Below are 104,077 nucleotides of genomic sequence, written 5' to 3'. Positions count from 1 at the left end.
TCTAGCGGACTCTGTGTGCTGTGTCTAGCGGACATCACAGAGCCCAATGTGGGACTTGATCTCACAAACCTTGAGATTATGAGCTGAGCTGAAATCAAGAGTCAGATGCTTAACCAACTGAGCCACCCAGGCACCCCATACAATGAAGAAGCTTTAAACATGAGTAGTCTCCCTCTGGCTCCTCCACTTAGGGGAAATGTGGCCTGAGAAGGGCTAAGTACAATGAAAAGTAGGCAGTTGGCCTCCCCTGATATACAAATATATATCCTTAAACACTAATTTAAATTTAGAAATAGGTAATAAACTCACTACAACAAAGCTAAAAGTTAAACTTATAAAAAAGTAAATAGCTATGGGATCGAATCCTAACTGCAGGGTATCTTTCTAATCCACAGCTGTGGGCTGACAGCACATGCGAAAGGCGTTCAACTGCTGTCCCAAAGTTTCTTGTCTCTTGAGGAAACCCGCAATAGGCACACACTAGTAGAGTGAACACCAGTGCAGAGTGCACACATGTGGAAATGATGAGAGATCACACTGCATGCAGGGGTTTGAGTGATGAGCCAGAGACAGTTGGTGTCCTCATGAAACTTAAGAGTCCTGTGAAAAAAGCAGGCCATGCCTTAAAAGTGTAATGGTGGGCGAGACAGCCACTCTCTCCTCCCATCTTCAATCTTCATTTTAACTGGGATAAAATCCAGGTTAAATGACAGCAATACCATTGTGCATGGTTTTCCAACTTCCAGAACAAAGTATAGGCTGTCTCAGTTATAATAAATGTTTTAGTTCTGAAATTTCACTTTTTAAGACTGCCAAAGCACACTTTGCAGTTGCTATTAGATAAACAATTTTAACCTAACTCTAGGGCTTTTATTTAAAAGCTTGGAAAATTTTCCACACATACAAAAGTAGAGAATCCAACTATACTCACTTCCTAGCCTCAAAAGTTTTCCATTCATGACTAATCTTGTTCTGTCTCTACCCTGCCAATGCCCTCCTTCCATTACCTTAAAGTGAATCCTATTAATCACATCTTAAAACAATCACAATAGATACACCTTAAAACAGACAATCCACAACCAGGGTTCAAACTTTCCTGCTCATCCAACTTTCTATTTCTAGCCTCCTGTTTGAAAGGCTAGACCCCCATTCTTGTCAGTAGTGATACCGGGGAAGTCCTTTGTACAGACACCTACAAATTACACAAATGTGAAGACCTAAGGCTGCAAAGATCCTCAGTGACTAGCTGTTCATATCATCCTCAAGAGACTATAATAAAGAGAGGAACTAATGAATGAAGTTATACTGGAGTCACACAGTTCCCCTGATGACCAGTGCTCATGGTACTATTATTCAGGGCTACTCTTGTGAAATTCACATTATGGGTTCTTCAGGTTTCCACAACTCCTAACCCCTAGTGCCTCAGAATGTGACCTTATTTGTGACTAGGGTCCCTGCAAAAGTCAGTAGTTAAAATAATGAAGTGAGCTCAGAACCAAGAGAACTGATGTCTATAAAAGAAGTCTGGACAAATACACACACATGGAGAACACCAGGTGAAGATGAAAGTGGAGATCAGAGCAAAGCTTCTACATGCCAGTCCAAATATTGCTAGGAAAGCACCAGAAGCTAGAGAAGCACGGAGGTCTTCCTCACAGCCCTTACAAAAAACCAACCCTGACAACAACTGGTCTCAAGGCTTCGAGCTTCCACAACTGTGAGACAATAAATTTCTGTTGTTTAAGCCACTCCATTTGTGGCTCTTTGTTATAGCAGCCATAGTAAACTAATACAGTATTTTTCAATATCATTAAGTCTATTCAATTTTAATATAGCTATGTTATCTAGAAGTGTGAAACCTATAAAACTAGGACAAGAAAAAGAACCTCTTCTAAGGCTACGATAGGCCATAAAATATGAATAGCTCATGTGTTTCTGGAGGGACAGTGTTCACTTTATGTATGTTGATTATGCTAATCTTATGAACTTCAAAGCAAAAACAAAACAAAAACAGTGCCAGAATTGCTTTTATAGTTTTATTTCAGATTAAAGTGCATTTCTTTAAAAATGTTTCAATATCCAGTTTCAATTGGCAAGTGATAACAGCTCTCAATAGATCATGAAAAGTTTTATGGTGGGTAAGACAGAGATTCTCCCTCCTTGAATCCGATCATAATGAACCTGAAAATAAACTTTTAATATTGGTCTACCTGCTTCAAACACTGTATAAAGCATTACACAAATAATACTGACTACATCCTTATTTCCCAAATACTAGTGCAGTTAATTGAGTGATGAACAGGTACTTCTGTGAAATTTCAACTTAAGTCATTTGACTTATCAAATATAAATATTTTCAATGTAAAACTAAGTTCTCTTCGAGTTTATCAAGTGGTGGGAACAAAAATTATCATAGGCTAATAAATGACTGATTTGGCTTCTCTCAGTCTAAGTGCATTTAGTCAAGTCTATCCACAGGAGGTAGTGTTAAGATAGATCGAAAGCATTAATTCCTCACCAACACAGAAAGCAAACTCCCTAAACTCCCAATTTATTTCACAGGAATGACAGAACCACTGAATGTCAGATGCCTTTCCCTCACATCAATGCCCCTCAACATCCATGGCAAACACAGAACTATAATTTGAGTTTAAATAGGAGGAAAAAAGTATACATAAAAAGTACCAGTACCTCCTAGTATATATGTATTTGAGCAATATTGTTAAGATATAAGTGGAATCAGGAGAACACATTTTTGTAAAATCTAAGTAACAACAATAAATTAAGGATTTAAGGAAGCAAGATCCCCGTTTTGCCATTTAGAAGCAAATGACCAAATGGACTTACATGCCATGTATGAACAAATATACCCTTTGTACCAGGGAACAGTAAACTTTATGCAAAAGGACCAAATATGTGAACATTAGGTGTTAATAGGCCATATAGTCTGTCACATTACTCCAATCTACTGTTGCAGCAGGAAGGCAGCCAAAGACAGTATGTAGATAAACATGGCTGTGTCCCAATAAAACCTTATTACTGGCATTGAAATTTTAATTTCATCTTTCATGTGTCACAAAATATTACTTTTTTCTTTTCCAACCTTTTAGAAAATGTACAAACTATCCCTACCTCTCAGGAAGTATAAAAAACAGGTGGCAGGCTATAGTTTTTTTACCTGTTCATAAAAACTTACTAGGTTAGGACTGACATCTTTCAGTTTCTATACTCAAATTCTTTGTTAATTTCATTCTTCTTTTAGAAAATTCCCATTCTACAAAAATAAAAATTTCTTTAGACATCTAATTACTCAATTATCAAAACAGCTATTACACAATATTCCATTTTCCATTCCATGACTTTATTTTGAAAGTGAACTTCCTAGTTATACCCAATTTATTCATTTAAGGAATGATTCTGCCTATTGTTGGAAGTCGTTTTATTTACTGTTTTGGGGGGGGGCAGAATATTAGATAACGTATATATATATTTTAAGATTTTATGTTTAAGTTATCTGTACACCCAACATAGGGCTCGAACCCACAACCCTGAGCTTAGGAGTTGCATGCTCTACCAGTGACCGAGCCAGATGAGTAACCCATAAATAATGTAGATCTCAAACAATTATTCAGGGTATTTATTAGTACCAGTTCTGGTACTATGTGTATAGGATATAGGATAACTACCAGCTATTTTCAAAGTATATAGGACTGTTCCTATACTAAAAGGCTATATACTTCTCTTATTCCATGTGATATCAATTTAAAATATTGCCTTCAATCTTATACTCTCAGGTAAAGGGAGAGATTATCTTTTCTTCTAATGGTATACTTCAAGAAAGTAAGCATTTACAGCTTGGCACTTCATGTTTGGTTTTAAATATTCTTTGGTATTTAAAGAAAAAAATGGTTAAGATCATGTTATAAAATTTAACATTCTATTAAAGAACTGAGTGAATACTCAATTCTACTCTTAAATATCTAAGGATCTTCAAATCCTCATGACTCAGATTTTAATACATACTTTCAAAAAGCAATATACAGGGGCACCTGGGTGGCTCAGTTAAGTGTCTGACTTTGGCTTAGGTCACGATCTCAGAGTTCATGAGTTCAAGCCCCACATCGGGCTCTGTGCTGACAGAGCCTGGAGCCTACTTTGGATTCTGTGTGTGTCTCTCTCTCTGCCCTTCCCTGCTTGTGCTCTCTCTCTCTCAAAAATAAATGAACACTTAAAAAAAACTTAAAAAAAAAAAAAGCAATATATAAAGGCTGGCATATAACAGACATTATCATCAACTGGACGATCTCAAACCGAAGCCCAGATTTATTTTACAGATTAAATAACAACAACAAAAAAAATCAACAAATTTTGATAAATCAAATTAAAAAAACCCATTACCTAACTTCTGGCTACATTTTCTTAAGTGCTCTGAAGGAGTGCAATCCACACAAAAAGCATTTAAAATATGTTAGGGAAACACAACATAACAATGCCCAGAGAAACTCATTTTTTGGGTAAAATTATTTGTTTTTCAAGCACCATTTTAAGATGACACAAACTGTCAACAATGTAATGGCAAAGTAACCAGAAGTCTTTAGTAAAATGACAACTCACATCTTTTAGGACTTATTTTGGTACTGCTAACTTTACTGCCAAGTTAATCTTAATTAGGGGTAGTCTGTTTTCAATGTTTATTAGTAAAATATGAAGCCCCATAACTTAGAAGGCAAGATTTAGAGACTAAATACATTCCTAATATTTGAAATTTTACTTTTATATTAGAAAAATGAGAAAATAATCCACATACACTAATGAAAAAGGTTCAAATCGTCTAATCTGCTTAGTAAGGTTCTTTACAATACGAAATATAGAACTGCCTACTTAAAAACATAAATCTCTCCAATACCGTAAATCTTCCATATTTAAAAAAGGCTCCAAATGAGGCAAAATTCTACCTTTAACTCTTGAAAAAACTTTGAAGTTTAATTTGAAGGCTTCAAGACCAGTCTGTACCCCCAAACATAAATCTGAAAAAAAATTATTTTAAAAAATACTAACCTTTATCTTTTGTAGCAACAATTCCTGGGATTTAAACCTGCTTGAGTTATTATCACCTAATTCGCAGCCTGTAGCATCTTAGGCCTACCCACAGACATGAGCATTTGTATGGATCATGTGGAAATTTTTGGCCATGAACTATCAGGCCTCAAGCCCAGAACTGCTGAATCATAATCTGCATTTTCATACATACAGGCCAAATTTGAGAAGCACTGTTAAAAGTCAAAACTTTAATGTTTGTATACAATGTACATAACCTTTCTGATGGCTTAGGAATAAAACAGACATGGGTTGTGCTATTGAGCAAACAGCTCTCTCCCCTCCACCAAAATCGTAATATTGTCAATAGCTGCTATTCTATGACCTCCTAGCCCAGCTGCAAAGTATCTCCCTGAAAATCAATAACAAAGAATGTAAGACGGAATTACTAAGACTACTAGGCCCTTCTTACTGGGTTGTAAAGTCAAGTTGGAAAGAATGGCATTAAGGGAAAATGTGACCCCTTTAACTCACATTTTCTGTTAAATTCCAAGAAAGGTTTTCTAAACGGCACTTATTTTTAATTATTTTAATTAAAAAATTTTTTAATTTTTTAGAAAAATGCTAATTGTAAATTTTACACACACACACAACACACACACACACACACACACCCCTCTCCCATTTTTCCCCTAATTTTGTTTCTTGCCCTGCCACTTTTATTTTAGGCAAAACATAATCCAAATTGCTTGACATTTTTATGGTTCTTAAAAATATAACAGAATCCCTGACTACTTTCAAGGTGTAAAACCCGATTCATCTTAGACAATATGGAATTAGAACAAAAGCTCCATATCATTCAACAATGGCTTTCAAACTTGTTCAAATGTCACAGCATTTTGAGAATGGGTTCACTGCAATGCTGAAAATTTAAATCCACTATACAAAGTCCATTTGGAACATAAATTGTACTATGCTTCTGCAAGCAACCAGATTCTTTTCATAAATGCATAAAATAAATCACATTTAGATTCTCTTACTAACATTTGCCATTTGTTTTATTAACCCTTAGAAAATAGCTGGAAAACTGATGTTATTTTAATAGTGAAACAACACACTGAAACTGATCAAGGAGTGTTAATACTTTTTGCTATTCAGGAATCATTCAGGGGAAAATGTGCAGAAACATTTAAGGCAAGAATAATAAAATTAAGATGCCTCAAATATACACTTACAACTATATCAGGAATGAAGATTTAGCAAACTGGTTTCTGCCTTCAAATAACATTTTAAAATACATCCTTGTGCAACTATATAACATTTGAAAATTAATAGCTGTGCTTGTATCAAATTCAGTGATTTAAGTAAATGATAATCATTTTAGTCACATTTTCTGCTATACTGTTCATGTTCCCTAGAACTCATTTCACCAACCAGTTAACACAAACATTAAGACACAGTAAGAAATAAGCCAATTTTAACTCTCCAAACAAACACATACACACACACCTTCTTACATCTGTTAACTAAAAAAACTTACATGCCTCTTTACTATAAAAAAGAATCCGGGAAAAGAGAGATGATATAAACTACTATTTTATAATTACGAAATTGACACCAACTTTGCTGGCTGACTGGTGGTCCCCTTCTGAGTATTATAAGAATTAACTAGACACAAGGATTAAACTTGCTGTAACTTGCTGAATAATGTGTGCCTTTTCAATCTGGTTAAGTTCTGAATAAAGGATGAAACTGAGGTCACTCACTCATTCTATTCAGAGAGCAAATGAGATATTCTCACTGTGAAGAGACGAAACAAATGTGGGAAGTCAGGCACTAATACTAGATGGTAAAATTTACAAACGTTTTAATTATATACACCCTATTCTTTTAAACTAGGCAAAACATACATATTTCAAAAGAACAATTTCAAATTTCTTCCAAGTTTGTTTTAGGTGTAGGTGAAAAGAGCAGATAAAGTCTAGATTTCTTATAGTCCAAGTTGTAACAAAAATAGTCATACTAACTCTCCATTAAAAAGAAATGTGATGAAGCACATTTTCTAGTGGTGGACACCCTCCTTCCAAAAAAAAAAAAAAAAAAAAAGTATAGGTATGAATAGCAAAGTTCTTATGTAACACTTTCTCATCTCTATAACTCATTCTGGTTACTTTAGAAAATAAACTCATGTTTTTACTAAGACTACTAAGTACAAAACTATTTGTATTTGTAGATACAGAATCCTACAATCACCTGCAGCAAGCCCACAAATCACTTCTAACTGTCCATACTGATCTCTCAGCATTTAATATATACAAAATAGGTTTCTATTAAACAAAGGTATTCACAAGTAGCTGCAGAAAAATTCATGCCATTAACAAAGGCTGAAATTTATAAATTAAAAAATTTAAATCTATACATAATGTACAAAGAGTCATGCATTTTAAAATGAATGGGGTAGGTCTCAAACGACTAAATTTTCACCAATGCTGTTGCACAAATATTTGCTAATGCAAATGAACGGAATTTTAGTAAATTCGGCTTTAATATATTAACCCCAAAAGTTGCAACTTTTGGTATTTTTTTTGAAATGTGTCCAAAATTGACATCTGCGAAAAAACATTTCAATTCTTCTGCATCTCCTTTGAGGTGTTCTACAAAGAACAAATTTCTTAAACCTCAGACACAACAAATATAAATTAAAAAAAAAAAAAAAAGTATAAACAGTTTTACCAGTTCAGCAAAAATTCAAATAGAAATGTTCAATTTTACTTAAAATAACGTATTTTACATGAACATTTCATCAGAATATCCAGGAGTTTAAGACGTGTAAAATAAAATGCTTTTGTTTCTAGTTTTTGCTTTTCAGGTTTCAGCAAGGTATTTAAATTTTTCAAAAAGCTATGCATAGCAGCCAAGAAAATGTTGTATGAACAAAAATTTTACATATGAACTCACAAACTGAACTTACTTAATAAGTCACAGCCCTTCAGGGTTTGAAATATCAACTTTGCAAACAGTCAGACTGAAACTGTGCTGTGTTTCAGAACTTATTTTATGAATCAAAAAAATCCAGTGATGTTAAAAAAAACAAAAAACCTTCAATTTTCTCTTAAGATACTAAATGGAATTTTCATGGGCTGGTGACCTCCAGCGTGACTGCAAATTTTTTATTATTGAGTTTGCCATGCTACCAAGTTTCTCATGCATTTCAAACAACTGGCTTCCTGAATAATTATGGAGATCTTCTGAATCCAGTTGAACAGCAAGTGCACTAATCTGTGCCATAAGATTTTTAGGTAATGAAGTTTCTAAAGCAACAGGATCAATTAAATCTAAAAAGAAAAAGAAAAACACAATTTATCCGAGATAAAAATTAAGTTGTATATATCTCTTTTTACGTCAATACAAAGTTTCAGTACCTAGGATTTAAGTTGGGAGTGCAGGCTGTATCCCTGCTCCTCAAAAGGAAAAGGCCAATAGAAGTATCTACCACAGTTTGTTCTGTGCCATTAAAGAAATGGTCAGGCAATTTCATTTTTATTAACAGCATAACTGAAACACAATTTTTAGTTTATATCCCTATTTAAGACCTTGATGGAATAGCAGTTAACAATTAGATAAAAACAACTAGGCATACTTGAAGTCAAATCAGTTACTTTCTCATGCACTTGGCCACTAGCACAACAACACAAAAACTGGTCAAATTAACAGAGCATGGTCAAATTAAAACTAGAACCATAACAATATTTCTTCAAGTTAGCTGGTCCTATAAATAAAATTGTCCCACTTTGTTAAAATATACCTGAAGCAAGTCTTTCTTCATCAGAAGGGAGAGATTTAGTTTGTATTCCATTTATTGTTTTTTCAGAAATATCAAAAACTGGTATCTCTTCTAGTCCACGAGACTTTACCTTGATTATACATTCAGGCCAGTAAAAAAAAAACAAAATCAACAAATTGGAAAGTTGTTTTTAAAACGACTAAAAAACACTAAAGCTGGAAAAAAATCTGACACAGTATGTTTCCCAGCCTATCACAGGACTATTAACTTAGCTAATAATACTAAGAAACTATGTTCTACTAACGACACAAAAAACAGGATTACAAAGTGTTTTCTCAAAGAGCTGATTAGGAATTCCTATTTTCTAATGGACTTAAGAGAAATCCATGATAGCCAAGAAAATTACATTATATTTCCCAAGTTTAGAAGCATGGGAAAAGAAAACCCAAGGAAGAGATTTCTAAACTTTAAATAACATACAGAATTTATATGAATATTTTATATTTTCATACAATAGAATATTACTTAGCCATAAAGAAGAATGAAATACTGATACATGTGAACTTTGAAAACATTATGCTCAAGGAAGCCAGTCACAAAAGAACACAGGTTTCATGAACCCAGTTTTGTGAAAAGCCCACAACAGGCAAGTCTATAGAGAAAAAAAATCGGGGTGGGGGGGGTGAGAATGAGGAGTGATTGCTAAGGGCTATACAGGATTTCATTCTGGGGAGGTAATACATGCTCTAAAATTAGATCGTGATGACAACTGTGTAACTCTGTGAATATACTAAAAATCAACTGTGTGCTCTGGATGGGCCTTACAGTATATCAATGTATTTCAATAAAACCGCTTTTAAAAAATGTTAATTTTCAGAGACAAATCTCAGGGCCCACAGACCACTGAGTGTACTTCAGACACTGAGCTCCTGATCTTTGAGACTGAAAATTACTAATATAGTCTTTGTTTGTTTTTTTTAACAGATTTTTAAAGATTACAAATAATCTTTAAATCAAAGACTTTCAAGAAAATAGAAGTCTTCAGTAGTAAGGTGCAGTCTCAGAAATTCTAACATAAACACTGGTTTTTCAATCTTAACATCTTCCCCCCCCCCCCATTTATTCACAATTTTGCATAACCTCAATGGACACATAAAGGGTCTCTGAATGGGTTTCAGTACAATCTAAATCCTTCTGAAATAATATACAGAATCTTCTGTATATATTTTTACGGGCGGGCGGGGGGGGGGGGTGGAGAATCTTCAAAAATGTCTATAAGCCAAAATATGTGCAAAAAGTTGATAAGAGCAAGAAAAATTAGTCCCAGTTGTCTTGGATATCAAGACCAAAGTACTGTTGACTACAAATTTGCAAGATTTTTATTATAATGTTTAGATTTGAACGACCAGGTTTTAGGAATAGCAGCCACAGAACCACAATCACGAATTTGGCGGAAACGAATGAGACAAGGGGGTAGGAGAACTGAAGAAGAAAGAGACGCATTACACAAAGATAGTATACAAACTCAAGAAGCCAACTCTGTCTATAAAATTATAAAGTGACCTTCTAAGTTACTCTTACCTGGGGGCGGCGGGGGGGGGGGGGGGGGTGGGGGGGGGTGGAGGGGAGGTGGCATAAAATGAGTTTTTAAGCAACAGTACAAACTTCTGTAATTGTATTGCTAAATCATTTATCTATACATGATTTATTAACATTGAAGTTTACCTGTTGCTCATGATAAACTCTGAGAGCCTTTTTTACATTGGACACTTTTGGAGAACGGATAGGAAGAGTTTTTATTTCAGATGCTGTAAGAGTACTCAAATCACCAATTGTTTTTATATTCTTAGCTCTAATGAGCTGTCCCAGTCCTCTTGCCCTAAAGAGGTAAGAGAAAAAGGAGAAATGTCATCATATAGTTTTATAGCTATTTTTTAATGTTTACATATTTTTTAAAGTTTACTTATTTATTTTGAAAGAGCACGAGTGGGGGAAGGGGAAGAGACAGAGGGAGAGAGAATCCCAAGCAGGCTCTGCATTGTTAGTGCAGAGCCCAATGCAAAGCTTGACCTCATGAACCATGAGATCATGACCTGAGCTGAAGTCGGATGCTTAACAGACTGAGCCACCCAGGCGCCCCAAAGTTTGTTTATTTTTGAGAGATAGAGCTCAAGTGGGGAAGGGGCAGAGAGAGAGAGAGAGAGAGAGAGAGAGAGAGAGAGAGAGAGAGAGAGAGACACACACACACACACACACACACACACACACACACACACACACACACACAGAAGCTGAAGTAGGCTCCAGGCTCTGAGCTGTCAGCACAGAGCCTGATGTGGGGCTCTAACCCAAGAACCTTGAGATCATGACATAAGCCAAAGTCAGACACTTAACTAAGCCACCCAGGCAACTCTATAGTTATTCTATTTGTGATGGCCTATCCAGTTGAATTTCCTGACTTATGCTCAATCATAACTGCATTTATACAGGCACACTTAACCCACTCTGAGGATAGCCCCATGTACATTTAAGTTAAAATTTGAATTTGACATGTTTGTCCAGCTTAAGCAATAGCAGTGAACAGAGACTAAACCCAATGTGTGTCAGTCAGATTTCACCTACATTATGATTTAATGGCTACCTGACTTTGGTTGATTAACTTTTGTAAACTTCATCTTATAAAGTGGAAAATAATAAATATACTCCTTATGGGATTTATAATTAGGATTAAATAAGAACATATGCAGAGAGTTCAGCATAGCACCTGGCAAATATTGAGCACAATTATATTAGCCATTACTTAATTATGATAGATGCTTCTCTTATTGCCCTATCTGCCTCATCTTCCCAGATAAATTTTTATTTTTAAAATAAAATGTGTGAAAGTGCATGCAAATCAGTTCTAAATAGGAGAACCTCATTTAACTTCTCCTCTTAAACAAGTGGCATCTTGAAGTATTAGACCAGTATAAATAACTCCTTACCATATATTTGATGTAATCTGAGGTAAAATGATATCAACTGGAGCCACACAGTTCACCAAAGCTGGGTAAACACTTTCTGCTGGACATGGCACAGGTTCTTTAGCCATTTCTGTAATCTTAGAATAAATTTCAAAAGCCGTTAAACAGAGGTCACCTGACTGAACATGAAAAATAAAGTTGCATGAAAACTAAAGCACTTCTTACTAAACACTTCTTTGAGCTCTTAAATTTAGGGCTACGTGATCCTGAGGACAGAAATCCTTTGGTTGAAGTGGCATTATGCTAGACAGAAGAAAGAAGAGAAAAAAAAACTCACTCAGAAGCCTAGAAACTCTAATTTTATAATTTCATTACTTAGATTGCAGTAATTTCCTAAAATTTTGAGAAAATGAAAAAATGTAATCGACTATTACCTAATCAATTACTTGCTGTCTTACTGTCTCTTCCCATTCTTCGTGTTTGCTTACCATGTCACAGACAAAACAATACAACCAAACCAAAGAAGTTTTGTTCTTTACTATTTTTAAGACAAATTATACTTAACTCATTCCTATGCCTGCATACATATATGCATATTTCAAAGCCTACAGCTTACCTTAGATTGTGTAAGTGAAGTTTTAACACTTTTTACTGTGGGAGAATTATTTGAAGAATGGGATCTAACGATAGAGCATCGCCTATCAATGTCATCTGCCAATCCTGCTTGGTATATTGGATCTGCAAAGGAGACACGGCGAACCTGAAAACACAGGTCATGTTTTTATTTAACATAATTAAAGTTAAAAAAAATTCACACCATAAATTCTCATTATCAGGCCTCCCTGAAATAGAATGTGGGTTTAGAAGCTTAATTTACTTCAGTAGAAGCCAACTGCACATTGCTGTAGTTCTTCCTAATGGCTGCTTTCATAGATATTACTTAATACCACAGATCATTCCAATTATCCATGTTCTAAATGGTCTCTACATAATATATACCAACAAAGACTGAAACAGGGACAGTGGCAGAAACAATGAAATTGTATGCAGCAGTTGAAACTGTATCATCAAATTCTACTCACTTTGTAGGCTTACTACAGTAACTTAAAAAAAATAAGGTAAAGAGGTAGAAATGGTACTAACTGGGCTCTGGTGCATCTTACTAACCTCTGTTCTAAACTCTTTGAGGATACCAGAATCACAGCAACTGAGTGGCAATTTTTGTCTTTCTTAGTCCCAGCATGAAGTCATTTTAGCTTCTACTAAACTCTTATGATGTGTTCATTCATTCAGCTATTTGATATAAATACACAATAGAGCATTTATGCCATTAACTATATATATATATATATATATATAGCTTCCTCACGTTATGAGCAAAACAAAAAAACTATCATGAGAAATCCTCACCTATATATATACATACATATACATACATATATATATACATATATATATACGTATATATATATGTGTGTATATATGTGTATGTATGTGTGTGTGTGTGTATATATATATATATATACATATATATTTACACACATACATACATATATATAAATGTCTCCTGCTCTTGATTCCCAAGAGTGGGCAGATTCTGTATGTATTTGCTATAGGAAACTACAATGTCTTACTGTTGCCTACATAAAAATTAAATATGAGGTACTATCAAGCAAAACATGACTAGTTAACTTTTATCACCAATCTAAAATATATATACAGAAGAAAAATAAATTATACTGAAGAAAAAACATTCTATCTTCATACTTTTCAAAGACTTCTATGGATAATTTAATTAAACTTAAGATACTTACAAAACACACACACACACACACACACACACACACACAGACTCAAAATAAAAGCAAAGCAAAACCAAACCAAAAAACTGAACTGTCAGTGTAAGAATTTTTGGTGTATTTGAGAAGTTTTCACAATGTCCTTGCTAAAGGCAAAATTAAGTATATCTTAGGTCTATAAAGCATGTTTGTATATATAAACACACGTATTCTGCAGTAAATGGCAGGTTCAATTTTAAAGTTAAAGAATGCTCACATCATACCTTTTCAGAACTCCTTTGCTAAGCAGAGGACAAGCTCAGCTATGTAAGCACGTGTAACTTTTCCTTTTTTAATTTATTCAATCAACAAACTATGTTTAAGTTATAGGGTCAGGAGCTAAATCAGATACATAGATAATCGATTTTCACAAAAGTGACTTTAGTGAAGATGGGGAAATAAAATTAGAAATGCAATCCCATCCAGAAACTGATAAAGGCACAGCCTGAGACGTTTTCGTTGTAAGGTCTGGAAATGAGTTTATATAAACACTTCAATGTGAAACAGACCATACAATGTCCTACCACACAGTAAATGCTAACTAAAGCTGTTTTACCACCATTTCTAAATGCTTCCTCATGTTATGAACAAAACAAAAAAACTATCATGAGAAATCCTCACCAATTCTGCAAAAGGTGAAAAATGTACATGGCTGAAAATCTTCAGTGTCCTCAAGTAAAGACATATCTAAGTCCCCTTTTATCAACACTTTTCCTTCTGCCTACCCTTTTCCCTAGTCACCTTGGTAAACATTCAAAATAAGTGGTCTAATAATTCTGTCATTCAACAGGTGTCACTGTATGACCAAAATACTCAAAGTAAATATGGGCTAATTAATATTCAACTTCAATTCCCCTACCTTGTGAACAGGTGACGATATCTCATCTTCATGTGGTCTTTTTAATCCTCTCTTTAAAATGCTGGTGGATGGAGAAGCCAAAGGAGACCAGACACAGCGTGTCTGCATGCCACTAGGACTGCCATTTGCTGATAGAAGTAAAGGATCAAGTTCCCTTAATTTTTGAGGAGATGCATTATTGTCTTCTGTTATTAGTTCGGAGATGGCTGTTTCAGATGTCAGAGACTGTGAGGTTTCCTCCACTTTCTCTGAAGTAGGGTGAACTTCTTGTAAAATTTCATCATTCCCTTCTACCATTTGATTGTCATCTAATGTTGTTTCTTCAGACTTACTAAGTTCAATATTTGCTTCAGTTTTATTAGAGTCCACCTCTCCTTCTTCAATACTCATCTCAAGTGTATTGAAAACAAAGCTGTCGATTCCCATAGTCAGTGTCTTCGTATTGGCCTGTACAAGCTTAGTAGATATTTTAGTAGTCAAGTCCCCATCCTCTGTTTCACTGACTTGGTCAGCTTCAGCATTTACCTCACTAATCACTGTCTCTTCAAAATTTTCCATTTTAGCATTCATTTCTTCAGATGAGTTTGGACTAGATTCATCACTTCCTTCATCTAATTCCCCAACTGCTGTTTGTTCAGGTATCTCTGCCTGAGCACTCACTTTTACAGATGTGGTATCATCAGAATAACCAATACCAGAATTAAATTCTTTAGTTACTGTTTCTTCGGCATTCGGTTCTTCAGCTGCCTCTGCTTCAGAGTTATCACATCTTTCACTGTTTATCTCCATTACCTCTTCAAAAACAACAGTTTTGGCATCCTTTTGTTCAGATAAGCCTGCTTCAGATTGATCACTTTCTGTATCCAATTCAACAGCTTCTACTACTTCTGGATTAAATATTGCTTCAGCTTCACATGCATTCGTCTCAACACTGGCAATGTTCTCTATTGTTAGTTCCTTCTCCAGGACAGCCTCTGGCTTTTCTTTGTTAATCTCCAAAGTAGAATATTCCAGTGAATTATCTCTGGAATCATCTAAAGATGGGCCAACAGTTTTACATTTTTTATTGGATGGCCCTTGGCTCTCAAGAGATGTTGCTTCTGCAGAATTCGTATCACAAGTTTCTTGTTCAAAATTCACTACTTCGGAAGGAAGAGGGTTTTGGACAGTATCTTCTTTGAACTCAGTCTCAGATATGACTAACGAATCATTAACAGTATCATTCTCCTCCTTGAGACCCAAATGAAAATTCACAGCATGATGCTCATCTGCAAGTTTTACCTCCGAGTACAGATTAACTTTAGAAGTTTCCGATACAGGTACAGCTGTTTGCATGTCTGTCTTTTTTGTTTCAGTGACCTTTACATCGTAATTTTCCATATTCTTTAACCCAATGAGTGACTTTTCCTGAGGTTGTGATTTTTCTCCACAGCACTCACAACTTTTAGATCGCCTTACCCTCCTACTTCTCTTATGTTGGCATTCAAGTGTTTGAGAAGATTTTTCAGAAAGCAAAGAAATGTCTGATGTCCCTATTTTTGAAGATTCTCCCACACTGTTATTTTCTACAGAATCTCGTTTTTGTAGTCTCTTACTGGCATTTCTAGTCCTGAGATTTGATTCTGGCACTGATGGGTTTGAAAAAGAATATTCTGCACACTTGTTGGTTTTGATTTTTCCCTCATAAGTATTTGATACGTCATCAGAAACCTGCAATAAATCTGAAGATACTGTAGAATCTTCAAGAGTTACACTACTCTCATCTTTTTGTTCACAAATCTGAGATTTTATGTCTCTGTCTACGTCAGAATTTGCTTTACAATCAAGTGTCTGGTTTTCAATGTTTATACATTCTTGTTTTACCACTTTCTCTTCTTGATCTTCAATGTCAACACTATCGCTGCTTTTGTTTTTCCATTTTCCAGATCTTTTCTTTTTAGAACCTTCTTCTTTTGCCTCAGAACTATCAGATTCTGAGTTTTCAATGCTGGATAGTAAACCTTGGGATGCTCTTCTTGTTTGATACCGTGTTCGTCCACTTACTGGTTTTTCAGAGGACTTTTCTGCAATGTCCTGAGCACCGTCGCCCTCAGATTTAATATTCTCAAGGTCTAGCTTTCTTTTACTTTCATCAATTTCAGCATTAGTGCTGGTTTCCCCAAAAGTCTTCTCATGTAAGTTAGTTCCTTTCTCTACATTTTCCTGCACAGTTTGTTCAGAAATCAGTTTTTGCTTAAGTAACAAGTCATCTTTTACATGCAATGGGCTCTTCTGAAGAGGTTTTTCTTCTTCTTTACGTCTCTCTTTTTTTTGATTATTTTCTTTCTCTTGGCTGTCAGTGGTGGGCTCTGCTATTTCTGAACGTCGCCTTGACGATCGTCTAAGGGTTTTCTGGCTTGGAGTTATCTGAATAGTACTATCCTCATCTACTATTTGATCTGCTGGTGTTACAGTTGGGGGTGTATTTTCTTTGGATTCTAAATTAATTCCTAATGTTGTGTCTTCTACAGTACTGTTTTCTAATAACACTGCATTTTCTATTGTTGGTTTAAGCACCATATCCTCATACTCCACTGCAGATTCAGAGAGATGAGTATGGTTATTATCTAACATACATTCTGTCTGATTAAGCAAACCAGGTTGGTTATTTTCTAAGGCTACCATTCCATCAACAGATTCCTGAGTATTTTTCTCCTGCTCAGATCTCATTAAGAGCTTAGACCTTTTATTCCCAGTTTGTTCACCTTTACTCGACTTTCGGCTTGATCTCTTAATTCCATGCACTATTTTTTCAGAGTCAGATTTTACAAGAGCTATTTCTCTTTTCTTTGTTTTTGATGGAATATCTGTTTTACTCATGTTTTCCTGGTTATTTTTCACTGTAACAGTTGATGACATATTATTTAAGGGAGATGGACTAAAAGGTCTATTTTCTGAACCATCAAACTTCTCCAAAGTAATAAAAGTTTGCCTCCGACTTGTAGGCTGTGGGGGAGTTCCAGAAATGATGACATTAGAAACTGAGCTACTGTTGACACCAAAAGTATTTTCTGCACTAGATGCACATTCAGTTGGTGTTTTCGTTGATGAATTTAAAGCTTTCTTTCTGGCATCATTATTACTGCTCAGTATGTCTGGGCTGGTTTCTTCAATAGAACCACTCTCATTATTTGAAAGGGAACCCTTTTCAGGATGTTCATCCATACCACAGTTTTCTGTGACATCTTGAGGAATGGCAATGTCACTCTCCATTTGTTCCTCCTGCACAGAAAAGTACACACATATATAGATTAGTCTGCAAATAAGTCTGACTTTGTGGGGATATCTTAGTATAAAACTTCAGTAACTCAAAAGGTAACACTTGACTTTCAATATTTTGCAAATATTCCAAAGGTGGTGGTAGACACCCGTTAATTTGTGTTTCTAATTATAAATATTTAATAAAGCCAAATATTTTATTTTAAACACATAAATACCCACAAATACAATGACTACAATTCTGCCAAAGTCTGCCAATAAGAGTTAAGAGATTATGCAATACATCTTAAAATTAATACACAAGACTTCATAATGGAATGGTAATTCTAAAAACCCCAAAATATGAAATACCAAATATACCTTAAATATCACCTTGGAATCTTCCTTTGATTTTTCAGTTAAAGTAGGAACTTCCCTGAAATAAAAATGTGCAAATTAAAATACTGTTTTTAAAAATTTTATTTATTCTTTTTAGAGAGAGACAGAAAGAGAGTAGGGGAGAGGCAGAGAGTCAGGGAGAGACAGAATCCCAAGCAGGATCCCTGGTGTCAGCTCAGAGCTCATTGTGGGGCTCAAAACAACGAGCCGTGAGATCATGACCTGAACCAAAATCAGAGTCAGACGATTAACTGAGCCACCCAGCTGCCCATAAATTACTTTTAATTAAAAATTAGAAAACCAGTTACTTCAACATCTTCCATACTTACAAAGACTCTTCATGAGTATACTGAGAAAACAAAGTATCCTGTGAAACATCCAGGTTATTATACATGGCAGGAATATCGCACCTAAAAAAGATCTTACATAAGTAACTTCAAATGCGACATTTCTACAATTAGAAATTAAACTTAAAACTGTACATCTAATTGTCTTTTAAGAACAATATAAAATCAAGGCTTAGATGCTTATTTTCCATGAAATCATCTTCCCTATCCTCTCCTCCAACACTACCTCCATTAATGATTCACCTCTGAATTCAGAAATATTTGGTACATAACTAAGTTACCATATGCATTATGAAATGCAACCATGTATGGCACATCTTTTCTGGCATTAAAATACAGATTATACATACAGTACCTCAGTTCTAAGCAGAAAGTTATAATTGCTGCACATCTAAATGTGAATACAGAATATCTAATTCAAGATAAAAGGACTACAAACCTCTTTGTTTTGAGTACTTCTTTCTGATGTTCAGTTAGTATTCTTTCCTTTGCTTCTTTTCCTTCAGAAGGTATAAACACAAAGTCGACAGACTTTTCTTCTTCCAAAGGCATTTCACTCTTTGTTTTTGGAGAAGGCGACTCTAATTTCAACTGCAAATTTTAAAAAAGCAAACGTACCAATCTCTCTTCTAGCCCTCTAGAAAAGGTCTTCAATAATGACTAAGAAGTTTGAAATTCAAATCTATATGATATCCTTGGTTAATAATTAGTACAATGTCACTCGCTTTCATTCTACCTCTAAAAAAAATTTGGAAAGTAAAAATTATTACACCTTTTTAAAAAGTAGGCAAGTTACCAACAAAGCACAGGCAAATACGGTTTTCAGGACAACATATGAAAATCAAATGGTTTGGCAAGAGAGTGTATCACCAGCTCTCAAGCTGAAGCATAAACTAGTCAAGTTAAGTAAAAGTTGCCCAAAAAATATGCACTACAGACCAAGAACACTGCTACTGTTACTTTTACTATTTTTCAATGCAATTGTTTTCATTCTATATCACAGTTGCTACCTGACTGTATTGGAGTCATTCCTTAAAACATAACATTCTTTCATTTCGCCAAAGGCCATGGTTTCAAGACTCCAGAATATCCTTATTGGAAGTCACGGAAGAGACAATTATTGTCTGAAGATCAGTTGACTGGCAACTAGTTAAGATTACGAGTTTTAGATTTAGATGTCTTACCTCTGTGTTCTCTTTTACCAGAAGTTCTAAAACAGTCTCTGATGCTACCTATTCTATAATTATTCATACCTATAGGTGATTCCATTTCAAGGAACTTAATGGATTAACCATACTTAATGGATAGGTGCCTGAATTAACTATACTTAATGGATGCTACATATTAAACAGACTTAAACCTCAGGAAGAATGAATCATCTCTCCCAAAGCTTCTAGATTTCCATGCTATCCTAAGTTCTTTTAGACCAAACTCTCTAATTCTTCTTTAATCCTTTTATTTAGCCTTTAATAGCTTTTTCTTCCAATTAGAAGTTATACATTCTCAAGCTACCATATACTCTAAAAGTTCTATTAAATAAATTTTGGAAAAACATACTTGGCCTGGTGGTTTCATATTTTCTTTCGCATCCTTTGTTTGTGCCAAAAAAGAATCTCTTTTTCCACTTGATTTTCTTTCCATGCCACTTATCTTCATATTTAACTGTGAATTCTCTGTCTGTTTTATTAAAAATAAAACAATTAAAAAAATTTTTAACGCTTTTATTTTGAGAGTGAGTGTGCACATGCCAAGTGGGGAAGGGGCAGAGAGGGAGGGAGACACAGAATATGAAGCAGGCTTCAGGCTCTGAGCTGTCAGCACAGAGCCCAACACGGGACTCAAACCCACAAACCATGAGATCGTGACTCGAGCCAAAGTCAGACACTCAACTGAGCCATCCAAGCGCCCCAAAATTAAAACTGCTAAAAAGTACAAATGCTCTACTTATCCTTTTCATGCTTTGAAAATTCCAGTGTAAGAAATGCTCATTTAAAATATTAAAATTCTTTCTCATTATTCAAACTTATTAAAGTCATGTCAAAGAAAAGAGCCATTGTATAATTCAACATCAAACAGATTTGACATTTCTAACCTACACAGCTGTTGTGCACCATTTTTAGAAATTTTATAAAATCTGAATGTTTTGAGAATTTTACAAATTCTAAGAATAAGATACATCATATAAATACTTAAAATGAATCAAATTACTGGACTCAAAGACCCTTCCAATTACTGAAAATATTTCTAAGAAGAAAAATCACAGCCATGAAACTTTAAACATCATACAACCAGTAAGGCATACATGATAGGCCAAGAACTAACACTAGAGTACTCAGTTGGCCATTAACTTTTCTCTTACAGGTTCTAAACAAAGAACAGCTAGACTCCATTTGTTGTTGCTGAATAGAAACAAAGTTGTCTAAGAATGTGGTACCTCGTGGACATGCAGTACCCATGTCTTTACTCCTTGATCCTCAGACAGTAATTGTTACTGGCCAAAGTACCCTGGTTTCAAGTGGGTGTGTGACAACAAATATGTGTTTTTCTGACAGAAGGAATGAGGGATTTGATGGAAAGAACAGAGCAAAATGAAGGGTAGCTCTTGCTTAGACATGGACCAATAATTATTATTTTGGTTTATCTGAAGTAACACTTAACCATGTATTATAATAATTACAACATTTGCAAAGGAATATATATGAAATGCCATAGTTCAAAAAAGATAATTAATGAACAAAAACCAGACTATTTACATGAGAATCTATGGTGAAATTTAATGCCCTTAAATCATAAAAGTATTTCAGGTCAACGGGCAACAAAAGCTAAAATAAATGAAATTCCATCAAATGGAAACACTTTTGCACAATGAAGGAAAGCATCAGCAAAATGAAAAGGCAACCTACTGTATGGAAGAAGATATTTGCAAATCATACTTCTGATAAGGGGTTAGTAAACAACTTAGTATTTTTAAAAATCCCAAATAAAAAATGGGTAGAGGACTTGAATAAGTATTTTTCCAAAGATATACAGATAGCCAACAGGCACATGAGAAAATGCTCAACATCACTAATTATCAAGGAAATGCAAACAAAACATGAGATATCACCTCACACCAGTAAAAGTGACTATTAATGGAAAAGACAAAAAATAACACGTGTTAGCAAAAGTGTGGACAAAGGGGAACCCTTGCACTTTTGGTGGAATGTAAATTAGTACAGCCACTATAAAACACAGTATGGAGGTTCCTCAAAAAATTAAAAATAGAACTACCATATAATCCAGCAATTTTACTTCTGGGTATTTGTCCAAAGAAAACAAAAACACCAATTTAAAGAGATGCACACCCTCAACTTCATTGCAGCATAATTTACAATAACCAAGATATGGAAATAACCTAAGTGATCAATGAAAAATAAATGGATAAATGGATAAAGAAGATATATACAAAAAAAAAAAAGATATATACACATGATGAAATATCACTCAAACATAAAAAGGAATGAAATCTTGCCCTTTGTGACAACATGGATTAACCTAGAAAATATTATGCTAAGTAAAATCTCAGACAAATACTATATGATTTCACTAATAGGTACAATCTAAAATATAACATGAACAAACAATACAGAAAAACTCAAAGACAGGAAACAAACTGCTGAACACCAGAGCAGGGATCAGGTGGGAGCAAATGAAACAGGCAAAGGGGATCAAGAGGTACAAACTTCCCGTTATAAAATACACGAATCAGAGCAATCGGGTGGCTCAGTTGGTTAGGCATCTGACTCTTGATTTAGGCTCAGGTCAGAATCTCAAAGTTCATGAGATCAAACCCCATGTCAGGCTCTCCACTGACAGTGTGGAGCCTGCTTGGGATTCTCTCTCTCCCTCTACTCCCCCCCACCCACACTCTTTCTCAAAATAAACATATAAAAATAAATAAATAAATCATGTACAGCACAGGGAATAGTTAATAATACTGTCATAACTTTGGAGGACAGATGATCACTAGACTTATCATGAAGATTGTTTCATGATGCATAAAAATATCAAATCACCAAGACATATACCTGAAACACAATATTGTATGTCAGTTACACTCAGATTAAAAAAAAAAAAGTATTCAAGCCAGACAACTGAGGTCATACAAATATCCTGTATGTTCAAGTTTTACTTAAGTCAGTAACATATTTTAGGTTTTTGTCTTTAAAAAAAAAAAAATTTTTTTTTAAAATTTTTTTTTTCAACATTTATTTATTTTTGGGACAGAGAGAGACAGAGCATGAACGGGGGAGGGGCAGAGAGAGAGGGAGACACAGAATCGGAAACAGGCTCCAGGCTCTGAGCCATCAGCCCAGAGCCTGACGCGGGGCTCGAACTCCCGGACCGCGAGATCGTGACCTGGCTGAAGACGGACGCTTAACCGACTGCGCCACCCAGGTGCCCCCCCCAAAAAAATTTTTTTTTAATGTTTAATTTTGGCAGAGAGAGAGAGAGAGCACGAGCGAGCATGAGTGGGGGAGGGGCAGAGAGAGAAGGAGACACAGAATCTGAAACAGGCTCCAGGCTCCGAACTGTCAGCACAGAGCCCAACGCGGGGCTTGAACTCACAAACCGCGAGATCATGATGGGAGCCAAAGCTGGACGCTCAACTGACTGAGCCACCCAGGTATCCCTAGGTTTTTGTCTTTTAAAAAATTACACGAAAATGGAATAAATGAACAACACTGAAAAATAAAAAAAATCCCAACTTACTCCATCTGAGTATGGGCCACTGGATTCCTCCATAAATTCAACATTTTCCAAACCAGGCAAGAGGAGCAGAAATTTCTGTTTGGCTTGTCTTAATATTGGTCTTTAAAAAAGTACATAAACATATATACCTTGAGTCAAGTAATACTGGTGAATACCAACGATATGTTAATAAGGACACTTTAATTACAATTTTAAAGTGACAAAATACATCTAGTTTAAAGACTTTCTCTATATACACACACAACTAGGAGAAATGTAGACAGTACATTTAGTTTCTTTGCTACATTCTTCAGTTCCTAAATTCTCTTATTTAAAAATTTTCCAAATTTTTATCATACAAAGGTTTCAAGCAGGAGTAGACTTTTACATTAAATTCCCATGTACACATCACCCAGATATAATAACCATCAATTTCTTGTCCTTTGTATTTCTTTTATCAAGGAAAGTTTTAAATTGCTTTTTATGTTCCTAAAAACAAAGTTACTCGAAGGACCAAAGTAAACCAAATAATGTTTAGTAATTACCACATCCTCAAAATAACATTTCAATTGAGGAATCCTCTGCAATGATTCCTCTAAGAAAAATTCATTTTAAAACAAAAATATCAATTTACATATCACAGTAACTATATGAAATAGGTTATTAGCATACTTTAACTCTTCAGGATAAGTCAACATCGTCACTTTAGCAAATGTGGCATTCCAGAACTGAGCGCTCTGTTTTCGAATCTGTTTATTCTTGTGCAAAAATATTATGCATAATAATGGAGAGATGTGTTCAAGAAGTTCGCTGTCATAAGTTCCAGTGTAGCTGAAGTGCAGACAAGTAATTATCTCTCCTAATAGCTTTTCTAACTAGGAAAAAGGAAAATTTTGTTAGGATAACATTTGGAAATGTGCTTTTAAAACAGTAAAGATAAAAGCACAAAGAATTATAAATTAAGCAACTCACAACATGCTACCACTTCTTCAATTTTTACAATTCAAATGGTTTTTAAAGCACCTATTTCCTTAAATACAGGTTTATTATATAAACTGACAAACTGTCAGGTGAAATTAATTATTGATGTAAGATTTGATGTCAAGCTTATTTTCCATTAACAGAAAAAATTGTTTTCTCATTAACAGAGATTAACAGCTGGCTACACAAGTTTTACCTATAAATACTCTCCTATATAAAGGGATAAGAGTTAATGAGGTCTATGAATTTAAAGCAATGTTATTCTTCTTTAAAACTATCTTGTGTATGTGTCCATGTCATGTTATTAAATGCCTATTAAAACTGAAAATATATAAACCTTTTAAAAATCAGAAGTATATGTAAGAAAGACAACTATCTGAACTAACATTTTTTCTTCATGAAGCTATGTTTTACAGACAATTGTCTATTTTTACCTTGTTGCTCATACAACTATACACTTTAGGAACTTCATCAAGCCTGGGAAGAAAAACACAAGAGTACCACTTATATTTCAGAAAGTTAAGCCTAAAAATACATAATGCAGCCATAAAAATGAGACATGTGTAGTGATTTTAAAAGGTGCCCCAAATCTTCATCTAAAAAATGTCAAATTACCAAACATTAAGCATGAAACAAACCTATCTTTAAAAAAGGAGTCCAAGAAAAACATCTGGAATAGACCTCAAACTACTAATACTAGTTTACTTGTTACTGTACCTTTTTTAAAAAGCATAAATTATTTTTGATGAAACTTAAAAACTGAAAGACATACAAAAAAGTTGATGTATTCAGGGTTCTACTTTATACTTTGTAAAATTTGTTCCTGAAACTTTCTCTATGAATATAACTTTAAAAAGATGGGACAATTATGATTGAACCACATAAGCTTGACAGAAAAGACATCAATGAATCCTTCCAAGCTGCTTTTTAAAAAGTATGCTATTTGGATATTTTCATGTTTTTTTTTTAACGCAATGGTTGCTTCAATTCAAATGTAAAGGATAATGTAAATTAAAATAATTTTTTACAGGATAATTCAGAAATTTAAATGTGTATACCATTTGGACCAACAATTTAACTTCTAGGGCCTTGTTCTGCAGACATAGTAGAAAATGAGGACACTGATGTGTGTACAAATATGTTCAACTATAATATTGTTATGAGTGAACAGGCTGGAAAAACACATATGTCCACTAATAAAAAATTGGGTACAAAGTTTCACGGAACCCTATGGAGACATTAAAGACAATGAGATTCTTATATGTATGGTGCAAGATACATACAATATTTTAAGTGCACACCATATACTTAACGGCAAATATGCTACATGTAAGTCATACACTTAACAGGTGTATTTATTTGTATTAAGAAATCTAAAAAGAGATGTACTAAATTGAAAAGGGGGGTTGAGGGGTGCCTAGGTGGCTAAGTTAAGTCTCTGACTTTGGCGCACGTCATGATCTCGTGGTTCATGAGTTCCAGCCCCACATCAGGCTCTGAGCATCAGCTCCGAGCCTGAGCCTGCTTCAGATTCTGTGTCTCTCTGTCCCTGCACCACACACACTCTCTAAACATTAAAAAAATTTGTTTTTGAAAAGGAGGGTTGAACTACCATACAAAATTAAAAACTCACAATTTCTACCTCGTTTTATGTATGATTTGAACTATCTTTTTAACAAAAGCAGAGTATATTGTCCTCTTCACTAAATTGTAGATTACCATTTGTAACCACACATTGCTAGGAAAATGACCAAAGTTTGCTACCTATATCCAAGACGCTTAATTTAAAGCTATTAAGTCAAAAAATACTTACTTTGAGTTTTCATAAAATAATGCCAGAGGTCTTGATAAAGTTGCAAATATTTTTCGGATCATAGAAGGCAAAGAAATACGTCCAAGTACTTTGGAAAGAATACTGGTGACTGAGTTGCCAACAGTGAGGAGAGTATCAGAATGTACTTCCTTGAAGCTCAGAGTATGGAAAGAGTAGATCACTTTCACAATAAGTTTAAATAAAGAAGCCAATTTCCCTAAAGGTTCTTTCTTCTTTTTGGACCAATCTGAAGGTCTCTGTGGTGCTAAGATAAAATTGAATTTATTAAAAAGTCAAGTACTTTGAAAAGTGTCATTGTACATCTTTACAATTTATCTCATTTAAATGACAGATACTGTACATCTCATATACGTGTTTCTGTAGAATGATACTCAAAATTTTAAAATGATATGCCATTATTGGATATACACCATTACAACCATATCTTTAAAACAGAAGCAGAGACAAAGGAAAACTATTTCGCAGATCTAGAAGAATTCCAGAAAAGTGGGTGTCTTTTCTCTAAACAATTATAAAACGCATTTCAAGTTTTTATATTCTCTGAATTTCAACTAATTCGTAAGTACTAAATTATGTAAGTTCCAAAACTAAATTTTAAAATTCAATTTTTAAAACAAAATTTCCCTTAGAAATTATTGCTTCCTGTATAATAAACTGAACCCTACAAATAACATTAATCAAATCACAGATCCAAATCCTCAGCAAGAATACAGGAAAAGCTTAAATTTAAAGAAAAAGATGTATCTTAAAAGCACTGTCCGACACTCCTGTTTACTATTCTTAGATTCTGCCTCTCTTCAGATACCTACCTACAGGGATGAATCCACTTTGTCAAAAAACAAAACAAAAAACATAGTCCGAAATTACCCGTTTCCCTCAAAGAAACCAGTCTCTAAAAGTAGAATAGCTCAGATTTAAGAGAAAACTCTCCTTCTTCCCTAGAATCTGTTTCCCAGATGAATATAAATTAGAATGGTCTCCCTGAAATTCCAGGCCAGGATGTTAAGGCTGACAAGACAGCCCATGAGTCAGGCGATACCTATCCCAAACGTCTACTCAAGAGGATCCAAAAGCAGTGACATCTTAGTCACAATGACTAGACCTTGGTTTCTAAACGCCATCTTCAGCAAAAGGAACCATGTTTCTTGGAAATATGTCTGGTTCCAGGCTTAAGGAGGGAGAAGTACAGAATGAGCCTGATTATCTTATGCCAAAGTTCTCAAAAAATAATGGAAACACATGAAATAGTCAAAGAGGCAAACATGAGCATAAATATTAATAGCAAAGAATTATAAACCAATGAGTAACAGAAACTCACAGTGGTAAAAATAAAATGGGACAAAGGAAGTTCTATCTTACATTAGGATGTCATTTGCACCTGGAAGTGACTGGTGCCTAACAGTGCTCAGTAACGGCAGAATGATTTATTAGAATAGAGATAAATAATAGGGACAGCTTTTAGAATTAATTAAAGACAAAGGAGCTAAGCATCTTGACACAATTTAACATAATCAAATGAAACAACGAACTATTCTTCTGGTAACATTAGTGTTTCAGGCAAAAAGCATTAGTGGATGATAAAATCATGAGTGAAAACTGGCTGAGAAAAAAAGTATATAGTCTCAAATAACCTGCCACAAAACATTAATTTATTAATCATAGGTACTCTACAGTGATTTACAGTGGAAAACTTGGCAGATATTGTCTTAACCAAAGCAAATGTTAACATTACCAGTAATGCGACAAATAACAACATTTTAATAACAAACATCAAATTTTCCTGCCCAGATAATCCCTTGTATAAGATGGCAAGTAAAATCACTCTTACTACACAATCTCTAAATAGGATAATATTGATCTTTTAGTGTTATACAAAGGAATAAAGATATGTGGGTGCGTATGTGACAGAGAGAGAGAGACTGTGAGCATGGGCATGTAAGAGCATTTAAGCTCCTAGCATACCAAAGTTATATAACAAACTTGTAGGACATGGTTATACATCAAAAGTCAGCAAAATGAGGTCAGAAAAAATATTAGGATTTGCCTTGACAACAGTTTAGACAGTCGTGTTTATCAAATACTGGGTGAACAAAATAAAAACAAAAGTACTTACATTTAACTTTTGGCTGATATTTAATATTATATGGTGAGAAGTCAATGCAATCAACCATTACAGTAATAATATGAATGATCCTATCTAAGAGCAACAAATTCTGGGGAAGAAAAATTAAATATTTTATTAGAAACTTCCAACTACTGGCATAAATTCCAAATATAGCGAGCATCAACAAAAAATATAAGACATTCATTCCCACATATAACCTATAAGGTACATGAAATACAGTTATGAATACTTGCTCATTAACTTCTGTGTGCCAAGTACCATAATTTTTGTTTCTCAACATTTAGGGAAAATAAATCATTTTTAAGATGCCCAGTAGACTCAGCATATAAACCAATAAATTGAGTCTGACGAACAAGGTTCCCTTTATTTTTTTAACTTATAAGTTCATTTATTTTTTTTAATAATCTCTACACCCAACACGAGGCTCAAATTCATGACCCCAAGATCAAGAGTCACAGGAAGAGTTAACACCTATTCTCTTGAAGCAGTTCCAAAAAATAGAAAAGGAAGGAAAACTTCCAATGCATTCTATGAAGCCAGCATTGCCTTGATTCCAAAACCAAAGACCCCACTAAAAAGAACTACAGATCAATTCCCTGATGAACATGGATGTAAAAATGCTCAACAAGACATTAGCCAACCATATCCAACAATACATTAAAAAAAATTATTCACCAAGACCAAGTGGGATTTATACCTGGGGTGCAGGGCCGGTTCAATATCCACAATCGATGTGATTCATCACATTAATAAAAGAAAGGGCAAGAACCACATGATCCTCTCAACAGATGCAGAAAAAGCCTGTCACAAAATACAGCATCCTTTCTCTCATCCCTCATGAAAGTAGGGATAGAAGGATCATACCTCAAGATCATAAAAGCCAAATATTAATGACCCAATGTTAATATCATCCTCAACGGGGAAAAAACCGAGAGCTTTCTTTCCCACTAAGGTCAGGAACAAGACAGAGATGTCCACTCTCGCCACTATTATTCAACATAGTATTGGAAGTCTTAGCCTCAGCAATCAGATAACACAAAGAAATAAAAGGCATCCATATCGGCCAGAAGGTCAAACTTTCACTCTTCGCAGATGACATGATACTCTATATGGAAAACCCAAAAGATTCAACCAAAAAACTGCTAGAACTAACCCACGAATTCAGTAAAGTTGCAGGATATAAAATCAATGCATGGAAATTGGTTGCATTCCTATACACCAACAATGAAGCAAAAGAAAGAGAAATCAAGGAATTGATCCCATTTACAATTGCACCAAGAACCATAAAATACCTACGGATAAATCTAACCAACAAGGTGAAAAATCTATACACTGAAAACTGTAGAAAGCTTATGAAAGAAATTGAAGAAGACACATAAAAAAATAGAAAAAGATACCATGCTCCTGGATAGGAAGAACAAATAAGGTTAAAATGTCAATACTACCCAAAGCAATCTAAATATTCAATGCAATCCCTATCAAAATAACACCAGCATTCTTCACAGATCTAGAACAAACAATCCTAAAATTTGTATGGAACCAGAAAGACCCTGAATAGCCAAAGCAAGCTTGAAAAAGAAAACCAAAGCAAGAGGCATCATAATCTCGGACTTCAAGATGTATTACAAGGCTGTAATCATCAAGACAGTATGGCACTGGCACAAAAACAGACACTCAGATCAATGGAACAGAATAGAGAACCCAGAAACGGACCCACATATGTATGGCCAACTAATCTTTGACAAAGCAGGAAAGAATATCCAATGGAATAAAGACAGTCTCTTTAGCAAGTGGTGCTGGGAAAACTAGACAGCGACGTGCAGAAAACCAAACTTGGACCACTTTCTTACACCATACACAAAAATAAACTCAAAATGGATGAAAGACTTAAAGATGAAAGACAGGAAGCCATCAAAATCCTCGAGGAGAAGAAAGCAGGCAAAAACCTCTTTGATCTTGGCCACAGCAACTTTACTCAACACGCCTCCAGAGGCAAGGGAAACAAAAGCAAAAATGAACTATTGGGACCTATCAAAATAAAAAGCTTCTGCACAGTGAAGGAAACACTCAGCAAATCTAAAAGGCAATGACAGAATGGGAGAAAATATTTGCAAATGACAGATAAAGGGTTAGTATCCAAAATCTATAAAGAACTTATCAAACTCAACACCCAAGAAACAAATAATCCAGTGAAGAAATGGGCAAAAGACATGAATAAACACTTCTTCAAAGAAGACATCTGTCCAGATGGCCAACAGACACATGAAAAAATGCTCAACATCACTCGTCATCAGGGAAATACAAATCAAGACCACAGTGAGATACCGCACCTCACACCTGTCAGAATGGCTAACAACTCAGGCAACAATAGATGTTGGCGAGGATGTGGAGACAGAAGATCTCTTTTGCACTGCTGGTGGGAATGAAAACTGGTGCAGCCACTCTGGAAAACAGTGTGGAGGTTCCTCAAAAAATTAAAAATAGAACTACTCTACAACCCAGCAATTGCACTACTAGGTATTTATCCAAGGGATACAAGTATGCTGCTTCAAAGGGGCACGTACACCCCAATGTATTATAGCAGCACTATCAACAAGAGCCCAAAGTATGAGTCCACATGTCTGTCAATGGATCAACGGATACAGATGTGGTATATATATAAACAATGGAGTATATTCGACAATCAAAAAGAATGAAATCTTGCCATTTGCAACTATATGGATGGAAGTAGAGGGTATTATGTTAAGCGAAATTAGTCAGAGAAAGACAAATATCATATGACTTCACTCATATGAGGACTTTAAGACACAAAACAGATGAACACAAGGGATGGGAAGCAAAAATAATATAAAAACAGGGAGACAAAACATAAGAGACTCTTAAATATGGATAACAAACAGAGGGTTACTGGAGGGGTTGATAGAGGGGAGATGGGCTAAATGGGTAAGGAGCATTAAGTGATCTACTCCTGAAATCACTGTTGCACTACATGCTGACTAACTTGGACGTAAAATAAAAAATAAATAAATAAATAAATATCACATACTCTTCCAACAAAGTCCACTAGGTGCCCCATAAGAACAAGGTTCTTTTTTCTTGTTTTTAATGTTTATTTTTGAGAGAGAGAGAGAGAGAGAGAGAGAGAGAGAGAGGGAGAGAGAGAGAGAGAGAGAGAGAGAGAGAGAGAGAGCGCGCGCGCGCACAAGTGGCAGTGGGGCAGAGAAAGAATCTGAAGCAGGCTCCAGTCTCCAAGCTATCAGCACAGAGCCTGATGCAGGGCTTGAACTCACAAACTGTGAGATCATGACCTGAGCCGAAGTCAGATGCTTAACCGACTGAGCCACCCAGGGGTCCCAAGAACAAGGTTCTTAATTAGAGTCTTTATCAAATTCTTCATGAAAATTACAAGTGTTCACCGAACCCAGTGACAAAACAAAACAATGAAAAAGTTGCTAAGCTCCCTCATACCCTTTCCTCCTCCTCCTGTAATCCAACTAAAACAAAAATAAAATTCATAGAAGCATCAGAGATTTTCTGGAAACATTTTTTTAAAGGCAGGGAGACTAAACACAGAACCAAGAAAATCCCAGCACCATGAGTTCCAAAAAAAAAAAGCACCTCCAAAATAGCCTTCCTAGCAAAACTTTTTTTTTTTTTAATGTTTATTTATTTTTGAGAGAGAGTGTGTGCACAAGCAGGGGAGGGGCAGACACAGGATCCAAAGCAGGCTCCAGGCTCTGAGCTGTCAGCACAGAACCCAATGCAGGGATCGAACTCACAAACTGTGATCATGACCCGAGCCAAAGTCAGATGCTCAACTGACTGAGCTCCCAGGCACCCTCCTAGCAAACCTAAGTAACAGAAGACACAGTGAGAGTTCTGAGAAAAAAGTTAAAACACTACTGAAATTAAAGATCTAGAAAACAAATGCACTTTCTTCTCCCCTTATTCTCCATTACTATCCACTTTTCCACTTCACTGGGATAATTCACATGTCTGCCCCAAAGACAATCTCCCCCAATGAGTATTAAGAGCCAGGAGGAGGAAAGCAGCAGTGCCCCAGTGAACCAACAAAAATTACACAGAAAGTCCAGATGACAATCCATATTTTCATATACAAAAGATGTTAAATCCCCAGGTGTTTCCTTCAGGCTCCAATGACCAAGTAAAAGATGCCTCTAACTTCAATTTGCTATCAAGGCTGGAAAAAGAGGGGCTCTCTCTAGGAAACACATTCCAGATACCAGTATTGCTCAGTATTAGCCTTAATCAATAAACATGCACATTCACAAGGAGAACCAGTCCCATGGGAAAGGTGGGCTAAACATCAACAGTACTAACCCATGAGGAAACATCTAATAACAAACAAAAGGAAATTAATATGCCAGAGAGAAGAGGAAATATTATCGACTTAAAAATAGTAATCACAGGAATGCCTGCGTAGCTCAGTTGATTGAGCATCCAACTCTTGCTTTTGGCTCAGGTCACGATCCCAGGGTCATGGGATCAGGCCCCATATCAGGCTCCATGCTGACAGTGCAGAGCTGCTGAGGATTCTCTCTCTGCCCCTCCCCCACTCTCTCTCAAAAAAAATAGAGAAAGTAATAACTAAAAAAAAACACTAATTAAAAAAACAAAACCATTATCAAACACTTCAGCATTTAAACCACAAATTAAGTCACAAAGTAACCAAGCTCCTAGAAAGCAGTACCAAACAAAACACAAACAGGTGTAGAGAAAGAAAAAGAAGGGACACAAAAGATAAATTCAAAGGCCTAAAAACCACCTAAAACAGTACTGAAAAACAGAAGGGACAAAGAACACCATTAAAGCAAGGCAATTTTTCTGAGATGAAGGCACAGCTCTTTAGATTGAAAGAAAGGGTCTACTAAGCATCTAACTTCAGCTCAAGTCATGACCTCAGTTTAGGAGTTCAAGCCCCACACTGGGCTCTCTGCTATCAGCACAGAGCCTGTTTCCAAACCTCTGTCTCTGCCCCCCTCTGCCCCTCCCCATGTGCACCCTCTCTCTCAAAAATATTTAAAAATGATAAAGACACCCCAAGAGACACCCTGCTGAAATGTCTAAATTCCAAAAACTAGAGAAAAATCCTGTAACTTTACAGAACAAAGTTATTAAGGAAAAAAAAGTATCAAAGTATGCATCTGCAACAATATAAGCTATAATAAATAATTTTAGTCAAAATTCTGTGATCTAAATTTTCTGGAACCTAAAAATTATAACTAATCAATACTGATTAGTTATATGTACCAAACAAGGAGGTTATCAGTCATATGTGAGTGTGTGTGTGTATCTTATATATTAGTACCAGGTATCACTCATCATTTTTATATATATATACATATATACATATGTACATATGTACATATATATAAAGTGTGTGTGTATGTGTGTGTGTGTGTGTGTGTATATATATATATATATATATATATATGTATATATATAAAAATCTGTTTTTTTCTTCAAGGAAAATAATGGGATATAGGAAACTAGGTTGAGCAACAAAATATCCTCAAATTTTGTAAACTTACTTATTTTCCAAGTTTTATAGTACCCTGTATAATAATATAGTAAGTAAAACTTAGGTTTTTTAACAAAACCTGAAAGGTGGTAAGTATAAAAATTTGTAGGAGTGGTATCAATGTCTTTACTTGCTGGGGTAGAATGTTACAGATATGAACTCTTCAAATCTAAAAGATGAGTAGAAGTTTTAACAGTATATCTGAAAGAAGCTAAAGATTAAAACACATACTCCATTTCCTATTAAATACAAGGTTAAATCTCTACTTATTAAAAAGACTTCCATATTTATTTATATGCTGCAAAAGACACATAGGAGGAGCATCTGGGGTGCTGACAATGCTCTATAACTGACCTTGGTGATGGCTACAGAAGTATTTCGTATAATAATTTGTCAAACTGTATTATTTCATGCAATTTTCTTTGTATTGCTGGGTAAGTTTTTTCATGTTATTTTTTATTTTTTATTTATTTTTTTTTATTTATTTTTTTTTTTTTAATTTTTTTTTTTTCAACGTTTATTTATTTTTGGGACAGAGAGAGACAGAGCATGAACAGGGGAGGGGCAGAGAGAGAGGGAGACACAGAATCGGAAACAGGCTCCAGGCTCTGAGCCATCAGCCCAGAGCCTGACGCGGGGCTCGAACTCACGGACCGCAAGATCGTGACCTGGCCGAAGTCGGACGCTTAACCGACTGCGCCACCCAGGCGCCCCTTCATGTTATTTTTTAAAATGTTTATTTATTTTGAGAGAGGGGGAGCATGCAAGTGAGCACAGGAGGGGGAGGAGTGGGTGGTAGGGAGAATCCCAAGAAGGCTCCACATCCAGCACAGAACCTGAGGAGGGTCTCAGTCTCAGAAAATGTGAGATCATGACCTGAGGTGAAATCAAGAGTCAGACATTTAACGAAGTGAGCCACCCAGACACCCCACGGCAAGTTTCTTTTTTCAAAAAAGATTACACAGGGCACCTGGGTGGCTGAGTCAGTTAAGCATCTGACTTTGGCTCAGGTCATGATCTCACAGTTCTTGAGTTCAAGTCCCACTTCAGGTGAGCTTGTGCCCCACCTCTGCTTCTCTCTGTCTCTCTCTGCCACTCACTCACTTGTGCCCTCTGTCTTTCTCAAAATAATAAAAAATAAAATAAAAAAAGATTACACAAATTCTCAAAAAGGCATGAGCATATTCATATCAGTTAGTATCAAGTAGGTAAAATTCAAAAAGGTAGAGAGGAATTAATTACCATGAAGACAAAGTCACGAACCTATAAGCATGATGACGTAGCATCAAAATATGTAATAAACATGTTCAAATATATCAAATTCACAATCAGGGAGATACTTTACCAAGGCTCTTAGAAACAGGTGGTAGGGGGCACCTGGGGGTTAAGCGTCTGACTTCAGCTCAGGTCATGATCTCACACTTCGTGGGTTCAAGTCCCGTGCAGGCTCCAGGCTGACAGATCAGAGCCTGGAGACGACTTCAGATTCATGTCTCCCTCTCTCTCTCTGCCCCTCCTCCACCCCCCTCAAAAATAAATAAATAAACGTTAAAAAAAAGATAACAGGTGGTAGGGGGAAGATGACAGAGTAAAAGGAGCTTAAATTCACCCTATCTCCAAAATACACCTAGGTAACACTCACATCAGTGCAAATCACCCAGAAAACAACACAAAGACTGGCAAAACATACTCTCCATGGTTAAATGTAGAGAAGGGGCCATATGGAAAGCAGTAGGAAGGGTGGAGATGCCTTTGGGAACCAAGCTGACTCACAAAATGGTCCCCAGTAAGGAAGGTGACAGCAGGCACAGAGAAGGGTGAGAAGCAGACCCCATGCCAGGCACCAGGAAGATGAATCCCCATTAACATATGGCTTTGAAAAACAGAAGGGCTACTTTGGGAGTTCTTACAATCAGTGGGGCTCAACACTTGGAACTTCAAAAATCAGCTGGTTGGGCCGGGACTGCCAGGAGAAACTTGAGTCCCCACCCATAAACAGCATAACAAACAAACTTACTGAGATACAGCATAGACGCAGCAGTTTGAGAAACACCTGGAGCACAGGGAAAGACATTTATGACTCAACTTCAAACAAGTGCTGGATGAGCAGGGGTCCTTAGGAGACTTCTGTAAGAACAAAAGAGCTGGCAGGTCCAACTTCTTTCCCAATGCCCAGGCTAGACACATGGACATACACAGGAGCTAGCGCAGCATGAACATTCTCCAATTAGCATGCTAAAGTCTTGCCCTGCACCTGTGTTTTTCTGTGGACTTGCCCCTCCAGCCCGCCCATGGTATGGCAATGGGCAAACTGTCCCAACAGGAATCACGAGGACTCCAAAATGACTCCTACCCCAGGAGAGGGGAACATAACCACATACACCATTCTAACTGTGGCTCCAGCAGTGGACTCGGGGCAGACATTAGGACTGCCTGCAGGCCCCACCTACCAATGAAAGCTTCTCAGGGAACATAGGGACAGTAACACGGAGTTCCTTGCTATTGGCAAACACCTGGTCTGACTCAACTCAAGCCCAAGACGGTACCAGACTGGCCTACTAACAACATAGGGACAAACCTAGCCAACAGTGAGAACCACTGCAGACAACTGGACTGAAGACAAAAGCGACTCAGACACAACAGCAGGGCACATACAACACATGTATGAGACACCCTCAAGAACGAGTTTCTGATGAATAGGGGACACTGAAATACAGGGCACTGCAGGACCTCTCTTTATAAGGCCACCACTTGCAAGAGCAGGAGATGCAGCTGACTTCCCTAACACATAGAAACAGAATTACATAAAATGAGGAGACAGAGGAACATGCACCAAATGAAAGAAAAGAACAAATCATAACAAAAGACTAATAGACGAAATGGAAATAAATAATATGCTTGATAGAGAATTTAAAGCAATAGTCATAAAGATGCCTACTGGACTTGGAAAAAGATTGGAGAATCTCAGTGAGACCCTGAATAAAGAGATAGAAAACATTAAGGAAATTCAGTGATACCATCAAGCATAGTAATATCCACATTACAGAGATCTCAGAAGAAGAGACAGAGAAGGGGGCAGAAAATTTGAAGAAATAACTGAAAACTTCCCAAACCTGAGAAAGTCAACAAATCCAACTCAGGAGGCACAGGAGAATCCCCAACAAAATCAACCCTAGGAGGTCCACACCAAGATACATAGTAATAAAAGTGGCAAAAAGCAGTGATAAAAAGAGAATTTTAACAGCAAGAGAGAAGAAACAGTTATATACCAGTGAAAACCCTTAAGCCTATAAGCAGATTTTTTCAGCAGAAACCTTGCAGACCACAAGAGAGGGACATTAAATATTCAAAGAATATGAAAGAAAAAGAAAAGAAAAGAAAAGAAAAGAAAAGAAAAGAAAAGAAAAGAAAAGAAAAGAAAAGACCAGCAGCCAAGTATGCTCTATCCAGCAAGGATATCATTCAGAATAGAAGATGAGATAAAGAATTTCCCAGACAAAACATAAAGGAATTCATGACCAAAAAACTAGCCCTATAAGAAATGTTAAAGGGGACTCTTTGAGTGGAATGGACCTTAAGTAGAAGAAAAGCAGGAAGCACAAAAAGCAGTAAAATGAAGTATATCTATAAATATCAGTAAGGGGATTCACAAAACAAAAGAATGTAAAGAATGACACCATATATCTAAAATACAGGGCAGGTAGAGACAGGAGTAAAGAATGAGTTCAAACTCAAGTAGTGATCAACTTAACATAAATTGCTATCTACATGCAAAATATGTTGCATACAAACCTAATAGTAACCACAAATCAAAAACCAGTAATAGATATGCAAAAAATAAAGAAAAAAAGGAATCCAAATATATCACGAAAGAAAGCCAGGAAACTCTGAGAACAAGGTAGGAACAGCGAACTACTACAAAAACAACAGGGAAACAAGAAACGAAATGACAATTAAGTGCAAACCTCTCAAAAATTACTTTGAATGTAAATGGAGTAAATGCTCCAATCAAAAGACAAACAGTAATGGAATGAATAAAAAAAATACAAGATCTATCTATATGTTGCCTACAAGAGACACATGTCAGACCTAAAGACACATGCAGACTGAAAGTGAAAGAATGCAAAAGAATTAATCAGGTAAATGAAAGTGGAAAAAGAGCTGGGGTAGAAACACAACTTCTGGACACAACAGATTAAAACAAAGACTGTAACAAAGATACTATATAATCATAAAGGATAATCATAATCCAACAAGATTAAACAATTGTAAATACTTATGCACCCAACATGAGACCACCCAATATGTAAAACAGCTAATAACAAACATAAAATAATTCAGAGTAATACAGTAATAGTAGAGAACTTAACACCCACTTACATCAATAGATAGATTATCCAAACAGAAAATCAAGAAGGAAATACTCTTGAATAGTACCATGGAACAGATGGATCTAATAGAAATATTCAGAACATTCCAATCTAAAACAGCATAACACACATTCTCTTCCAGTGAACATGGAACCTTCTCCAGAATGAACCACGTTAGGCCACAAAACAACTCTCAACAAATTCAAAAATCAAACTCATACAACCCATCTTTTCCAACCACAACCTTATGAAATGAGAGCTCAAGAAAACACAAATACAGAAAGGTTAAATAACATGCCACTGAACAATGAATGGATCAACCAACAAATCATGAAAACAAATGAAAATGATGGTTCAAAACCTGTGAGATGCAGCAATAGTGTTTCTAAGAGGGAAGTTTATAGCATTACAGGCCTACTGCAGGATGCAAGAAAAAAATATCAAATAAACAATCTGATCTTACATCTAGAGGAGCAGGAAAAAGAACAGAACCCAAAATTGTAGAAGGAAGGAAACAAATGAATTAGAAACTAAAAAAAGCAATAGAACAGATCAATGAACCAGAGCTGCTTCTTTGAAAAATCCAACAAAACTGCTAAACCTTTAGCCAGACTTATCAACAAAAAAAGAGGACTCAAAATCAGAAAGAGAAACAGAGCCAGAAAAGCATGAAACTCTAGACCTTAAGGTTGTGTGTTTGAGCCTCACTTAGGGTGTAAAGATTACTTAAAAATAAATCTTTGGAAAAAAAAAAAAGGAGGAATAATAACTGACACCACAGAAATAAAAAGTATTATAGAAGAATATTATGAAAAGTATATGCCAACAAATTAAACATCCTAGAAAATATAGATAAATTCCTAGAAATGCATTAGGAAGAAATAGAAAATTTGAATAGACCAACTACCAGCAATGAAATTGATTCAGTAACCAAAAAACTCCCAACAAACAGAAGTCCGGGATCAGATGGCTTCACAGGTTAATTCTACCAAACATTTCAAGAAAAGTTAATAACTGTTCTCAAAATATTCCAAAAAATAGAAGAGGAAGGAAAGCTTCTAATTCATTCTATGAGCGCTATTACCCAGATATTAAAACCAGATAAAGATACTACAAAAAAGAGAACTACAGTCCAGTATCTCTGATGAACAGAGGCAAAAATCCTCAACAAAATATTACTAAATGGAATTCAAAAATACATTAAAGAATAATTCACCATGATCAAGTGGGATTTATTCCTGAGATGCAGTGGCGGTTTAATATTCACAAATCAACATGATATATCACAAGAGGAAGGATAAGAACCACATGATCACTTCAATAGATGCAGGAAAAGCATCTGACAAGTAGAACACCCATTCATGATAAAAACCCTCAACAAAGTAGGTTTAGAGAAGACATATCTCAACATAATAAAGGCCATATCTGAAGAACCCAGTGTACATCATACTCAATGGTGAAAACTGAGTTTTCCCCCTATTGTCAGGAATAAGACAAAGATATCCACTCCCACCACCTTCACTCAACATAGTACTATAAGTCCTAGCTACAGCAATCAAAGAAGAAAAAGAAATAAAGGGCACCCGAACTGGTAAGGAAGAAGTAAAACTATTTGCAGATGACATAATAGTAAACCTAGAAAAAAACCTTTAAAAAATGCCACCAAAAAACTGCTAGAATTGATAAATGAATTCAGTAAGGTCGCAGGATACAAACTTAGTATACAGAAATCCATTGCATTTGTGTATACTAAAGAAAACAGCACAAAGAGAAATTAAGGAAACAATCGCATTTACAATTGCACAAAAATAATAAAATACCTAGGAATAAACATCACCAAGGAGATGAAAGACCTGTAACCTAAAGTATATAAAACACTGATGAAAGAAATTGACGATGACACAAATGGAATCATATTCCATGCACACAGACAGGGAAAAAAAAAATTGTTAAAATGTCCATACTATCCAAAGCAACTGACAGATTTAATGCAATCCTTATAAAAATCCCATTGGGGCGCCCAGGTGGCTCAGTTGGTTGAGCTTCTGACTTTGGCTCAGGTCATGATCTCGCAGCTGACGAGTATGAGCCCCACACTGGACTCTGTGCTGACAGCTCAGACCCTGGAGCCTGCTTCAGATTCTGTGTCTCCCTCTCTCCCTGCCCCTTCCATGCTCATGCTCTGTCTCTCTCTGTCTCAAAAATAAATAAATATTAAAAAAAAAAATTAAATCCCTTAAAAAAAAAAATCCCAACAGCATTTTTAATCCTAGAATTTGTATAGAAACACAAAGACTCCAAATGGCCAAAGAAATCTTGAAGAATACTAAAGCTCTCACAATCCCCAATATCAAGATATACTACCAAAGCTATAGTAATCAAAACAGTACAGCACTGGCACAAAAACAGACACATAGATCAATTGAACAGGACAGAAAGCCCATGACAAGCTCATGACTATACAATCTTTGACAAAAGAGGCAAAAAAAACTATGCAATGAGAAAAAGATGGTCTCTTCAACAAACGATGTTGGGAAAACTAGACAGTTATATGCAAAGGGATAAAAGTAGACCACTTTCTTACACCAGACAAAAAAAGAAACCCAAAATGGATTAAGGGCCTAAATGTAACACATGAAATCATAAAAATCCTAGAAGAGAGCACACACAGTAATTATCTCTGACATTGGCCATAGCAACATTTTTCTAGGTATGTCTCCTTAGGCAAGGGAAAAAGCAGAAATAAATGACTGAGTCTACATCACAATAAAAAGTTTTGCAAAGTAAACTACCAGTAAAACTAAAAGGCGACCTATGGAATGGGAGAAAATATTTGCAAATGACACATCTCATAAAAAGGGCAGTATCCAAGTAATAACGAACTTCTACAACCCAACATCAAAAACAACAAATAATCCACGGCGCCTGGGTGGCTCAGTCCGACTTCGGCGTCCGACTTCGGCTCAGGTCATGATCTCGAAGTTCATGAGTTCAAACCCCACATCGGGCTCTGTGCTGATAGCTCGGTGCCTGGAGCCTGCTTCGGATTCTGTGTCTCCCTCTCTCCCTGCCCATCCCTCTCTCACAGTGTCTCTCTCTTAAAAATAAACATTAAAACATTTTTTAAAAAACCAAAGAATAATCCAATTAAAAATGGCAAGAAGATATGAACAGGCATTTCTTCCAAGAAGACATACACATGGCCAAACAGACACATGAAAAGATGCTCAACAGCACAAGTTAGGAAAATGCAAATCAAAACCACATGAGACACCACCTCACATCTGTCAGAATGACTAAAATCAAAACCAAGAAACAAGTGTTGACTATAAAGTGGAGAAAAAGGAACCTTCATGCACTGTTGGTGGGAGTACAAACTGGTGCAGCATGTATGGAGATTCCTCAAAAAATTAAAATAGAATTACCATATGATCCTCCACCATAGGTATTTACCCGAAGAATACAAAAATGTTAATTTGAAAGACATATGCACTCCTAGGTTTACTGCAGCATTACCTACAATAGCCAAATTATGGAAGCACCTCAACTGTCCATCAATTGATGAATAGATAAAGATGCAGTGTATATATACAATCGACTATTACTCAGCCAAAAAAAAAAAAAAAAAATGAAATCTTGCCATTTTCAACAAGGTGGATGGATCTAAAGGGCATAATGCTAAATGAAGTAAGTCAAGGAAAAACAAGTATGTCATTTCACTCATATGTGGAATTTTAGACAAAAGAAACAACAGCAGGGACGCCTGGTTGGCTCAGTCGATTAAGCATCTGACTTTGATTCAGGTCATGATCTCACAGTTCATGGGTTCAAGCCCCGTGTCAGGCTCTAGGCTGACAGTGAAGGGCCTGCTTGGGATTCTCTCTCTGCCCCTCCCTGACATGTACTTTCTCTCTCCCCCAAAATAAACTTAAAAATAGTAACAGTAACAACAGCAGAGAGACAAACCAAAAAACAGACTCTTAGCTACAGAGAAGAAACTGATGGTTACCAGAGGGCAGCAGCGATGGGTAAAATAGATGAAAAGGATTAAGAGTACACTTATGGTGAGCACTGTGTAATGTACAGAATCACTGAATCACTGTATTTCACACCTGAAACAGTAACTTAACACTGTACGTTAACTATACTTGAACCAAAATAAAAATTAAAGAAAAAATTAATATCCTATAATCATTAAGAGCAGTATTAAGAGTAGCCTTAGATGCATATATTGGAAAAGATGAAAAAGTGACACCTTCAGATGTAAGCTACAAATTTACCCAGAAAATGGAAACAAAAACATTCGGTGTAATATAGTAATGACACTGAAAATTTAAAAGTTAGAAACCCATCTTTTCAGAGTTTTTAATGTACTTTCAACATTTTTAAAATTTTTAAGATTTGAGAATAATTTACATACAATGTTAGTGTCAAGTATAACATTCTTCTCCACAATACTGGGATAATTCTGATTATTGTATTTTTATACAATAGAATTTATCAGTGACTTCAAAAATGGTGTTAATCGGGGTGCCTGGGTGACTTAGTCGGTGAAGCTTCTGACTTCAGCTCAGGTCATGATCTCGCGGTTTGAGCCCCGCATCAGGCTCTGTGCTGACAGCTCAGAGCCTGAAGCCTGCTTCACATTCTGTGTCTCCCTCTCTCTCTCTGCCCCTCTCCTCCTCACACTGTCTCTTTCTAAAGTAAATAAAACATTAAAAAAAATTTTTTTCAATGGTGATAATCAACGAACAATAAATACAACCACAGATGACGTTCTTACACTAGACAAAAATTAGACAATGAGGAATTTCCATCTCACTAACAGAGATACAGGCAAAAATCTTAAAACACTATATATATGCAATGTTTGAAAAGAATTTCACTGTGACTAAGGGTATCCGAAGAAAAAAAGTCTGGTTCGATATAAAGAAATGCACATCAGCAACAGCTTTTATAAATACTACAGAAACAACCACGTTACGGGTATTTGTGTGGCAGGTAGGAATAGATGGACCTTTGTAATGGCTGAAAGCCAGCTTTAAAAAAAAAAAAACAAAACAAGCAAGATAGGTTAACCTTAGAAGAGCTAAATATATGAACATAATTATTCTTAGACGGAAAGATTCAACATAATAAAGAGTACTTCTCAAATCTCTCTATGAATTCAACGTAACCAACCAATGCCAAACAAAATCTAAAGAGTATTTCATAAAACTTAACAGATTCTAAACTTATTTCAGAAGAGAACAAAGATGAAAGTGTAACCAAGACAGTATTTAAAAGATGAAAAGTATGGGCTGACATTCTCCCTAACAGTTATAAAATCATTCAACAAATTCACTATGTGCCATTTACCCAAAGGACACAAAAATGCTGATTCGAAGGGCATAAGCACCCCAATGTTTACAGCAGTACTATCAACAATAGCTAAAGTATAGAAACAGCCGAAATGTCCGTTGACTGATGAATGGATACACAAGGTGTAATATATATAATGGAATATTATTCAGCAACCAAGAAGAATGAAATCTTGCCCTCTGCAACAACATGGATGGAACTGGAGTGTATTATGCTAAGAGAAATAAGTCAGAGAAAGACAAATACCATATGATTTCATTCACATGTGGAATTTAAGAAACAAAACAGATGAATATAGGAAAAGGGAAGAAATATACAATAAAAACAGAGAGGGAGACAAACCATAAGAGACTCTTAAGGACACAGAACTGAGGGTTGCTGGTGAGGTTTGGGTGGGGGGGGGGCGGGAATGAGCAAAATGGGTGATGGGCATTAAGGAGGGCACTAGCTGGGATGAACACTGGGTGTTATACGTAAGTGGTGAATCACTAAATTCTGTTCCTGAAATCACTATTGTACTATACGTTAACTTGGATTTAAAAAAAACATTCACTATGTGCCAGATAAATGCCAGGGATACATATGAAGACAGAATGTACTTCATGGAGTGTTAAGTAACATAATCAAGTACACAAATGCTTCTGACAGAAGTGCCAAAAAGGAAATAACAAGGTGCTACCATAGATATTGGCAAACTTAATTAGGAAAGACCCCTTGGAGAATGAAGTATCAGCCTCACGGGCAGTTGTAAGTAGTTTGGATTTTTACCCTAAGTGCTACAGAAGTTTTTTTCAGTGATAAGATGACATTTTTAAAGTCATCCTGACAAATTCTATCGTATCAAAATTGTACCAATATTTTTAAAAAGATACTGTAAGGGCAATAAAAAATCTGAAAGATGAATTCCTAGCTCTTGTTCCTCTTTTTTTTTTTTTTTTAAGTTTATTTTTACTTATTTTGAGGACAAGCAAGAGAGTGGGAGAGGGAAGAGAGAGAGGATAGAATCCCAAGCAGGCTTTACAATGTCAGTGCAGAGCCTGATGCAGGGCTCGAACTTACCAATCATGAGATCATGACCTGAGCAGAAACCAAGAGTCAGATACTTAATCAACTGAGCCACCCAGGTGCCCCAGTATCTCTACTTTTCTTAACAGTGATAACCACTATCAAATGATAGAAGTCCATATTTCCAGATGAAAAAAGCATGCTTCAGAGTTATATAACAGAATTCAAGTGGCAAGAACACAGTACTCATGTACATAGGTATCAATATGTAAATTATTTGTGTGAATACAAAAAAGAAGTCTACTCTAGTGATATAAACCAATTGAAAGCATTTGCCTCTTTTATTAAATAAAGGAAAGGTACAAAAACAGTCCTCTGCTGTTAAGTCTACAAACTTCTAAAGGATTGCCTTTGAAGACCTAACAGATAAATATGAGAAAAGCTGGCACCAGGACAAGGTCCTTGTGTTGTTAATCTAGAATGACACAAGCACTGCCTGTGTAGGAAAGTACTAAAAGTGCCTCCATGTTACTGGTCCTGAAACATGGACTTTAGAGTCTTGTAGACCAAAGACACAAAACTGTTTTGCAGTGCTGTTACTTGTTTATGTATTAGTCCCTTATCAACTAAAAGCATTAATAAATGATAGTTCACATATGTCATCTCAATTTATTTGGAAAGTATTCTTTAAATACAACCAAGGTCAGTATGGGATAAACTCACTGAAAAGCCTGCATCTTCTAAACTGGACACGATCTTGGAAGAAAGTTCCTCACAGCACAAATTCTCTTCTGCAGTTGCCACCAAAGCAGCACAGCGGGCAAATGCTCTATATAATTCTGACCAAGTTCTAAGTAAGGTCTTCATGGTAGCCTAAAATTAACAGTAAGAAAGAAAATTTTAAAATGTCTATCTGCATATAAAACACCTAAGAGACTATACCTTAAAAAGCCACTGTAACATTTAAGGTGTCATAGAAGACATTAGTGTACAGTATTTAAGTCCGCCACCCCTCCAGAATTCTATTTGAAGAACTGTAATAATGCCACAATTATCAGAGGTCAAGAGAAATTTCTTTCTTCCTTCACCATTTTCCTTTACCCTAAGCTAATTAAGTCATAAGGAAATCTCATTTCAGGAAAAATTACTGTAGGAATTCATTATAAAGGGTGAAATAACATTTTCAGAAAATTGTAAATTCTTCACGTAAAAAATGTGACATTGCCTTACCACTGGAAATTTCTGTACTGAAAATATATGGTTTATTGGTAAAGTCAATGCACCATATATGGCACTAAAGTTATGTTCTAAGGCATCACCTTGATTCACTTCATTGGTCTGAAACAAGAAAAATAATGAAGAAATTAGGCAAATTACCATCTATTTCTAGTCTATGTAGTACCATCTTATTATCTATAGTAAGACTATGTCCCCCAGTATTGAGATGTTCAAGAGGTAGTGCACTCCTGAGTCCTCTAATTGCAAATATGACCTCATTTGGAAATAAGTACTTTGCAGATGTAATCAAGTTAAAATGAATGCATGTTGGATTAGGGTGTGTCCTGATCCAATCATTAGTATTTTATAAGAGAAAAGGAATTTGGATAGACAAAAAAGACACAGGTAAGAATGCCATGTGAAGATGGAGGGAGAGATTAGAGTGATGGGTCTACAACCCTAGGAACAATCAAGAACTGCCAGCAACCAAAGGTAGCTAACTGAGAAGAATAGAACAATTCTCCCACAGGGCTCCAGAAAAAACCAAGCCTGCCAACACACTGATTTTGGATTTCTGGGCTCCAGAGTTATAAGACTAAATCCCTGTTGTTTTAAGCCATCAGCTTAAAGTAATGTGTTACAGCAACCGTGAGAAACAATGCACGGTGTTTAAGTCCTTAAAAAAAAATCCCAGAAGTCCAAAATTTTCTACTATACATAGAAGGTAGGATTCAAGCAAGAACTTGAATTGCTATCCTTCAAATAATAGAAAATTATTTAGGAATATAAACTTTTTTCTTCCAGAAGAATGTTAAATGATGTGAATTGAGAAGTAAAAATAATGGCTATTATATTATCACTTAATGAATTTTGAGTCTTCAGTTTATTTCAGAATCACAGCAGAGTATTTCCCAGAACATACTTCCATTTAAAGACTGACAAAGCAGTTGATGAACCATTTATTAGTAGTGACAGAACTTGAGCTCCTTACCCCTGCCAATAATGTAACTTTTTAAAGTATTTAAATGATAAGGGTTAGTCAACTCTCAGCAGATTACCGGTTCAGGGACTAGTATATGCCTTTGCCACAATCACCAACATGGCTTGCCCATGGAAATCTTAATATACAGTCTAGTCAAGAAGAACATTACTCTTCCATAATAGTACAAATAATGAAATAAATTGAAATATAAATATGAAAAGTTGTATGTAACAGACCTGAGACTTCTGGCTTTATAATCACTACTGGAAACAATGGAGCTGATTAGTCCCCATTAAGTTATACCTTCTCAAAAAAGGCAGAAATGCAATGAAAAGAAATCAACTAATATAAAGAATAGGAAATTAATCCCACAGGAGAAAATTTTTAACATCTTCTATTCAAATTCAAACTTAAGTTTTATGGGAAATATGTAGCACTTATGTCATACCTGATTAATCAATTCAGTTAGTGGGGTGACTATAATACTCCACATTCTCCAGAGATGCTCCTTGTTTTCCAACAGCTTTGCATTTTGATTAATAACATTTAAAACAGAGTCACTGAAAGCTAGTGGTGAAGTTGGTCCAGAAAGGACACAGCCTACAAGTGTTTCCAGATTGAGAAAAAACCTGAAGAAAAAATTTTGAGCCATGCATTAACCAGAGTGCATTTTGCCAAAATACATTAGTTACACCACACTACTAAGATTCCAAAAGTAACTGCCAAGGAAACAAGAAATGATAAATCCCAAGTTTTATTTTGATATTTTTAATTTAAAAAATGATATAGTATATAATTCAAGACTCTCATTCATCAAACAGCCACCTTTCCAAGTTTATAAAAAGGCTAGTTTCAGGGGGCACCTGGGAGCCTCAGTAGGTTGAATGTCCTACTTCAGCTCAGGTCATCTCCTCACAGTTCGTGGGTTTGAGCCCCACATCGAGCTCTGTGCTGACAGCTCAGAGTCTGGAACCTACTTCAGATTCTGTGCTCTCTCTCTGCCCCTCCCCTGCTCATGCTCTGTCTCTGTCTCTCAAAAAATAAAACATAAAAAAGCCTAGTTTCAGTTTAAATTACCTTTCATCTTCTACACCATATTCCAGGAGATTATTGTTGAAAATTAACTGAATTAAGAACAAAGCAGGAGTCCCCTGAAGAAAGACAGGAGATTGCAGTCAATCTTCTTGTTATAAGGAGTATAATCTTGTTACACGTTTCCTACAATTATGTTAAATAGGATCCTTTTAAGCTACAAATAATTTAACTTTACCTATTACTTAGGATATGACACAATGTCAGCAAATATATTTCTATAAGCCACACATAAAAATCAAGCTCTTTATATTTCAATGACAGCTATTCCATCTACATGAGCAATTGAGGAATGGAATATTCCAGACATAAAAAGAACATTAAGTTAAAACGTCCTGGACTAACAAATACCTACATCTTGTAGTTATGTTTATTTCATCGTAATCAAGCAACTGTTACTATGCTTCCAAATTTTTAAACAGTAACCACCACTATTACTATGTATAAGTAAATAGAAAACTTTCCTTCTAGAACTTTTTATGTAATTCAGAAAAACAGTTCCATTAATATTGCCATGTTTCTTTACATTAACTTATTACTGTTATCAGTTTTTCCCTTTAACATAATCAGCATTCCAAATCTAATTCAAAATTTCACAATTTATGTTTCACTACGTTAAGAAAAACAACAACTGTCATGGAATTTTTTTTTTTTTTTTGGCTAATTTTAACCATATCATTACATTTAAGATACTTGCATTAAGAATATCCATATTAGCAACCTGATATGCTGGTGAACCTAATACTTTCTGGGGCAGTCCTTTAATTGTAATTTCCATGAGGACCTAAGAAAGATAAAAAGTTTTGCTGTAAATTAGCCATAAAACTACTTTACTTAGTAAAAATCTAGTAGCGTTAGCTATATTCTATATTTTCAACAATTTATGGTTAAGTAATGCTCATTCATTAATGTAAATACATTCCCAGTTTAAGTTTCAAATACAATGTTTATACGTTAATGTGAATATGTTATTTTTAAAAGTTCAAATACAGAAATACAAAAAAATAAAACAATAAAGTCTTTTATCTCCAGTGAAAAATCAATGCTATCAATTTGGAGTTTATGTTCAGGACCTTCTAAATTTCCATGTATTTTAGTACACAGAGAAACATAACTTCCTGGGCTAGCTGTCACATATAAAAATACATAATTATTTTTCTTATACCATTAATGATATTACACTGTGAGATACTCTGGAATTGACCTCCATCTAATTATGTTATGGAGTTTTCACATCAATATACGTAGACATTTTTTAAGTTTACTTATTCTTTTAAGTAACCACTATGCTCAATGTGGGGATCAAACTCATGACCCTGATACCAACAGTTGTACGCTCTTCTGTGGCATCTGGGTGGCTCAGTTGTTAAGCGTCTGACTCTTGATTTTGACTCAGGTCATGATCTCACAGTTGAGCTTAGTCCTGTATCAGACTCCACGAGACAGTGCAGACCATGCTTGGGATTCTCACTCTCCCTCTCTCCCTGCCCCTCCCCCACTCACTTGCTTGCAGGCTGTAACAGACTTAAAGAAAAAAGAGTTGTATGATCTTCTAAGTCATCCAGATGCCCCCTATGTAGACATTCGTAACTACTATAGGAACATGCATAGTTTATTCAAACATTTTTCTATTAATGGCCCTTGAGGGTATTTTTTTCATACCACAAAAAGATATTCTGCAATGAATTATGTACTCACTAGTGCCAAAAACAAGTATTTCAAAAGACTACTAACTAGAAGCTGGGTCTAAAGACACACTCTTGCACTCCCTACCAAAATAACACCAGCATTCTTCACAAAGCTAAAGCAAACAATCCTAAAATCTGTATGGAGCCACAGAAGACCCCAATTAACCAAAACAATCCTGAAAAAAAAATCAAAGCTGGAGGCATCGCAATCCCAGACTTCAAGATGCATTACAATATGCACAAAAACAGACACAGATCAATCGAACAAAACATAGAATCCAGAAATGGATCCACAAATGTATGGCAACTAATCTGACAAAGCAGGAAAGAATACCCAATGCTACTGGAGTCAAAAGAAAGCTGAAATAGCCATGCTTATATCAGACAAACTAAATTTTAAACTAAAGGCTATAATAGGAGATGACGAAGGGCATTATAGCATAATTACAGGGTCTACCCATCAAGAAGAGCTAATAATTATGAATGTCTATGCACCAATTCGGGGGCACCCAAACATATAAAACAATCACAACATAAGCAATCTTACTTGTAAGAATGTGGTAATTGCAGGGGATTTTAAAACTCCAGTTACAGCAATGGACTCACCATCCAGACAGAAAAATCAAAGAAAACAACGGTCCTGAATGATACACTGAACCAGATGTATTCTGGTTCTATATTGTAGTTTGACAGATATATTCACAACTTTCATCCTAAAGCAGCAGAATACACATTCTTCTCAAATGCACACGGAACATTCTCCAATAGATCACATACTGGTTCACAAAAACAGCCCTCAATCAATATAAAAGAACTGAGATCATACCATGCACATTTTCAGGTCACAATGCTCTGAAACTTGGTATCAACCACAGAAAAATCAACCTCCAAATGCATGGAGATTAAAGAACATCGTACCAAAGAATGAATGGGTCAACCAGGCAACTGAAGAAGAAATTTAAAAATATATGGAAACAAATGAAATTGAAAACATGACAACCCAAACTGGGATAAAGCAAAGGCAGTCTTAAGAGGAAAATATATTGCAATCCAGGCCTATCTCATTAAACAAGAAAAATCCCAAATACAAAATCTAACAGCACACTTAAAGGAAGCTGAAGCAGAACAAAGAAACCCCAAGGCCAGCAGAGAAGAAATAATAAAGACCAGAGCAGAAATAAACACAGAATCCAAAAAAAAAACAAAAACAAAAACAAAACAAAACAAACAAACATAGAACAGAACAATGAAACTAAGAGCTAACTGGCTTTTTGAAAAAAACAAAATTGATAAACCCCTAACCAGACTTCTCAAAAAGAGAGGCCCCAAGCAGATAAAATCACAAATGAAAATGGATTTACCACAACCAATCCCTCAGAAATACAAGCAATTATCAGAGAACATTATGAAAAATTATATGCCAACAAACTGGACAACCTGGAAGAAATGAACAAATTCCTAAATACCCACACACTACCCAAAACTCAAATGGGAAGAAACAGAAAATTTGAATAGACCCCCATTAACTAGTGAAGAAAATGAATCATTTATCAAAAATCTCCCAACAAATAAAAGTCCTGGCCCAGACGGCTTCCCAGGGGAACTGTACCAGACATTTAAAGCAGAGTTAATACCTATCCTTCTCAGGGCACCTGGGTGGCTCCGTCGGTTAAGCGTCCAACTTCGGCTCAGGTAATGATCTCACGGTTCAGGAGTTCGAGCCCCCCATCTGGCTCTGTGCTGACAGTTCAGAGCCTGGAGCCTGCTTCAGATTCTGTGTCTCCCTCTCTCTTTGCCCCTCCCCCCCCCCACTCGCACTCTGTCTCTCTCAAAAATAAATAAAACGTTAAAAAAAATTAAAAAAAGAAAAAGAAAAAGAAAATACCTATCTTCAAGTTGTTCGAATAGTAGTAACGGAAAGAAATTTTCCGGACTCATTCTATGAAGCCAGCATTACCATGATTCCCAAACCAGACAGAGACCCCACAAAAAAGCAGAATTACAGGCCAATATCCCTGATAAACATGGATGCAAAAATTCTCAACCAGATACTATCAAATTGAATTCAACAGCATATAAAAAGAATTATTCACCATGATCAAGTGGGATTCATTCCTGGGTTGCAGGGCTGGTTCAACATTCACAACTCAATCTATGCAATACATCACATTAGTAAAAGAAAGGATAAGAACCATATGATCCTGTAAACAGATGCAGAAAAAGCATCTGACAAAATACAGGATCCTTTCTTAATAAAAATCCTCAAAGTCAGGATAGAAGGAACATACCTAAACATCATAAAAGCCATGTGAAAAGCCCACTAACATCATCCTCAATGGAGAAAAACTGAGAGCTTTCCCCCTGAGATCGGGAACATGACATGGATGTCCCTCTCACCACTGTGGCTTAACATAGATTCGAAGTCCTAGCATTAGCAATCAGACAACAAAATGAAATAAAAGGCATAAAAATTGGCAACGAAGTCAAACTTTCACTTTTCGCAGATGACAGGATACTCTCTACGTGGAAAACCCGAAAGACTCCACCAAAAGGCTGCTAGAACTGATACCTGAATTCAGCAAAGTAGCAGGGTACAAAAACCAATGCACACAAATCAGCTGCATTTCTATACACCAATAATGAAGCAACAGAAAGAGAAATCAACGAATTGATCCCATTTACAATTGCACCAAGAACCATAAAATATATCTTACAAAGATGTAAAAGATCTGTATGCTGGAAACTATAGAAAACTTACGAAGAAATTGAAGACACAAAAAAATGTAAAACCATTTCGTGCTCATGGATTGGAAGAATAAATATTGTTAAAATGTCAATACTACCCCAAAAATCTACACATTCATTCTTCTCAAAGCTAGAACAATTCTAAAATTTGTATGGAACCACAAAAGACCCCGAATAGCCCAAGTAATACTGAAGAAGAAAACCAAAGTGGGAGGCATCACAATCCCAGACTTCAGCCTCTACTACAAAGCTATAATCATCAAGACAGTATGGTATTGGCACAAAAACAGACACATAGACCAATGGAATAAAATAGAGAACCCGAAATTGGATCCACAAATGGATGGTCAAACAATCTTTGACAAAGCAGGAAGAGTATCCAATGGAAAAAAGACGGTCTCTAGCAAATGGTGCTGGGAGACCTGGACAGCAACATGCAGAAGAATGAAACTAGACCACTTTCTTACACGATGCACAAAAATAAACTGAAAATGGATGAAAGACCTAAATGTGAGACAGGAAACCATCAAAACCCTACAGAAGAAAACAGGCAACAATCTTTGACCTCAGCCGTAGCCATTTCTTACTCAACATATCTCATCAAAAAGCTGCTGCACTGCAAAGGAAACAACCAACAAAACCAAAAGGCAATGACAGAATGGGATAAAATATTTGCAAATAACATCAGATAAAGGGCTAGTATCCAAAATCTATAAAGAACTTACCAAACTCCACATCCAAAAAACCAAATAATCCAGTGAAGAAGAAATGGGCAGAAGACATGAATAGACATGGCCAACAGACACATGAAAAGATGTTCAACAATCATCATCAGGGAAATACAAATCAAACCACACTGTGATACCACTTGACACAAGTCAGAGTGGCTAAACCTAACAAGTCAGGAAACAACAGATGCTGGCAAGAATATGGAGAAACAGGAATCCTCTTTCACAGTTGGTGGGAATGCAAACTTGTGCAGCCGCTGTGGGAAAGTGTGGAGGGTCCTCAAAAAATTAAAAATAGAACTACCTTACAACCCAGCCATAGCACTACTAGGAATTTATCCAAAGGATACAGCAGTGCTGATTCATAGGGCACATGTATCCCAGTATTTACAGTAGTGCTTTCAACAACAGCCAAAATATGGAAAGAGCCTAAATGTCCATCAACGAATGAATGGATAAAGAAGACGTGGTTTATATATACAATGGAATACTACTTGGCAATGATTAACAATGAAATCATGCCATTTGCAGGAACGTTGATGGAACTGGAAGGTATTATGCTGAATAAAATAACCCAGTCAGAGAAAGACAGATACGTGTTTTCATTCATATATAGATCCTGAGAAACTTAGAAGACCATGGGAAAAGGGGGGAAAAAAAAGAGAGAGAGGAAGAAGGCAAACCATAAGAGACTCTTACAGAGAACAAAGTGACGGTTGATGAGGGGGTGCGGGAGAGGGGCAAATGAGTGATGGGCACTGAGGAGGGCATCTGTTGGGATGAGCACTGGGTGTTGTTGTATGTAAGCAATGAACCACGGGAATCTATCCCCAAAACCAAGAGCACACTTCACACACTGTATTTTAGCCAATTTGACAATAAATTATATTAAAAAAAAAAAAATCCTACAGGAGAAAGGAGGCAAAAAAATCTCTTTGACCTTGGCCACAGCAACTTCTTACTATGGAGGCAAGAGAAACAAAACCAAAAATGAACAACTGGAACCTCATCAAAATAAAAACCTTCTGCAGAGCGAAGGAAACAATCAGCAAAACTAAAAGGCAACCGAGAGAATGGGAGGAGGTATTTATTACAAATGACATCTCAGATAAAAGGTTAGTGTCCAAAACCTATAAAGAACTTATCAAACTCAACACCCAAAAAAATAATCCAGTGAAGAAATGGGCAAAAGACATGAACAGACACTTCTCCAAAGAAGACATCGAGATGGCTAACAGATACATGAAAAAATGCTCAACACTTCACTCATCATCAGGGAAATACAAATTAAAACCACAACGAGATACCACCTCACACCAGTCAGAAGGGGTAAAATAAACAACTCAGGCAACCACAGATTTGGTGAGGATGCGGAAAAAGAGGAATGCAAACTGGTGCAGCCACTCTGGAAAACAGTATGGAAGTTCCTCAAAAAATTAAAAATAGAACTACCCTACAACCCAGCAATTGCACTACTAGGTATTTATCCCAGGGATACAGGAGTGCTGATTCAAAGGGGCACATGCACTCCAATGTTTATAGCAGCACTATCAACAGTAGCCAAATTATGGAAAGAGCCCAAATGTCCATGGATGGGTAAAGAAGATGTGCACACACACATACACACACAATGAAGTATTAAAAGAATGGCACTCAAAAAGAATGAAATCTTGCAATTTGCAACTACGTGGATAGAACTGGAGGATATTATGCTAGGCAAAATTAGCCAGTCAGAGAAAGACAAATATATGATTTCACTCATATGAGGACTTTAAGACACAAAACAGATAAACATACGGGAAGAGAAGCAAAAATGATATAAAAACAAGGATAAGGCAAAACATAATAGACTCTTAAATATAGACAACAAACTGAAAGTTGCTGGAGGGGTTGTCAGTGGGGGGGATGGGCTAAATGGGTAGGGGGCATTCGGGAGGACACTTGTTGGGATGAGCACTGGGTGTTATATACATAGAGGATGAATCACTGGAATCTACTCCTGAAATCATTATAGCACTATATGCTAATTTGGATGTAAATAAAAGTAAAACAAACAAGAAACAAAAAAAAAAATAAAGACACACCTCTCAAATGTGACACAGCCTATCAAACTGCCATCCAAAAATATTGTACGGGTATTAACTTGAACGACTTTAACTTCAGTGACACAATGATATAATAGAAAGTTTAGGGCGCTTGGGTGGATGTACGTTAAGCATCTGACTCTCAGTATCAGCTCAAGTCATAATTTCAGGGTTCTAGAGTTCAAGTCCCATTATCGGGCTCTGTGCTGACAGTGCGGGGCCTGCTTGAGATACTCTCTCTTCCTCTTGCTCTCTGCCCCTCCAGTGTGCACTCTCTCTCCCTCCCTCCCTCTCTCAACAAATAAACTTAAAAAAAAAAAAGAAAAGAAAAGGTTATGTTGGTGAATATGTTTTCACATTCTCATTTGAATCAAACGCTAATGATAATAATAATAATAATAAATTGTATTTGTGGACTCATTTATTTCATTTCTGGCTCATCATGCCCTTCACGTATTAATCATAAAACTACTACATTCCCTTAAAAAAAGGTAAGGGAGGAGATAAACTTCCCAAGTTCACTCAGCTAATAAATAATTTGGCTGCGATTCAACCTAGTCTGCTCCAGAGCCCTTGCTATTAACCACTATGATCTACTGCCATAGTAGTTATCGCTGTCCCAGTACACAGAGACTCAGAAGGAATTTAAGTACAGTCTATTTCATCTGCAGTTTATCTTGGGGAGATTCACTATTATAAAAAAGTATATCCAATTGGTTTTTTCCTACTACAGGATAAAAAAAAAGTCTTTAATACCAAAATACTTATCTCAGTTAAGGAGGGTTAATTTAAATTGCACAAGTCCCAAAGATTATTACCAGCTTAAATGTACAAACTAACAATTAATGGAGCTAGGCAATCTTATAAAATTAATGTTTAGCTCAGTTCATAGTTCATGTTCTTAACCCCAATTTTCTCTGTATGGCTCATTCTTATGACAGTGGAATATTTCTGTATTGCCGGTATAGTCATTTACTTTACTGAGGTTTCAGACGACTCTGAAGTCAATGGAATAACATTTATTACAGGGCTAAATTGCTGATAAATACTTGATACAAAATGTCTTCTCAAAACATGGTCTGTGTAAGTAGTATTTTTTCCAATAAAAAATTCAATTTCAGAATATGATTTTTAAATTCCAGCATGAATTATCTTACTTACCAATGTTTTTGATACAGGAAATACTTCTGACTTTACTATGCTTTCTAACGATTTTAGTAAGAGGGTCAAAACTTCAGAACCTGGTCTCTCTTTTTTGTTACCTATCAAAAAGGAAAAGGAAGAATGTGGTTCTAAACATGCAAGTATTTTTAGGGGTGAAAATACAGTATTTTTAGGAATAAAAACATATACTTAGCTAAGAAAGACTAATTTTTAAAGTAAATCAATAAATTACCTTGTTTAAAAGAAAATTAAAGTCTGGAAGCTATATGCTTCAAAAATTGACTCTAAAATAATTTTATTTATAAAAGCCAAACAATTCACTGAGTTCTATAAAAATTATTTGATCAGTATTATAGTAGTTACCTGATTCAATGATTGATTTCATCAAGCTAATTAGTTCCTTCCAAATAGCATTGACAACTGCCTCTGCCAAACAAAACAAAACAAACTTTAGAAATGAAGCAGACAGTACTATAAAGGCTCACCCTTTTACCTTTATGCTAAAGAAGCTGAGCAATTCTTAGTCTAAAACAGAATTCTTATAATATTCAGCCTTGTAATCAGTTTATGAAACACTATCACAACACTGTTTAAAGAAATGTTTTTTCAAACTGTAACACATTAACACTGGGTCATGGAACTTAAGGATAATTATTTTCTCCTTTCTACTACCTGTATTTTCTTTATTGAACACCTTTTGCTGCTGACAGAAGGAAAAAAATAAAGATTCAAAAGGACACCTGAAAACCAGCCAGTTAAATAAATAGCTAATGATTTCATTTTTGAAATTTCTTCACAGTATCTGACAGGCTATGTACCATAGAAGTTTTGAGTGTGGATGCTGGAGCCACAGAGCCCAGGTCTGAATCACAGCTCCACCACTTACTATGTGACTTTGCACAAGTTATTTACTTCTATGTACAACGCAATTTCCTCATCTAAAAAACAAAGGTTACTCTAAGGATTAAATGATTTATATGTAAAGGTCCTGCAGCATAACCTGGGCAAAAGATGGCAATATGTAAATATTTCCTATTCTACTTTTTTAAACACAGGTTTAAACAAAAAAATCTTCTCTTAAGTATTTACCAGAAGCATCTTTTCCAACCGCAACAAAGCTATCATGAACAGCAGTGATAAGCGTACTTGCATGTTTGGAAAAAAAAGAAGAGCTGCTGATTAATGGATGTTCGAGTGGCTCTAAAAAAGAAAAAAAAAGACAATTATGCCGATCCAAAGCTTTATGAAATAAATGTATCAATATAAAATTTTAGGTGGTCCAACATGTGCTTTCTATTAAAAAGATTTATGCTTATATCACACAGAATTACAGAATATTTTGGCTGTGGGGGAAAAAAGCATGTCTTCTCACCCCAATGTACAATGATCTGAACGGTTTTTAAAAAGTAAATACCTAAGCTCAGTACAAGTTTGTTTTGCTTAGCAAAACTCAAGACTTCTGGACCCAACAAAAAATGAAGCAGCATTTCAAGTCCCAAAAGTTGAATAGACGGGATTGTGGCCATTCCACCAAAATTTGAACTTAAGTTCATCCGAGGAGTTACAGGAGTTCCATATGGGGAAGCACCTTAAAAAAAAAAAAAAAAAAAAAAAAAAAAAGAAAGAAAGAAAAAAGAAAGAAAGAAAAAAGAAAAAAAAAGGTAAGTTACATAAGCTAAATTAGCTAACCAAATGAACATATTTTGTTTACTTCATTTCAGTGAAATACCTTTTTAAAAGTAAATACTTTGTTTCTGAAATAAGTTGAGTTCTTGTTTAAAACCTGTAAGAGTTCCTAATTAGTAGGTTAAGAACAAGATTACCGTCACTTACCAACTCTAATGTTTTATTACTTATCTTTTGAGAAAGAGAGCATGAATGGGGAGGGGCAGAGGGAGAGGGAGACACAGAATCTGAAGCAGGCTCCAGGCTGAGCGTCAGAGCCCAACTTGGGGCTTGAACTCACAAACCACAAGATCATGACCTGAGCCGAAGTTAGACGCTTAACTGACTGAGCCACCCAGGTGCCTGTGTCAGATACCACTTAAATTACGATAATAATACTATGAAATATTAATATGCACACATTTCTAACACTTAAATATAAAAATCTGACTATAATAACTAACAAAATAACATAAAGCAAATCATTTTCTTTCAATACTATATATGCTAAGCCACTTTTTAAAAAAACATCTGTTAAGATCTGTTGTTTTTAATAACAACTCTAAGGTTCTGGTTCTGGTTCTGAAACAAACTCAACAATCATTTGTAATATATCTCACAGATACAGTAGAAAAATGCAGATCTTCAACTACAACAATGCAAGTACAACAGTAACACATAAGGAAAACAAGAGTATAGGATGGATTTTGTGATAAGGGAGCCAAAATTACGAGTGCTTCATTTTATATGAGTAACACTTAGCAAAGGTTTCATTTCAAGTCCTTTTTAAAAACAGAAAAAGAACCAAGTGTGTCTACCTTACCTTTGTGTATAGGAGTCATGGGATTTAAACCGGGAGAAGTAGCTACACGAGATGAACTGCCTTGAGGTAAAGCATTAGAATCGATGCTTATTGTACTCTGAATCAGAGGCACGCACACCTATTGGGGTTAAAAACAAAAAGAAAGGGAAACTATCTCTAAACTACCTAATTATCCATAATTTTTTTAAAGTCTTGCATAATACAGTTAAATTTAAGAAGCAATCTAAATTCTTTTGATATGTTGAATCCTACTGGCTGTTTGGATGCACTGCCTAAATACTAAAATTGGAAAAGTAAACATTTTTATTACAACTATATTTGCCATGTGTAATACCTGTAAGTTTCGTTACTAAATTCCAAATGGGAAATTATATCTGTAAATAATGCCTGAGTTTCAATGCTATTGGTAGAGACTCATTTTAAGCTTTTAAAAAATTCACCCTAAGAAAATATAAACTAAGACAACCTCAAGCTCATTTTCTAAGATCATTCCAGTACCAATCAAATCTAGCCAATGCATAACTTCAACCAATGAATGTGTGGGACAACTGGGTAAAATAAGCCTACCAGGACCTCACAATGGTAGAATTTGGAAAAATTATGATCTCAAGTTACATATTACCATTAATGCCCAATTCTAATTAATTCATGCTATTAAGTTTAAAATCTTTAATACATTAATTAAAATTTTACAAACTTGCTAAAAATTCCAGTATATTACAAAACCCCAAGAATATACTATACTCACTGCTGTGCAATTGTGTATATAGACAAAAAGACTACAGATTTAAAAATAAAATGTACTCCAAAAACCCAGATAAAGAAATGAAAAAGATAAAAGAAATTATCAGAGCTATCCTTTTTTTTACTTATTGTACAAATATTCAGAAACCAAAGATGGGATTCATTGCAAAAATAAAGGAAGTATAAGTAAGATTAAATAAACTTTATGTCTAAATGCCAGCAAGGGCAGTTGGCAAGATGGCGCCAGCAGGGGGTGGAGAAGCTGCTGCTGGGCCCCAGTGGGTCCACCATAGCGGCTGCCAGCATGACCTGACCAGCAAGGAGGAAGACGGCCAAAGCCTATGGTCCTCAGATTAGGTAGAGGATTTGTTACAATTTTGTAGCCTAGAAAGTTACAAAAAAATAAGAACTGATCCAACTTTTATCAACCAAGTGTAGCACTTGATTTCTATTTCAGTAATGTTGATTTTATTCTCAATTACATTCTAAATGTTATGGAATTTTTCAAAAATCTTTCAAAATGACTTTAGGGTTAGATATTTGAGTGTTTGCTGGTTGAGAAAGCTTTAGAGGCTCCATTTCACACAACTGGAGAATCTTTTGAGCGAAATAAAAAATTCTGTGTTAGGAAGAAAAGATTTTTTATATATTGTGATCTGCTAACACAGCAAATGTAATATTGAAAGAATAGACTGTTAAGAATTTAAGAACACGTTAAAAAACTCCAATCATTAGAGCCAAAACTTGTATTACCTGTTCAAAATTAGCAGGAAGATGAGGTCCAAGTCTCATTAGTAAATACCACCAGACTTCTAGTTTTGTTAGTGCTAGAGTTTCTGTTCTCACATGGATGGAACTCAAAGGCTGCATTAACAACTTCAGTCTTTTCGCACTGCATAATATTTCTTAAAAGAAAATAAGCACATGGGCAAAAACATGTAAGAAGATAAATTTTGTGGTTTTGCTAAAAACTAAATTTTAAAACTAAGTATGTAAGTCTCCTTTTATCATCACAAGAGAATAGATTAAAAATAATTTTTTTTTAGGGGCGTCTGGGTGGCTCAGTCGGTTAAGCGTCCAACTTTGGCTCAGGCCATAGTCTCACAGTTCATGTGCTCGAGCCCAGTGTCGGGTTCTGTGCTGACAGCTCAGAGCCTGGAGCTCACATGTTCCCTCAATCTCTCTCAAAAATAAACATTAAAAAAAATTATTTTGGGAGGCACCTGGTGGCTCAGTCAGTTAAGCATCCCACTCCGGCTCAGGTCATGATCTAATGTTTCTTGACTTTGAGCCCCACCTCGGGCTCTATATGCTGACAGCTCAGAGCCTGGATCCTGCTTCAGGTTCTGTGTCTCCCTCTCTCTCTCTCTGCCCCTCCCCTGCTTGTGCTTTCTCTCTCAAAAATAAAAAATACTTTATAAAAAATTTTTTTAAACCACCAACTGTTCTTGTTACGCCTCAAATTTTCACTTTGACAAACTCCAATACAACTAGACTGTACTTAAGATGGCCATAAATACATAAATAAATAAATAGAATAAATAATGTTTATTAGATACTGTGTGTGCGCCAGGGACAATTTTCCCAAGAGACATTTGGCAACATATATGGCATCTCTGGCTGTTAGACCGGAGGCAGGAGGTACAGAGAATGCTGTTGGCATCTAGAATGCACCCAGGGATACTGCTAAACTTCTTTCAACACATGGGACAGTCCTCCACAACAAACCACCCAGCCTAATATTCCATGTGAGTGTTAACAACTGGGGATACATAAAAAGACCTCTGTGCTCAAGTAAATTATCAAAAAGACTTAATAGGGATTTTGAAACATCTGTCCAGCTGTGTTATTTGATGAAATGGCATTAATATTTCTGACAGTTATTTTGCCATTTAACTTGCACAATTAACATTTCTATAAAGAAAATAAAGTCAAACCACTGTGCAAATACTCTAATCCTTTCTGAACTCCTACTGTACTTATGAGAAGAGTGCTACAATAATATCCCTACAGCAGAAATTGACAGTTACCATATTTTTAGTTACCTCTTTCACTCAGGACAGTGATGGATACCCAATATTTTATTCCTTTACTCAGTCTCCCATTTAGCCATTCTACCCAATGAGACTTAAAGGGAAGTGTATGTAGAATTTCTGGAAAGCTCTAGCGATAGATGGCTCAGCTGGGAAGAAATTCATTTTTGCTCTTCTGCCTTCTCCCTTTCCTGTAGTCTATAATTAAGGCATACTGAAGATAACAGAAGAGAAAGGCAGGCAGCTGATTCCTTAAGACTTCTTGGATCCATAATACCAGGGCCAGACTTTTTAACTCTGGACTTATTTCAAATGAGATAGCGTTTTATTTACCTTCTTTAAGTTATGTCTATTTTATGCTTTAACACTCAACTTTTACACATGTCCAATAGGTTTAGTCCAGAACGCTAACTTGCATTACCAGTTCATAAACAAAAAGGTAATATTTACAATTTGTGCCTGGCAATGTACTTTTACCAACATTTTCAATAAAATTATAGGTAATAAAAATAATCACTTTATAAAACACACTAAGGGAAAAGGGATTAATGATCTTCACCAGAGAAAAATATAACATGAAATCAACATTACTTAGCAGATCTTATAAACATCCAATATTGTTTATATCTAAGGTAAGTGGGTACTCATACTGATCTACTTTTGGGCTACATACTTTCTCATATTTACATCAACACTATAGGTTTGAATTGCATTGGTCCACTTATACAGTTTTGTTTTTTTTTTTTACAGTATAGTACTGTAAAGATATTTCCTCTTACGATCTTAACATTTCTTTTTTCTAGCTTAGTTTATCCTAAGACCAGAGTTTACAATACATAAACAAAATACAGGTTAATCAACTATTTATGTTATTGGTAAGGCTTCTGGTCAACAGTGGGATACTTATAGTTAAATGTGGGGAGAGTCAAAAGTTATATACAGGCTTTCAATTGTGGTGGGGTGTTGGTGCCCCTGTTCAAGGGTCAACTATATACCAAACACCTCCGCTAGGTAACAGGAAGATAAAGTAAATCAAAAGGAGTCAATTCTATACATTAGTAGCAATGACCCACTATTAGGTACTGTTCCAAAGGTCCTGAAAAAGTTCATCAGTCACTGATACTTTTGTTCCATAGCAATCATAATTTTTTAGCTGTAAATTTCAAAAATGCCTATCCTTTTAAATTCTATTTTTAGCTACAAGTTTATTCTCTTAAAATAAAAAAAAAATATTTAACAGGTTATTTCAATATAAAGCCCAAAAGATCAGAAAAGCTTTGTTCTTTTCATCTTGCTTGAGTGAAATCCATAGAAAAATCAAAAATTTTAAATAAGACTTACTTACCTGGATTCAAAGCAAAATTATCTATTAAACTCTTCCAGGCAATAAATGCTATTTTTTTAATCATGGGTGCTCCACTACGAAATCCTAGTTCTTCCAGCTGTAATAGAGAATTAATGAAACTCCCACTTCGATGCAAGGTCTAAAAATGAAAAATCATTAGAAAGTTATTTACCTGACTAAAACAATATACAGGCACTATTATTAACCTAATTCATTCAGTGTTAGCTATGTAAAGTCTTAAAAACTTAAGTTTAAAATGTACTGATTTTTATACGTACACTCAAAACTCAAGATCACAAAATATAAGGCTCCATAAAGTACATAATGCATAACACAGAACATTTCTGACATTAGAGAAAATGAGGAAGGTTTAAAAAAATCTCAAATTTTACCAACATAACGGTATCCATAAGAAAATCAGTAATTAAAAAAAAGTAAGAAATGTTGAACCCTGAAACTAATAAAAATAGTTTTTTAAAATATACTCAAAAAGACAAAAAGTTAAGGGAAAAATGGACAGATGACAAGTAAATTATGAATAACAAGGAAAAATACATTAAAAATGAAACCGCAATCTCAACCGGCTGTAAATCACACCCAAACTGAACAGAATATAAATAAAAAAAATAACTTGCTTAGAGAATCCATAAGTAAAAGCTAGTAGAGCTAATAAATTCAGTATACAAGATCAACACACAACAATGAACAATCTGAAAAGGAAATCAGGTATTTCCATTTACAATAGCATCTAAAAGAATTAAAACTTAGAAATACATCTAACCAAGGAGGTGAAAGACTTGTATACTAAAACCTATCAAGTATTGCCGAAAAACATTTAAAAAGACCTAAATAAATGGAAAACCATCCCATGTTCATGTATAGAAAGATTTTTTAATACCATTAAAATGTCAATTATTACACACGGCAATCTACAGATTCAACACAACACAAAAATAAACTCAAAAGGAATCAAATATAAAAAGTTATGAGAACTAAAACTATAAAAATCCTACAGAAATGGACAGGGAAAAAGATTCATGGCACTGGATTTGGCAACAATTTCATGTCTATGACACCAAAAGCACAGGCAATTAAAGAAAATCTAATTTTTATGGGACTTCAAAACTAAAAACTCCTGGGCACCTGGGTGGCTCAGTCGGTTTAGCATTCAACTCTTGGATTTAGCCTGAGTCATGCATGATCTCACGGTTCGTGAGTTCAAGCCCCACATCTTGGGATACCCTCTCTCACTCTCTCTGCCTTTCCCCTTGCTCATTCACTTTCTCTCTCAAAATAAACTTAAAAACTAAAAACTCCTGTGCACCAAAGGATATTATCAATTGAAAAGATATTTGAAAAAAATATTTGAAAAATATTTGAAAATCCCAGACCTATAAGGGTTAACATCCAAAATAAAGAACTCCTCCTACAACTCAACAACAAAATGAACCACCCAAATAAAAAGTGGGCAGGGCTGCCTGAGTGGCTCAGTCGGTTAAACATTCAAGTCTGGATTTCAGATCAGGCCATACGTGATCTCACGGTGGGGCTCTAGGATCAAGCCCCACATCGGGCTCTGTGCTGGGCATAGAGGGTGCTGAAGATTCATTCTTTCTCTCTCTCTCTCTCTCTCTCTCTCTCTCTCTCTCTCTCTCCCTCCCTCCCTCCCTCCCTCCCTCCCTCCCAACAACTCCCCAGTGTTCTTGCTCTCTATAAAAACAAAAACCCACCAGCCACAAAACAACTTATTGAGTTACACTATAACTACTATGGATATCACTTGGATTACCATGAGAAAAACCAAAAGGAAAGCTCTAGAATGTTCAAACTGGTGTGAAAGCTAAGCACTACCATAAACAGCACCATGCTAAAAAAAAAAATACAAATAAAAACTACGATTAAGAAAACGTATTAAAGGGAAACACCAAACTTAAGAGTGACTAAAAGATTCACAGGGAATAGTACCTGCTATCTACTGGACACAGTGGGACAGCCCTGAGCTAAAGTACTTTCAAATATGATTAAAACCAGAAAGGGGAAGCAGGAAAATGGGAAGGCCCTCTGCCCAAGGTTAATGCCCAGGAAGAAAGAAATTCTAAGTTATCCAAACAGGAAAGGGAAAGAAGAGGTTGGTTGCTGTAACTAGTCTACTCCACTGGAAACGGCTTTATACGAAAATCACCTAAATGTGAAAAATTCATTAGGCCAATAGACTTATGTTTCAAGAAGGCCGACATAATACAGCTCAGCCTGAAAGTCACCTTTTACCTCAACATATGGTATAAAGAAAAACCCTTTATCCCCACTATATACAACTTTGGGTATTACTACCAAAGGTATTGTCATGGACAAAGATGTAAACAAGCTGGGTCCTGTGACACAACAAACACATAAGGTTATTCTGGAGAAATATGCCCAAGTTACTAGCAATCCTGAAAATGATGGATGCAGAGATGCGGTCTTACTGGCTTGACAGCAGTTACATACAAGTAACTCTTTACAATTACTGAAGACTGCACACCAATCAGGAAAACCCACCTTTACTATGATTATTTCTTGTATGTCTGCAATCACTAAGAGAACTATTTACTGTATTGTCAAAAACATGAAAATGGCCCAGTTTTACAAAACAAAATGCTCTGGAATGGCTATCATATCAAAAAACAAAAAAAAAAAAACAAGTTTGGCAAGGATGTGGGAAAATTGGAGCCCTGGTGTATTACTGGTAGGAATGTAAAATAGTGCAGCCACTGTGGAAAACAGTTTGGAACCAGCAATTCCACTCTTACACATATATCCAAGAGAACGAAAAGTAGAGAATACAAAAGATATTTGTACACCAAAGTTCACAGCAATTATTCACAACAGCTGAAAGGTAGAAACAACTCAAATATCTGTCAACAAATGAGTAAACAAACTGAGTTACACACCATGAAATATTCAGTTGTAAAAAAGAATGAAATTTAGTTAATTTCTACAACATGAATAAAACTTGAAAAAATGTCTAGCATAAACCATAAATAGACAAATAGTGCATGATTCCATTTATGTGGGATGCCTAGAATTAGCAAATCCATAGAGACAGCAAGTAGAACAGCAGTTACTAGAGGCTGGGGCTAGGAGACCAAAGAAGTTCTTGCTTAACATATATAAAATTGTTGGAGAATATAAAGTTTTGGGTATAGATAATAGTGACGTTTACAAAACTTGTGTATATATTTAATGACAATGAAATGTACGTAGGACGGTTACGATTATTAGGTTTATTTATCACAGCAAAGAAAAACACCTCCCCTCTCCTTAGAAAAAAAACCTGGCGGGGCGCCTGGGTGGCTCAGTCGGTTAAGCGGCCGACTTCGGCTCAGGTCATGATCTCACGGTCCGTGAGTTCGAGCCCCGCATCAGGCTCTGTGCTGACAGCTCAGAGCCTGGAGCCTGTTTCAGATTTTGTGTCTCCCTCTCTCTGACCCTCCCCCGTTCATGCTCTGTCTCTCTGTCTCAAAAATAAATAAATGTTAAAAAAAAAAAAAAAAAAAAAACTTAAAAAAAAAAAAACCCTGGCTTAAAGAAGACAGAACAGGTGGTTGATCCTCATTATTCATCAAAATTAAGTCCACTGCAAACACTGTGTTAGCAAGTACTGAGCCCTTGCTCCTAGGGAAGATGCAGGTTAGGCTCCTATGAGAACCTTTTCTGTCAACCAATCGACATCAATCTTATATTTATTTGTTTAAAGATACCGTATGTATTGTTGATTCATGAACAATGAACTCACAGCCAACAGCACTGTAACTCATGCCTGAACAGAGCTTATCTAATACGTGTAATTTCTGAGGCGCCTGGGTGGCTCTGTTGGTTAAGCGTCCAACTTCATCTCAGGTCATGATCTTGTGGCCGGTGGGTTCAAGCCCCGCGTTGGGCTTTGTGCTGACAGCTCAGAGCCTGGAGCCTGCTTCACATTCTGCGTCTCCCTCTCTGTCTGTCCCTTCCCTGCTCATGCGTGCGCTCTCTCTCTCTCTCTCTCTCTCTCAAAAATAAATACAAACATTAAAAAAAAATTTTAAAAATAATACATATAATTTCTCCCCAGGGCACATCACATAATCTTCCTGTGCTTAAGAATCATGGACAACACTTTGGCACTAAGCCTGAGGGTCATTTAAAACTAAATTCACCCAGAAAAAGCACAAAATGTGGAAAACATGTCACCAAGCAGATTATGAAAAGGACATCTGTTTACAAATGAATACTGAGAGCTCAAATAAAAAGGCAGAGCATAACGTTGCTCTACCTCAGCTGGGAACCTGCACGTTGGGGTGGATCTCTTTTGCCATTTTGCAGATTTGCAATTGACTGGAAAAGCAAAAGTATTTACAGTGGGTTTGCAAACAAATTTTATTAAGCAGCTGAATTTACATCTATAGGATCAGCTCCACTATGTAAAGTTAAGACACGAAAGAAACTCATGTATAAACTACGAAATATTCATGATCTGTGGACTTACCTTCCCAAGAAGTTTGACAAACAAAGGCCACAATTTTAACACATAAGTCTCATTCTTACTCATAAATAGCTTTTGGAGTTCTGAAAGTAATTTCTGCAAACAAATGCAAAAATATTTACCAAAAGACTCTTGGGAAAACAAAATATGCAGTATCAGACTATCTTAGTTGAATAGCTTTTCCCAATATTTTATTAGAAAATTTCCAAGTATATAGCAAAGCTGAAAGTTTTACATTGAATTTCCCAATATAAACACATACCATTAACATCTTACGATAACTGTCTTATCACAAATCTGGCCATTCCTCCATCTATCAATTGAGCTTAATTTTCTTCTACCAATATACGTTTCCCAGAAAACCAGCATGTATACCATAAGAGTTCAAATGATAACATTTTAACTTAAAAATACATTAACAGCTTCATGGGTAGCAGACACCTGAGAACATTTTGGTTCAAATTTACGAAGAATTTTATATATACTCTTGGAAAATAAACTTATCAAAATAAAAAAACTTGCAAAGACATTGGAGCTACTTTAGTAGTCTCCAAACATTACCATAAGGCCTCTCGAATTTTAAAAAATAAACAAAATCCCAGGTTTTAAAATCTGGAAGGCTCCCTCACTACACCTGGATTACTGAAGTTACCTCTGAAGTACCTTCCCTTCTTCTACTCAACTCTTCTAGAGTCTATTCTCAACACAGGCACAACAATCCCTTTAAAGCCCAAGTCAGTACATATAACGCTCAATACTCAAAACCTTCAAATACAGTTTTCAATAAAAGAAAGTGAAAAATTCCTTACAATATCCCCCAAGGTCCTATGTGATTTGGCCCTCTGTTCCTCTGACATCATCTCCTATCCTCTCACCCTCATTCACTCTATCATATTGCCCTTGCCAGTGTTCACTGAACACCAACTAACACACAACCATCAGAACAGGGCCCTTTGCTCTCAGTTTCTCCTGCCTGGAATTAACTTACTCCATGTTATCCAAGTAGCTAATTCTTGTACCACTTTCAAATCACTGCTCAAATATCCTATTCTTTTTCCTTCCCTGACTGCCACACCCTTCCTCTACAATGGCACTCTTCATCTAGTCTGTTTTCCATCATGTTCTTCACTGAATATACTGTATTCTTTATTGCCTCTCCCACTAGACAATAAGCTCCACAAGTTCCTTTTGTTCTTTGCTATATTCAGTGTCTAAAACAATGCCTGGCATATACAGGTGCTAAATAAATATTTGTTACAAGAAATAAAGATAGAAAAGCTTATTAGGAAAAGTTATTAGTAAACAATACATTATATGCACTTATGTGCTTTAAATTTATACCTATTGAGATTGTGTAAAACAATCCAAATAGCACTCAAATTAGTTAATGTTCTCCCTTTTCCAGAAACGCAATCCCTTTCGGGGCGCCTCGGTGGCTCAGTTGGTTGAGTGTCCCAACTTTGGCTCAGGTCATGACCTCACATTTTGGGAGTTCAAGCCCCGCGTAGGGCTCGGTACTGACAGCCTGGAGCCTGCTTCTGATTCTGTATATATCTCTCTCTCTCTGCCCCTCCCCTGCTCATGCTCTGTCTCTCCTGCTCTCAAAAATAAATAAACATTAAAAAAAAAAAAAGAAATGCAATCCCTTTCAATCACTATTCATTGGTGATGAAGTAAAATGCCTAGATCCTACAAACACTGAATAGACACTCCTTCCTTAATCTAGGAGCAGTATGCCTACACTACCTTAAGCAATTGCTTATGTTTTATTCGAAGAGGAACTTCCTATATCATAATGAAATGATACCACTATGAGCTCTAAGCTTGGGCCAGAAATTTACAATTCAGTATCCAAAAAAATCCTTAAAGTAATACTTACAGTAGTCATAAGCTGCTCTGTGATAGATGCTATTTCTTGTTGTTTTTGAAGCAACAACGGCATTCCCATCTCTAAAGCAGTTGCTCCTCTCAAATGTACCTTTTGGGCTGAATGAACCACTAAAGGTATGACCAGTTTTGCCCACCTAATTGACTCTTCTCCCATTTGAACTGGGGCTTGTTCAATTAGCCTATAATAAAAAAAGTCAACGAATAAATTAGCTTGACCTCACCTTTTATGTCTAAACTACTAGGAAAATAACCAGCACAAAGAAATATACCTAGTACGGTCCATTTGTTTCAGAATATGTACATATACGCATACACACACACAGATCGAACTTTTACTTGCTAATTTGTAGATTTCCATATTACTTTTTTTTAATGGTTATTTATTTGTAGAGAGAACACACACACGCAAGCGGGTGAGGGGCAGAGAGAAAGAGGGAGAATCCCAAGCAGGTGCCGCACCGTCAGTGCAGAGCCCAACTCGAGGCTCAATCTCAAAAACTGTGAGATCGTGACCTGAGCCAAAAATCAAGAGCCGGACACTTAACTGACTGAGCCACCCAGGCATCCCTAGTATCAATGTTTTTATATAATTAAATTTAACATTCTTTTAGAAGATAGCCAGAGAATGGTAACATGTGAGCATCACTCAGGGCATCAGAACACTAAGTAGAGTTAAGGCAAATAGCTCAATTAAAGAAAACTTTAAAGAATGGAAAAACGACGTAAGACAAATCACAGCAACAAAGTCTTTGTGCTGTTAGTAAGTCCTTTAAAGCACAGGGATGGATAGAAGTTAGGGGATTTTCCTGTTCTCCCATTTGCTGCTAGTCACTGTTATTGCCTTCTGACATATCCCCTAAGTCTACTTGAAAGCCTATTATTCTTTAAACTCTTGCAAAAGCTTTAATGGAAATAATTTTTAAAATCAGAACTCTGTTACCAGCATCAGCACAACCAAGACTTTTTCTTTATTTTTATGTACACTCTCTGCCCAACATGGGGCTCAAACATATGACCCCAAGATCAAGAGTCGCATACGTTACCAAATGAACCAGCCAGGCACCCCAACCAAGACTTTATTTTTATGACTCAGTAAAAATAAACAAGGAAACCTACTAATTTAAACTCATCTAATTCCTTCTTTTTCCCGTTATCTTTTCTCCTTGAGACTTTTAGAAGACATTTTCGTTCTTTAAATGTCTAACTCAAGTTCCCAAAGTCCACTCTTTGAAGTGAATTCTAAATGTACTGCAATTATTCTTCCAAAGCAGCAAACTCATACCTTATGATGACATTTAATGCTTCATAATCAACAACAGCAGAATGCAGCTCTCCTCTATTAAATACTATTTCTAATGAATCAATTATAGTGGATACCTAAAAGACAGAACCAAATAAATACAAATCAAGTAAACCTGAATTTTTTAAGTGGTGCGTAGTTACGAAAACTTATATAAAAACCATACTCACTACTTTGCCAATGATTTCAGTGGAAAACGTCTGCTTGGATATCACCCAAAGTGCCCTAGTACGTACATTTTTGTCTGAGCTCTTAACACTATCATTCAATTTTAAAAGCAGTTCTTCAATATCTGTGTCTGAAAAACAAGCAGCTTTAATTATGTAAAACAGTTTATATCCTTTAAAATCTCAAATATAGAAATAGAGCAAAACATACTCTACATTGTCAAAAAATTAAATGCATATCCAGAGATTAGGATCAGTGAACCAATGTTGGTATCAAACTTCTTCCCAAAACACAAAACTTTATCAAACAAACAATAGATTTAATTTTGTGCAACTGAAAAAACTGTATAGGCATCATTAATAGCCTTAAACATGTAAGACAAATTTTGGCAAGATGTTATAAATCCTATACCTCTGCTCTAAAATGAACAACTTCTACTTTAGATTGGGAACATTTCCACAGATAAAAAAGAATGGGCAGAAACTTTACCTTCAGAAAGAAAGATGGTAATAACTTTAAGGAATCCTTATTCCCTATCCCTGATTTCTCCCTCTGTAAAGTTCACCTCCAAGGTTTGCATTAAAATGGCAAACTACAGGGGAGCCTGGGTGGCTCAGTGGGTTGAGAGTCAGACTCTCAGTTTCAGCTCAGGATCTCATGGTTTGTGGATTGGAACCCCGCCCAATCAGCCCAATCAGGCTCCACGTTGTGGGCAGAGCCTGCTTGGGACTCTCTCTTCCTCTCTCTGCCCCTCTCTTGTTCTCTCAAATAAATTAAAAAAATAAAATAAAATGGCAAACTACAAAAGAATAATTAAGATTACTTGAAAACTCAGCTACTTTTGGTTCCAAATTACCCCAATACCACTACGTGAAAGATTTTCAATTCAGCATGTTCCTTAGTGCATATGCTTGTTTTATACTACAATAAATGACCATCTAAATTACTAACTTCTAAAGCAGATATGCTTTATACAGGAAAAGGTTCAATTTTCACTGCAATCATTTTTAAAATAGACTTATGCTCTTTTTAGAGCAAATTTTATGGTATCAGAGTTAAAGCTACATCTAGAAAAAAGATCTAACGATGACAAAACATCATTTCTTTGTCAAAAGCAAATCCTAGACTACAAATCACAAAACTAAGAGAAAAGTAACAGTACTTTTAACATACCAAACTATATTTATAAACTCTAAAAAATATTAAGTCATAATAAATTTACCTGATAATCCTGAGGTAATTTTGGGATTATACAAACAAAACCCCAAGGCCTGTAGAGCAGCACTACTGAGGTCTGAGTTTTGACTGGAAATGTGAATCTGTAAAAACAAAAAGCACATTTGTTACAAACAATTACAACCGTAAATAAATTCTTAAGGAACAAAAGTGGACCAGAAAACAAAATTATTTTAGCCTAATCAATCAAATGTTTGAGTAGATAAAAAAAGGAATAAAATCAGGAGTCATGTACATAGCTTGGCCAAAAAAGGAAGAATGGCACTACATACAGACCACCTAAAAAAAAGTGTTCTCTTAAAAGATAAAGAATGTCTCCAACTCCACACACCTGAAGGCAATAAAAAAAAGACAACAAATGGAAAATGCTGAAGACACCTCCACAAAAGATAGGCAAGACTCAAAGACAAAAGCTGACATTCTAGCTTTAGAGTGGAGTGACACCTCTACGACAGGGAGGAATTGGAATGTAACATTTACTGAGAATCTAAAGTGATAGAAGCTCTAAGCATTATCTGAATCTTTTAAAAGGAATCCCTACTTTGCAGATTGGAAAATTTGAATGTCCATCTGGAATTCAAAGCCCAATCCATATTATGTATGTGAAAGCTGTAAAATCCCAAACCTGTCAAAGGTAATCTTGCTATATTCCCCAACCCTACAATTATTTGTAACCCTGTGTTTTTCTTGGTACCATTTCCTATTCCAAAGTGATTTATCTTCAAATCCTCCCACTGCTCTGAATCAGATATCCAAGAAATTCTCAGCTATTTGCTGCTCTTGAGCAGGAAAAATAGTCAAGTATATGAACAGACACTTCCTTGGGACACCTCTTTTATAGTTAAACAAAACAATAAAAAAGACCAAACTCTGGAGCATAAGAGATAACAGAACAACTAGTTCAAAGAACCACAAAAAGATAGTCTTAAACACCTAAGACTTTGAGAGCTACTGCTGTATCTCCAGGAGAATATCTATGATCAACTTTTATTAAATATATATTGCCTGAAAGTATTCCTTAACAGTGTTGTCTTCAAGAATGCTTGGGGTGGGGGTGGGGGGGGAAACCTGGGTGGTTCAGTGGGTTAAGTCTCTGACTTCAGCTCAGGTCATGTTCTCCAGGTTCAGGTTCGGGAGTTCGAGCCCTGTGTCAGGCTCTGTACTGACAGCTTGGAGCCTGGAGCCTACTTCTGATTCTGTCTCCCTCTCTCTGCCCCTCCCCCCCTTCATGCTTTGTCTCTCTCTCAAAAATAAACAAACATTAAAAAAAAATGTTGTGGGTTCCTAGACTTGATACTAACAGTATTCTAAATACAGAAACATGTTGTATTTCGACCAGCCTGGTTCTTGTTCTAAAGGAGTTCAATTATCCTTGCAGTGCTTAATAATTCACCCAGAAAGCTTTTGTTGATTGTCAAGCTTCTGTTGATTTTACTATTAACCACCCACATGCTTCCAAATAATTATTCATCAGGCATTTAAGTTACAAATTCTATTAACAGTGCATGCCACTGAGTTCCTGATCTTGCATGTTCTCAAACACCAAATTTATAAAAATGCATGTTTTCATGGCATCCAATATACTGCTGGAATGTGAAAAATGGTAAGGAAAAAAAATGAGACAATACGATTAACGTTGTTTAATAATACTATTAACAAGCCTTGAACTACTACACAAAAAAGCTCCTGCTTACATGAACAAAAAGCACTGAGGACTGTAAGAGGTACACTTAAGGATAAGGAGTACCTTAAATGCCTCAACATTTAGGCAGAAATCATGCTAAAATGTACACTAAATATGACAATACTTTTTTCTAAAGCACAAAAACACAGTCATAAAAATAAGAACTCTGGAGATTCAGTTCAACCTTTTCATTCTAAAAAGCAAGGAATTCAGAAGTTGGGTGTTAGGGGCAGTCACAAAGCCACTGTATACTCAAGTGAGGATAACAACAGAAGTCCTCAGTCTGATGTTAAACACCTCCCGAAAAATAAGCAAAAAAGATAACAATAACAGTTTTTTAACCAGGCAAGAGTGGCAAAAACTGATGGTGAATGAAGGCTTTAAAAAAATTAAAAAAAAATGAATGCTACCCACAAAACAAAGACAAAATTACAGAAATTGTTTACTTAGAAGTACTCCTAGCAAATGGCAGAAAACATGAAATAATCTCTGATAATTGCTTTCAAATTAAAAGCACAGGTTTTAGATTATTTAGCCATAGGCAACGTTAGGCAAGTTAAACCAATTTCTTCTACAAAGTGGGGATTAAGGAGTACCCTCCATAGGGACATAGAGGATTAAGTGGCAGAATACATGTAAACTAATTTTAAAAGTACTTGATACATATTAAGTACTCAAAATAATCCTGCTTTTGTTTCATTTCAAAATTTTTTTGAATTTATTCATTCTGAGAGAGCAGGGAGAAGCAGAGAGAGAGGAGAGGGAGAATCCCAAGCAGGCTCCGAGCTGTTAGTTGGGAGCCCAACTCGAACTCAGGAACCATGAGATTATGACCTGAGTCAAAATCAAGAATCAGAGGCTACACTGACTGAGCCACCCAGGCGCCTCTCATTTCAAAGCTCTTTTGAGTGGGGCACCTGGGTGACTCAGTCAGTTGAGCATCTGACTTTGGCTCAGGTCATGATCTCACGGTTGGTGGGTTGCAGCCCTGTACTGAGTTCAGAGCCTGGAGCCTACTTAGGATTCTGTGTCTCCCTCTCCCCCGCTCACAATCACTGTCTCTCTGAAAAAATAAATATTATAAAAAACAACAACAAAGTTCTTATGAGTTAGCTGGTAAAATCTTTTTCCTACAAAGTAAAAACCATTCAATAAACAGAGACATACTTTTAAAACTCTGAATAGCCGAGAAAGTTTTCTCTCAATTTCCATAATGACTTCTTTTCCATCTTCTCCAGTCATTCGACTTAAAAGCAGAAAGAACACAAGGTTATGCAAATGACACACAAAAGAAATTATAATTATTCCCTAAAATACTCACTTGTATACTCTTTTCTACAATTTGTTAGAACTCTACCAATTTGATTGGTCCAGTGCTTAAAATACTTAATACTTGTATATACAATTTATCATGTAATAATGTCCAAAATTAACGCAGAAAAAAACCCTAAGAATAACTTTTGCATCCAAAGTGTACACATTTGGACAGTATCACTATGTGAAAAGGAAACATGAAAACCTAGCTCCAATTACCAATTTACTAGAAATTTACTGTGCCTTTATAGTTTTGTGCCAATTGTTACAATTGTTAGCATTTCCAAATAACTACAGATAATTCAGCAAAATACGATTTGCAAAGAAAAAAATACTGCAAGGCATTTGCAATTAAAAATGAAACCCAGGTTACTGTTCCCTATTAAAAAAGCAATTCTGGGTTGCCACGTTGCCCCAAATACATGGGCAACTTACACTGAAAACCATCCCGCCAGCACACCCACTTCTAATGCAACTTAAAAAAAAAAAAAAAAATGCTTCGCCTGCGAGACGCACGTGCGGGCTTCCTCATTCCAAACACACGCCCTGAGCGCTGCAGCAACACCGGGGACGTCACTTAGCACGCAACACCACCCCCCACCTTGCCCACGACCCCGGCGTCCTCATAGCAGGCAGACTTCTAGAATACACAAACTGTTTTGCGTGCCCCACCGCAACTATCTCCTCCCCAACCCCAGCGGGCCTTACCTGGTCAGAGTCAGGTAAGCGTCGGTCTGCTCTCCAAGGGGGGCGGAAGGGTCTTCCAAAGTCTCCAACAGCGGCGCCAGGGGGCTTGCACCAGGGGCCGTCATGTCGGCCACCCTGAGGCACGAACCGGAAAAGGAGAAAATCCAGTGACCGACAGAAACAGCCCCGCAGTGGCTCGGTCGGAGTCCGGGCCCCAGACCCGAGCGCCCGACCCCAGCTTCACTGCACCACTGCGTCTACATGCCTGGCCCCTGGCCCCCAAATCCAAGACTCTAACCTCCTCCTGAGCCTCGCAACACGCAGCCGGGTCCACGCTGCGCTCCGGCCCAGGCCCGCTCCCGCCACCACTTTCCCGGGCAGCTTTCAACAGTGGGAGGAGACCCGCGGGGGGCGGGAGAAGCCCAGGGAGCAAGGCACCTCGCCGCGAGGGGGCGGAGGGTGAGCCTCACTGAGGGTTCCTCGCGGCCTAGCACCGTGACCCAATATTTACCCCACGTACGAAGATCAGGACTGCGTCCTCTCCGCCGCTACCCCGCGGCACCCGGACGCAGCCGGAACTCGACTTTCCCGGCTCGGGCTGTTTACTCTCGCGTGCGGCTCGCTCCCGCCTAGACCAAGATGGCAGCGGGGGCGGGCCCACGAGCGCGCGGGAGCAGGGCAGGCCTGACGGGAGAGCCTCGAGCCAATCCAACAGGCAGCGGCGCGCCTAAATCATCGATCGCCTCCCTGCTCTGTCGGCTGCTTAGTCTCTCCCATCAGGGCATCTTGCAGGTGGGGGTGTTAGGGCCTAAATTTAAACGGCGAGGGACTTGAAATTCAAACTGTGAGTGAGTCGCCGAAGTTCATCAGACTAAACTTAGTGGGCCTTCAGACTCTTTTCAAACTCCAAGCCCTGTGCTTCTTGAAATATTAGCAACAAATCATATAGTAAGAGGAGATGGGACCATATTGTAATGTTTAAGACTAGGAGCTGCATCGGGGCTTCTGGCTGGCTCAGTCGGTTAAGCGTCGTACTTCGGCTCAGGTCATGATCTCACGGTCCGTGAGTTCGAGCCCCATGTCCGGCTCTGCTGACAGCTCAGAGCCTGAAGCCTGCTTCGGATTCTGTGTCTCCCTCTCTCTCTGATCCTCCCCCGTTCATGCTCTGTCTCTCTCTGTCTCAAAAATAAATAAACATTTTTAAAAAATTAAAAACAAAAAAGACTAGGAGCTGCATCTAGGTTGTTGTATATTCAAAACCTAGCTCTGTGTGACGTTAGCAAATTAAACAACCTTTCTATGCCTCAATTTCCTTCTCCAGAATATAGCAATGATGTTTGTAACTACTTCAGGTGAAAGTGAAGTGATGAAAGGTAGGAGAATCCTAGGGTTTCCAAATTTTAAGTGTACATAACAATGGCCTGGGGATATTCATGATTAAAGTGCAGATTTCTGGGCCCCACCTTTAGACATTGTGATTCAGTAGATTTAGGTAGCTCCTGAGGATCTGCATTCCTTTATTTAGGCCCCAGGTGTCGAAGGGCGGGAGGTTGGCCAGGACTTCGCACTTGGAGAAAGGACTGGAAACCCTTGACGAACAATTAATATGCTGCTCCCCTTATCTTAGGCCTCTGAGCACTGTCGATATCACCCAGGATTGTATCAACTTCAACCCGGGCATCTAAGGCCCAACAGCAAGTGGTTCGTCCACTTCAGCTTAACAGGTTTCAGATCCCCTACCCCGAAAGTCTCCTCTTACCCTGAGCACAGCTATCAGCTCCAGAGGTCAGGACTGCCTTTTGCCCTTCTCTGTTCCTAGCCAAGTGTCTGCCAAACTAAGTGCTCAATACAGAGCATGTTTCTTAAGCAAAAAAATGAAAGAAGAAAGGGAAGGAGACATAAACAGATCTTGTGAGCCAAACTACAGAAATTGAGGGCTTAAAAAATTGTGAAGACTTGTGTCTGGGTGAAATGTAGAGACACTATAGAAGAAATGGTAGAGAAAGGTTTTCAGTGCAGCGTGATAATGAGTTCTATAACCTTCAGAGGAATTTGTTCCTCATTTTCTGGGCTTTGGCAAGACAACACAGATACTGAAGAAAGTAAAGGGATTATTAGACAATAAATGAAATACATGGTTAGGTTCACAACATTAAGATTTCAGTATAGTAGAGTTGTTGTGTTGGAAAGAGAGAGGACTTGAAACCAATTTTTTTAATGTGACTATGAGATGAGATTAGTGAAAAGAACATTGAGTTTGCCTTAAGACAAATACCTCCGCCCAATCCTTTTATGCCTTCCTCTGCTTTATTCTTCCAGCACTTATCACTACCTGATATTGTATCATATGTCTATTTTTTATTGTCTATCTCTCCCCATGAGAATGTAAATTCCTTGAGTATAGGGACCACAAAGAAGAGGTTGGGGTGGTCATGTTGCTCGTACCTCTTTCAAATGCATAGTCCTTTGATCTTAGTAAAATGTTTGGTAGCATTTTATCATTGTCACTGCCAGTGACTGAAATCCTTCAGTGGTTCCCATCAATCATAGGATAAATTTCAGGGGGCGCCTGGGTGGCTCAGTCAGTTAAGTATCTGACTTCAACTCAGGTCATGATCTCAAGTTTGTGAGTTTGGGTCCCATGTCGGGCTCTGTGCTGACAGCTCAGAACCTGGAGCCTGCTTCAGATTCTGTGTCTCCCTCTCTCTCTGCCCCTCCCCTGCTCCTGCACACATGTGCATGCTCTCTCTCTCTCTCCCTCTCTCTCTCTCTCCTAAAAATAAATAAACATTAAAAGATTTTTTTTTAAAAAACTATAGGATGAATTTCAAAACATGGAAGTCTATGATGATTGGGCCACTGCTAACACTTCATATCCAGCCTTACCTCCACTTCAGCCAAGTTCGAAACAGTCTGCAGGGTCTCTATTCTGTCTTTGAAGATCTGTGTTGTTCCTAGTGTTTAGAACATTAATTCCCTTTTTCAAGTGTAATAAACAAGGGTGTATTAAAATCACAACTTTTTATTAAATCCTTCCCTTATCTACTCTTCCCCCGAGGAAAAGTAAATGCTTGCACCTCCATGCTGACATAGCTCTTTATTCAGAAATCTGTTGAAATAAGTATCTTGGTAATTTATTATTGTTTATATATGTCTGCCTTATATGTCTGCAGTGGCAGAGTTGAGGGTTGGTCTTAGGACAATTGTTCTAGCCTAATCTGAATCAGTGTCCCTCCCTCTTTTTTGGTATTTTCTCAGACCTCAGCTAAAGTGCTAAGAGATTACAGAGTCATTAAGACAAATCCCCTTCCCCACCCATAACCCTCTCTCCACACCCTTCCAAATGAGATTACTATCCCCGAGCTTCTCTTTTATAGAAATTCTAAAACTACCACCATGAATCTTGTCTTGCTAGGCAATAAGTTCGTAGTACCTGGCACCCAATAAGTACATTCTGAATTAATTTTTTTTATTTAAAAAATTTTTTTAAATGTTTTTATTTATTTTTGAGACAGAGAGAGACAGATCATAAGTAAGGGAGGGGCAGAAAGAGGGGGAGACACAGAATCCGAAGCAGGCTCCCAGTTCCGAGCTGTCAGCACAGAGCCCGACACGGGGCTTGAACTCAACGACTGTGAGATCATGACCTGAGCTGAAGTCGGAGGCTTAACCAACTGAACCACCCAGGCGCCCCATTCTGAATTAATTTTTTATGTATTAATTCATCCGTCTTTTCATTTAATCATTTAGCTAATATACAATTTCTATCTTCTTTGCTTATTCAAATCCTGCATCTCTTTTTGTCCTCAGAAGATCATGAAAAGCCTTGCACCTTGCACCTTGCACAATCCAGTATTGCTTCTAACTTCACAATTTCTGTCTTTAACCACATCATTACTCAGCAGATATCAACCCTATAATCGTAGGTCTCTCAATGACTCCTTTTTCCTACTTGCCCCCAGTAGTCCTTATGATTCTTTCTATCTAATAATTCTTAGACCTGTCCACCTAATATCTACCTAGGGTCTCAATTTATGACCTTAACATAATCATTTCAAGATTATAGCATGCTTTTCAACTGCTTTTTATTGAGTGCTAGGTGTTACCTGGACAGTATCTCTTTTATTCTTCCCAGTGGTTTTAAGACAAAAAAGTACTTTGCTTGAATTTACAAATAAGCAATGTGAAGCTTACCTAGTAAAATAGAGAACTTTAATGTAGTCATAGTAACTCTAGAGCTAACCTACTTAAGTTACATTCATTCATCAATATTTAATGAGATCTCCCCTGCATAAACCACTGTGGTGGTGTGGTTTTCATAGTAGATTTATTCTTGAACATGGTAAGAATTCAATATAAAGAGTCCTATGGATGCTCACTATTTACAGGACCCCTATAGTAATTCATTTAGTGAAGTATCCATCTGTAATCCAAATTACTAGAGTTAATGCAGTGGGCCAGCTTTGGAACAAAATAGATGAGGATTCAAATACTGGTGCTGCCACTGTGTGACTTGAGATCTTCCAGAAAGATGCTTAACTTCACCATGTCTTCAACAATAAAATGAGAAGAAAAATACCAACATCAAAATTCAGTAAATGGTAACTATTGTTGCCCAGTGTCTAGCATAAATGCTAGCACATAGTATTTAATAAGTGCTTATTACACGAATACATGAATATACTAATTAAAAGTTTTGCAATTTTTTTTCTGAAATGTATTCATTAGTTTAATTTTCATCATTTAAAAATTGTGGACTTGGGGTGCCTGGATGACTCAGTCAGATGAGCATCTAACTCTTGATTTAGGCTCAGGTCATGATCGTGAATTCAAGCCATGTGTTGGGCTCTGTGCTGACAGTGTGGAGCCTACTTGGGATTCTCTCTCTCTCTGCCACTTCCCTGCTTGTGCTCTCTCTTTCAAAATAAATAAAATAAATAAACTTTAAAAAATAATAATAAATAAAAATAAAAATTGTGGAGTATAAGAGTTCTGGGCGACATTTGAAATGTTACCTACCATGGTAACTATTTTACAGAATTTATTTAAAGAAAGCTCCACTTTGAGGTTTTTTAATTTCCGCGTTTTCAATCGATCCCCTGATGGACTTTGCAACAGGTAACACATGAAAAAAAAAAAAAAGGTTTTTAAAGATTATTTTATCCCATCAGCTAGTTCATATACAGTAAATACACACAGCTAATAATGCCCAGTGACCTGTGACTAGCCTGAAATCTGTTACCCTTACATTCAGACTTATCCCACAATGTTATCAAATCGTAATAACCAAGAGGTTCTAAGCTTTAATCTTCCCACTGAGCTGGGCAAAGAGTTTCTACTATTTATGACCAAACCAACTCTTTTTTAGATGAGAAAATTGAGCCCCTTTGAGTTCAAATGAAGAGAGGCAACATAGTATAAGGGCTAAACCTGGAGTCCAGTTAATAAGGTTTGAATCTTTGCTGTGTGGCATTGTCAAGTTACTCAACCTCTTGTACCTCAATTTCTTTATCTGTAAAATGGGACTAATTGCACTTACCTCATAGGTATCTGAGGTATAGGTAAGTTCATAGACAGAAACTGCCTCAACAATGACTGGGTACATGTTATAAATATTCAGAAAATGTTAGCCAGAGATTCATTAGTTTCTCGGATTCAAGTAAGACAACATGTATAAAACCACAAATGCTTCCAAAAAGAAAACCCCAGGGGCGCCTGGGTGGCGCAGTCGGTTAAGCGTCCGACTTCAGCCAGGTCACGATCTCGCGGTCCGGGAGTTCAAGCCCCGCGTCAGGCTCTGGGCTGATGGCTTGGAGCCTGGAGCCTGTTTCCGATTCTGTGTCTCCCTCTCTCTCTGCCCCTCCCCCGTTCATGCTCTGTCTCTCTCTGTCCTAAAAATAAATAAACGTTGAAAAAAAAAATTAAAAAAAAAAATTAAAAAAAAAAAAAAGAAAACCCCAAATCCCAAAACCCAAACCCTATTTTCATTTAAAGTGGTTTCCTAGTCCACATTAAAATAATGTGACTATAGCCATCAGCAATAACTTAATGTTGTATATCTTGAAGTGTGATTCCAGAATCAGTGCATCAAAATCCCCGGGGAGCTTCTTTATATGCAAATATCTGGACCATACCTCTCAGAGCTACTGAACCAGAAGTTCCAGGACAAGCCCCATAATCTACATTTTTAATATGTACCCCAAATGATTCTTTTTAGCATCAAATCTGAGATTCCTACTGTGTACAATGCACAAATTTTCTTTAACTTTTATAGCAGAAATCCTTTGCCTATGTCTCAAAACATTCATGGAGAAAAACAAAAGTCTTTTATAAGCTCAAGAACTACAAAAATAATTGAAACTGACAGCTTTGAGGAGCCAAAAGGGAAAGTGACTCATTGTTATGCTTCAGGCCTTTCTGGACAAAGAACATAATTACAAATTTAGAAAATTAATCCATTTTTAATTCATCACCAGGAGTAGTCATGGCAGGATTAAAGGTTCTATTTTTCTTGATCACTGGGTTAAGGAAATTTTTCTTAAACTGTCTAGTCTATTAAATTAATATAACTGACAATTTTAAATCCCCTAAGTGTAGTATGGATAAAACAGAATTTTTATTTGTAAGCTTGGTTGTCTGCTCTCATATGATACTAGTGGAAATACAAATTGGTACAACCTCCAGGAAGGACAATTTGTGGTATTTATCAAAATTTTAAGTTCTCAAAGTTGTTTTTTTTATCAAAAAAAAATTTTTTTTAACGTTTATTTATTTTTGAGACAGAGAGAGACAGAGCATGAACGGAGGAGGGTCACAGAGAGAGGGAGACACAGAATCTGAAGCAGGCTCCAGGCCCTGAGCTGTCAGCACACAGCCTGACCCAGGGCTTGAACTCACAGACTGCGAGATCATGACCTGAGCCGAAGTCCGATGCTTAACCGACTGAGCCACCCAGGTGCCCCAAGTTCTCAAAGTTTTGATGCAGAAATTCCACTTCTAAATGATTACCCTACAAGTGTACTCACTCATGTGTAAAATAAACTATGAAGACTTTTGTTCATTGCAGAGTTGTTTGTAAAAAAAAAATTTTTTTTAGACAAAACCAATGCTAAATAGATTATGGCACATCTATACCATAAAATACTATACAACTCTCTATGTGCTAATATATAGTGCTTTCCAAAATATATTTGATGGAAAGAAAGTTTCACTAAAAGGAACCAGATTTTCTTAGATAAATAGCTAATTCTAGGGCTGGGGCTGAAAAATGTATAAGAGCCTGGAACATCTTTTTGTGTCAGAAAACAAACAAGTGCTTAAAAAGTTAGGAAACATGTTAAAAGACCCCAGAGACAGCTTGAAGGGCTCCCATGACTGAATCTGGAATGATAGATTATAAACTATTAAATAAAAAAAGAATCTATGAGCCCCTAGTGATACTAAAATATATAAATAAGTAAATGCAAAAATAAATAAATAAATTTATATTTATATATATTACAGAAGGAATAAATAATAAATATATATATACATGCATATGTATATGTATATATGTGTGTGTGTGTGTGTGTGTGTGTGTGTGTTTATGTATGTATATATATATCAGAGAAGGAATGGCAGAGTTAGGAAATCACCATTTTGCAACCATGATTGTAATAATTGATTTGGGCAATAATCATCAGTAGGTACTAAAACCATTTAACAATGCAGCGCCTGAGTGGCTCAGTTGGTTAAGCATCCAACTTCAGGTCAAGTCATGATCTCACAGTTTGTGGGTGCGAGCCCTGCATTCGGCTCTGTGCTGACAGCTCAGAGCCTGGAGCCTGCTTCAGATTCTGTGTCTCTTTCTCTCTTTGCCCCTCCCCTGCTCCTGCTCTGTCTCTCTGAAAAATAAACGTTAAAAAATAAAATAAAACCACTGAGCAAAAGTCTGATGGGGAACAGTCTCAAAATATCTCCCCTTAAGACACTTATCAAGTAAGAAGAAACAAATGGTAACTTTACAGTGGAGACACCTGTGAAAACCATCAAAACTGGTACAGACTGATATGGTATGCCTGTTAAAAATTCATAACCTGAATCTATCCATGAGGAAAAAATCAGAAAAACCGTAATGAAACATATTCTATAAAAATAAACCAAAACTGGGACGCTTGGGTGGCTCAGTCGGTTAAGTGTCTGACTTCTGCTCAGATCATGATTTCATGGTTCAGAGTTTGAGCCCCACATCAGGCTCTGTGCTGTGAGCTCAGAGCCTGAAGCCTGTTTCAGATTCTGTGTCTTTCTCTCTCGGCCCCTACCCTGCTCATGCTCTGTCTTTCTCTCTTAAAAATAAAATAAGCATTGGGGCACCTGGGTGGCTCAGTCGGTAAAGCGGCCAACTTTAGTTCAGGTCATGATCTTGTGGTCTGTGAGTTCGAGCCCGTGTCGGGCTCTGTGCTGACAGCTCAGAGCCTGGAGCCTGTTTCAGATTCTGTGTCTCCCTCTCTCTCTGACCCTCCCCTGTTCATGCTTTGTCTCTCTCTGTCTCAAAAATAAATAAATGTTTAAAAAATAATAAAAATAAATAAATAAAATAAGCATTAAAAATTTTTAAAAAAAATAGTGAACCCATTGTATGTTAACATAAACATTATATATAATGATAAATAACAAGGTTTTATGAAAAAAAATAGAAACATGGAATGTTTTACTTTTTTGTAGGACTAAATAGAAGACAGCTGAGTTCTCATAAAGGCTTATGCCTTTAATTTATTGTGCTATGTTGCTTTTTTGAAGAATAGGAAGAAAACCCATCCTGGAACAAGTATGTAGTTAGAAGAGAGAGCAGTATTTTAATATCTTTTACAGACAATTGTGGATATTCTTCTTTGATGTAACACTGGAACTTGATAAATAATAGTTTCTTAAAGATTAATTGCAGTGTAGGCTTCTGGGTGGCTCAGTTGGTTAAAGTATTTGACTCCAGAGCTTAGCTCAGGTTGTGAGTTCAGGCCCCATGTTGGGCCCCATGTTGGACCTTGCATTGGGCCCCACATTGGGTGTGAAGACTAATTTAAAAAAAAGATTAATTGCAATATGGAATCTGAAATCATATTAATGAACTTTTTATAGGCTGTTACATTAAAATACATTGGTCTGTCTTGAATTTTGAATCAGTCTTTTGCTCATGCATGACTTTGTATCAGTATGCATTGGTCATTTGAAAAGTATTAAGTCATTGAGTTATATGGCTGTTCCAAATCTTGATCAATTTCATTATACATTACCAAACATCACATTTGTTAATACCACTCCCAGTATCATCAGAAAGTTCTTTCTATTGGTATATATTTAGTAGTCGAATTTCTGTACGTGAGAACATTTAACTTTATAAGGCTATGGCAACTTGTTTTCTAAAGTGGTGTTCCCAGTTTATAATCCCACAAGGCAATTTTATAAAAAATCTCATTGATCCACATTTTTTCTAATACTTGATAGTTTTAATTTGAACCAATCACACTGTGTAAAATATCTCACTGTGGTCTTGATCTGCACTTTTCTGATTATGAATTTGAGCAACTCTTTATATTTAGTCTCTTATGTGAAGTAGATGGCATGCCTTTCATTTATTCTTTTTTCTAACAGTTTTATTGAGATAATTCACATTCTGTACAATTTACCCATTTGAAGTGTACATTTAAGTGGTTTTCAGTATATTCATAGGAGTTGTACAACCATCACTGAAATCCATTTTAGATAATTTTCATCACCTCAAACAAAAAATCTTTGTACTTTTTAACTGTCACCTCCTTCTCCACCTAATACCACTCCATCCATCCCCAAGTAACCACTAATTTACTTTCTGTCTCTATAGACGTGCCTGTCCTGGACATTTTATATAAATGGAACCATAATATGTGACCTCTTGTGACTGGCTTCTGGTACTTAGCATTTTGTTTTCTAGGTTTACCCATGTCAGAGTATGTATCAGTACTTCATTCTTTCTAATTGCTAAATAATATTCTATTGAATGGTTATACCACTTTTTGTTTATCCATTTATACGTTGGTGGATATTTGAAGTTAAATTAAAATCCTGGTCCAAAGCCAAATTAGGGGTTATAATTAAAGAACTCCCTAATCTTCAAAGATATACAAAATTTTACTACAGAATCCAGGATGCTTTATAGATGCTTATTATTCTGGACTATAGATCTGTCCCAACTATAACTTAAAGGGAAAAATGTCTAAAATCAGTAAGGCATGAAAGAGTTGATTTTAAAAATGTAGCTGTGAAAAACTTTCAAATATAACAACAACAACAAAATACACCACATGCACATGCGCACTTTCTTTCTCTCTCTCAAAAAATTAAAAATAAAATAAAATAACAACAATTAAAAAAAAATTAAAAAAAAACAAAGTGCCTAGCTAGCTAAGTTGGTTGAGCACCCGACTCTTGATTTTGGCTCAGGTCGTGGTCTTGAGGTTCGTGGGTTCAAGCCTTGTGTCAGGCTTTGTGCTGACAGCATGTGGAGCCTGCTTGGAATTCTCTCTCTCCTCTCTCTCTAACCTCCCCAACTTATGCTCATACATGCACTTTCTCCCTTTCTCTCTCAAAATAAATAAATAAATTTGAAAAAAAAATACACTATGTAAAGCAATTATAGAAGCCTTTCCTTTAAAGATAGACTAGATAAAGATTTAAAAAGTTAAGTAAAAATACAAAATATACTTCAAGAAACTTTCAAACAGTACTCTATTTTATTTTATTTATTTTTATTTATTTTTTTTAATTTTTTTAATGTTTATTTATTTTTGAGACAGAGAGAGACAGAGCATGAATGGGGGAGGGGCAGAGAGAGAGGGAGACACAGAATCTGAAGCAGGCTCCAGGCTCTGAGCCATCAGCCCAGAGCCTGACGCGGGGCTCGAACTCACGAACCGTGATATCGTGACCTGAGCTGAAGTCGGACGCTCAACCGACTGAGCCACCCAGGCGCCCCATCTATTTTAGATTCAGTATCTGAAGTGAAAGGAGGCTTGTCTTCTATTTTTATAAGTGGGCTTACACCTAAATTAGAGGACTTAATAAAAAATAAATTAATTTGAATGTGTGAGATTGCCAGTTTAGAAAATAATCTGTGGCTCAATATTTTGAGATAGCTTTAAAAACAAGCTATAGAGGCACCTGGGTGACTCAGTCAGTTGAGCATCCAACTTTTGATTTTTGCTCAGGTCATGATCTCACAGTTCCTGGGATCAAGCCCTGAGTCACTCTCCTCTGTCTCTCAAAAATAAATAAATAAGCATTAAAAACAAAAAGATAGAAATCAATACATCTATGGCTCTCAAGGTGAAATAACCCAAAACGTCTCTGTTTTCTAAGATGTGGGAGCCTATACACAAGAATATTTATAAACATAATGAGCAGAAGGGCCATTAAACAAATTACATACCACACTGGTGTGAAAACAGGACAACTGTCCACAAATCTGTCCAGTGATACAGGTAGCTGCAAGGTACATAAGAGTACTCAACAATCCCCAGTCCTTTTTCCAATTCCCAAGGGGAAAAAAATTGCTTTCCTGTTTATCACTCTATCTAACATTAGTTTCACCTCTATAGCAGAGCAAAAATTTAAAGTTGTCTAAAAAGGAAAAAGAAAGACAAATGGACTTTTCATGAGAAAAGAACAAAAAAATTTATTATTTTAGTTTGAGAGAGAAAGCGGGGGAGGGACAGAGGAAGAGAGAATCCTAAAAATGCCCCATGCTCAATGCAGAACCTGATGGCATGGTCGGGTGGGGGCGGGCTGAATCCTAGGACTCTTTATTTTAGTTAGAGAGAGCAGTGGAGAAAAGAGAGAGCAGGAAAAGAGAGAGAGAGAGAATACTAAGAATGCCCCATGATCAGTGCAGAGCCTGACGGGGGCTGGATCCCAGGACTCTGGGATCATGACCTGAGCTGAAATAAAGAGATGGACGCTCAACCAACTAAGCCACCCAGGCACCTGAAGAAAACAATTTTTATTAACATAAAATGACAGTGCCAGATTGTTTAAAAAAAAAAAAAGATCAAGTTGAATATATACAGTAAATTATGAAAGAATTGAGGAGAGATAAACTTTATTTTCTTTGGTTTAATAGAACCACTCAAGTAGTCAAAATCCTTAACAATTCAATGTCTAAGCTATAATTGTTATTTTGAGATCATTATCAGAAGAATATTCTTTATTCTCTGTGGTGCAGTATTGTACAGAAAATAGTCAACATAGCAGGCCTGAACTGCTATCCTTGAAAAGGCACGTTTGCGAGATTGGCTCTTAGCTGGTATCTGGGAACTTAGGTTTTGGGAAGGTTCCCTACATTAACTGATAAAGGTGGCTTACTGAATTTTTTGTATGAATAATATGCTTTTTACTGAATACTTGCTCTTCTTTTTGAGTGTGGAATTTGGGTATGTGCCAGGTAGAGGGTGCCTACACAATTAGCCCCCAGTAGAACCCCAGGCACTGAATCTTTAATGAACTTCCATGTTTGGCAACATGGCACATGTTTGTCACAACTCGTTGCTATGAGAATTAAGCATGTCTTGTGTAACTTCACTGGGAGAGGACCCTTGGAAGCTTGCGTCCAGTTTCTCCAAGAATATGTCCTGGTGCCTTTTCTCTTTACTGATTTTGTTCTAAACAGTATATTGCCTATACTCTTGCCTATACTCTTTAGCCTATGGGTCATCCTAGTGAATCATTGTACCTGGAGGTGGTGTTCGGGATCTCTAATCAAAACACTTACAAACGTAATAAGTAAGATTTACTTTTAGAGAAAAATATACAGCAGCTCTTATACACAATTAGATTATAGTACATCTTGATATGAGAATTCATATACTATATATAATTTAGGAAACTACCCCCCAAATAGCTATGGTTCCAGAATTCCTATGGATGAAAGACTCCACAGACTAGGCATTTTAACTAGGAGCAGAGCCTATAAGATTACAGATTGATTTTTTTCCTTGATTTATATAAATCTTTCTTTTTGTACAAGCAAGCATGTACATGTTAGACCATGCTCTATGGATCTTAACTCATTAGGAAAACATTGCCTATAAAACCTATCCCTTAAAGAAGAGGCAAGGGGCACCTGGGTGGCTCAGTTGGTTGAGCATCCAACTTCAGCTTGGGTCATGATCTCATGGTTCAGGGGCTCAAGCCCCACGTCAGGCTTTGTGCTGACAGCTCAGAGCCTGGAGCCTGCTTTGGATTCTGTGTCTCCCTCTCTCTCTGCCCCTCTCCCACTCATGCTCTGTCTCTCGCTGTCTTTCAAAAATAAATAAACATTAAAAAAAAAAAGTAAAATATGGAGCAGGTGGATGGAGTTGTTGGGGGAGGGCAGTAGAGAAACAAAATAAATACACCTCCTTGTCCCAGAGCAATTACAAGCTTCAACAAATATGTCAAACTAGCCTCAGATCTCATATTAGACTTTAAGTCTATGTTGCTACACATGATAAATCACTGTGGCTAGCAGAAACCACTCAATATTTTTTACTTATTAACTAATTATGAATTATCATTATTTTCTCTGTATATAACCAAATACTGTTGTAGCAACTTCATAACCCTACCCCATAGAGGAGAACCCCATACTTGTGTTTCTGTAATTCAAGATTTCCATGATCAGAACTTTTTGTTGTTGTTTGGTTGGTTTTGTTGTTTTTAGCACCAAATTTATCACTTTTTAAAAATGAGATTTTTCCCAAAAGTGAAGAAAAAGAAACAAATCCAGTGTCTGCATTCCCAACTGCAGCCTTGATTCTGGAATACCTTCTTCACTCTGAGATCAAGTTGGCTCTCTGGGAATCCAATGGTGATATATGGGTTGAGGGTTCCTCTGTGATGGGTTTCTCTCTGCCCCTCTCCTGAGTTTTAGGGATGGATTTTTCATTGTGGATGTGGTCCTCCTCACCTTCTTCCAATGCTGTGGAGAGATGGCCAAAATGGACTTGAGAGGAAGGTTGGGGATCCAGTCTTCATCTATCTCTGGGGATGACTGGTCACTGGTCAGCATGAGGGTGGCAGAGGTGGGGCGGTGCCTGAGAATCTGCTCTACCAGCTTGGGGTCAATGGGCAACTCCAGCAGCAGGACTATGAACTGGATCTTCCAGGAGTTGTTGTCTTGCACCATGGGTGGGGCTCAGAGCTGAGGCAGGTGCTCTCCCTCTTAGCTCCAGCCCAGCCCCAGCCCCTAGAACAGAACTTTCGATGCTATCCTACCAAATCTCAACTCAACATCGTTTGTTGACAGTTTTATATTAAAAATAAAAAATATATATATTAGGCTTAATATATAAAATATCATCTTGTATCTCTTATAAAATCCAATTTCTTACCAAAAGCCAAATTATTCAAATAATGGAACTAAGATCCTTTCTAGGGTATATTAAATTGTTAGTAAAAAAAAAAAAGTAATTTTTAAAGTAATTTTTTTAAAAAGTAACCTTAGAGAATAATTTGCTTCTTGTTAAATGCTTTTTCTGCATCTATTAAAATTATCGTGTGGTTTTTATCGTCCTCTTGTTGATGTGATGTATCACGTTGATTGATTTGTTCATATTGAACCACGCTTGCATCCCAGGAGTAAATCCCACTTGATCCTGGTGAATGGTTATTTTAATGTATTGTTGGATTTGCTTTGCTAGTATTTTGTTGAGGAATTTTGCATCTATGTTCATCATAGATATTGGCCTGTAGTTCTCTTTGTGTGTGTGTGTGTGTGTGTGTGTGTGTGTGTGTGTGTGTGTGTGTGTCTTTATCTGATTTTGGAATCAGGGTAATGCTGGCCTCATAGAATGAATTTGGAAGCTTTCCTTTTTCTTCTATTTTTTGGAATCATTTGAGAAGAATAGGTATTAACTCTCCTTTAATAGTTTGGTAGAGTTTACCTGTGAAACCATTTGACCTTGGACTTTTGTTTGTTGGGAGTTTTTAAATTACTGATTCAATTTCATTGCTTGTAGATGGTCTGTTCAAATTTTCCGTTTCTTCCTGATTCAGTTTTGGGAGATTATATGTTTCTAGGAATGTATCCATTTCTTCTAGGTTGTCCAATTTGTTAGCATATAACTTTTCATAATATTCTCTTATATTCCTTTGTATTTATGTGGTGTTATTATTTCTCCTCCTTCATATCTGATTTTGTTTATTTGGGTCTTCCGTCTCTCTCTCTCTCTCTCTCTCTCTCTTTTCTGAGCATGGCTAAAGGTCTATCAATTTTGTTGATCTTTTCTTTGCTTTTTTTTTAAACATACAGTATAAATACTTTATTAACAATTACAGATCATCCCTGTGAGCTGAATGGTTGATCCAGACATCAAGAACCTAGCCACAAGTTCAGCACAACCTCCGAGCTTCTTGCTCTGACTCCAAAAGGGTGAGAATGTTGCCCTCATGCTTGGGGCCTTTCAAATTGCAGAAGATAGAGTAGCTCGTGTAGTCCATGAACTCCACAGGCACCTGTGTGCACTGTCCCTGAGAACTGGTCCTGCCCAGCACTTTGGTGACCCTAGCCAGCTTGAAGGGCTGCACACAACTTGTGTCCATGATGGTGGCAGGGTGGCCGTTGGGTGGAGAGCTCAATTTTGTTGATTTTTTCAAAAAACCAGCTCCTGGTTTCATTGATCTCTTCTATTGGTTTTCTTTTTTTAGTTTCTAATTCTTATATTTTTGCTCTAATCTTTTAGATTATTTCCTAATTATTTCCTTCCTTCTACTGGTTCTGGACTGTTTGTTCTTCTTTTTCTAGCCTCTTTATATGAAGGATGGGTTGTTTATTTGAGATTTTTCTTGCTTTTGAGGTAGACCTGTATTGGTATAAACTTCCCTCTTGGAACTGCTTTTGCTACATCCAAAAGGTTTTAGACCTTTGTGTTTTCATTTTCTTTGGTCTCCATGTATTTTGTGATTTCCTCTTTGATTTCTTAGTTGATCCATTCATTGTTCAGTAGCATGTTGTTTAACCTCCATGCATTTGTGTTCTTTACACATTTTTTCTTATGAGTTAATTTCTAGTTTCAAAGTGTTGTGGCCAGAAAAGATGCATGGTATGACTTCAATCTCTTTGAATTTGTTGAGACTTGGTTTTGGCCTAAACATGTGATCTATTCTGGAAAATGTTTCATGTGCACTTGAAAAGAGTATGTATTCTATGTATTCTGCTGTTTTAGCATGGAATATTCTGAATATATCTGCTAGATCCATCTGGTCCCATTTGTCATTCAAGCCACTATTTCCTTGTTGATTTACTGTTTGGATGATCTTTGGGGTGTTAAAGGCCCCTATTATTTTGTATTACTATTGATTATTTTCCTTATGTTTATTATTAGCTGCTTTATGTATTTGGGTGCTCCCATATTGGTTGCATAAATATTTACAATTGTTACATCTTTTGTTGTAATTGTTGGATTGTTGTTTTGTTGGATCATTCCCTTTATGATTATATAGTGTCCTTTTTTGTCCTTATTACAGTCTTTGTTTTAAAGTCTATTTAGTTTGGTACAAATATTGTTACCCCAGCTTTCGTTCCACTTCCATTTGCGTGATAAATGGTTTTCCATCCTTTCACTTTTAATATACACTTGTCTTTAGGTCTGAAATGAGTCTCTTATAGGTAGCATATAGATGGGTCTTTTTGATTTTTTTTTTTTATCCATTCCATCACCCATTGTCTTTTGATTGGAGCTTTTAGTCCATTTATATTCAAAGTAATCGTTGATAGGTATGTAGTTGTATCATTTTGTTACCTGTTTTATGGTTGTTTTGTAGTTTTTCTGTTTTGTAGTTTTTTCTTCTCTTTGTTTCTCACAGTTTATTGGCTTTCTTCAGTCATATACTTGGATTTCTTTCTCTTTATATTTGTGCATATCTATTACTGGTTTTCAGGTTTTGGTTACCGTTAGGTTTATATATGATATGTTATGCATATAACACATAGCAACTTAATCTATATTAAGTTGATGGTTGCTCATGTCAGAACACAATCTTTACTCCTCTCCTTGCCACATTTTAGGTATATGGTGTCATATTTTACATCCTTTTATTTTGTAAGTCTCTTGACTCATTTTTAGAGATATACTTAATCTAACTGTTTTTGTGCTTCCCACTTTTCTCACTCCTACTTTTGGTCTTTCTTTTGCACTCGAAGAGTCCCCTTTAAGATTTCTTATAGGGCTGCTATACTGGTCATGATTTCCTTTAACTTTTGTTCATCTGGGAAACTCTTTATCTCTCCTTCTTTTCTGAATGGTTTCCGTGCTGGATAGAGCATTGTTGGCTGCAGGTGTTATTCTTTCAGCACTTTTAATATGCTGGCCTGCAAAGTTTCTGCTGAAAAATCAGCTTAAAGCCTTATGTGGTTTCACTCATATGTAACTGTTTTCTTTTCTCTTGCTGCTGTTAAAATTCTCTCATCATCACTACTTTTTGCTATTTTAACTACTGTGTGTCTTGTTATGGACCTCCTTGGGTTGGGAAGTTTTCAGCTATTATTTCTTCAACTAAATTTGCTGTACCCTTTTTTCTCCTTTTTTCTTCTGGGATCCCTGTAATGTGAATGTTATTATGCTTGATGGTCACTGAAGTTCCTTAGTCTATTTCCCTTCTGTTCATCTTGATTGATTTCCACTACTCTTTCAGGTCACTAATCTGTTCTTCTGTTTCCTCTAATCTGCAATTTATTCCATCTAGTGTAGTTTTGAGTTAAGAGTTCTTCATCTTTGATTTTTTGTTTGCTTATTTTCTATGTCTTGTTCAGGCTCTTTTCTCAAGTCCAGTGAGTATCTTTATGATCATTATTTTCAATTCTCTATCAGTCACATTACTTATCTTCTGTGCCATTTAGGCTTCTTGCTGTGCTTGTCCTCTTCTTTCATTTGGGACATAGTCCTCTGTCTCCTCATTTTATCTAAATCTCTGTGTTTCTATGTGTTAGGAAAGTCAGCTACATCTCCTGCTCTCGAAAGTACTGGACTTATTAAGAAAGAGGTCCTGTAGTGGCTCTCTTTGCCTGTTGTGGGCAAGGTTTGTTCCCTATGTTTTTAGTGGGCCATTCTGGGGCCACCTTGGGCTTAAGCTGAGTCAGACTAGGCATTTGCCAGAGATGTGGTAGCACTGGACTTAAGTTCAATGAGAGTGCAGGGTGTGTGGTGTAGCACCATAGGTTCTAGTGGGAGGGAACCTACAGCTGCCAGGGATAGAGGTAGACCAGGTTGGAGGGGGTGGGTCCATAGGAAAATGCAGGATGTAGGGCTCACTGTTAGTAAGTTAGGTAGGGAGTGTTGGAACCAGATTGGTTCCTGCAGGTATCCATGTGTTTATGGGGGGGGGGGGGAAGGAGGGAGGCAGAGAAGGTAAATGGTACCTGCCAGCTCCTTTGTTTCTGGAGAAGTTTTCCAATGATCCCTGTCCATCTAGCACAGGCTCTGAGATTAGACAATACATCTTCTTCATGTATACCCCAGGCATTTTTCAAAGTGCTGCTTCCATGCTATATCTCCATGGACTGGTTGTTGTGCTCTCTCTGTAAGAGCAAACACTCAGCTTCCTTTCATACTGCTGGCTCTCCCATGCACCCAGTGATTTAAAACAAAAAATTTTTAATGTTTATTTATTTATTTAGAGAGAGAACATGAGTGGGGAGGGGCAGAGAGAGAGGGAGAGAGAGAATCCCAAGCAGCCTCTGTGTTGTCAGAGCTGAGCCTGATGCAGGCTTGATTTCACAATTGAGTGAGATTATGACCTGAACCAAAATCAACAGTCAGACACTTAACTGACTCAGCCACCCAGGTGTCCTGCAGTGATTTTTAAAGTTCCAGGTTTTAAACCTTGCTGATTGTAAGAACTTGAAAAATTCAGTCCCTCTGGTTTTCAATGCCAAATGTTATGGAGATTCATGTTCCCTGTGCGGGCTCCCTGGTGTCAGAGTCTGTTTCCTTGCCTCTCTGCACCACGGCTCACTCTCTCCCACAGACAGTCCCACAGGTCTGTTTAGCTCCCCACCCTTTCTCTGCCCTTCCTGCCCTCTTCAATGTGGCTTCTTCTCTACATTTAGCTAGGGATTGTCTATTTTACTAGTCTTTGTGTTGTTTTCTTTATACTTTTTTAAAAATACTTATTTTTGAGAGACAGAGAGACAGAGCATAGGTTGGGGAGGAACACAGAGAGAGGGAGATACAGAATCTAAAGCAGTCTCTAGGTTCTGGGCTGTCAGCACAGAGCCAAACACGGGGCTTGAGCCCATGAACCATGAGATCATGACCTAAGCTGAAGTCGGATTCTTAACCGACTATGTCCCTGGGTTGTTTTCTAGGTTATTTACACTGATGTGTTATCTAGTTGTATCCATAGTACGAAGTGAGCTTAAGGTCTTCCTACTCCTCCATCTTCCTAGGAAGTCCCCATAATAACTTTTTTCTTTTTAGGAGAAAGAGAGAGAGTGTGAGCAGGGGAAGGGGGCAGAGGGAGAGAGAGGAAGAAAGAAAGAGAGAGAGAGAGAGAGAGAGAGAGAGAGAGAGAGAATCTTAAGCAGGCTCCATACTCAGTGCAGAGCCCAACACAGGGCTCAATCCGATGACCCTGGGATCATGACCTGAGCCAAAATCAAGAATTAGATGCTCAACAAATTGAGCCACCCAGGTGGGTCCCCCATGATAACTCTTGAAGATAGAAAATGTGCCAGTGTTCCATTTATTGCTTCTCAGCTCCAAATACTATCTTATTTGCCTCTGAAAATGAGTCCTTTAAAATGTATCCTTTGAAGCGCCTGGGTGGCTCAGTCGGTTAAGCAGCCGACTTCAGCTCAGGTCATGATCTCACAGTCTGTGAGTTCGAGCCCCGCGTCGGGCTCTGTGCTGACAGCTCCGAGCCTGGAGCCTGTTTCAGATTCTGTGTCTCCCTCTCTCTGACCCTCCCCTGTTCATGCTCTGTCTCTCCCTGTCTCAAAAATAAACAAAACGTTAAAAAAAATTTTTTTAAATAAAAAATAAAAAAATAAAATGTATCCTTTATGTGTAGTGCAGATTATTAAGCTATGTCAGTAGAGGGCACTGGAGAGATGGAAGGAAGGAGCTTTCCATTCTGGTTGCAGTGTGCTTGCTCAGCAAGTTTCTGCATTGCACAAGGCTTCTTCAGCATCCAGCTTCTACAACGGGTCAGCAGCTCCAGCTTTTCCTGGCAACCACCTCAGATGATTTTGCCATGGAGGGTCTTCCACAAGACACCTCTTTTTGAACAGGTTCCCTAGGCAGGGTGCTTTCTAGCAAGTTCCACCAACACTACACCACAGTGACTTCTCTGACACCCAGGAACCATAGAATTCATTCTCTCCAGCAAGGTCTGGTTTTCTGGGGGGCTTTTCCTCAGGTCCTCTATCTCAGTCATAGGGATTGTGACAGCTCCATTTATCTGCTTATATCTCCTTGTATATTTAGTTTCCACTGGTCAATCACTTGTTGTTCCACTCCCGTGTTGTGGTTAATAATTCTTTGTTATGGGTCTTTATATATGTTTTTAAAAAAAATTTTTTTTGAGAGAGAGAGAGTGTGTGCACTCACACTCACAAGTGGGAGAGGGGCAGAGGAAGAGAGAGAATCTTTTATTTTTTTAGAGAGAGATCATTTTTTTTAAGTTTATTTATTTTGAGAGAGGAGAGAGAGAGAGAGAGCACAAGTAGGGTAGGGGCAGAGAGAGAGGGAGAAAGAGTAGAATCCCAAACAGGCTGCATGCTATCAGTGCAGAACCCAATGTGAGACTCGAACTCAGGAACCGTGAGATCATGACTGGAGCCAAAGTCAAGAGTCGGACACTTACCCAATTGAGCCACCCAGGAGACCCTAGAGAGAGAGTCTTAAGCAGGCTCCACGTTCAGCACCGAACAAACAGGGGGCTCTATCCCACAACCCTGGGATCATGACCTGAGCCAAAATCAAGAGTCAGACACTCAACCAACTGAGTCACCCAGACACCCCTATAATTCTTGGTATTACAGTTTCCCCGTTCAGATTTCTTTATGGTTTCTGTCTCCTGATTGAACTCTAGCTGATACAAATATAAAACATACATTCTCTATCACTTAACTCTTGGCATATAGTAAGAATGTATAGATAGCCCCCTTAATATTCTCCACTTGGCTTTATGATTTTTAAGCTAATTATATTTCATGTATCATATTGCATTCTAAATAAAAGACTAATACTAATTCATTCCTTCACTTAATTAAGGATCTCCTATGTCAGTCTCTGTTGCAAAGGCCTACAGATACAACAGTGGAAAACAAAAATCCAGCCAAAATCACTGTTCTCATGGAGCTTACATTCTAGTGGGAGATCAAATCCAGGTAAACAATTAAACTATGTAGTATGCTAAATAGTAATAAGTTCTAAGGATAAAAATAAAGTAGGGAAGGGGATATGAAATTTTAGGGAGAAGTTAATTGAAATGAAAGACCCAGGAAGACTTTATTGAAATTGTGATTTTTGGGTGAAGATCTAAAGGCAGTGATTGAGTGAGTCAGGTGGCTATCTGGGAAGAATATTCCAGGCAGAGGGAACAGCATTTGGCTTTGAAAACCAGAGAGGCTGAATTTTGCAAGTTCTTACAATCAACAGGGCTTAAAACCTAGAACTTTAGAATTCACTGGGCTCATGGGAGAGCCAGGGGGATGAAAGGAAACTAAGTCTTTGCTCTTAAAGAGAGAGCACAACAGCCAGCCCATGGAAATATACTCTTGGAGGCAGGAGTATGCTAATGTGTCAAAGTATAATAAGTACACCAGTGTGGCTAGGGTACAGATGATGGTGGTGGAGGGAGTGAGGGGAGAAATAGGAGATGAGCTGGGGGGAGTTAGAAGAGGGAGCCAGATCATGATGGGTCTGGGGGTTGACTTTGGCTTTTCTTCTGAGATGACAGGCTCTCACCTCCATCAATATACTGTTATTTTAAGAGTTCTTGTTTGTGCTTGCAGAATATTGATTACAAATTCTTGGTACTTTAAAACAGAAAAACAAAAAGAACCCTTTTAAGATTGTTCTGTAAGTGATCCCCATTCACTGCAACAGGAATAGAATTTCAGAAAATGATGTGAATAGTTATTTGTGTACTATGTTTTACATGTAATTTCAACTTAAATGAACATCTTGATTCAATTAAATCTAATATTGTGTAACTTTTTTGGGGGACATCATGAGATACACTGAAGTTACTGAGCCTTAGGCAAGTAATAATCCTATTTATAATTGTTTGACAGTCAAATACATACTCAAAAACTATTTTTTTATATTTTATAAATACTGTTAAGGATATGGCCTTAGAGTTGTGGCCCAAGAGCCTTGTTTTCAGGGAGTTTGCTTTTATACATTTAGGTTTTGTGGTATATAATACCTTCCAGTGGTTTTCTTTGCTGGGCATTTGTTCAAAAGGAGATTAAACAGCTGTGAATATATGTTTTCAGTATTTTTAAAGCAACACAAAACATGAAAACAACTTGCCTTCACAATAACAGAACCTGAAAAAAATTTTTTGAGGGAGACCAGTTGTAAAGTATATTTCTAAAAAACTTCCTTTTCTTAAAATGTTCTTTCCAGGGGTGCCTGGGTGGCTCAGTCAGTTGAGCATCCAACTTCCTCTCAGGTCATGATCTCCTGTTTGTGAGTTTGGGCACCATGTCTGGCTACTGCTGTCAGCACAGTTCCAACTTTGGATCCTCTGTCTCCAGCTCTCTTTGTCCCTCCCCCCTTCCCACTTGTGCTTTCCCTCTCTCAAAAGTAAATAAACATTTAAATAAATAAACAAGTAAATAGGGCACCTGGGTGGCTCAGTCTGTTGAGCATTTGACTTCGGCTCAGGTCAGGATTTCACAGTTTGTGGGTTCAAGACCCGAGCTGACAGCTCAGAGCCTGGAGACTGCTTGGGATTCTGTGTGCCTCTCTCTGCCCCTCCCCCCTCACATTCTCTCTCTCTCTCAAAAATAAATGAATAAACATTAAAAAAAACTTTTTTAATTTAAAAAATAAATAAAACATTCTTTCCAAAAATCTGAACTTGAATGTCATATTAAATAAAATACTGAATGTATACATATATGAACATCAGTACATTTGTTTTATTTTCAGAGAATGATATTGATATAAAGATCACCTTAAGTTGAAAGTAAGCATTACTTAAAAAGGAATCTCCCAAATCCACATATAAATATGACAAAGAAAAAAAATAGAGAAAAAAAATCTTTAAATACACCTGAGCAGGTATTAAATTGAAAATGTTCTAATAAAATAGAATTACTATTAGAATACTAAAGAATACTAAATTAGACATGCAAAAGGATGCTAAACTGAAGAAAACAGAAAATCAAGTTGTTGTTTTTTTTTTTTCTTTTAATGTTTATTTTTCAGAGACAGACATAGAGTGTGAGCAGGGGAAGAGCAGAGAGAGAGGGAGACACAGAATCCAAAGCAGGCTCCAGGCTCTGAGCCGTCCACACAGAGCCCAATGCGGGGCTCAAACTCACAAACCATGAGATTGTAACCTGAGTTGAAGTTGGATGCTTAACTGACTGAGCTACTCAGGCACACCAAGAAAATCAAGTTTTAAAAAATGCTTTACAAAGTCACTCAATAATTCACACACACACACACACACACACACACACACAATCATCTATACATATTGTAGCTCTTCCTGTCCAATTATTTTTATAGATCTCAGAATATAACTATAATGTGTCCTACCTCAGAAAGGTTTGTAAATGATTCAACCAGATCTCCAGAAGTCATTATAACCTGTCTCTGACCCTGTGTATCCTTCTTTCACTATACTATTGAGATATAGGAGAATCTAGATCAGTGATAATAGATGGCATTTAATATCATTTTAAATATTTTAAAATCTGAATATTAATTTCAAGAAAATCTTAGAGAATTTTCATTAATCATCATCATCATAAATAATAATACTTTATATACTAGAGTACATTATACTTTTCAAATTTACTCATACTCTTCAATTTCCTATTAAATTCCAATTGAGACTTCCAAAGGAAACAAACTGAAAAATGGGGATTCAGATAAAGACCAATAAAACTTACAGAGGTGAGGAAAAGAGAGAGAAAGAAAGAAAGAAGAAAAGGAAAGAAAGAAAGAAAGAAAGAAAGAAAGAAAGAAAGAAAGAAAGAAAGAAAAGAAAGGAAAGAAAGAAAGAGAGAAAGAAAGAAAGATAGAAAGAAAGAAAGAGAGAAAGAAAGAAAGAAAGAAAGAAAAAGAAAGAAAGAAAGAGGAAAGAGGAACAAGGAAATAAAGAAAGAGGAGAGTGAAAAAAATTTCATGAACAAGAATGTAAAGAAATATTAGGTGTAGGCAGGAAAACATACAAACGTAAGTGTTATACTAGTCTTAAATAATAGTCAACTAAGTTAATTTCTCTAGAAAAATAGCTATCTTCTGTTTACTGTTTCTTCTTGTTTATGCTTTGTCATCTTGAGATATACTTTAATTCCTCAAAGTCTAAGCCTGCATGAAACTGATTAGGAGGTGTATTAACTATCTATCACTGCCATAAAAAATTATAACACACTTAGTAGTTTAAAACAACACAAACTTACTATTTTACAGATCTGTAGTTCAGAAGTCCAACATGGGTCTTTTTGGATCAAAACCAAGGTGTCAGCAGGGATGCATTCATTCTGGAAGCTCTAGGGAAGAATCTCTTTCTTTGCCTTTTCCAGCTTCCAGAATCATTCACATTCCTTGGCTCATGGCTCCTTTCTTCCATCTTTGAAACCAGCGGTGTTATATCTCTCTCTTGTCCTATCTCTTTCTCTTATTCTTTTTCTTTTTAATGTTTATTCATTTTTGAGAGAGAGAGAGAGAAAGAGAGAGACAGAGTATGATCAGGGGAGGAGCAGAGAGAGAAAGGGAGACACAGAATCAGAAGCAGGCTCCAGGCTCTGAGCTATCAGCACACAGCCCGACACTGGGCTCAAACCCACAAACTTCAAGATCATGACCTGAGCCGAAGTTGGATGCCCAACCGACTGAGCCACCCAGGTGCCCCTGATTCTCTTTTTCTTATGCCTCCCTCATCCACTTTTAAGAATCTTTGTGAGTACCTCTGGCCAACCTGGATAATCTAGCATAATTTCCCATTTTAAGGCCATTAACTTAATCCTATGGGCAAAGTCCTTTTTTGCCACATAAGGTAACATACTTATAGATTCTGGGGATTAGGACAGAACATCTTGGGAAGGGGGAGCTATTCTGCCTGCCACAAAAGCTTATATTTAAAGTCCCATTCTCTGACCTCCTATCTCTCTGCTACATCCCCTCTCATCCTCTGACTCTTAGTCCTTTGAGTCCTTATGGGACCTTCACTTCATCCAGTCTGCCATTTCTTCACTGTGTCTCATTTCCTCAAAGTCCTCGCTTCCCTCATTATCAAACTAAATTCCATGAGTTATTATCACCACAATCCTTCCTTTATGCACTCCCTACTCCCTTTCCTACCTTCTTTCTTACTTGCTTGACAAGAACCCTGCTCTGGTGACTCCAGCTTTCCCTCAATCTGTCTTTGTACTTGGTGTAACTGAAAACAACTAGAGGAAAACATAGCCTTGCTGACCAGTCTCCTACTCGTCCATACCACAAACCTTGCATGGGCCTTTGCTTCTGCCTGGTATCTACATGCTATTTGTCTGGTCCATTCTCTTTCCCACTTTCCTGGAAGACCCTCTCATGCCTTCTCCTGCCTTCTCAAACCTCATACAGTTATTTCCCAATTCTCCTTCTTGGCTCATGACTTGACTCTTTCTCTACTGAGAAATGCAAAACAAGCAGAAGAGAGCCCTGCAGATTCCCACATATCTCTCTACAGGTCAACTTCTCTCTTCACACTCTACTTTCCTTCTAATGGATCTTTGGATTTAATCCAGGCCATCTCCTGGATGCATTTCTATTTCTAATAACTCTTAACCGAAATCTAGCATTTCCTTCAATTGTGAATATAGGTAGTAAACCATAGTGGCAATACCTATGTTTTTGTCACAAGTAGACATCATAGGGATTTTTATACCACTAAGCAGTTTTGCATCTACTTCAGAATATTATACATATATGTATCACTACTTTGAAATTATGATAGTTATTAGATGCACCAGTAGTTATTATTTATAGCATTAATATAGAAACACATGCATTAAGGTATCACAGATTTGATTTTAAAAATGATTTTGTAACTGTGTTTCAAAATAATTAGATTTCTTTGTACTCTGACTTTTTTTTTAATGTTTATTATTTTTGAGAGAGTGCAAGTGCAGAAAGGGCAAAGAGAGAGGGACAGAGGATCCAAAGCAGGCTTTGCACTGACAGGCTGACAGCAGCAAGCCCCTTGTGGGGCTCAAACTCACAAACTGTGAGAGCATGACCTGAGCTGAAGTCAGACACTCAACCAACTGAGCCACCCAGGCGCCCCACGTACCTCTCTGAATTTTATGCATTTATTTTTTTTCAACTTTTTTTTTTTGGGGGGGGGGGGACAGAGAGAGACAGAGCATGAACGGGGAAGGGGCAGAGAGAGAGGGAGACACAGAATCGGAAACAGGCTCCAGGCTCCGAGCCATCAGCCCAGAGCCTGACGCGGGGCTCGAACTCACGGACCGCGAGATCGTGACCTGGCTCAAGTCGGATGCTTAACCGACTGCGCCACCCAGGTGCCCCTGAGTTTTATGCATTTAAAAACATAACACTGAGAAGTGTTCATAGGTTTCAACTGTTAAAGGATTCATGACATAAAAAAGGGACTATAGAGGGACTGTCCATGTTCCTATCTAAAGCCAGTCCCTCCATTTCTGCACTAGAACCAGTCTCCTCTCATCCATGATGACAGATGTTTTCCTTTCACCTTTTCAGGTCTATGCTTTAACTTCTTGCTTGGGGCCCAGGAGCTGATCTCTGTGGACAGCACCAACCAGGTTTCCTTGTATTCTGATTTATGCTTGGGTTCAGACAGTGGGAAGCACCAGCAGGACATAAAAGCCTAGGAGGAAGAAGAAGTTGGGGTATTTACCTGCAATCCCCTCGCAGAGTCCTGGTTTGGCAGAAGCTCTGTTTCAGCTTTATTTGGGTAATCCTTTTCCATCAAGGAAGCTCTCTCTTTGGATTCATAAAACCACCCCTGATTTTTCTCCTCCGGTGGGGGGGGGGGGTCCTTCTTCTGTGGTGGGCATCTAATGATTCACAATCCCCTGAGAATTTCCTGTAAGTCAGCCCACACTCCTGTGATAATCTCTTCAGTTTCCCAGGACCCTGACTACTACCCAGACTCAGAAAAATGGCCCCAGCATCTCTCCCTTCTCTAAGTTCATTATCATCAAGAAAGCCTTCTTTCAACCCAGTTCAACCCTGACAGCATCATTTCCTTGATAGCCAGACTCATCTTCTCCAGTGATCTCCTCTACCTCACTCTACAGGACACCCCAGGGGCCTTTGTCTCCACCCTGCTCAGACTGCTCCTCAAGGTCACCAACAATCTTCAAGTTGCTAAACCCAATGGTTATTCTCAGCACTCATCTTTGTAAATCTACTGGCAACATTTAATACAGTTGATCACTCCCTCTTCCTTGATGTATTTTTCACTAGGCTTCTAGGACCCCAAGGGATTTTCCTTCTAATTCACCCTTTGTTCCTTCTCAGTCTTCTCTGCTGATCTTCCTCTTCCAAGGCTCAGTTCTTAAACCTTTCTTTTTTCAAAATCTATACTCATTCCATTAGTAATTTTGTAGGCAACACTCTCTAATCTTTTTTTTTTAAGTTTATTTATTTATTTTGAGAGACAGAGAGAGAGTGGGAGCAGGGGAGGGACAGACAGAAAGGGAGAGAGAGGTGCCAAGCAGGCTCTGTGCTGTCAGTGCAGAGCCCAGACATGGGGCTCGACCCTATGAACCACAAGATCATGACCTGAGCTGAAATCAAGAGTCAGTCACTTAACTGACTGAGACACCCAGGTGCCCCAACACTCTGTAATTTTTTTCTAACATGTAGTTTACTAATTTACCATGTTTTTTGTTTAAGTTTGTTTATTTTGAGAGAGAGAGAGCATGCGCATGTGAGTGCACTCACATGCTAGATCATGGGAGGGGCAGAGAGAGGGAGAAAGAGAATCCCAAGCAGGCCCAGCACAGTTAGTGTGGAGCCCAACCCAGGGCTCCAAGTCATGAACCAAAAGATCATGAACTGACCCAAAATCAAGAGTCAGACACCAAACCAACTGAGCCACCCAGGTACCCCTGAGAAGAAAAGCTAGTAAAAACAAGATAAAAGGGGCCAGCCAGATGTCCGAAGCTGGATACTCCCCTTATATGCTTTTGGCTTCTGTAATCTTGCTTTCCTCCTGTGTCCACCAACTGCCCACCTAGCACCACTGATTAGTGCCCCCTTCCCCCCCCCCCTTTTTTTTGTCTCTCAACCCCTTACCATCCCAACCATAAAAGGAGGTTGATGCCAAGGTTCAGGGCTCAGCCTTTGGAGGTGACTCCGCTGGGCTGGTC

At 36.9% G+C, this 104,077-nt stretch overlaps 2 protein-coding genes and 1 pseudogene across 6 annotated transcripts; all 3 read right to left on the bottom strand.

Moving 5' to 3' along the window:
* Positions 1–2,022: 2,022 nt before the first annotated feature.
* On the bottom strand, positions 2,023–76,176 carry RIF1 (replication timing regulatory factor 1). 5 transcript variants are annotated; one of them, XR_002744801.2, is made up of 37 exons: positions 76,016–76,176; positions 75,526–75,639; positions 74,671–74,749; positions 71,806–71,902; positions 70,586–70,713; positions 70,398–70,492; positions 69,105–69,294; positions 67,229–67,321; positions 62,725–62,863; positions 60,100–60,251; positions 58,603–58,720; positions 57,529–57,702; positions 57,204–57,314; positions 56,478–56,540; positions 56,112–56,212; positions 48,403–48,489; positions 47,691–47,764; positions 47,062–47,242; positions 45,644–45,751; positions 45,137–45,286; positions 28,124–28,223; positions 25,990–26,254; positions 24,611–24,653; positions 23,868–24,070; positions 23,217–23,316; positions 20,022–20,141; positions 18,904–19,055; positions 18,447–18,527; positions 18,100–18,154; positions 14,482–17,742; positions 12,401–12,544; positions 12,010–12,087; positions 11,806–11,921; positions 10,547–10,700; positions 8,843–8,951; positions 8,009–8,372; positions 2,023–6,837 (listed from the first exon to the last, which is right to left on the bottom strand). XR_002744801.2 is itself a non-coding variant. In XM_023259316.2 (36 exons), the coding sequence occupies exons 2-36, from the start codon at positions 75,627–75,629 to the stop codon at positions 8,158–8,160; spliced, it is 7,440 nt and encodes a 2,479-aa protein (XP_023115084.1). In that variant the 5' UTR covers positions 75,630–75,639; positions 76,016–76,176; the 3' UTR covers positions 2,023–8,157. The 5 variants fall into 5 exon arrangements, 4 of the variants coding, with proteins under 4 accessions (XP_023115084.1, XP_023115086.1, XP_023115085.1 ...); XM_023259316.2 differs by having other exon boundaries at positions 2,023–8,372; XM_023259318.2 differs by having other exon boundaries at positions 2,023–8,372; positions 48,427–48,489.
* A 12,666-nt stretch (positions 76,177–88,842) lies between these two features.
* Positions 88,843–89,684, bottom strand: LOC109502692 (annotated as a pseudogene).
* Positions 89,685–90,882: 1,198 nt separating this feature from the next.
* Positions 90,883–91,242, bottom strand: LOC109503043 (40S ribosomal protein S28-like). Its single transcript, XM_045033665.1, has one exon. The coding sequence runs from the start codon at positions 91,165–91,167 to the stop codon at positions 90,883–90,885; it is 285 nt and encodes a 94-aa protein (XP_044889600.1). The 5' UTR covers positions 91,168–91,242.
* Positions 91,243–104,077: the final 12,835 nt, after the last annotated feature.

The sequence above is a fragment of the Felis catus genome, chromosome C1 (assembly GCF_018350175.1).
Source record: "Felis catus isolate Fca126 chromosome C1, F.catus_Fca126_mat1.0, whole genome shotgun sequence".
Classification (NCBI taxonomy): domain Eukaryota; kingdom Metazoa; phylum Chordata; class Mammalia; order Carnivora; family Felidae; genus Felis; species Felis catus.
Note: the sequence above shows the minus strand (reverse complement) of the source record. Positions and strands in the feature narration are given on the sequence as shown.

Bases quoted from the DNA above. Each gene is read 5' to 3' on its own strand.
- LOC109503043 (XM_045033665.1), bottom strand. From the start codon at position 91,167: ATGAAACCAGGAGCTGGTTTTTTGAAAAAATCAACAAAATTGAGCTCT.
- RIF1 (XM_023259316.2), bottom strand. From the start codon at position 75,629: ATGACGGCCCCTGGTGCAAGCCCCCTGGCGCCGCTGTTGGAGACTTTG. The intron at 58,721-60,099 runs GTAATACAAGTT...TAACCCCAATAG, and splicing joins TTCCTGCTAATTTTGAACAG to GTGTGCGTGCCTCTGATTCA. The intron at 17,743-18,099 runs GTATATTTGGTA...TTTTCTGTGCAG, and splicing joins ATTCCAAGGTGATATTTAAG to GAGGAACAAATGGAGAGTGA.